Genomic DNA, 142,712 nt, shown 5'->3' with positions numbered 1-142,712 from the left:
ATTTAATATCTTAAAAATATACTTTTTTTTTGTATAAGTGAAAAGGTAAATAAAAGTTTAAGAAATGTGAAGGGCTCTATTAGTTATTTATACTGACTGGGAGACACATCCACTCTCCTTCATCATATCATCCAACTAAGAACAGGATTATTTATACTTTTATCATCCAAAGTACAGCTGATATATCAGTATTGGAATAGTTTATTTCTTAATACCAGCATCGCCCCCAAATTTCGAGTATCGGTCTGACTTGGATTTTCTCCAGGAATGCTCATTTTTGTATTGCTTTTTTATCTCCCAAGGTCACTCTCTGACTTGATTTAAAATCCAAAGCCAAAATACTCATAAACAAAATCATATCTATCACTTAGTCTTAATTAGTCTTTTAGTGTTTACTGTGCATCCTCAATCAAAAAATCAGCATGAAATGTTCGCCTGAGAGGTTTAACAGACCAAATGATTAAAAAAAAATATGACCAAATCATTACTTTGAAACCTAGAGTCTGCCTCTTGATATGAATTGCCTGACCAAGATATTTCACCAAGAGAAAAGGCCTCATTAGAGACTAATGATGGAACATTTCACCTTTGGGGTTTGACAGACAGGCCGCATTTTTCAATTGTACAAGGAATATAAGGAAATGCAGAATAGTTTGCGATATAATTTACTGAGAAAATTCCAGCCTACGAGAATCTAAACCAATTAGGGAACTTTGATCTATGGATTTTATGAGCTTTTATCTTGCACAACTCTAAAACCAAAATAGCTTCACATCCAAGACATTTCATGATCTTATAATCAGATTTCCATGAAAATGGAAAACTCTAAGTCTATAAACCTAATGAAAACAAAAACAATGGTGCTCTTGGAGGTTTTAGGTCTAACGACCACCCTCAATTATGTCATAACATGAGATAAGGTTAAAAAAAATTTTAGTAGTACACGGCTTACTATTACTCATTATTCTTCCATTGTGTTCTCCAGGTGATCTCCTCATCAGAACAGGAGCAGGACCATGGGAGATATGAAGACGCCAGACTTTGATGACCTGCTGGCGGCCTTTGACATTCCTGACATGGTGGATCCTAAAGCTGCTATTGAATCTGGCCACCATGATGACCACGAAGGACAGCTCAAGCATTCCAGCAGCTCAGGGACTACCAATGAAGACGAAGCCCACCACCCCTCAACAGGACACGATGTTGGCGTCAGTGTCATTGTTAAGAACATCCGAAATACAGACACTACTGAGCATGGTGGAACCATAACAGAAAAGGATGGGCATTTCCAAGGCCATCCACAACCCCATTCAGTTGGCAATGGACTTCATAATGGCCCTGTGCCCACAATACCACCAGGTACTCATTACACCAAGAATGGATGGAAAGCTCCAAGAGAGGAAGGACAACCACTTAACAACCAATCATCTACCTTCAATCAGTTCAGCCCCATCTCTAGTGCAGAGGAGTTTGACGATGATGATAAAATTGAGGTAGATGACCCCGTGGACATGCAGGGAAGTCGTTCATTCTTTAGGGCCACTGCTAAGAGAGAGGACCAGAAGCCCAAATCTCCTGTATCAGCAGACAATGTTTCCAAGCCTAAAACAAACATAAACCAAAAACCTGATCAAAAACATAACAATGGCACTCTGGGTGGTTCCAAGTGTAATGAGCCCCCTCAATCAAGTTTACCTGAGGAGGAACACAAGGAAGCTGCCCTCAAGTCTCATGGTCAGGGGTGCAAGGAGGCTGGAGAGTCATTAGGGCTTGTTAATGTGTCCAATATGTCTCAAGTCAAAGCCAAGTCCTCTGCAAAGCTTTCATCTTGTATAGCAGCCATAGCAGCCCTCAGTGCCAAAAAGGCTAGTTCTACAGACCTGGGTGTTTTTGATTCTCCCACAAAACAGAAAGAATGTATTCAGGCCAATGAAAATCCAAGAGATCCGCAGAAGCCACACGAGCAGGAGTCTGCCCTAGAGTTTGCAAAGAGGCTGCTAACAAAAACACCAGACAGCCCATCCAGTGTCACCAGTGAGGGTAGCAGCAAAGGTTCACCTGCCTCAAGCACAGACACTGCACCGGTCATCCCAAAAGTCAGGATCAAAACAATCAAGACCTCATCCGGCCAAATCAAGCGTACTGTCACCAGAGTTCTGCCAGAGTTTGATCCAGAGGGTCTGAGAAAAGGAGAGACTAGCCCATCTATCATGGCAACCACCAGTGCAATTTTCTCATCTCCCACAAGGCACTCTCTGCCAACCACAGTAGTAGCCACCACTGGAGGCCCTTCAATTGAAATAACCAAGCAAATGACGATTAAACCTGTGGCAACGGCTTTCCTGCCTGTCTCAGCAGTCAAGACAGCTGGTTCCCAAGTCATCAACCTAAAGCTCGCTAACAACACTACAGTCAAAGCAACAGTCATCCCTGCTTCATCAGTGCAAAGTGCCAGCAGTGCCATCTTAAAAGCTGCTAATGCCATCCAGCAGCAGACTGTCATGGTACCTGCCTCCAGTTTGGCTAATGCCAAACTTGTGCCAAAGACAGTCCATCTTAGTAACCTCAATCTTCTGCCTCAGACTGTATCCTCTGCTGTCTGTGATCTTCATAAGGCCTTGTCCTCCTCCAAACAACCACGACATCAACAATCACAAGTTAAACAGAAGACAATTCTCCCTGGCCGAGCCTCGAAGAAAGTCTCTAGGGTTCAAGTGTTCGCCAGCTCTCAAAGCTCTGTAGTGGATGCCTTCAATAAAGTCTTGAGTAGCATAAACCCTGTCCCTGTGTATGTCCCAAACCTCTCTCCGCCAACCTCAGCTTGTATCTCTCTACCCTCACGTGGCTACAAGTGTCTGGAGTGTGGAGATTCATTTGCTCTTGAGAAGAGCCTGACACAGCACTACGAACGTCGCAGTGTGCGGATTGAGGTCACCTGCAACCACTGTGCCAAAAGTCTAGTGTTCTACAACAAATGCAGCCTCTTGTCTCATGCCAGGGGCCATAAGGACAAAGGGGTCGTCATGCAGTGCTCACATCTAATCCTAAAACCAATACCTGCAGATCAGATGATAACAACATCGCCCCCATCAGATCCACCCACTGGCACCACCTCCACCTCCAAAGCACTAGCACCTACAAGTCAAGGGAGAGTCACTGGTGGTGGGTCCCAAAGTGCAGTGATTTCAGCTCCATGCAGTGCTCCTCTTGTGGCAGCAATGCCATTGGAGGACGATGCATCAAAGCTCTGCAGGCACAACCTAAAGTGCTTGGAGTGTAATGAAATGTTCCAGGATGACAGCTCATTAGCTATGCACTATCAACAGGCATCGGAGTCCAGTGAGCAGGTGTGTAACTGCTACATAATATGATTCAATGAATTTTAAATGTATGAATGTGAAATAATTATGACTTCTGATAAGTTTATTAACACAAGTTGAAAAGGTACAAAAAGTTGAAGGTAAAGTTTGTGTACACAAAAACGTTCAGGTTGATTTTCACCTCAACTCCCAAGGTGCATTTCAGTGAGAAACATAATTATCAAACATAAAATCCTGTTACATACTCCACTAACAGTGAGTGCAGGCCTTAAAGTTGCAAAACTGATTTTACCATCTGTAAAATCAATTCATTTTTAAACTTGGGATACATTTTGGGCAAATTCAGGGGCAGATTTCCCAGAAACAATGTTGATGTAATTATAACTGCTGGTCAAAACACAGACCTACATAACCATTACATTACTTGGGAGAGTGTTGTGTTTCAGAAACATTAAGGACATTATTTAAAGGAATTTGGGAAATTGGAGTTCAGAGTGGCAAAATTACTGGCACAGTGGCACCCAACTTCGCTTGTCTGTGAAATGCTGTAGATCATTAGATCTAGATTATTCAGTGTAACAAGGTCTCAAATCACATTTTATAATGGTCTATTATTACAGATTTTACATGCCAAAATGTTGAGATATCCCCAGTTACAACCAATGTCAATGGGACTATTTATTCAGTACAAAGTAGTTCCAAAGAAAACTTTTCAGAAGACCTGAAGATTATCCGAAATAACCCGGACTTTCTTTCTGATTTTAGGAAGTAGAAGTTTTCAATTCTTTGGCTCAAATATCCAAAATTAACCAAATGAGTAGAAACCACTAGATTTAAGTGTGGAAAATCAGTTTTTTTGTGAACATAATTTGGGGGGTGGATAAAAGTTACCTGTGACGAAATGCAATTGATGACTTTCTTTATCTCCTTTTTTCTGGGCCCATAGAAAACATGCACCATCTGCCAAATGCTTCTCCCAAATCAGTGCAGCTTTCTGTCACACCAGCGAATCCACCAGCACAAGTCTCCATACATCTGCCCAGAGTGTGGCGCCAGCTGCCGTTCTGTCCACTTCCAGTCACATGTCACCAAGAACTGCCTACATTACACCCGCAGAGTCGGCTACCGGTCAGTCTACCTTGACTAAAATCATGACAATATTAATCTTCATTTTATTTTTCTCTTGTGTTGTGATATGGTTCCCAAAGTTTGAGTGAGAGCAAGTTAATTCAACAACTTTAATTTCCAAACTTTTCCTTCTGTTACTACCTGATTTTTTTTTTTTTTTTTTTTTTTGGACAGTAAAATCTGATAGATAACAAATTCATGGATTTGAGTGTTCTTTTTTGTAAGTGGCTATACTCATATTTAAATGTCTTCTGTTCTTTCTTTTCTTTCAAGATGCCACTGTCATTTCTAATTACAGTTATTAGTTCGCCAATTTGCTCAAGATTGACAATCTCATATCAGTGAAAGCCATCATGAAATTTAAGGGGACAAAATTGGACAGTCAAAATGTTTTTGTGGACTCATCCAAGGTACAAGCCATTAAAACTGAACACTCATTTGTAACTATTTGACCAATTATGGTTCAGTTATGAGTCTGCTCAATCGAAATGTTATGCAAATAAACTTTTTTCACAAAGTTAAAACCTGCAGTGCTAGAATACAATGCTTTTCCTCCCCGAAACAAGAGACAAAATCAAAAAAGCAACTCAGTGAATGAAAACCTAAAAGGTGCTTTTTATTTTGGGAAATCTGGTTATTTGTTTTTTTGCAAAAGAGTTAGATAAGAAGAGTGATGAATGAAGAGTGAAGCTAACAATCTCCAATCTTCTAATCTACCTCTCAAAAAGAAAGTTAAAATGCATATTTCTCCAAGAAAAGTCTCATATTTATATCTCTTATTTAAAATTGTATTTAAATCTGACTTTTGCAAACTCCTATTCCCTCTACCTCCAGCTGTGTCCACTGTAGTGTGATCTTCGCTGATGTCACAACTGTAAAATCCCACATCCAGAACACTCACTGCGAGGTCTTCTATAAATGTCCCCTCTGCCCCATGGCCTTCAAGTCTGCACCTGGAACGCACTCTCATGCGAACACGCAGCATCCCGGAATGAAAGTTGGGGAACCCAAGTAGGTCTCATACATGCTGCATCTACCATCCAACACATTGTGGACGCTTAATGATAATCTAAAACAAATATGTTGTAGTTGTGTATTCCTTTTAAGACAGAAGTCAGCAAAAGTGTATGCAGTTCTGTTGTATGTGCACATTTTTAAAATTCAATGCAAAATACAATTTAATATATAATTAACATGAGAAATAGTATGCACGACACATATAATACACAAGCTTTTTCCTCAAATAATTGTCGACTGCACTCAGACACTATCAACACGCTCTTCCTTTCACACTGGCCAATATAACCTAATACCCATGTCCAATTCATTTTTCTGAGGAAAATCACCCTTGCTGCGTCATCACTAGCAGGATTTGTGGGTTTTAGACATGGAGCTTATCTTTGTTTTTTTCCACATGGCAACCTTTCACAGACTTTCAGTGTCCATCATCAGCACTATGAATAATGCTGGTGCTCAGCCGCAGGTGCTTTTCTATCAACTGGGTGGGTTAGGCCCTGGTTGTACCCTATGCTTAAAGGAACTATTTGTAAGAACAGTTGATTTTTGAGTCTCATTCCCAACTCATCAAATAATGATGCTCTGGGTTTCCCAATTCGTGAAAAACTGACGCTTTGGGATGGCGTCTTGTGATCACTTAGGCATTGACATTTCTTCTCTTTAAGTCTTTTATATTTCACAGTGAAATCCTTGTTTTTCTAAGGTTTTTTTTCTCTGTCTTTCAGGATGATCTACAAGTGTTCCATGTGTGATACCGTGTTCACATTGCAGTCCCTGCTCTACACGCACTTTGACCAGCATGTCGTCAATCAGAAAGTTTCAGTGTTCAAATGCCCTGACTGCTCCATGCACTACGCACAGAAACAGCTCATGTTGGATCATATTAAGGTGGGCATTAAAGTGTAACTCTCGCCAAAATGCAACCTAGGCTTTTTTCGTGAATGTACCCGAGTCAAACCTTCGTGTAAAAGCATAGTTACGATCAATCATAATATAATAATAAATCATTTTCAATTGCGTGCTAGGGGCAGCTGTATGGTAGCATCAAAATCGCTATTTTTAAAACACTAAGAAGACTCGACACAACATGAAACTTTGCTTGTAGTATCACCAGGGTCTCTACATGAACACGAGCATTGAGAACACTGTTTGCACAGTTTACTAAAAAGAAGGTTTTTGAACAACTCACGTTAGCAGCCGCTTGCTCCGCTCGCCACCGTCCTGCCAGTCGAGATGCGTCGATCCCCGAGTGCGGCGTAACATGGAGGAGAAAGCTCCATGTTACGCCGGGGATACTCTGTGTACACAAACAATGTTCTCAATGCTCGTGTTCATGTGTAGAGACCTTGGTGATACTACGAGCAAAGTTTCATGTTGTGTCGAGTCACAAACAAAACTATGGTAAATCTTAAAAGTGGCTTTTTCATCGTAATTATGCTTTTACATGAAGGTTTGACTCACGAAAAAAGCCTAGGTTGCATTTTGGCGAGAGTTACACTTTAAGAGCACTTATTTTAGGCATGCTTGATAATAATAATAATCACTTCTAATGTATCCTGACTGTGTTTTAAAACTTCAAGCTGTGAGTTAATGAACAAGTATGTGTGACTCAGTAATGCGGTCTTTATTCAAGTATTCAAGGCAATTATATGAGAAATACTTAATTGTTTCACATACAAGGGTTTAATAACTTCTAGGCTACAATTTAATTGGCATGATATTTTTTTAGACCATCCATGGAACCCTGAAGACCATCGAGGGTCCACCAAACCTGGGGATCAACCTCCCTCTCAGCACAAAGCCCACTAACAGCAACAGCACCAGTAATAACAACAGCAAAGATGGGGGAAATGTCAATGGTCAAGACAAGGGGGAAAAGAAGCCTTCAACTTCACCGCTAAAGAAAACAAACAGTAACTGCTCAGCGGACCTCAAGAACCCTCCTGGCACGGGATACACATGTGGAGACTGCAACAACCTCTTCAGTTCCAGGGAGGTCTTTGTGGCTCACATGAGGCGTGAACATGGCAAAGTGAGCGTTTGAAACCATTCTCATAAGGACGTTTCGAATTTGTGAATTTATTGATTTGCAATCTTCCACAAGTTAAAGAGGAGAAACATGATCTATGCCTGCATTTTAAGGTCTAATGCATTCTCTTTTTATTGCAGATACTGAAGAAACACCCATGTCGACAATGTGACAAGTCCTTCAGCTCCTCCCACAGTCTTTGTCGACACAACCGTCTGAAACACAAGGGGCTACGGAAGGTCTACACCTGCCCGTCAGTACATACAACCAGTGTTTTTGACAAGTCTTGTCATTGTTCATTCATACCCTCCAGAACGGCACACAATAAAAAATGAACAATTTTCTGATCACACTATTAAGACACTATCACATTACAACACTATAAACAGGATGTCATCATGACAACATCTGCATTAAAACGTCTAAGAACAAACTAAAAAGACCTTTGTTGTATATTTTGTTGAGTTGTGCACTTGTATTAGTACTTCAATTGTTTCCAACAACCCAGAAGTATTACTCAAGGTAATAGCGCATTTCATTCGAGCGCCTGTTGCTATAACTTGCAGAAGAGAATCAGAGAGTGAGGATGGAAGTCAGCTAACGTGACTTCACATAATGTGAATAAAAATTATATACATTACCTCGTCAGTTAATATTTCTGGCTTAGTCACGCCGGATAGATTTTCATTAGCAATGTTGGTTGTTTAACAATGAAGACAACAACTCCCTTAATCGCACGCTAGGTCTTTTGTTTAGTTTTGAGTGAGAGACCCCTAGTGGCAGAAATGACATACTGTGGAATTAATAATACATTTGCAAGTGAATTGTATGTATGCAAGTAACAGAGGAATAATTCAGCTTGTTTTTTTTAATTGTACATTAACAGACAATGCCCAGCTCTCAGTCAGCCGTTCACTAAAAGAGTGCTGCTGGACCAGCACATTCAGCTGATGCATGGAGCCAAAGACCAAGAGGGGAAGAATGTCAACTCTGATAATATGGAGGCTTTACCTGACAAGAAAACGGTACTGTGGAAGACATTTTCATGCATACATTTATCAGAACGAAGCACTCCTTGCGAAGTGACTTTCATGGTTCTCCTATGATTCCTAACCAATCAATTTAATCCCCACCACAGACCCTCAGCCCAAAAAGGAAGCCAGAAGAGGATGAGGGGGCTCCAGGCTTGAACTCGAGGGGCTCTGACTCACAGCCACTGAAGAGGCTCAAGGTGAACATCCTTAAAGTCCACAAGTGTGCAGTCTGCAGCTTCACCACTGAGGACATCGCAGCTTTCCACAAGCACATTCCTCAGCACAAGTCTGACGGCTCGTCCTATCAGTGTCAGGAGTGTGGCCTGTGCTACACTTCGCACCGCTCACTGGCCCGACACCTCTTTATCGTGCATCGGCTGAAGGAGCCGCAGGGTCTCGCCAGATACCACGGACGGGGCAAGGAAGATGACGAGAGTCAGAGAGAGAACCAGCTGGATGTTACAGACGAGAACAATGACGGGACGCCAAATACCAAATGCAAAGTGTGTGGGAAGACATTTGAAACGGAGGGAAACCTGAACACGCACATGAGGACACATGGGATGGCGTTCATAAAGTCAAAGAGACTGAGCGCAGCTGAGAAGTGAGAGGGAAATACTTTAAAATCATTCCATTTAAAACAAACACTGTACAGTTTGTTAAATTTCTGCAGACAACCAAGAGTATCTCAACAGGCTGTGGTTCTGCTTTATATACATAATGTACATGACGGGTTCTACAATATGTATACAGTATACACACAAAAATATGTAATATATGTCAAGTTCACTCTATGTGTCTTGAAGTAAATGGAACAAGATAGTTTTTTGTACACATACATGTTTCTATAGGCCTTGAATAGATCTTTTTATAGAAGAGCTTTTTTATTTTAAAGTTTCCATTGTTGTCTTATCACTAGGACTAGATAATGTATGAATATATGGTCGTAATGGGATTAATCCTCATACAGTCAGCAGTGTTCTGAATTTTTTATGCTGCTAGTGTCCAACGAATGTCTAAAAGACAAAATATACATATATAAAACTTCAGGTTTCCCCACAGTACTGTAAGTTATCCCTACCTGAGGTCTTCAGTTTCAACTTAATAGTTGAGTGACAGATTTGCATCCAACATTCTTTGTGTTTCAGCTTTATTTTTTTATTTCACAGATAACAAATATTATTTTAAGGTCATATTGCCCTGCACTACCGGACATAGATTAGAAAAATAAAATGTTTTTAATGGAAATCGTCATTAAATTTTTCTAGGCTTAATCCTTATCTGGAAAGATGAGCCATTATGTTATATCTTAATTTGGCAAAATATTCTAAAGCTATAAAATAGCTCAATATGTAATGCTGCAGATCCTTGTACTCTTCGGTTTGATGCGAGGATCAAACTCCAGTTGAGATTTTGTATGAAACATAATTTTTACATTTAAAAATACTATTGGGCAGACATTTTAAGATCTTTTAACGCACATGCTTGAAACTTCTGAGAAAAAGTGTTCTTAATGGAACCCTTAAAGAACCCTTTTGAAATCCTAATTTCTAAGAGTGTATAATAAACCCTGGCTCTGGTCTCTTGTTTTAATGCATCAACAAAATCTCTGCATTAATCTTGAGCTGAAATTACATGAAAAAAATCAGAGGATTTCAGACAATCAGACAAAAATAAAGCGTATTTTTAGCTGCATCTCCATACCACCTTGTCCAGTTATTATCATTTACATATCAAATACATTCCCAACAAAAATGTGGTTAATAGATGCATTTAAAATCAGTTTAAGCACTCCCAGTTTTGTGGATGATTACGTTAACGTTTAACACCAGAAAGAGTTTTTTAAAGACAAACATCTTGGCCAAAATTGAATTTTTTTTGAGAATATATTTTTAAAAAGATTGTCAAACTTTTCATTCCTGTCTTAATACAAATGGCAGCTCTTTGTGATTACAACTCACTTAAAAAAAACTGTTTATTTACCTGAATATGTAAATTATAAGATATAAAGCACTTGCCTTTTATTTAACAGTATCAGTTCTTACAGCACAGCATAAATAAAGCTGCAATGACTCTGTATTTCCTGCCTTCAGTTTGTAGTTTAATGTGAAATCATAATGAATGTTCATTTACAGGAATAACACCGGGGAAAACATCTAAACCGAAGATAAACTTCAACGAATGTAAACTTGGCTGTGAAACTGAATTATATACAGTAAGACATACAAGACAACCAGTTCAATTACATCAACAATTACTCTCAATCACTTTTGGACAGTGGTTTTTCTACTCTGACAATAAGACTTTAACTGTCTTGCGCTGTAAAACTGCATGTGAGAAGGAGTCTGTGAATTGTTTGTTGATTAGAATGTGTCTTGCTGATGCTGCTGCTGCTGTTTTTAGACATTTCTGATGCTTGTATACAAAGCTGTTCTTTATGTCAATAAATGATGAAACCTGCCAGGAGCGAGATCTGATGTCGGCTGCACATGAGACATCAGCTCCTCTCAATGGAAATATATCAGACATCCTCTCGGGATCATTTATACTCATGCTAGTATGGTTCTGTTTCGCATGGATCATTGTAGCATGAAGGTTGAAAAATCAAAATTTGGGATTTTGATAACAGATGTTTCAGGTCTAAATGTCCTGCAATCAAGTGAACATTTTCATGTAATTGGCAGTGGCACATAGGAGTGATATTTAACAATAAATACTATGAAATTATACTTAATTATACCCAAATCATGCTAACCCTGTCTCCTAAAAATGTTGTTTCCATACAACTAATCTAAAACAGAAAATATGATTTGAAAGAAACTTAATGTTGGATTAAACTTCTTATCAATTAAGATGCTTTAAATGATAGTAGATCTATTGTGACTGAAACAGGAGGTCTGAGTATCTAAATTATTGTCTCCTCTCTCTAGCAAGAGCTCAAAAACTAATTGATCATAACGTAGCTGCATCATACTGAACGTGTATACATTGTTTCTCTCACTGTTGCCAGGTAAATTTATGGCACTTTTATGTAGGTTTTTAGGACAAGCTCACCCTCTAGTGGCCATTGTTGATTTATTTCAATTACTAGACTGTCTATGATGTTACTTCTCCCATATTTTAGCTTGAGACAAATGGCTCCAATATAAACAAACTCAGTAGAAAAAGATATAATCAATTTATTCTTATCCAGAAAAAAATACCAACAATTCCTGAAGCAATCAGACAAGACCAGAAAAAACAGCTGAGTATTTTAAAATCAGACTGATTGTATTGTAACATATCTTTTGTTCCAGCAATAATGATGGGGCTATACAACTCTGACACTGACTTGTAGCCATCATTATTAGACCTGCACTCTAATTTCCTCATCCTGTGCGGTCACATACTCACAGCCTGGCTCTTCTCTGTAAGCCTCGCATCGTCGTGAAACCAAATCCTGTTCACACCTGACACAGAAAACCAGGTGGGGACGACCTAGGGTCACCAAAGCAGCTTTTCAATCCATCCCATACAAGATGAATTTCATGCTACCTTCTTCATGATGACATGCCCCATCCTTTGTTATTTAAACACATCTGCTAAAAAGATTCTGTCAGTCTTAAAATGACCCCGTTTTGGGTGGTGTTCCTTCTGTTTGCAGGGCGTAGTGTAGCGCTGGAAAGTATGCAGGCGTCAACGGTGAGTCAAAGATGTATGGATGATACCAACAATTTCCTCTGGGAAATTAAACAGGACAGGCCAAAGGAATATGCTGTTCTCAGTAAGTGTTGCTGACTTTTAAATGGCTTTTTCTCACTGTATGTTGTAGAGTCGCTTGTGCATTTCCCGTCTGGGGCGTCGAGGCTCAAGCCCATAAAAAACTAAAAAAGCCTGACTGAGGAAAGCCATTTTTATAGAGGAGCTCTGCAATGACAATTAAACCATTATTTTTGTATTATTTAATTTATTCATGTAACTTGGTATTTACTTTATCTGTACTTTTAACCATTTATGTAGCCTACTCTGCTTTTCCGTCAACCACGGATCATGTCATTGGTTAAAGCAGTTTTGTTTTGTTTTTCTAATGCGAAAGTGTCCAACATATTATTTCTTATATTATTAATGATTAACCGACAATTGATTGTGAAGGCAGCTGACTATCAATTAAATCAGAAGAGAATGATCTTCATTGACTGAGATTTTTATGCCTAAACAAACTCTGTTTGTTTTCATGACCGAATAAATTGAATACACAAACTGACCTTAAAGGACAACACATTATATTTGGCGGACCCTGCCACCTTTCTGGCTTCAAACGGTGTTCTGGGGACCTTAATTTCCAAATTCAGTAAAGGAAAACTACAGGAAAAACAAACCAGATAGTACGCCTTCAAGTATCAAAAGTAAAAGTAGAGGTATATTATACATACATTTAGGCCTATGTGTTTATATATAATGTAGGTGGACTGATTATCAGCCTGGCTGACTATCAGATACGATATTCTGCATTTCTGTCTGATTATTAGATTCATTTTTTTAAATCTGACTGCTGATTGCTGCAAAGTAACTAGTTAGGCCTAATTAAAGTTATCAAATATTGTAGTGGAGTAAAAAATACAATAATTGCCACCAAAATGTAGTGGACTGGAAGTATTAAAAAGCTGAAAATGGAAATAATCAAGTAAAGCATAAGTACCTCAAAATTGTACTTAAGTAAAGTACTTGAGTAAATGTACTTAGTTACAGTACAGCCATTACTGACGACCAACAACCTGTAAATGTAAAATTTCAGAAACCACCAATTATTTACATCCCTTGATGCTTTAACCATGTCTATGTAAACAACACATTCATACAACAGCTTCATTGTACAACTAAACAGGGTAATGTAACGTTAAATTACTACATCACCTGATGTATTTGTATACACAGATAACGAGATACACTTAAAAATTAGACAGATAAATACAGAAATAGACAGAGGGTGTATCTGACTCACTTTGTTTATGATGAAGATGAAGTAATCCACATCCTCGTCGTCTCATCTCCTTAAACTAGTTTTTCCGTTACTTGAACTCTCTCTCGCTAACGTTAGCTAGCTGCTAGCCAACTAGTCTCAACACCACGGCAGCTAGCGACACTGAAAAACAAGCTAACTTATGTTATATTAAAATACTAACACACTGCTGTTTACTGTTAGGCCATAATATGATGGCTTCAACTTTTAATTTTGACTTTCTTTTACCCGAGACTTGTTCATTTACAGCTTTAAAGTCGCATTATTAGTGACTGCGTCTGATTGTTTGACACTTGACGCCAGTAATCAAAGTACGCCACCCTCACCTGCCTGTCATTCTGTAAGGGTGCAATACCGTTTTTGACCACACAGGCTTACTGTCATTGACCAGCAGTTACAATGGAGGGGGGCGCTGTTTCACCCAGTTTGAGGCAAGTGAATGGAAGATGGGGTAGTTCATGGACGCGGATGATGATGATGGACTAAACTAGCGGTGCTGAGGGGGATGCACCCCCTAAAACGAGGCTATAACATATGCCGAATTTACAAGAAGGCCCAAGTTATTGAGAATTTGTCAGAAACAGCGCTTAACAAAGTTTGAAAAGTTTCTCCTAACTCAACAACTCATTAAATTGAGCTATTTTATAAGGGAGTCTTGTGGACTTTCTCTCCCTTCCTCATCTCCTTGCTGTTGTTGACTGTAGTTGATGTGGCTGCTTTGATCTGTAAAATGTTGTGTGTTCAGGTTTGGTTTTTGTTCTCTGCACTAAGTTGCGTATGTGTGTTGTCTGGTGGTGTATTGTGTGTCAGTGTATGATGCTTTTGGAAAGATGGGAAGCAATGTTGAAGGAGGTAATGCCAACCAGCCTGGCTTGCTGAAGGAGTGCCGCTCTGCCCACGGTCCAACCTTCTCTGGACAGTACTGCCAGGTGTTCCTTAGGCAGGTAACCACAACAACAAAAATAATCATAGGAGATAAAACGTCATCCTGACAGGCAATAATCTGATTTTGAACAAAGTTTTTTTTTTACTACCGTATAGGGAACAGTCCAGTACTTTGTGGGTATTTGTGTTCCTGACTCCTGTGGGGAAGCAGATGTAGAAATGCTGGTGCTGTACGGTCAGTGATCAAAATTCGTATTTTATTTTCTGTACTTGCTTCAATATAATTCAATCAGTGCAACACTTGTTTTTTTTTTACTTGTAACTTAACAGGGAACCTTCACACTGATCAGATGTCCCTCATTCCTCCTTTACCTCCCATCCTGATCAATCAGTCCTCTCAGGAAATGATCATGACCCACTGTTTGTCCAACACCAGTGCACCTGATGCATCAGATGTCACCTGCCTGTCAGTATATAATTAGACATCTTTTTTTTTACCCTCTGTACTGTCTTATCTGCATGTAAACTTGTAATATTACTTACTCTGCGTGCTTGATCTTCACCTAAAACAGATACCTTTTGTCCTGCAGGTTTGTGTGCTGTGTGATGGTTGCAATTCCTCTTGCGGCTACCATGTTTACAGCTATAATAAGGTGGCAACGGAGCAGAGAAGTGAGTCCAACGGCAGAGTCTTCCTGTTTAAACACCGGCCTCAACCTTTATGGGACCCTGAAGACCAACGGCTCCTCCAATAGTGAAATAAATAGTAACGCTTTTGAAGAAAATGGTAATGGTAAGTACAATGGTTGTCAACACAAACACTGCTCGAGATGTCCTGACACAGATTGCGTTAACATTCAGACATTGCTTTATTGAATATTGTCTTTTGTAGACAGCACCAGTCACACTCCACTGTGTCTCCCTCGAAGCTGTGTGTACCGCTGCCTTCAGGTGTTCTCTCTTCAAACGACTAGCCAGGGTGTCTTCAGCACCTCCTCAACCATCCCAGGAGGAGGCTACTCCTCCCTGAATGGAATCCGTGTTCTCAGCCTGTTATGGATCATGTGTGGACACTCGGCACAGTTCTCCGTCATAAACAACCTGGGTATATGACAAGACTCTCAATGATTTGCTCATTCAGTTTGTGTGTCTTTCAGTTCTTACACTGCATCGTCTCCATTGCAGACAACTACAAAAACTGGAAGAAAACGGTTGAGAGAAACCCTTTGTATGTGCTCACCATGAGCGGACCGGTTTTCCTGGCTGTGGACACCTTTTTGCTTCTAGGGTGAGCCCGAAGCAACATGAAGAATATAAAAAGATTTTTATTGTGAGTGTTAAGTTTTTCTACAGCAGCTTTTGTGTTGCAGGGGTCTGCTCAGTGCAAGGTCTCTGCTGGGCTCAATCGACAGGGCTGAAGACAAACTGAGCCCCAGTTTGGTGGCTGACTACCTCTTCAAAAGGATTAAAAGGTGCTGTGTGCTGCAGTAAATTAAGTTATGATGATCTGTCTGCGTTACTGTGTCTTTTTTTGGCAGTAAAAATGGATTTAGAAGCTCATAATGTACAGTATGATCGAAAACCAGTGATGTAAATGTGTGTTCTCTTTGTCTTTCTACAGGATTCAACCCCTGCATATGTTTATTATGTGTCTAACCATTGGCCTCATCTCTCTGGTCCAGTGGGGACCCTACTGGTTCCCATTTATAGATACAATGATGGACTGTAAGACTTACTGGTGGGCCAACTTACTGCTGATAAGCAATCTCCTCCCAGTCCATGAGATAGTAAGTTTAGGCAGTGATTTAGATGTGCTGAATATAAGCTCAAAATCTATTTGACAATTTATCTCCCAATCTCCACAGTGTATACCTTGGACATGGTACCTGTCTCTGGACTTCCAGTGTTATGCCACCACTCCTCTGTTGGTCTACTTTTACAGACTGTACGTCCTTTCACATGATTCTATTCAGATAAAGATCCAGTGTGTAGGATTGAAGGGAATCTCAACCCAGTTGCCAGAATAAATGTTGGCCGAAATGTTAAACTTGACATGTCTTTATGACGTAACTTTACGTTTCCTTAGGGTGAGGAAAAAAAATCATGCTTTGGCTGTTTTGGTTGCCACAAACACAGCTGGAGATGTACTGACTTCTCGGCAAAAACACTCAGTTTTGTCCCCACAAACAAGGCTGGATGTTGTCCCGACGTCTCCTTAAAATTATCCAGTGGTGTCACGCTTACAAATGTTGGAACACAGCCGTGAACCGCAGTCACTTGCTTGGCCTCTTGCCTGTTACTCCACCGAATACTGGCTCTGAAGAGGGCCTTTAAGGATGTATTTTTAGCTGCCATTGTAGGGGAGGGAAAGTCAGGGGGTAATCAACTGTCTCTAAATCCTACTCACTGGACCTTTCAATCAGATTTCTACCTTGGAAAAAATGCTGTACATGTTTGAATCATGGCCACCGCTGGGGCTATTTCACACCACAACAACTCTAGTACTGTGATCTTTTGTTTATCAGAAACAGAAGTGTGTTTACAGTCGTCGCTGGAGGCCTCCTGTTGATGACCACCGTGAGCAGTGTTGTCATAACTGCACTCCTGCAGCTGCCAGTCTTTCAGCCGTCTACACTGTAAGACCTAGTGATGGTGGTCTAGCATCAATGCAAACAGCTTAGGAACCAAATGCATGAAACTGAACGTAATATAATCAAAAATATAAAAGAGATGAAGGGCAAACTAGTCATTGCAATTGTGTCTTAAAATGTACTTTATGCATTTACTTTGCAGGACATCTGAGAATTATGTCTTGTATTACTATGTGAAACCCTACACAAGATATGGGCCGTTTTTAATAGGGATCTTAACCGGAATATACCTGACAACAAAGAAAGATCAGCTGTTAAAGAAAAAGGTGAGGACATCTGATTACCTGCCACAATCACTACACACAACTTATATAAATGATATTTTCTCATATAATCAAGCCAGACAAGCACACACACGAGTCTAAGCAGCTATCACACTGATTTGCTTATCGTGTCTCCAGTGGCAGGCAGCACTCGGTTGGTTCTGCTGCCTTTCAGTCATGGCTGTGTTGGTTGGATTGGCCTACATCCTCAGGGAGACTCCAGCCTATACATCCGTGCCGCACGCCCTCTACCAGGGACTGCACAGACCGCTCTGGGCTCTGGCTGTGACCTGGATCATACTGGCCTGTGAGGAGGGTTACGGAGGTATAAAAAAAAAAAAAAAGGTAGACTTTTATACATAAAGGCAGAAATATATATTTTCTATGCTACATCTTCTGTATTTCTCACTGTTTCTCCAGGTTTTATAAAGAGCCTCTTGTCACTGGGTTTCTGGGTTCCTCTCTCCAACATTAGCTTCGCCTGCTATCTGACTCATCCTGTCTTCATCCTCCTCTACATCGGCTTGCAAGAGACCCCGATCCACTACTCAGACATCAACTTTGTAAGTATCTCAGAGCGCACATTTCATCCAGGTTCATCGAGCCTTACATTGAGGTTTTTCTGATTGTATTATGTCTCCTCTATTCTTTAGATGTACCTGTTCCTTGGTCACGTGGTGCTCACACTGACGGTGAGCTACGTGCTAACTTTGCTGGTGGAGAAACCCTACCTCCTCCTCAAATGGAGCAGTGCATAGCAGACAAAAGACTGCTCCAGTTAACATCCTTCATTTTATTTTCTGTTTGTTCGTGTCTCCTCAGCTATCACTGTTGTTCAATTCTACTTTTGTAGAAAATAAACCTGTTTGTTTCTTTAAATAAAAGAAGTAACGGGAAGTTTTCTCGCAACACTCGTGTGACTGGCTTCCTTGTGACCCAGGGTGTTCCCCTGCCATCCATATCCATCCTATTAACGGTTCAGGTGTAAGACAACACAACACTTTCCATGGCAGCGAATCAGAATTTACAAGTGACCCTGTCTCAGCTGATGAGATCATAACAAAGGTTTTCAGTTTCTCGTGACGCAAAAACACCCAGCTACGTTTCCATCCGAGCACTCGAGTTATGCAGGCCCACTTAATGCTTGTGAACAGCCTGAAAGAAATAACTTGATCCCTCTGACACCGTTCATCACAGAGAAACTTACTTATTATGTGTTTTTTTTACTAGAAAGATGGTGTAAAATCACAGTTACTATAAACTGCTATCAGGGGTTTTAAAGCTTTTGTCTAAATTGCTCAAATTTCCTCCTTGTATCATGTTTGACCCAAGGATGGAGGTAAAAAAACAAAAAACAAAACAAAAACAATAATCCCAATTTCTCCACAAATCTATGCCATAATTTCCAGTCATGTCTTATTTCATACCACTATGTGTTCAGTGGTCTGAGAGTAAAAGCCAAATATGGTTTGCTATTTCTTTCATTGCACTTTGGCTTAGTCAAGATGTGCATGTCCGCTATGGCATTCCTGCCTTAATTGGTTCTGGAAAAAGCATCCCTCAACTGACTCCCTCACTCAGACACACGCACACAAACAAAACGTGGTTGTGACGCACACTTCTTACATGTGCTGCACCGTTTTTCCACCTGGTGCTGTATGACGGGGGTCTAGGGAAGGAGGCCAGACGCCAGGCTGAGGCAGACTGTGCAACAACATGGTGTAAAAATATATCTTGCTTTGGTAAGATGACACCTCTCTCACTCTGACTACAAGAGTCCATGGGGCCACGTCCAATCCCAAACCCCACAACAACATGCTCAAGATGGTTTTAACGTGTCAGAGACTGTTCGAGCATTTACAAATGTTAAACAACGAATTAAAATATAAAATTAGCACTATTTTGGATCAAGAAAGACCAAACTCCAGAGCTTTGTTTGTTATGAGTGTTGCTGCCAGATAACTTTTATATTGCATGATTCCATATTTATGCTCGCATTTAAAAGACATTATACTAACACCCCACTGTACTTAATTAAAAGAAACAATACCACACTGAAAATACAAGTTGTAGTCCTTCATTAAAACCCTACTTAAGTATTATTAGCAAAATGTGTCACATTTAAATGCTTTGGATGTTTAAGGTTGAGCTAATTTTAATTACTGTATCTTTATAGCGACGCTGTAAAAACCACATATCTCTTAAAAGTTTACATGAGAAAAACAGCCTGTTTTCATCTTTGCGACGTTGCATTTTGCAGCTAATCCAAAAGGTTTTTAAATAGTTTATTAAAGTATGAAGTTGCAGAGTTACATCATAACAAGTCCTCCTATATTAAAGTCGAATCCAAGTGCTGCTCGGTGATGTAATTAAAGTTATGTGTATGTATGTCTCCTTTATTTAATAAATAATAATTTGAAAGTAATTGCATTAAAAAAAAACCTGTTTTGAAGTAATATTACAATAAAGATACCACAGTTCAAATGAAAATAAATACACAACAACCCCCACACACAAGCACATGCGTCAACAGTCCAATAATATTCCTCCTGTTGCTTAGAAGATTTACAAGGCAGCACAAGAACAGGACAGGTGTGGACCTACAACTGTTACATAACAGGGCTGAAAGAGCAAAAGGACATGACACCATTTTACTGGTTTGTATCGTCATCCTCTTCTGTTTATTGTTCTTGTAACTATAAACCCTTTGTAGTGTTTGTGTGCGTGTGTGTGTGTGTGTGTGGGTTTCATTCATAAAACTCGTCACTGATTTCTCACGCACACACTCACTATAGTGACTTCACACAGTGCTTTGCCAGCATAGAGGGGGTCAGTGCTCTGTTTAGTAGAAGATAAATATAGTCTAAAAAAGTCTATTTTATTTATTTACTTTGTTTAAAATCTGACCTGAGACATTGCTGTTTTTAATGGCAGGCCTCTGATGTTTAACCACTATTTACAATGTGGTGATTTTAAAGCAGGAACAGTATCCGCTCCCCTCACCTGTCACAGGAGCAATTATGTAAGAGCCATAAATTATTTTTGGTTACCAAACTGTCCTTCAGTGGCATTTTGAAATAACATTTAGTAAGCAGTTTTCTGAAAGATATACAAGTAAACAACTCACAAAAAAGAGACAATCTCAAGTTTTCTTAAGGCGGTTTAATATGACTAGAGGTTGTCGGGGAGAATAAACACCATCTATTCACTAGCAAACTATTCTAAATTAAGCTTTCCAACTTGCTGTTTCCCAGAATCATTATCACTTTCAACTGAATTATCGAACCGTTCAAGTTATTGGAGAGTGACCTGCCATTAATATCATTAGGGCTTGTGTTCACTGCTCATTAGATGAGTGATTTGGCTAAATGAGAGGCAAAGTCACATTGAATCACTGTCACGCTAGCGTGAGATAATTGACTACTAATAAGTTTCCATAAAAAGCCAAGAAAGAGCTGGCCTCATTAGGTTGTTCTGGTCACAACACTGCATTGTTGCGAGAGTAGAGTGTAAATGTTTGCCAGAAGGTGCCTATAAAGGCATGTTTCTTTCACAGGAATTTACTTTTAAATAATGTTTTTTTTGTGGAAAACAAGTAATTACATATTTTGTTGTAGGCTATTTGTTTTTCCCAGGCTCAACTCCTCAGCAAGTGGATGTTTATTTTTGCATTTATTCACTTCTCTCCACCTATATGGATCATGTTCAGGAAGGGAAGCTAAAATGTACTGCTGTGTTCCAGCTTAAGTTAACTGACAACATTATGGATAGTGAAAATCCAGACAGACATGAGGCCATATTTCAAAGTACAGCAACATATTTGATAACCCATGAGCTAACGTTAGCATCCTAGCTGACATTACCATGTGATATAAATGATAGGAAAGGCATCAAAAAAACGCACATTCTCACCACATTTATTTCAGGCTGGAAGCGAAACGCACTGGATGTAATGAAACGGTAATGTTAGCTGAATGCTAACATTAGCTAATGTTTATCAAATATGTTGTTCGACCCCGATGTCACTCCAGATTTTCACTATGGATCATCTTTTCAGTTGCTGATCACTCAGGAAGCAGTGTAATGATAACAACTGTCAGATTCCCTAATGTTTATATATATTATACATTTGAGGATACGTGGATTTATAAGAGTCCCCTAAATACTTTTACACAAAATATAATTTACAAGCTTACTTTCTACAAGCCTATGATAACCTTGAGAAAATGTATATTATTTGGGTTATTTCTTCCCTGCATAAAGGGTGTGTATTTGTGGCAAACTCATGTGCGTGCTTGCCAAGTTTCTCATAATTCCCCTTAATGACATCTACAACCATAACAACCACAAGTCAAGATCATATTTTTTTTAAGTTGGCCATCACTGAAACAGCCTGTAAATATAGAGACGGAGCGTTAAATGTTCAAGATCGGCACATGTCCACAATATCAGGTAACCGACTTTGTACTACTTGCGGGGGACAACAGTTAAATATAGACTCACACCCCAAGACCGTCGGCTCTGCCTGAGCTCATACTGAAGTCCAACATCATAGGTCTATGTCCTCAACCGCACAGCTATGAAAAGGGTAAGTACTACGTGAATGGGTGGAAATCCCCTTCGCAGGCTATGACAACTGTTTTAATAATACTTTTATCATGTGGGTGTCAGCTGTTAGGTAACTTGTTCGACATTTGTTTGTGGCTTTTATTGGGATTAGTAAATGTTTATGCTGCTTCATCTGTTACAACACCACTAATAGGCTGACACACACACTCTGCTATGCTGCACGATAGACATGATTGACACATGATGCACTTTTTAAAGCATCAAAATTTTCTCTTAAAGTACTTTAGAAGTAAAATGTATTTTGGTGAATATTAGTGTATTTTTAATCCTGCTCATTTGCAGCTGTCAGTGTTGACAAAGTCTTACATTTTGAAGCAGCTTGTGTTGTTATTTTCAAAACTGTGTTCACTTAGTACGTCTCTGAGCTCAAGTCTTTCAAGTTAGTCGTTCACCTACAGGAGCTTTAAACATACAGCAGGCTCTTGGGGGGGGTGTTGTGTGACCAAGGATGGATCTATTTTGGCACAGAACGTGAAGATGACATCGGATTACACTTTCTTGCTCTCAGTCACGCAGGTGCCGACAGCTTTATTGTTTTTTAATGTCAGTACAGATCAAGCCCTATCGAATGAGCTTATCAACCGTACCGACAAGTGTTTTCTGTTCAATTTAAAACTTCACAAGCCTCTAAAAATAGGTTACAACTCTGATACGAGACTATTAACCTGCATGTGACGATCAAGTCTAAATATAGAGTCAGGGTACTAAATGTGATCGTGGCACATTGGATTGGATTCATTATTATTGTTGACAGTGTTAAGATAACTTATTAAAGGTTGCTATTAACTGACTTTACAGCCTGAAAATTTGGTATTTTTTAATATTCAAGGTGTCAATAGACCTACTAAAGTTAGGATCTGTAATCCGTAGTAAACATTTGAGGCTTGAGGGCTCAGCTAGGTGTCCTTCACTGCAGCTGGAATCTGACAAATGCAGGTCATGGGTGAAGATGTGCTGGTATTTTTCCAGTGTCTGTGCCACCAGTTCCCCTCCTTCGATCTTGCATATTTCGAAGCCTACCCTCTCAACACTTCATGTCACGCCTTTGCACGAATGTCAGGTAGTGGGCAACGCGGGCAGTTGTGAAATAGGTGCTGTCAAGACACAGCTATGCGTTGTAATCTAAAAGAATTGGATTACTAACCGTGAAGTGTGTCATCGATGTAGTAAGTGTAGTTATTTTGGGGTATTTGCAGTTTGGAATAGCATGAATGTTGAGGGCATTAGCAACGATGCTATACGAAGCTCCACAGACTGTTTAATTATCAGGACTCAGGTTGGGGCTCAGATAGAGCTGCAGATTCTCACCTGAATGGTTTTCAACTGCCTGCAGCTTTAAAGTCTCGTGAACTCATGTAGCACCTTTCATCCATGTAGCCCAAAGAGCTTCCACCAACAAAAAAAGTAATAACATAAATAAAAAATTAAAAAATGAAACTTAAAAACTATAAGGCCACGAAATGACAAGACACGTTAAATAAAAGCCAAGCTAAAAAAGACATGTCTTGAGGTTGTTAATGAATCAAATACTTTGTCTAATGCTTACTTAACAACCCCTCAGTTGTGCAAGACAATAGAAATTGGAGATTGTAGTATGTAGCTGGTAACAACACCACCACCACACACCAGACATTTTAATCAGCTTTAAAGCAACAACAGCAGGAAGGTTTCCTGTCGATAAGGTATGTCAAGTGTCCTTTAAAAGCTTCTTAAATAGATGCAACGTGCCATTTACGGGGGGTCTCCTGCAACTAAGATAAGCAGCAAGAGGGAGATAGTGGGCCCCTACAGAGGAGATTAATACACACATGAGCATAAGATCAGAGATTATTCTACTGTGAGACTGTTTTGCAGATTCACTGTGAAATATTTCTATTCTCTTGTAATGGTTTGCTTCACTTTGCAGGTACTGAATCTAAAACCACCAGGAAACAGTTGGACCCAGGGGAGGAAATGACACCGCTGAAGCCAGGCACAGATCATGTTTGCACAGAACTTTCTCCCATTTGTCCCAAAACTTGGCCTAAAGTTGTTGCTTGACAGCGGGAGTCTCGCTGCTGACAACCTCCTCGAGAAGCACAACTAGAAGTCACGATCCAAGAGAATGGATCTGTCACTCCTTGACACGGATGACCAAACACGGTCACCAGCAGCAGGAGGGGATTCAGATTCTCCTTCTGCTCTGCACAGTCTCACAGATAACACGCCGTCTGCAGACGAGACAGGAGCAGAGACTGTGTCGGATCGCTTGGACCTCGCTGACGAATCAACCGAGACTTTGTCAAACGTTTCCAAATGCCTCCCTCGGGAGAAAAGCACTGACTCAGACTGTCTAAAGCCTTTCTCATCCAGCTATAATATGTCAGAGTGCTTGTCACTTAGGTCAGAGCCTGCGCCAAAGGATGACGAATGCAGGGTTTGTAGCTATTTTGGTTCATCAGAACCTGTATTACCTCTTTTACCTCACTTCTCTCATGATCTTATTACCCCAAGATCTAAATCGGAGTTTAACGTCAATGAACCAGCCCTCTCCTTTTCTCTCATACCTCAACCTTGCGGTGCAATGTCATCTGCTTCTGAGGGCTTGATGGAGCCATCTGTCACTGACCCTTTCTCTAGCCACAGCTTCAGCTCTGACCACAGCAAAGCCACTTCTCTATTGAGGTCGTTATCACATCAGTCAGATAGTTTAGAAAGTGACACGGCTATAGCGCCTATGCCAGACCTTTACATCTTTGAAAGTGAGACACAGGGCTTCATCCTGAGACCTAATGTTGATCCAGAGGAGATTAAATGTCATGAATACCAAACATTATCACAAACAGACCATGACTGCGTTACATTTGACTTGATGTGCGATTCAGAAAATGTTGGGACTCAATGTCAGCACGGCTCTAGCGAGGCACAAGCTATGCTGAACTATGAGTCAGACATGAGCCAGCATACAAGGCTAAAACCACCTGCTGCTGAAGCCTGTGAGGTAGCCTTGATGTCAGTAAATGATGCAAGACGAGAGACAGCAGAGGTCACCGATTTAACCCCCAAACCATGGCGCAGCCACAGCCCCATCGAACTGTGGCTGGACGCATGCCAGTATCTGGCAGGCGAGGATACAGAAGATGGGGTCGTCTTGGACAAGACAAGACATCCTGTGATGCAAGGAGGGCTCACGGCCACCGGTGGCCTGTCTTTTCCCACAAGAGGGACACAAGTGTCAAGTTACAACCCTGATAGTAGTGAAGGGATTGGCTGGTCCGATGATGACACCAGAGGTTGGGGGCCACCGGTTGAGAGGTGGTCGTCAGTGGACAGTTGGGCAAGCGCGCTCTCAGACTGGACTGGGATCATCGCGTCTCCCCCAGAGGACTTCACAGCTGCCTTCACAGAAATAGGCGCTGAGATAGATGCTTTGACACAGGCACTGGCAGAGGTAAACACTCATATAGATACAGAGACACCTACAGAAGGAGGGGATCAAGAGGCAGCAGCGCAGGCACAATCGCAGCCAACCATGGGTGTCCAGGATCAGCCTCTGAAGATGCAAAACATCCCAGAGAGCCCCGTCCTCGCTGGGCAGAGCTCTCTGTCTTTGTGCCTAGAAGATGCAGGACCTGAGCTCCCAGGCAGAGAGGGCTCCCAGAGCGCTCCTGGAGGATACGATGAAGTTGTGATCCCTGGATCTACTTCTTCTGCCGATCTGGACCTTTCGCACTTTGGTGAATATGTAGAGTCCTTTGAGACGGACAGCTTCATCGGTAGTGAAGAGGATCCAATTATACTAAATATAATAGAGGATACAGATTTCGAGAGAGAGAATCCACCAACAGAGCTCAACATTTACAAGGTAAGATGTATTATGATAAAGATCTATATTCATTTTTTGTCTATTTGATTGTAAATTTGAGACTTCTTATCAGGCACAATTTAAAAAAGTGTTTGACAGCTGGAAAGTTTATGCTTTGCTGTGTGTGAGAAGCATGAAATATGATTATAGGATTTTCCTGAGTTGTTACCCTGTGTGTTGGCCCCACACACTCCCAAAACACACAGTGGAAACAGTGGAAAGATTCACCCTTCATGATAGAAAGAATAACAGCGATCACCTTCAAATCGGACGTGCTGGCCAACAGATAAATCAGTCATGTGCTTTGGAAACACAGCCTGAACATTAAGAGACATTCCCACTGCTGCCCTTGTCGGTGTTGTCATACCTACAGCATTGATAGCCTGTCAGGAGGTGCTGTGCACAGAGTGGTCCTGAGAGTGAAATCCACATGTGTCACCACACGGCATACCCACGAGTATTGTCGCCTTGCTTTGGACAGGAGCCATTCATTTGTGCACCCAAGATATGTCACCTAGGCTTGATGCTGTATTATTGGATAAGTCCTTTGGCTCTCATCTCAAAGACCAACAGCTGCGTGAGCTGAAGGAAACAGGAGTGCCTGAGAGGAAAACTTCAGATGGACAGAAATGGCATCTAATAATAGCTGAGAGTTCAATGATAATAGCATGCATCCGTGGCGTGTCAGGGTGGAGGGGTGAGAGGAGAGCACAGCTGAGGACTGAAACACGACCCTCCCTTGCTCTCTCTCTCTTTTCGTACATACCCTTTAACACACAGATTCCCACCGCATCTCCTTTAAAAACCCAAGATCAGGACGCCAACGGGTCCGTGGGCCCAGGAGACTGCTTTTTGATTGGCTTAGGTACGCAGGGCATAGCTGGAGCTCCTGTTTTTAACAGCAACAATATAGGTTTCAGTTGCATGCAGGACATATGGATTGTTGGATTGGATATAGGAGCATGGTGTTTCATAAACTGCTGCGTTTTGGCTCTATAGAAAGGTATGTGTTGAAAAGAAATAGGAAAAAGACCTCACATGGCGTGATTTTGTAACCTGCTCTCCGCATAATATGCCTTTAACTGTTAGTTAAAGGTGGGTTGACCAATTTTGGAGGGTGATTGTGGCTTCTTGAGTCTGATGCCCAGTTCGTCAACTTGCGCTTTGGGTTAATGGCTTTGTCCGAGCAACTATTGTTTATTGCCGAGTCCCATTCCCAGGTCGTCAAATACCGATGTCTGGGAACGACACTCAACAATCAACAATCTTGCTTCAGAATCGTTAACCTCACTTTTAGGCGAGCTCTTCAACAGTTAATACCAGAGTCTCAGCGGAGTCTGACAGTCTTGTAGTCAAGCTAAAGATAATCAAAATTCCTATGAAGAAAGGACTGTCTCAGAAATAGCTTTATGTGTTAGTGAAAATAACCGCACACTTTTATTAATATGTGTCCATTTTCATTATCAGCCTTTTGCAGATGGACTGTGTGAAGTGACAGATGAGCACAGGATCTCCCAGCCGGGCTCGGTGGCAGAGCAGGAAGCTAAAAGCAGCTCTGGGCCAGTTGAGGTTGAAGGAGAAGTAACTGAATGTTCAAAAGATTTCCTGGCCACACACTCACATGTGCCAGGTGTGGACACACAACCTGGCCTCTATATAAATGTTCCTGAACACGTGTCATCTGATCCTTCGCCAGACTTTGATGGTGCATGTCAGTTGGAGCCACAGTGGGGAAGTCCCAAGTTTATTATGCCCTTAGCTCCTCTCGGTATCGGCTCCAACCTCTTCTGCCAGACGAGCAGCGGTTTGAAAGGAGATCAAACTTGTGTCAAAAGGTCTCTCAATGTCAACAGAGACCTCAGTTGTGATCAACCAAGCGTTCTCTGGCAAACCTCGGATGGGATTACTGGCAAACCTTCTTTGGAAAGCGATGAAGAGTTGATTCATAGAAAGGAAAATACAACAGACTCTTCTGAGGAATCTTCGTCAGAGGGACAACAGGACTTGGACCCTGCAGGGTGTTTCTTCACTCCAAGAAAAACACTAATAGAGGAGATTAATGATCTCAGTAGAGAACTGTCAAACTTGGCTGTTGTCCCCGCAGATAATTTCTTCATCTCAGAGGAGAACCGTATTGCAATCATCACTTTAGATCTGAATGATCCTTTTGCATCCAGGGCTGTAAAACCCGTCAGCGTACAATCTGCAAAGGCTCAGCTGAATCAGGAAAAGATGCCTCATAAAAGCCATAAATCCACCTCAGAGGGTAAAAAACACTCCAAAAAGGACAAGTCAGCGGGTCATCATCATGCTGCACCGGCTTCAAAGAAACAGGAGAATTTATCTCAACATGTTTCAGCCCAGCAGGTCTGCAAACATGAAGACACTCGTCCTCTCACAGGGGAGAATCATGCAAATGAGAACACTCCAGCTAGGCTTGAGGACAAGGAGATGAAATTGGTGATCGAGACCAGCGTGGCAACCGAAAAGGCTCCGACCAAGTCACATGGAAAAAAGAAAAAGAAACATGCTCAGAGCGCAACAGCCGTGAAAAATGCTGGGGAGCCGCTCGTTGAAGTGGAGAATGGAGCAAAACCAAAGACGGCAAGAGGAAGGATCGATATGTTTGAGGAGAAGCTGGGTGCTAAAGCTGGGAAAGCTCAAAAGGACAGTGATCAGTCACACGGTGCTGAGAAAAAGTCCCAGCAACCAGAGGCTAAAGCTCCCCAGGGAGAACAACCTCCGCATCATACGGATCATAAAGACCACCAGATAAAACACTTCCCCAGTCCTTTGAAGGATGATGTTAAAAGACCACGGCTGTCGGGGGATAAGTTCGGAAAGATTCTCAGCGCTATGGAGTCTAAACTACCGAAGCCAGATGTTTCTATCAAGGCGAAGGGAGAGGAGCGTAAGGTAGACGCCGGGGCGACTCCGAAGAAGGCGTACAGTGAAGTGGTCAAACAGAAAATCCCACCTAAGGAAGGTAAGGAATAAACAGTTAACCATTTTCTGCTCTTCTGTGACACATTATCAACAAACGACTCTATGCAAACTCACGTTCTTCAGCTCATAATAAAAAGATTATCATAACGTCTGCAGAACCCAAGGTGGTGAAGCCAATCCAGGCAGAGGCAGTGAGCGGAGACCCTCAGAGTCTGTGTCTCTGGTGTCAGTTTTCGGCCGTCTTCTCCCATCACACCGTCACCTGGAGCAGAGACGGCACTGTCCTGGCTGACATCAAGAGGAGGTACTGAGATTCATTTTACGTGATCTTTTCTCAAATTGAACAATCCACTGTGCAGGATATTTTCATGTAACTCAGCTTAACACCCCAAAGTGCCAGCCAGTCTCCTCTCAGTGACTTATCACATATCACAACACTCTATAACGAGATTATCTTGACAACTATATATGCACCGTTACTGTAAGTAATACTTTAGCAATGGTTCCTTATATTTTGTGTCTGATGGCCAATCTAACAGTATCTTAAAGATGAACTCAAATCTTTAACGCTCTTCATTAGCCTATGTAAAATATGTACCTTCAGTGGCAGTTAAACAATAATTCATTCACTACTTTAGGTGACTGTTTCAACTTTTTATCCTTAATTTTTAGCTGTTTTGGATGTTTATCGTACTTAATGGAAACCATTTCAAACATTTATCCATTACTTTTACCTAATTAGCCTATCTAAGGATCCTGCAATACCATAATGTATACGTCACAGTGAATCAAAATACCAGATTATATTCAGATCCAGTGCCAGACGGTTGTAGTATTGTGGCTTTGTGTGGTGCTTTTTGTGACTCTGTCCCTCTCTCTGAAGTGCAGGGGACGAGAGCAGAGTGTCGCTGAATATCTCCAACGCTTCTCACAAAGACTTGGGCAAGTACCAGTGTCGGCTCACCAGTTCACACGGATCGATCACCCTGGACTACCTGCTCACATATGAAGGTAAAAACACGAGTTAGTTATACCAGCTATTTTCAACGTGAACAAGAAAATGTACAGTTAAAATTGTGTATCTTAATGACTCTGACTATTTTGCAGTGCTCAGCGAGATCGTCATCCCTCCAACTCCAACAAAGACCATCACAGGTAAGTTGTGATCTCAGAACAAGGTGTATTACGTTACGTTCCAGTTTACTGTTTTGTTTCGGTTCTTGACAAAGATCTGTGTTTCCTCTAGCTGCCCCAGTAGAGGTGGGGACAGAAGAAGAGGATGTGCAGTGTTCCAGGCTGCTGTTCAAAGAGGATTTCCTGTCTGACCAATACTTTGGAGAGAACCAACCTGCCAGCATCATCACTGAGAAGGTCCACTTCGGGGAGGGGATGCATCGGCGGGCTTTCCGGACCAAGCTGCACGCGGGTCAGATACCCCTGTTAGTACCTGGACACTCCTGTGTGCTCAAAGTGCACAATTCTATCAGCTACGGGACCAAGAACAACGACGAGCTCATTCAGAAGAACTTCACCTTGGCTGTAGAGGTATGAACGTCACACGGCCCGTCCGCCCTTCATAGCTAAAAGTATAATTGCATTATGTGCAGAAATGTTCTTGTTGGGTACCACGTTAGATGTCATTCAGTTCAACCTACGGGGAAAAGAGGCAGCAATTACACGAGAAGACTGATACCACTCTCATGTCTGTACAGTCAATATGTGCCCGGAGGCAGCACCTGGTTAGCATAGCTTAGCATAAAGACTAGAAACAGGGGGACCCAGCTGGCTTGGCTCGGTCTGAAAGTAACAAAGTCTGCCTACTAGCATAACCGAAGATCATTGATTGAAATGAACAAGGGCTTTTAAATTTAACGTTAAAATCTAAGGATTTTACTGTTGCTTGTTTGTTTGTTTTTTGCATTTATGACCTAAAAATGCAATTTCTTGGGAAAATGTCCACTAAAAGGAACAGAAACAGAGCAAACACAATCTATTTATCCAAGCTTTTACAATGTTTTTTAGCTGACAAAATCATTGCTGGCTCCATATAGATTAATTATTTTGTGTTTTAAATACAGAGAGTAGTTGTTTTATAATGGACTTTTTTTTGGCTCTGTAGGAGTGCCAGGTCCAGAACACAGCGAGAGAGTACATCAAGTCCTACACCACTGAAGCCCAGTCTGTTGAAGCCTTCGGAGCGATCCCAGAGTGAGTGACGCATAAAATTAATGCTCAACAAAACTCTCTGCAGCCTTCATATTATTAAAGAGCAATGTGGAGCTCAAGCTCTTTCGTTTCATGCTTCCACCAGGATCATTCCCATCTATCTGGTTCACCGCCCATCCAATGACATCCCGTATGCAACGCTGGAGGAAGAGCTGATTGGGGACTTTGTCAAGTATTCAGTCAAGGATGGCAAAGAGATCAACCTGATGAGGCGCGACTCGGAGGCAGGACAGAAATGTTGTGCTTTCCAGCACTGGGTCTACCACAAGACCGAGGGCAACCTGCTGGTCACTGACATGCAAGGTTAGGAAAACAACCCTGTGGACTGAATAAATGTTGGCAAATATTGTCGCAAGGATGAAATTGTTCAGAGGTCTCCTTAATGATATCCAGTGGTCTCACACCTACACTAGCCCACCATCCCCTCCTGATATGAACAATACAAATGTGAACGTATCAGTAGTTTGCAGAAATGTTAACTGCCAACATTTTATTCTTGGGGTGATGAAAACATGGAAAATCTGCACTCAGAATGACCATTTCAGAGCACTAAATGCAGTCTGAATATTCTGGTTTTGCAGGAGTGGGAATGAGGCTTACTGATGTGGGAATAGCCACCTCTAAGAAAGGGTGAGTATTTTTATAAAACCGCTAACAGATGTAAATTGCTAACATGCTAATTGATGTATTGATAATATATTTCTTTTTAGATACAAAGGCTTCAAAGGAAACTGTGCCACCTCCTTCATTGACCAGTTCAAAGCCTTGCACCTGTGCAACAAGTACTGTGAGATCCTGGGCCTCAAATCCCTGCAGCCAAAACCGAAAAAGCCCGCGTCTGCTCCGAAACCCAAACCCCAGCCGTCTGCTGCACCCAAGAAGAAAACATTCGGGCCAACAGTGAAGGGCAAGTCATAATAGGAGGAGAGTCTTGGACTTTGGGATTCATTGTTATTGAATTTGGTGAGGTTTTTGGTGATTTGCGTCACTCACGTTGGATCTCGTCATGCAGAGTTTGGAAAGTTGTCCAAAGTTTTGGACGAGGACATATTTGACTCTGGCGGGAGCGATCGTTGCGCAGCCAGCCGTTTCATCAGAGATTTAGCTTCATCTCGCGTCGGACATTTTAGAGATATATTTTATTTTATTGAAGATTTCTATATGAGAGAGTATGTATAACCTAAGAGAGGAGACGATAGTTTTGAGAAAACTGTGACAACTTTAACAAACACTTGAAAATGATGATGAGAATGACGAGTTTGTCTGCAGTGTTGAACTATGATGTCTTAGAGATTTGCTTTATTGATGAAGTGCAATGACTTTTCTTGACAGATCAATGCAGAGTTTTTCTTGTTTTTTTGTTTTTTTTACTTCTGTGATGTTTTCAAACTATTAGTTCATTAAATTAATGAACTTGTTAATTAATTGATTTGAGGAAACAGTAGCGGTAGAGGATGTATATTGTTTTGCGAGGCGACAAAGGTGTTTTAATGAACGTATATTCACTTTACTGTTTTTAAAACGTTTGTTCGTGTAGTAAAGCTTCTGGTTCAGACACACAGAGACATTTTGTACACATAAAGCTCACTTTAAGTCTGCCTTTGAATGTATTCACTGAAAAATGTGAAGGTTTATTGATCTTTTCTTTTTAAAATCTGAGGCGATTCTGCTTGTCAGATTGATTTCGAATGTCTGGCCTCATTTCAAAGATCTATACCCAGCAATCCAATACTCCACGAGCAAAATCTACTCACGTTCAGAGTCCATATGATCTCAATAGCATGGGAGATATTCAATTGCAGGCTCAAATGGTCTCTATATATCACTGTCGCCTTTTAAATCTCTGACCCAAATTGCTGAGATGGCTCTCAGGGTGCGGCTGTGGCCAGTGTGTAGATCTTTCTTATTAAAGAGACATTGCTGGTTGAAGATACGTTCTGATTTCTCTTTGATCAAGTTAAATCAACTCGGACCTAAAGGTTTGACAGAGGAGGAGGGTGTTGCGTCATGATTTTGACACTGTGGCAATGTAAATATGCAAATATCTGTATGTCTTTGTACAAAAACAAAACAAAAATGAACATTTTGCCTTTTTTTAATTTTAATTCTTAGGAATGTGTACAAGTTCACTCTGTAGAAACAGACACAAAACAAACACTTTTTATTTACATTATCTACATGCACAGAGACAAATACAGCATAACAAGCGCCTGTATCAGACGACCATGTTGAAACACTTGGCAGCGGCATGAAAACAGACGGGTCGTCTATACGGCGAATTAGCGCCTCAAATGCAAAAGAAAAGTGGGTCACACTCAGAGGCTCAAGATCACGAACGATGCATCAACACTCTGCAGGTCTATTTTCATCCCTGCCACTCCTGCATGGTCGAATGTGTCCCGGGCTACAGGCACACCGACAGATGGGGACACACTTTACTTTTTTACAGTGTAAGATAATCAAGATGGCACAAAAACAGGAAACTGAGGAATCTATTGAGGTCCTTTTCACACTGTAGCTATTTAGTGTGATAATGGCGTTTGATACAGAGGACACAAACACCATTGTCACACTCCACAGCTCTGGAGGACAGAGTTTACTGGAGAGGTTGTTAATACAAACCGCTGGATGGGAAACCTGGTGAAATAAGAGGGAGGGGGGAGTAGTTTGGTGAGATGTGGAATAAATAGAAAGAGGAGAAACCAGATATAATGTCAACATACACGTGGTGTTGGTGTGCGTGTGGTGCTCTGACAGGGCTTTGAAACTCAGTAAACTGTGCTTTGTGATTTATGATCATCCATGTGGCCCTTGTGCCCGTCAATATGCTGAAATAAAACATGATTTTAAAATATAGAAAACTATTAAAAATAAGGAAAATAGTGCTGAGTATATATACAAGGCCTATCCGAAGTGTCTAACGTCCAGTCATGTCTTCTTCCACTGGTTGTGGGGATGACTGCAGCTGTGTGCATGTGTGTCAATAAGAGAGTTTTTTTTTCTATACGACAAAAAATGGCATGAAGTTTTCTCAGATGTAGCTGAAAAAAGGTTGTTTCAGATTGTATGTCACAGTAGATTCAAATTTATTTTATTTTTTAAAATTTTTTTTAACATTTATGGGTTCAAAATAGCAAAGAGGTTTTCTTTTCTAATCGTTATCATCAACTTTACTCATAAAACTTCGAGATAAAACATTTCTGAGACTTCTGTTCTCACCTCAAGTGGATCCTCTTCTCTGACTGATTCATTTGTACCCTTGAATCATCCTCCTGCTCCTGATTCTCCCAGCGTTCTGTGCTCCTTCTCTCTCGCACCAGAGGTCTTTGTCTCCAAACAGCTAAAAGTCCAGTAGTGCGTCCGTACCCGCGTGTTCATGAGGTGATATGTGGTGCAATTGGGTTTGATGCCGTCCCCTGTCCAAGTCTTTATGTAGACGGAGCAGGGTTTGGACAAACAGCCAGTTCCACATTAGTGATAAGCTACAGGGGAAGTATTGATCGACCCTGACCAGAGGTAGAGGGTGAGGGGTGGAGGAGGGGGAGACCAAAAAAACTGCCCCTAGTGAGGCAAAAGGGCCTTAATAACCAGAGTTTCTTCACTATAAGTACTGGCCCCCCAGTTTCATTATAAACCCTGTCACCTGGCAAACTACAGGGGACGCATTGCTTAGCTTATGCATAATTCTTCCATTCTCCCCCTGGTAGTCTAACTGAAGGAGTACACCTGCACATCACGTCACAAACCGCAGACACTCAGAAAGCTGCTACTTCTAACATTAAGCTGCTGAAGGTGACCATGTTTACTTTCCTACACCAGAGATGATTTCCTGGGACAAGCTGATGTTACTTATTTGCATTGTGTGTGTGTTTGTGTGTCCGCATTTTCAGTCCCCTGAAGACCGCACACATAGGTTTTAAAACAGCTAAAGGTTATTCAGTAAGTAGTAACAGTTACAAAACAGTAACAGTTGAAATAATTAGATCAACTTAATGGATAAACAGTTGAAACAATTAAGAAAAAGTAATGGATAACCTTAAACTGTTGAAATACTTGGTACAAGGATAAACTATTTAAATAAATAGCTAAAAATAATGGATAACCAGCTGAGTAAAGTAATGAAAAAACATGGTTAAAATAGTTGGCTCAAAGTATTGGATTAACAGCTGACGTAGCTCAAAGTAATAGATAAAAAGTTGAAGTTATTAAAAGAAGGCTAATAGATACATGGTTAATTATAATTTGTCAAAGCCAAAGCTATTTTTTTTATTTTATTTAATGTATTAAATAACCTTTAAAATAAAAAAGTACATCTGCCCACTTGAGGCTTAGCTGAGAAGAAACATTAATTATTAGAATATTTTTTAACTTCTTTTTTATCCACGTTTTTCCAGGTTGTTGCTTAAACTTCCCCGTCAGGGTTTCATTAAGGTCAGTGCTGTGATGTAACGTAGAGACGGACGCCTGTGAGAGGACGACAGACTCTGAAACTCTCTTTATCTTTTACAGAAAACCTAATGGAAGGTTTGTGCTTTTTCATGATTCATTTTTTTAGGAGTTTTTATTCTAATTTGCACTTTGTGACATTGTTTCCCGCAGGTGGAATGTTTTACCAGGTGGATCTAAAGAGGAGTTGGCTCTTGGTTTGTTTGTGACCAGATCGAGGGTAGCGGGGCTTGATAAAATGTCCCCGGGCTGGCAGGGTGGCTTTTATTTGCTTGTCCTTGGAGCTGATAACTCCTAGATTGTGATTGTGTGAATGAACTGAGGTCCCTTCACCACACCACGTGTGCACACACGCAGGAAAAAAAGAGAGCGATGGGGACAGTTGTAAGTCTCAAGACAGGTGCTCTGAAACGTGATTTAACAAACAAAAATTTGGGTATCAGAAAACTGAACCGAGGTTAGCTCGATATCAAGAAGTCATTTTATAATGTGGATGAATTAAAACAATCTTCCCTCAGCAGCAGCAGCACCTGTCCTGTAAAGTAAGATAGTAAAGTGTCATGCAGGACTTGTTGAAGCAGCATTTTAATGATGTAGCTGCTCAGTTTGAAGCTAATTATAAAGGTTTTATTTGATATACTGTTGGACCCTAATTTACAAGACGATCATGTGTTAGATAAAACATTTTTAGCATGCAAGCGCTCAAATAAATGTTTAAACAAGACCAGTTACCATCGTACTTACACATTTGTATCATGTTTGTGTGGACCTTTTATGTGATGAACTCAAACAACACACTCTGAGAAGTTTCATTTTTATTTGACTGAAGTTAAATGAACCACAAAGAGTTGCAGAGAGTGGAGTCTTTTAACAAAAGTGATATTTTCCGTCATTCATTAAAAAAAGAAACCCCTCTAAAAAGAGGACTAATCTTTACTGAGTCAGTTTGAGAGGTGGGATCACAGGAGGGAGGAAACACAAGGGAGGAAAACGTCGAGAAAAAGAGGAGAGAAAATCGAGAATACTAAAGGATGTGAAGCTTCTGCTTCACCTCTGTCAACTTTTTCTACCTTAGCAGCAGCCCAGATTTACAGACTATTTATATTGCACCAGGTAAGTGCTCCGAATGGAAAAAAAACAAAAAGACAAAAGAAAAATAAAAAGAATCACATTCAAGTTAATAATGACAAAAGACATACAATAGGTGACATGACCTCAGAGTGATCTATAAAGTGCCCTTTAGGTTCAATGGTGTTAGAAAAAGGAGAGAGAGAGAAGAACAAAAACATAAAAAAGAAAACACATTTTTTTCTTTGTAAGAAACGTGCTGCTTTATATTCAGTGGCAATCACAGCTTTACTCTCAAACACCCGCGCGCACGCACACAGCTTCATTTTTAGTGTTGTTGATCAGTAATACTTCTGTTAAATGTAGTTCATACATATATTTATATATCATGAAAGAACTTAAAACGTGTTTTTTTTTTCCAAGAACAATTTACAGCATTATGAACAGCAACAGGCATGAGAATATTAATATAATCATGACGCAAACATCTCAGGGAAACTATCCGCCGGGTTTTAGTTTTCCCTTGTCGACCTCGAGACCGATTACACGTCCAAATTACTACCATGTAGTCGAAGCAAACACAGGATACATTTTCATGCTGCTTTCATAGCACTACGATAAAAACCATTTTATTCAACACATTTGCTATCACCATAACAAATGATATGGATTAATTATTTCCCAGACTAGCCAGATTTACACGTCACACACCATGTCATATAGAATTGTCAAAATAGTAAACAACATTGTTCATCAGTACAAATACGTTGAGAGTATTTTCCTGCGAGAATTTTACCAACGATTTAAAAAAAAAAAAAAAAAATCTGTTCCATAAGGAGAAAAACTATTTAAAAAAAAATCATCTTTGGGGATTTTTTTAATCCCCCGTTCTTGAATCCTCACCAGTGGCTAAAAAAAACCCGAACGAAAACAAGAGAAACATTATTCTACAAAAGGCTGCAGTGGCGATTTCTGATCACACAACAGATAGTGAAGGCTCTACGGAGGGGTGTGGCCGATTTCCTGAAATGTGATTGGCTAGCATTCCTAAGGTAATCTGGTGTTGGTCTAAGGATTTGAGAGAGTTGTGATCATAGTGCCATTGCAGGTTCTTAGAGAAATAGTGCATGTAAGAGCCAGATTAAGGCCATGCTAAGACCCTTCCACTGAAAGGTGCTCGAATACTGTGCTATAGTGTACATAAAGGAGCTATTGAAATGCATTAGTGTTTTCCAGCACTGTAGATTTTCACAGGACGAGGGTAGAGGGGAAAGAGACGGCGGATCAGGGGGGCCAGCTCATGCCTGTGGATAATAGATTTCAGCATTCGACGTTGCGACTCTCCCGTTCTTTCCCCAGCACCTTTGAGGAGGGACCTACCGCACTGAAAAGATACAAAGACGTAGGCATATTGGCTCGACAAATCGCTGTACAGTCTCAAACCACCGTGCTGTGGAGGTGGCTCACAGGCAGGCTTTACAGTACAACATGCTCGCACAGAACTGCTACAGCAGCTGGTTTGACATCCCTGTGGCTTTTTTCTTTTGTGTATTTTTTTTATTGTCGGTTGGTTGGATGCAGTCGCAGGCTGCTGTTTTTAGTCGACCCCCTCGAAGCCCTGCGCGTTCTCCACAGCCATGAGGAGTTTCTCTCTCAGGTCCTCGAATGAGTCGTAAGTGGGCAGGTCCAAGCGGTTGAAACTGGGGGAGAAAAATTTAAAATTTAAAAACCTTAACATGGTGTTTTGTTTGGTTGGTTGTAAACAACAATCAATATCCGCTACACGTCCCTCCGTAGCTACCTGTCTTTACAGGAAACACGTAAGAAAGATGAAGCAAATAGCAGCCCACTAGCCGTTACATGCAAACTTAACAGTAACTCGTCCAATACTTTGACCCAACACCTGCAAATGAATGGCTAACAAATATTAGCATGCTAACTTGCTAAAATAAGATAATGATCATGCTAAACATTACCCCTGCTTAGCATCAGCATGTTAGCCTTTAGCCCAAAGTACTGCTGTGTCCAAAGCTGCTAGCATGGCAGTAGCCTCTTGGTTATTGTGTGTGTGTGTGTGTGTGTGTGTGTGTGTGTGTGTGTGTGTGTGTGTGTGTGTGTGTGTGTGTGTGTGTGTGTGGTAGTGACATACCATGTGTGAGCTCTTGGCAACTTATCTGGTGTTCCCCACTGCTCGATTGTGAACAGCTGAGGTCCATTAGAACCTGGCACAAAAATAAACAATAATTATAATGATGACACACAGTTATGATGTAGAAATACTTTTATTAGACCACAAAAAATGTAACTCTTAGTAGATTTAATCGATCCAATCTTAGCTAGAGAAAGAGAAGGAAGGAGTTTGCCATTTTATGCAAGTTATTTTAAAAGGTATTTGTAATTTTTAGTGATTCAATCATTTGAAACCTTATGCATAATTCTACAGTATGTATATAAAAATGTTCATTTTCTTAAATACGGGATAAAAAAAAATTAATAACATAGTATTTGTCTATATGGATGTGACATTTCAGTAGTCATAGAACCTGACATTTTTGGTCATTTCTCATCTGTTGTTTATCTGTATGTGTACAGCGTTAGTAATTCTTGGAACTGTGACTGACTTATCTTTTCTTAGAAAACTATTTTTGTGTCAGTGTTACACAAAGCTCAGGACCTGCAGCTTCAGCAGGTAATATATAGATTTTGAAAGGACTGGTGCCGTTATAAAAACAGGAAATACAGGAAACTATGTGGTGAAGTAACGTACCATAAAGCTCGGCAAAGCCGTTCATGGGCACTCTTGACGTTCCTGTAACAAACTGGAGGAGTCGGATCCTCTTTTCAGCATCCATCAACAGGACGACCTGAAAGAACACAATCAATTAGTTCACAGAATTCATTTATCAAATATCAATGTTCCTAAAACATGAGGGGAAAAAAGGTTCAAACAGAAGCTGTTTGAGCCAGTTCATTTAATCAGATGACATGACACCGCACACCGCACACACAAATTATGGCTCGTGTGTTTTGTTTGCTGTCTGATTGTATTTGCGTGTGCGACTGTGTGTGTGTGTTGAAGTTCGAGTCAAGACAGATGATAACCAGGGCAGGTACTACTTTGGGCTCTTTCATCAGAGCAAACAAGCCTGTTCTTCCAAACAGACTTTGATCTTCAAAAGCGAGGCCAGCACACCCGTGGCAGGCTGGACGGACCGAGGGGAAGGCGACTGGAACCAACATTTATTACCAAAGTTATCGCCACAAAGATGTTGCAACATGTGGCGATGATCCACACAACACACACACAGACATACCTTCCAGAACCACTGTATAACAGGATGGTTGGGGCAGTAGCCGTTCTTGTAAACAGTGTGTTGTCTCCAGTCGTTGACATCGACGTCACCCAGACCACACATGAGCAGCTACACAGGGACAAGAGAAAGAAATTATTAAAACAACTGCCACATCGCATTTTGACAAAGAACTCTGTTAAGTTGAGGGTACAATATGTTAGAATGTGAAGTAACATACATGTGTTAATCACTTTGCATTGCCAACGTGCGAAAGGATTGTAATGTAACTTAAAAATTAACACCTACCAAAATTTCTCATTCACCAATAACAGGCTGTAGAATGATTTGTATGAAAAGGGACAATTGTTCCAGGAAAATCAAAAAAATGTCATGTTTATGTGTGCTCCCCTACAGCGCTGTCGTCCGCCTCATGAAGCTTTAGGTGCCTGATGATGTCATTACATTACATGTGGTAAAAAATATTGTGACAACACGCGGTGGTAAAAGTGAGAGAAATAATAGTTTTAAGCACTGTTTATTTTGTAGTTTTGATTAAAGTGTAGTTTGTAGTTTTGCGCATACTGAGCATTTGAAAAACTGGAAAAATACCAGTTACCAAAGGCACTGGAATATATTTCTTTTTCAGATGAAACTATCAAGCTGAAACTGTTTGCTCGTAAAAATTAGCATATCTCAAAAGCTAAGATGTGTACGTAGTGTTTAGAAATATTTTCTTCATAGTTCGCATTTAGAAATCTTTTGGATCAATATTTTTTTTGTTTTATTTTGTAATATTTGATGGAAAAATAACGCAATTTAAATTTATCTTTAAATTTATGATAATATTTCATCACTTTTATAAATTATTGACGTTCATAACCTTTTAGCTTTGTTCAAAAGGTGATTAAGATAAAGAATCCATACCTCCAGTTCGTTTTCATCAAAGATCTTGATCAGATCGATGAGAATGAGCTCAGTGAAGCCCTGAAAATTAAACAGAAAAGGAATCAAAACATAATTATGTTGAAGGTTCAAGCGAAGCAACATAACGACAGTTAAATAAATAAGTGAGGTGTCAGTTTTAAAAGCAACAAATATCCAAAAGGTTTATAAACAGAGGCTGAATTTAAAACTGTGGGCCTCAAACATGCTGACACAAAGTCTGAGGTCACGCTACCCCCTAGTGGTGACAGCTGTATTGCACATAAATACCTCTAAGAAGGCGTTCATCTGCTTCTGGACCCGATTGACAAACCTCCACTGGATGACCAGGCTGTCATAGAGAAGATTATTGAAACATGAATACAAGAACAACTTTAAGGACAGTTTTAGATTCATGTTTGATATGTAGTTTTACGACAAGCATAAAAAATAAATTAAGAATGAAGTCGGGAGGTGAAATACTGTTTGTGTACTTACTCTATGTATTCCTTTTTGTTCTCATTAGTGACCACCATGTCTGAGCCGCTGGGCTTCAGGTCCACCTGGTACGTCTGAGAAAGGAAACAACAAAGAAAATAAGGGCCAGGAAACTACCTTCACCCTTCAAGAATGGGGATCTTAACAGATTCAAAGTGACTGATTGAATCAAGCGCACCTGTCCAAAGTTGTCCTCATCGATACAAAACCTTAGGTCCAGCTCAGTGGGATCATTCTCTAGGATCCACTTCAGAGAGTTGTAGTATTCACTGTCCTGCAGGGAGGCAACACAGGGCAGATGAACATGAGACACAAAGAAAATCAAGTCATTTACTGGCCTTTACTTGTGAGATTTCAGGGTTTCTTTCTCGTATGTGGAACGATTCTATTCAAACAATCAACCCTGGGGTCAGTGCTGATTGATCAGTAGTTAATAAAAGATTGCGGATTGTTAAAATAATTAGCTGAATTAAAGGAATTAAATACATATTTCAATCTTATTTATGATGCCAAATTTAGTGGTCCAAAATAAGATTTTAAATAATTAGTAGCAATGAGATCTTACCACAGACTCCATGTCTTTAAGAGAGATCTGTTTTCCCAACATCATCTTGTAGAAGGGTCTGATGAAAAAACCTAAAAAGCAGAAAACAACAGTGTGCTGTAAGAGTATGTGTGCAGAAAAAAAGACTAAAAACATCAGTGATAAATGCACGACAAACCCGAATAAATATAACACCAACAAAGCAACATCAAGCAGCTTACCATCCAGCAGTTTTCCATGAAACACAGCCATTCCTGCCACACGTCCGATGAACTTGAAATAGGAGAGGTGATCCTCATTGCACAGGCCGGAGTTGGGGTTGATTTGGAGAGTGTAGTTGTCGCTGCAGAGACGAGAGCACAGAAGAAGAAGAAGAAAGTCATTTGTTTTCACTAAAAATGTTATGTGGCTTTAAAAGCCCAGTTAAAAGGTAATAGATTTTTGTGAGTGTTTTTATGCACCCAGGTGGTTGCTAAGCATCAGTTTCTCATTTATCTGCCGCTGCATGACGATGTTAAAACTAAATGATAAACTGTGATTAATATTCACAATGGGGTTTAATTTCAAAGGTTTAAATTTTTAATCATATTTATTAAATTAAAGCTCAGTGTAATTAAAGTCAGGGCACATTTTTTAATTTCCTGGCCTTTTCAGAAGCTCCTATTGTTTTATTGATTATCTGTTACCTCTGCCCTACACTGCAAAAAAGTCGTCATCTCTTGATGATAGTGCCGTGAAAAGGAAGAAAACATACAACACTGTAATTATCTCAACAAGTACTGTGCGTGGGAAACACTGTTGCAGGATGGCTTTATGAATGAGAGGAAAAGTTAATCAAAGTAAAAGGAAACTTTAACAAGCCTCAAAGGGAAACAATACATCAGCTCTGCCCCTCGCTCCGCTTTGTTTAAAAAGACAATCACAAATATGAGCGAAGAAAGATTTTTCCATGGCTGCGAACATGCAACATGGTTCCTTTACTACAGCTCATCAGCTTTGTTTAACTCTTCAGGGTGTCCTGTGTCATATCCTGCTAAATGCCTCAGTGGATTCAACCTCTCACTTCAGTTAGAGGCAGCTCTGTTTATCTAAAGCAAGCACGCAGCAAGGCAGACAAGCAGAGACTTACGTGGCAGAGTATTCAAACAGGCCGTAGTAAGGGTTGAACATCTCCTTAGATAAGAGGAAGAACCACTCTCTGGCCACACCACCGTAGTCCAGTCCTTTCTCTGACTCGAACTCGATCCACAGCCGCGCCTTCAGGACGTCAGGCCTCTTTAGGGACATGATTCGACGGTACGACTCTTCAAAGATGTTGTTCCTGTGTAACTTCATCTCAAATCGGTTGGGGATATCAGCCTGGAATAAATATATAACAATACTGTGTTACATGCAGGCAAAATTTTCATTTTACTTGAATTCATTCAGGTAAGGTGGAAGCATGTGACCTAAACAGAAAGGCAAATGATTGATTTGACTCATCAAACAGGGATAGGAAGTGTAGCTGCGCTTTAAGGTCCAGTGTTTAGGATTTAGTGGAATCTAGCAGTGTAGCTGCAGATTGTAATTAACTGAAAGCCCCTAATGTCATGCTCCCCTATGGTCACCAGGGGGGCAAAAGAAGAAAAATTGAATGATGATTGTTGTAAAATGGAGACTGTAGAACTCATTTTGTAAGTGCAAAGCCTGTTGAAGCACTGATTACACCTGAAAATAATATATATAATATACCCATGTTTCCTCTGTCAAAACAATTCAGTGCAGTTATAAACTTCAGTGTGTTAATCATGCCTGCTGACCTTAAACATGCTCTAGCATAAGACCGAACGCTGTGTCAAAGCTGAAGTTAGTTCACAACAGATTAAATTCCAGCATAAGAAAACAGGCATTCTGCACTCCACCTACCAGGTGTTAATTACAAAGAAATGTGAAATGATTGCAATGAATATTTAACATGCAAATGCAATAAAATGTATCAAACTCAGTCATGCAGTGTCAAGACTGTGTGAAGAAAGTTGAATAACTATGCAATCAAGCACAATCAACATAGAAGCAAATTAGACCTCCCTCTAGTTTTGACCAAATTTAGCTTTGTTTTCACAGCAAGAGCCCAGAAATTAAAGACAGGTCATTATTTTAAAAATCACTTCTTACCGGTTTCTTTAATTTCTTCCTGAAGTAGTCGTATTTCTGCTTGAACTCTCTGGAGTAGGGAACAGCCTGCACAGATGACAAACAATGGAAACCAGAGTCAAGAAATCATGAAAAACTCAATATCCTTTAAGATATTTAACTTGTGATGTTAATATTTTAACAGGAAAAGTAAATATGCTTCCATTTCTTGTTTAAGCCCCCCAAAATACATAGAGTGTAACTTGGGTAGTGTAGTTGGCAGTGAGGGAGAACAGTATCTAAAGTGGTACACAGAATAACATGAAGGTGTTGGCATGTTAAGTGACAAATGCAGTGACAAAGTGATTTATCTTTGTTGTACAAAGTCACTGAGGCTGATGAGAGCGTGTTACACAATGTTAAAGAAGAACTTGTTGTCTGTGTGTCGCAACACTGCAGCTGCAGAGGAAACTACTCACAGGTCCTGTGATAGCCGGACTCTGCAGACGAGGGTCCTCCCACTGTGTGTTCTTTGTATCTGGATTAAACACACAACACAAACACTTGAGGCAAGAAGAGGAATCAGTAAGACTTCTGAAACACTTTCTGGTTTAAGCTTTTTAAAATGAAAAAAGCCTTGTTATAGACTAAATAATAACTCAATTAATCCAAGAAATAATCATCAGATTAATTAATAATGAAAATAATTCAGCTTCAACCCTTCTGACGACACATGTTTCAGTTTAAGGTCTCATAGTGTAGACAGTAAGACTTCCTTTTTTCTGATTACAAAGCAGTTCTTGGTGCTGTAAATACCATAAATGTTTGAAATATCTCATTACGGAGAAATTCACACAACCCGTATTAAAAAAAAAAAAAAGCTTTAAACGAGCCATCAGGACTTCTGTTAGGTTGTGATGTCACAACTATACAGTCACCACCCTCAGCCATGTCGCCAGCACAGCCGTGGTTGCAAACACATAGGCAGAGCTGATGTAGAAACACAGTGGGCAGTGCTCAGGCATGTGAGAGCTGACCAATCAAAGCAGACTGGGATTTCCAAGAGTGGAGCCCTAAGAGAGAGTCACTAAAGTAAGGAGCTGAATAGAGGTGCCTCAGCAATGGACAGTAGGAGAAAAATTACGTGTTTTTTTGAACATTAAAGCATGTGAACATCATCTAGTCATCACCCAAAATAGAAGTATGAACCTGGAGATGAGCCTAATATGGGACCTTTAACCTGGGCATGATACAATAACTTTTAAACTGAATGACCAGTCGACTTGTCAAAAGGCAGATAAAGTAAGACGAACGTGACCAAATGCAAGCGTGGAAGAGAAAGAGAGTGGTAAAATGGCGTCGTCTTACTGTGGTCAATGTAGAATGTGCGTCCGTCTGAATGAATTCTTTCTTCCCATCCAGGCTAAAAAAGGAGCAAAGAAAGAGAGGGAGAGTGAGACAAAAGCAAAATGTCACCATTAGACAGCACTATTAAACAGGCCATGCTCAAATAGTCATTTAAATCCGTCCACTTTCTTTTCCTTTTTTTAAATTTATGTTTGATTGACCTTGACTGACCGTCAAATCGGTCCGAAACACTGACAGCCCAGCGGTGTAGGCGAGGCAAGCTCAATCAAACACGCAAAAAGGAACAGAAAGGATTTTCTCTCCTATTTGAGTCATGTCTGAGACGTCAGCAAGGCAGGGACACAACCACAACATTAAAAGGTTAAATCACCACCACTAGTTCAAACCAGTACACCACCACTGACACGGTGACCACTCAGTACGGTGTCACAGGCCACACATACACACACACTCGTACAGCACCTGCGGTCAGGCAATTAAAAAAATTACAGTAGATTGAGAGTAAAGGGGTGGGGAAGAGAACTGAGACTGATAATCTGTCGAACGGGGTGTACTTACAGTGTGTGTGTGTGTTTCTAACAGTGTGTGTGTGTTCTCTATGCTGCCACTGCTTGAATGGAGAGACCAGATTGAAAAGCTGATAACACATGCAGCATACAGCCAGTTCCTTCCTCCACATACACATATAGCTCTCTTTGTTTCTCATGAAGCTGCTGTCCCTCCCTCTGTCCCTTAGTAGGGATGCACAATATGAATTTTCTTCAGACGATACTTCTAGTCACTGGTATCGATAAGATAACTGATCATTTCACATATCGTATTTTAAAAAGAAGTTCACAACCTGTACATTATACACACCTGAGAAAGACTGACGAAAAGATGGATGATTTCATATTCAACAGCCCTTATAAGAGTCATTTTGTTAAAACGCGTATCTTGCAATTGTTGTCTTCCTCTGTAACTGTAAAAAATGTGGCTACGTGTTGGGCTCTCAAGTCTACACTGCATGGCTCTACCCAGGTGCAGCAGTTTGAAGTCATGAGCAAGACAATAGCGTGCTGGGCTTGTTCTTCTTTTCCTTCAACAAAAGACATTTGCCGTCCAGCTCTGAAGGAGAGCAGAGCCAGACCTTCTAGAGGAATGAAGGGAGGAGAGCTCAAAGATTACCCTTTAACTTTTGGGAGTTAAAAGCTCTTATCTATCTCTAGTATCTTCACTCCCGTTTATCAACCTGACTACGGAAATGATATGCACCGTTACCTTGAGTAAACCTGTGGATATCTTTGGATTTGAACATGTTGGAAACATTTGGAATAATGTTGGAACTCAACAAAATATAATATGTAAGAACTGCATTAAAACATCTAAAACAACTACAGCTTTGTTTTATATCTTTAAAAAGTGCGTCCCATCACCTACTGTATCAGAATGTGTAGTTGTTGAGCTTGTTAAGTCAATGAAAGGCATTTGGCTTTGTATTATCGGATCTATTTAAAGGCACCAATTTAATTATCGGCCAATAGCTGAATATATAAATTTCCCATGATACATATTGTGCATCCCTACACCTTATTCCACCCTGTTTCTCCTCTTTCAGTCCTTATTCATTCTCCTTCTCTCTCGGTGCATCTCGCCTTGTTCCACTTTCCCAACTCGTCTATCTGTGCCTCAGACGCTGATACAGGTGAACAGACATGGAGCAGTCTGAGGAATCCTTGGAGAATCGCAGGGAGCTCTCCAAAATGTCAAATCGCTCACAAAGAGGGGTAGTGGTGGTGGTGGTGGTGCAGGGAGAGAGAGGAAGTGGGGTAAAAATATCGATGAAAAGGGAGGGGAAGGTACAATCCATCCATGCCGGTCATGAGAAAGAGAAAAGATAGAGAGAAAAAGAGGAGAAAAAAAAAAAAAGAAAGCGCAAGGCTGTCTGCAGGCATTTGACCAGACCGGACCAGACAGGTAGGTAGGCAGGCAGAGGGAGGGAGGCACCAACCAACCTCCTCTGGTAGGTGCTGCCAAACAGACATGGCCAGGTGTAGAAGAAGTAGCATACATTAGATCCACCAGAACGGAGAGAAAAAAAGAGAATGAGGGAGAAAGAAAGAAAGAAAGAGAGAGAGAGAAAACACACACACATGCACACACCACACAAGCCTGTGAGATGTACAACCCCATGAAAGCTCTGATTATTCATCAGCTACCTACAGTAACCATTTGTTGGGTGTTTGTCTATGTCAAACTGATAATAGAGCAGGTGACAGACAGCCTCCACCTCCTAGTTATCACAGCCCCCAGGACTCTTGCCAGTTACATTCTCCCTCTGTTCTAACAGGACTAAAAAGGAAATGTCTCTTCACATGATCATATCTCATCTTCTAGTGAGAAAGCGACTTCATCCACATAGTTCAAATTTAAACATGGACCAATGACTTAGGCTGTTTAAGCTGACCAGCAGACAAAACCCACAATAAAAACATGAAAAGTCACTGATGGTGCAACAAGCTGAATAAATACCATTTCTAATTAGCTTAGGAACAGTTATGGTGATATATATATAGACTCATTTAGAGCACACAATGAAGTGCATCTTGGACATGGCACTTGTGAATGAGTGAACAAAGTTAAGCAATTATTATTAGGTTCTTATGAATGTGCTTTGTGGGCCAAAGGTTTAATAGGTTTAATAGTGAGTGTACTTACAGGAAGAGGACCAAGGTCACCAGGCTCCATTGAGTTCTTATTCCTCATATGGACTGGATATTTCAACCTGGGATCCTCCTGGTTGTCAAAAGAGAGAGACGAAGAACGATGAGACACAGAGATGCATGTGAATGAAAACAGAGGAAAGATTTTATTAAATGGTTAAAACCAACATTTTACTTTCGCTCTGGTTAGCGGCTCAAAAGCAGCTCTTTGACATGACACAACTCCCCAAAGTTCACTTGAAGAGCTGAATCCTAATAAGGACTGAAGTAAATGTGAAATTAACTAACCACCAGATGTCACTAAAAGATCCTGAAATTTCATCACTTACCACTGCCCTACATTTTTACTGTCTTCGAGTGAAACATAAGATATTAACCATTTCATTTGCTCTGGAATATCTGTGTCCATTCATATCAAATTCATTGTTAAAAACACAAACAGTATGTTCTTTGTTCTTTTCTCTGTTTTTTTAAGGATCCCCGGATGGATGTGCGTCTAGTCTCCTGAAGCATACAGAAAAACAAACATTTGCACTTTATTTTAAGGTCCTAACAAGAAAAACTACGTAAATTGGTACCAATTATTTTAAAAAAAGTAGAGATAAAGATGTGAGAGTTATTTGTTAGCATCGAGTCTTGAGCTGCTGTAACAAGGGAATTTCCAGATTAAAAATACTTTGTCACAACAACACAACTGACTGTTGTCATGAGTGAGGAAAGGATATAAAAAGAGCAATATTAAAATAAAAAGATATAAATGTGAGATAGTTATTTAAGAGTAAGGGAGGGATCCATAAAGTCTTATCTTATCTTTCTACACAGCTGTTGGTGTTGGGAGACTTTTCCTTGAAATATGACACGAGTAAATTCTCATTCATTATTCATTTATTATCGGAAACTTTATATATTTTAATATATGCTGCATTGTATGTAGTGCTGACCTGCCACGCACTAAGGTTATGTAAGTAATACATTGGAATTCTTATTTCCCCTATAATTATGAACAAATAACATAGTTCCTTCTTTCCTGGAAGCTTACTAGGAAACTTGCAGACCTGTAAAATGAAGCCTTCATTCATATTTCAAATAATCCTCTGGCTAAAAGTACAATCCAGCCTGGTACAACAGTGTGTTAGCTCACCCAGGTGGTGGCTCTGCTGTTGTGGTCGATGAAGAAAGGCCGTCCATTGGGGGCTATCCTCATCTCCCAGCCCGGGGGCAGGAAGCTCTGCTGTGTCTTGTGTTGCGACTTGGGGGAGCTGTAGGGCGACGGCTGGGGAGACTGTGGGTTGGAGAACGTGTCCTTTACCGCCCTTCGCACCTGGATGTTGTTGGCTCCCTGGAAAAAACGATGCAGTGAAATATTATCGCTCCCATTAGACTAAAAGGAGATGTAACCGAATACTGGTAACTGACAGCGGGAAACAAATCAACACTGATCCTTTGAAACACAATGGTTGGACAATAACATGGATGGAAACCAGTCCTCCCAAGAGATGCCTGAATAACATTAGAAAAGACCTAGGAAAAACCATCAACATCAGCACCACAATATGTCTGGGAAAGTCAGAGTCAGTCCTCGTTTGATCCCAATGAAAATAACAAGCGAGCTAATCAATACCCATGCGGCATACTCTGTCATCCTGTCAAGTTGTCAGTCAAAATGTCAACAGAAAAGAGCAGCGAGGCTTGATCGGTTCTACAGTTTCAGCTATTACTGATTCCCTGGATATAGCTTCTGTGGCTTAATAACAACAGTATTGTAGATATTTACTGGATAATGTTAAGTCCAAGAAAAACTCCAATATTTTCCTGTACTTCTACCATTAAAAAAATCTATTTCGGTTTAATAGATGGAGACCTTGGTCAAGGCTAAAACACATAATACCACTATTCACGAAACCATGTACCTACAGGCCAGACCATTTGTGGCACCTTGATGTTGCTTTACAAACTTTTAAACAGACTAAAGTTGCTCAGGTTAATGAAGGCACCTACATCACACTGTTCTTTTTGCAACAATTATCACTGTCTGATCTGATTTTCAACAAGAGAAAAGCCTGCGTTATTTAATCCACAGACCTCCCACCTCCTCTGGAAGTTGTAATTACAACATTCAGCAGCGAGTGTTTCACTTCCTTTACTTCTATAATGTCTTGTTAACACAGACACACACACAAACACACACACCTTAATTAAACCTCCTTCAGGTCTGTTCCCTTGGTATAGCACAGGAACATCACCACAGAGTAAAGCCATTAAATGCAGGAGGAGGTCAAAGAGAGACTGTTCTTTTTAAGATACACTGTGCTGATCTTAATTAGCCAAGTTTTATTTATAACTACACTGCATAATTTAAAGTTTAAGTTCAAATGTATTTTGCATAGCCTGGATGATAAATGTGCTCAGATAAAACATGAATTCAAAAATGGTTCACAAGTTTTCTAAAATGTCAGACTAAGATCATTTTCACACACGTAGCAACAACATAATGATGAGTACATAAAATCTGAGAGATGCAACAGAATCAGACACAAAAACATTCAAGATTTGCATGATGTTACACAATAAAATACAAAAAGTTCAGTGATTACTGAGGGCAATAAAATAATGTTCCTCTCTTTTTTTAACAATGCAAATATTCAAGAGCCGAGTCGAATACTTCAAATGCACAGCAGCTGCCTCGCAGTAAAAACCCTCCACTGATGCCAGCTTGCTCCGTGGCTTACTTTCATTAAAATCTCTGATGGGTAGAAAGATTTTACAGCAGAAGAACTGCGGGTACAGGATTTAGAGTAGATCAGGTGTCTGAGTTAGCTCTGAATGTGAACAAAAAAGTCTGAAAATACTTCTGTTTTGCATTTGTTTTGAATGAGATGCTATGTTTTTTTTTATTAGAAATGATATATTAGCTCAAGAGTTTGAGTGAAAAGTCGAATCTTTAAAAAAATCCAATCAATAAATTTCAGAATATCTTAATAAATTTTACGTCCAGCATGCACTCAAGCTGGCATGGACTCCACAAGTTTGTGCAAAACCTGATGAAAAAAAAGTTTTTTTTTCTAATATCAGCTCAACAGATCAAGTGAAAAAATTCCATATCCAAATTATAGAATATTTTACTATTCGCTGTGTCCCCTTTTTGCTTTAATGAAACATGCACTTGAGCTGGCACAGACTCCACAAGTTTGCGCAAAATCTGATGACTCATGTTATCCCAGCAGGATTTGACAGTCTTTTGACAGTTTCTTGTGATGCCACAGAATGCTTGGGCATCTCAGTCATCAATTGCTCCCATAAATGTTCACCAGGGTTGAGGTCAGGTGACTGTGGAGGAAAGTCCATGACAGTCAGGTCATCTTTGGCCTTCAAGTAGTTCTTAAAAACACACCTCAAAGCTTTGCAAGAACTTCGTGAAGACCAAAGAACACATATTCACATGGATAACATGAGTTTCAAAGATCCAACTACATAGTATTTCCTTCGAAACAAATGCTAAATAGAAGTATTTTGACCAACCCTACTTTATATATTATTTTTTTTAATTTTTTTGTTAAAGAATCAGACACTGCATCAACAAAACAGCAGCTAATGTCTACTGTCTGATATCCGAGTCTCTGCAAGTGTTGACTGTGGAGTTTATATCTCTTGTCACTATAAAGACAGGAATGGATGACTTCAAAAATTCAATCTTCCTCTTCTTGTGAGTATCAAAGGAGTTTATAGAGATGGGTAATAAAGATTTTCTAAATGTTCTTTTCAAGATATTCACAAAGGAAGCCATGCTGCACAAATTAATCTTCAGATTGCTTTTATGGCTGCCTTTGTGTTACTAAAATGACCTCTGGATTTAATGATTTTTAATTTACAAGATCCATATCATTGATTTGGACATCCCCGGGTTCGCTTTAGCAAATTACAACAATCATTTGGGATGTGTGATCAATTTAAATAATGGATCCACCCAGCAGTAACTGGATCTGCCATCTTGAATTCACCACGCAAGCTTCATTCTGTTAGCGTCTTTGCTTTAAAACACACTGTGCAGCAGAACGAGATGCTGACTGTGCCAAGAGTGCATACTGTTCACAACAAACTCATCATCATGAATAACAAAGCCGGAGTAAAGCTTGGACCATTTCATGCAACCAATCATCGTTAAATGGAGAGCTGTTTTGGCGCTCAGCAATCAGCTCAGTCGCCATTGAAAATGGAAAAAAAGAGCAGTGTGAAGAAGGAAAATCCTCCATGGTGGGATGAAAAGAAGAGATGAAATGAGAAGAGAAGAGAAGAGCGGTTAAATGATGAGATTAACATTTCCATAGGGTTGGCAAGGATGAAAAGAAAGAGAAGAAGCATCAAGACAGAGTTCACCTGAAAGAAGGAGAGATAAGATTAAAGGAAACTAAGGACTGGCTGATGTAGATGGGTGTAGATCATGATTTGGTCGTGTTTTAAGGGATAGAAATGGTGATACAGTGAAGAATGACAAGAAAATGTGGAAGGGCAAGGACTGGACAAAGAGGAAAGGAAATGGAGATGGTGGCTAATTCTCACCTCCAAGGGGGTGGAAAGGGTGACAGTAGGGGAGCTGAGGCTACGAGGTCGTCGGACTTGGGGCTCATGGAGGTGGTTGTTGGAGGCAGTGGAAGAGGAGGAGGGGGTGGGTGGTGGTGCCAGGGCCGAGGCTCCTCCTGATGCTGCTGCTGCTGCTGCTGCTGAGGTGCTGGCTCCATCTTCAGTCAGCTGTCAGTGAGAATAGCACTTTTGAGGTTAAATGGGGTGAAAACAAAACTTGTTCTCATCAAAAGCCATGCTGTCAGAGATGCTTGTCTGGCACCGGAAAGGTGTGGATGCAAGCTTTTCTCTCAGGGAAAAAAGAGTTTGTAAAACGTCAGAAGTTCATGTAGGCCCAAAGAAGGCCACCATTTTATCGCTTAAAAAATAAGTATTAAAGGGGAATTCAGGTATTTTTAAACCTTAGCCATATATTTACATGTTTTGTTGTGTAAATGCGTCACACTAAGCATAGTTTTTGAAGTTGGCCCAGTAGATCACCTCAGCTGGTAGCCGCAACATGGCTGTAATGGCTGCAACTGTCAAAGTTGCATCCACTAAAAGTGATGAATGTTGCCACTGTCAGGCTGAGGTTGTTATTCTAGGTGTCTGACAACATTATCAAAACGATTCCTACGGAGATAGTCTCGTCTCGCTCAAGTCTTGCCCAAGAAGAAGCCTCGCTCTGAAACCTCAAGAGGTGAGTTGTTACAGTTGTTGATTCACCTAGATTGTCAATATCAGTTAAATATTTAGCCATGAATTTCTTTGCGAGAATTCAGAGACTTCTCCTTGAGAGTGACTTGTGTCTCTGGTTACATAAATGATCTTATCATTTAACAAAGGTCTATCTCCACAGGAATAATCTCTCTAAAGTTGTCTTAGAATAACAACCTTAGCCTGTCGGTGGCAAAAACAAGCACTTTTAGGCAGACAGGAGCTTCTAAATTTTAACTGATTGTAAAATCGGGTTGCATCATGCACATAATTTAACAGATGTTCTTCTCTCCAATCTCATACCTGCACATGCCAAAAGATCTGAAAGTAATGGCGCATCACACACTGAAAGGATATTATCAAGATTATCGTGCCAGAGGGAGCAATGAGCCATCTCATGAGATGTCTCACAGATCTCATGAGGAGGCAAATATAAAGAAAGGGAGACTGGCACAAGAAACTACTGTAGTACCGTTAACACTTACTACAGGCAGAAACAACAAAAGCAGGAGAAATGAGTCTGGATGAGAAAATATTTGGGGACACGTGGTCAACATGGGTTGTCTATTCTTCAATGAGAACTAGAGGTGCGATTTCAACTGCCAGTTTTAATATCTGTTATCAATAATATGTAATCTAACATAACATAAGCCTGAAGGGCTAGAATGTTTATCGCTGCTTGACAACACTATCCACTCTTCAGGGACATCGCCGTCATCGGCGGTTGTCAAATTACTGACGTAATGACAGTTGTTGATTCGGCAGATTTTAAATCCTAGATATGAGACATGTTATTTATCTGGGCAGCCCTGATGACTCTGTGAGCAGTTCGGGAGGTTTAAGACTGGTCTGTACAGCCAACACATTACCAGATAATCTGGGCTGAACTTCAGGATCGGCAAAGCTCCTGGACCAGATTGTCGGGAGAGGTAAATTAAGTATTACGTTGTGGCTGCCAGCTGAGGCGATCGACTGGACAGATTCCAAAACTTTTAGAAAGTATGAATCAATTACACACCAAAACATGTAAATATAGGGCCTAGGTTTAAAAATACCAGAATTCCCCTTTCATGATGGAGCACAGGCTTGGGATCCATAGGATAAGGTACTGAGAAAAATGACAGTTAGTCTTTCTTACATTCTCACCCAATCCACTGACACAATGGGTTAACCCACATTTACAATGGGCCACAACTATGTACCAAAGACAATGCTATGAAATTGTTATGCAAACATCTGGCAGTGTCCTCTTCTTCTGAGCAATAACAAAAAACAGATGAGAATCAGAGAAAGAGAAGTCTGTGCGATGAGAAACAACAGACAAACACGTATAATATAACCGGCGATGTGCTGATAAAAGCAGAAATGAAAGGGTGGATTTCAAGGAGGAGAGACATGAGCATCAAACATACACCCAGTCCCAAGTAGCAGTCTGTCCCTGAGCTCAGACTATGTGGAGTTGCCTCATTTGCAGACAGAAAGACAAGTGGAAAAACAGGGCAGAAATGGGAGAAAAAGGGAAGGGAAAAGTGGTGGTTGCAGTTCCATGCCAGGGTTTAGAAAGGCGAGACCAATAAAGAGTCGCACTTCATCCAGAGTATCAAACAAAGCGCTAGACACGGGGAGAAGGAAGACATACAAGAAAGTTGGAAAGAAACCGGACAGAGAGAAAGAAAGAGTTGAGAGAGACTGATTATCTGTCCGTCATTCTTTATGGCTACACAGAGGAGAAACACAGGGGGGGAATAGAGGAAGAGGTCCGACACACGAGGTGACCGAGGTGAGGTCCAGTCCCATGCATAGAGTCCAGCCCGCCTGCAGACCTGCTGTACCTGCACGATCGGCCTAGTCCAGGTAGTGGTGCGGCTGTTATGGTTGACGTAATAAGTTCTTCCCTTGCCGTCCTTCCTCTCTTCCCATCCAGGGGGCAGGCCAGGGGTGGTCAAGGCGTAAGCAGTCGACGTGGGAGACTGGCCGAGTGTAGAGAGAGAGCAAAGACAACTAATCAGTACAGGCTGACATGTGGAGAGACATGAGGAGGGAATCTTTAATTACTTTTAAATGATTCTGCATGGAAAGAGAGCTTGGGCACAAATGTGTGTCTGTGAAAGTGGATAGAAACTGATGTTTTCAATCAAGTTTAGAATTATTCCAACATACCACATGTTTTTTCTCAACATCTATCAAGAACAACACAAGAGCTTTGAGATATTTTCCCATTTCAGCTGCACAGCACAGTAACAGAAACAGTTTAAGAGCAACATATGTTAGAAGATTTCTAACTCTAATGGAAAAGTAGGTGGCTGCGTATGATGTGAACTTTCACACACAAAACACAATAACACAGAGCAGTACTAAAATAAACAGCACATGGGGAACGTGGTGGATCATTATTACGTTGCTGAGTGAACTATTAACCACTTGTAGAGTAAAGATTACTGAACTAGTAAACCCAACAATCACAACTTTAAATGTGGGGACATTTTAGATATGGCTGTACAAAGATAGCACTCTTCAACGTTGGACACCAGAGATGTTAAAAGATTTGCTTTTACACAAACTTCTTCAGTCTATGTTGAAGAGAATGTTTGCTGTATTTTTTTAATGTATTTTGTGTCATGGAAATGTGTCATACTGAAGGAAAATGTTGTTATGCTGCCTTCTTGGATAACAAAGCTATACAAAAGATAGCTTCTGAAAAAAATGTAATTAAATTAAATGAACAATAATGTTGTTGTGTGGCTTTCTACCCAGGTGTAGGATCTAATTAAAATTTGTCAGGGGAAACATGTGGCCCATCGTACATGTCAGGGAATTAAGAGGTGTGTGACTGATAGGGTTTAAACTGCATATAAACTGTGATATTACCATAGACTCCTCACCACCTGAGACTGTTTGAGCTCTTGTTCTTCTTCTCTGAGAGCTCTGCTGGTGGTAGACAACAGGGGAAGATGGTCTTTAGTTCACAATGGTCATGTTTTCATTGATAGAGTGGAAGTCAGGGGCAAGGGAGAGTGATTGGGCAGCAGTGCAGGTTGAGTGAGGAAATACTGAATGCACAAAAGGGGGGAATTAATTCTCAAAGGGAGTGAGGAGTGACGGAAAGGGAGGAGATTCTTGTGATTATGGGCCTTGGTGGGAAAGTGTGGTAACTGTGAAAATAGAAAAAAGACAGGGGACACCCACTGAAGCTGTGAGGTTGATTGGTAGCAGGAAGGAGCACACTTAATTTGGAAAGTAACTGCAGTTGTGATTGGTTTACGTGACTTCACACAAAGTGTGGGTCAACGCTGTCAGTGAATTTTGGGTAAGTAAGTAAATCAACTGTAATATTAAGACAGACAAAGAATAAAAAAATCAAGACAGTCTGAGTCGCAGAAGTTTCAAGCTCGCATTTCCCTGTTGGAGGGAAGACACAGATTTTTTTCCCCTGGACTGTAAATTTAATCCCCAACCAGTGCAGCGTCTTAAATCTCAACCCATGACGTGAAAGCTACAGTAATACCAGACAGAGAAAACAGTTCTGCATCCTGAAAATGTGAGAGCAGCGAATGTGAATTACTGTGCTGAAGTTCAGAGAAAGTTCATAAAAAGGAGTTTGAATCTCAGACGAGAAGAAAATGATCAAGTGAGGAGAAAACCAAAAATAGAAATTGTACCCAAGCAATTCAAAAGATGTGCCACAAGCAAGATGACAATAGCAGTTCAGCTGACAATGTTTTATAGAGACACGTACTGGATATTGTTCTACTTCTTCTAAACTACATAATCTGGAGGACAGTTAGTTAGTTAGTTGATTTGCACTGCCAACCCTAAAACAACAATCAGCCTTTTAACTACAGTGAAGAATAAACTGAATTGGAATTTCTGATGTCACAACCATAAAATAAATAAAGAAATATACAACCCCAATTCCAAAAAGAGCTGGGACGCTGTGTGAAATGTACATAAAAACAGAATGCAAACAAACTTTGTTTACCGACGATGAATTTATAACGATGCCCCTTTCACAACCAACCATGACACTATCACCTGTTACCAGTGAGCCTGTTTACCTGTGAAATGTTCCAAACAGGTGTTTTTTGGAGCATTTCACAACTTTCCCAGTCTTTTGGTGACCCTGTCCTAACGTGTTTGAAACTTGTTGCTGGCATCATATTCAGAATGAGCTTATATTTACAAAAATGAATGAAAAAGTATTAGCAAGTAATCTGTTTTATCTGTTGTAAACAGCATCCCAACTTTTTTGTAATCAGGGTTGCACATGGACACAGACGCTCAGATCTGTTTAGCTATTTTTACCAACTTCCTATTAAAGGATACTTGTAAAAGATACTACTTTTGTTATTGTCAATAAATCCCAAGACAAAAACCAATAAATCAAAATATAACCGAAAACAATATAAAGTATTATCTGAGTAGCAAAAGCCTGATAGACAGAAGCGTATTTCTCAGTGATGTGGGCCTCCATTGTTGTACAAAAACAGTTTTATTTCATATATTTAATATATTATAAATGAAATAAATATTAAACAGAATAACATAATATTTATAAATTCTAAATACCTTAAGGAGTCATAACTGTTGCACTAGCTGACATGTTCCTTTATTACCTTTCGCCAATTCCATTCTGGTTTGAGTAACATTTACTAAAAACTACAATATCCAGATGTATTAGGAAATTGATGAGTTTTTTTATGAGTCTTTTTATTTCATTCTCAGTAGCAACACATGAGCTTTAGTACAGCTTTCCACAGAAAGGAAAGGGAAGTCATAAAGTACCGAGTGGCGGAGTAACACATTGTTGGTTTTGGACTTTGTATGGGATTTGATGACTATAAGAGAAATACTGAACAATGCCAGCCTTATCCTTTCGTCTCATCAGAAGTGAAGGCTACCTTTTTTCCGAGAAGCAATCTCATTTGCAGTGATTGATACAAACAGCACACATCCACCTACGATCACATTTAATTTCATTAGGAATGAATTAACCTTCACTGTGACGGGAAACTGCTCAAACATACGGTTTCCCTCTGATGGCTTCTTAATGAGCCTACTGTTGTCCGGTCCTTAGAGACTTGGCATTAAAGAGAAAGGCTGACATCAGCACCTGTACTTTTCCTTGGCTGGACACAGTCTCTGCTGTGACTCAGCTTTGTGACAAACATTTGACTCAGATCTTGTGACAGTCTGTTGAGCTGAATCTCCACTGATGCTATGACTCAGGACTCTCTGGGGAACGTTTGCTCTGACGCTGTGTGCTGTCCTACATCTTACTAGCCAATGCTTTCTACTGGAATGGTCATTCTGCTGGGACACGGCTGTACAGCCAACATTTCTACAATACATCAAACTCCTCACTGCTGCGAGTGAATCACAAAGAGCAGAGAGAAGTAGTGAGGAGGGTGAGGAAGAGGTATGGCAACCCTACAGAGGCGAGAAGAAAAGGAATAAACGGTAAATCAAAGAGAGCAGGAAGGAAAGGTGAGGAGAAAGCAACACCTGCCTAGTATGAACAAGTGGAAATTTTAAATGCAAGGAGGAGCAAAGACGTGATGTGTGCTACACCCACAGCACTGAGGCATGCCAACAGAGAGTAGGTAATTAGGACAACAATGCCTGCTTGCTTGACAAACAAAGGGCTGTTCCCTACGCTAGAAGCAATTTAACAAGGAAAGGAAGGAAGTCAAAGAAGAAAGAGAACAAGATGGAGGGGAATGTCGGGGTTCACATGTATGTACCATTAGAGGAGGAGCCTGGGCCTGATCACTGACACCATCCGTCATACTTGAGGATCGGAGTCTGTTTGACAGCTGGCCCTGTTAAAAAAAAGCAAGTAGGGAAAGAAGAAACAACTTTACTGCGAGCACTCTGTCAAAAAGACCCACCTGGAAATCAGTTAGTCTGGCTTTATTTACACCATTGAGTCTTTTGAATGTGGAGGGATTCAGGTTTTGACTGCTGCTTTAAAACTGCACTCTCACCAGAGCAGAGCTAGGCCCTGGCACTTCGCCGTTGGTATCAGGAGTGAGTGACAGCCTCAGATTTAAGTCTTCAGAAAACTCCTGGGTGACGGGTGTTGGTGGCGGCGGGTGTTGTGGTGTCAAGACGGAGGAGGGGCCAGGCAGAGACTGACTGTCAATAGGATCCTCTTCTGTGATTAGCTCCCAGGACTACGGGAGCAACAAGGAGACACAGCCATGAAACAATAGTAACATTTTATCTCTAGAGACAGATGTGGCTCGGTATGTGTATGTATTTGTATTTGTATATGTATATTCTTCTCTCTCACATTGTCCAGGTCTCTGGGCTCCAGGTGCTCATTCTCTAGGTCTTCACTGATGTGACGTCTCGAACGGAAAACACGATGTGCTTCCTGATGGATCTGCCGCTGTTGATTGTCACTCTCAGTCTCTGAAATAACATCCCTGAAGGAGAGGAAGGGATTTCAGACAAAACACGTGTGATTATTTCAGAAAAAGACTTGGATTCTTGTCACCACTGAGGTTTTATAGGCAACCAGCAGAGCTACAATAGTCCCACATATGACCTGATTTTCTAATTTTTTTTTAATGGAAAAATATATTTAAAAACTAAAAACACAAGGAGAGAGATCAGACATACATGTTGGAGGGCCTTTTCCACTGTGTAGAGCGGTTGTTGTGGTTGACATAGTAGGTACGTCCCAGGTTGTCCACCTTCTCTTCCCAGCCTGGGGGCAGTGGGGGCAGCAGCTGCTGGGGTCGCTGGGAGCCCGAGTCCGCAGACTCATCCCATCCCTGAAAAAGAAAGTTTTTGTCATCAGGTTTTATGAGTAACTCCAAGATCCCGTGGTCACAGATATCCCAGTGAGCTGACAGCTCGTCAGACACGCATGCACATTGGCAAATCGTTCCGATTTAGGATGGGATTCAAGCTTGGAAATGCATCAAAGATGATTCGCTTGTGGCTGGTGAAAACCTTTTGAGGACTGTGTCGTGGTTTAAAATGTTTTTGTCTGACAAGTTGCTCACTGGGCCTCTGACCACAGAATATAAGACCGAGCTAATGGGCATTAATATCACTGCCATCATTAACAAATTTGAACTCTCTCTTTTAGGATAAGTTGGCAGAGAAGAAACCATGAAGAACAACAGTAAAGCTGATGTAATACATTTCATTTCAAATCCAGAAAGTGAAAATGAGAGAATTTTCACTTTGAGGGAGGTTCGCAGTGTGGCATTGAAATTTTAATACGTTGGCTGTGAAATGTCACTTCATCTGTGAAGACTTTCACTTTTTCTTTTTTATTGCACCTCTCTTGCACTTGACAAGAAATCCACAATTGAACACACACACACACACACATGCAAGAACACACATAAAGTAAAAGGGGAAGAAGCTCCGATTTCTCCAAATAACAGGCAGCATTGTAAATGGTTTTTCCATACGCTGACCTGGAAAAGACTTTCACCAGATTCTGGCAGAGATGCTGCCTGAATTCTTAGAGAAAAGAATACAAAGAAGAGCCATCCGTTCTCCTCTTACTCTCAAAAACCACTCACATTTTCTATTGGTACAAATTGTGAAACTCGCTTTCATCTTCATGCTTAGAATCGTGTTTTCTTTACGTGGAAGGAAGGAATAAGACTAGGATCTACCTCGGCTTCCTCCCTCATCTCTCCAGCCTCCTCCTCTGGTCCTCCTTGTTTGGGCAGATAGGCCATCTTCAGGCGCAGGTAACCCTTCACCCTGGACTTGTGACTACAAGGATAACATCAGCAAAAATGGACCCACATGAAAACAGCACATCATAACCAGGTGGCCCCTGCACCCTCAGGGCCTCTTGTAGGCTAATGCTGAGAAATGCAGGGGAGTTTCCAAAGTGCCTATTAGCACCAGATGGTCTTTCACCTTCAGTGTTCAACTGACCGTCACATTAACTTATTGCTCACCAGGGGTGATATGACACCAGTCAACATAGCATTGCAAACCACAATTAAATTCACAGAGAGTTTAGTAATCTGTCAATGTCCAACTACTTGCTAATTGAGGAAAACCAGACACAATTTAACCTATGAAGTTAAATTACTGGTATCACATTTCACTGTTTACTTGTCACACCTGGTAGAAACTGACCTTCTGGGCCGCAGGAGGAAGTCTTTAAATGTGTAGGGCCGCTCCATAGCCGGGTCCTCTGTCTGCAAATTAAAAGGGAAGTATTGTTGACAGTAATCAATTGCACAGACAGGCAAATACACATGTTGCAGGGTATGAGTTTACAACACGTCTGGAACCCACTGCACAGCCATCCCAGGATATTATGCAACAGTGAGCGTCTCCTGTTACATATTGAACAGCAAAATTGTCTTTTGTAATTCACAGCAATCTCCCACTACTGTCTGACTAGGCCAAACCAGTCCAGACTGGCTGCTCACCACATACTGCTCCGTAATGTACTACTAAATCAGACTGTCAGTTTCCATATCAGGGTACAAGCTTGACTGCAAGTTTTGTATAAATGATAATGATAATAATAATAATAACTTGAGATGAAGCTTCGGGGACCAAACTCATTGAAAATTCAGTCTTAATCTACTCAGCCTCATGCAGATGAAAAGACAGGGGGAGTTTCAAAGTCCACAAAAGATTTCTGGAGCTTCACAGCAAAGTGTTGTGGCCTTCTCCTAAACAACTAAAGTAAATGGGGACAATTTAAACGTAAAATGGCTTCCTAAAGCTCATCCGCCCATTATGAAACGACGTAATTTACACTCACAACATGGCCGAGCTTGTGCACCCAATTCAGATCGGCTTAGCAGCTACAGTGAAGATATTGGCTTAAATTGGCTTAAATCAGTTTGGGACCTCAGGGCTTCTGTAACCATGTTGTGGTTCCAACAACAAGTCCCAATCTAGTTCAGCTGTTTAGGAGAATGCTGCAACTCTAGTTTTGCTGTGAAGCTCCAGAAATGTTTTGTGGAATAAAAACTTCAGCATGACGGTGAGTAGACAATGGCTGAATTTTCATTTTTGGCTGAACTTAACCTTCAACATGAGCTGGCACAAGACCTTTTGCACTTTGCAGTGAATGAAAACTGTGTTTGGAGAAAGTTTCAAGCTTCCACAAGGCAAATGTGGCTGCCAGGTTAATTCAGATGAGTCAGAAACTTATGAGGGGAGGTCTAGAGGAAGCTAGTATAAAGAGAAAGGTGATGACTAAAGTAATGTCCAGTAACTATGAATGACGATCACATCATCTATACAATAAGGCTGCAACTATTTTCATTACAGATAAATCGTTTTCAAATTGCTGCTTTTGTCTAACCAACAGTCCAAAAAAACCACATACTTTTCATTTACCGTCATAAATAACATGAAAAGCAGCAAATCCTCAAATTTAGGAAGCTGAAATCAATGTTTGATCTTATTGAAAATGGCGAACGACAGCCAATCGACTGATTGATTAATTAACTAATCACTGCTGCTCAGCTACACAAGCATTGCAGTAGCTTATTCATGCTCAGCTCAATCTTTTTCAGCCTTAGCTGCATCAGAACCAAATATTCTCTATCTTGTCCCCCCTGGCTTCACCTCTCAACATGACTCAGCTTTTATCTGCTGCCAATTTCCTGGACCTATGGGAGCCAAATAAGACATTAATAATTAACCCCAACACCTTTTACTGATGTGCTTTAAAAGGTTTACAACTTGAAGAGAACTTCAGAGAGACACAACCAGTCTGACAGCACAGCTCTGTACCAAGTCGACGAGGTGCTTGATCAGAATGATCTCAAAGTCTATTTGTTTGAGTTTCAGGTCCTGTTTGCCTACGTCAAACCATAACTGTAAAAACTGCCAAGCAGCACACACTGGTTCTACATGTTATTGTTTGAAAAAGCTTTTATCTCCCTGCAGTCCACAGTTTCCAAGCGAGTGCATGTGAATGTGTGAATTTGACAAGTGTAGCTTTTTCCATTGATTCAGGGGACAGCCCCGCCCTCAGGACGCTCTGTTTACATTCTAGACAGCCCGCTTTCCACGTCTAACAAGGAGTGTGCTGTTTGATCACAACAACACGCTACTTGTGTGGCTAGCACTTTCTCACACTCAAGACAGACGCCCACAAAGGCACTCTTTGCCCGACCTTCACAGAGGTTGATCAGGCAGAGCAAAAACCGAAGATAAGAAACAGCTGAGTATTCAAAACAGTCAGTCTAGCCACAAACACACACACACACACACAAATAACTCACCGGCAAATGGCTGAGAGGAACATCAACTTGTCCCAGGAAATCATCTCTGGTCTAGGAGAGAAAACAATAAGGTCACCTTCAGCAGCTTAATTTTAGAAGTAGCAGCTTTCTGTGTGTCTGGGGAATACCCAAATATCCAGCGGGGGAAGAGAGGGGGCAAAACCACAATGTTGTAATGAATTACCTAAGGCCCAGCAGCATTTTGTGTTTATTGTCACAGACAGAGTGAAAGAGACAAAAGATTTTCATTTCATTGACGGCTGCATCCAGAAATATCCTCTAGACTATTTTTATGGACACCTGTGACCTGAAAATCTCAGATGGTTGCAAAACTGTGAAGTGCAATTATGTTTGAGCAATTTCTTCCACGTTCATTGTGGCTCATCTTTTCTGCCAATCAGCAAAGATTTCCACAAGTGTCCCTGCAGAGAGGCTCAGTCTAGGGTTTTATTTCTGGACAGGCCTTTGGTGTCATTTAATAGGAGAAGAACCCGTGAACCCAGCAAGGAAAAATAACATCCACTGCCACCAGATTTGAAGCCAAGTCAGCCAAACAGAGGGAGAGAAGGATAGATGTGATGACAGGGGAGAACCAGGGAAGGTTTGCGTTTCAGATTTAAGAGGCCCGTAGATTTATCCGTCCTTTTGTCGTAATTAATGCAGACTGGGAGGAAAAGAGGGAGTGGACGGATGACTGGGCCGCACAGCAGCAGCCCCCATTAGTGATTACCTGTGTGAGATGGAAAAGGCCATTCTTGGAAGAAGCCTGTGTGTGGGACACAACTGATTTAGACAACAGGCATTATCTGACAATGTTCGTTTCTAAACACTGTTGGTTTCTCAGTTTGAGTATTGATCCACCTGTATGTTGTGGGAGACTTCATGGGTTGTCAGGAAGTGTACAATACAAAAAATACTAACCCACTGTTGTTAATAAAAGAGCAACCTGGCAGTCTCAATGTTTCTTTTGAAGACTGCTCATGTATTCCTCCAGCCTTTATGTACAAAAGAAGGTATTTTCAATGTCATCTGTAAAAGTTGCTTCAGCACTGCACACGAGTAGTGCAGTCATAAAAATTCAATATGGAGTTATGAAAACAATTTTCAACTGAACTGAAAATGTGGCGAACTCTTTATATCAACTTGATCTGACAATGAAACTTAATAATATTTGTGGTGCCTTGTTTAATTTGAGTCAGCAAAAATGAACTGCACATGAAAGAAAATTCAAAACCACTTCTTTCATCCTTAGAGCTTCCTTAAATATGTTCAAGTCTAGTTTTGCAAAGTCAATATTTAAGTAATGTAGTAAAAACAATAAAAAAAACCTGCACTGTTGGTACTTTCTTACAATTATGCTGGCTAAGTCCCACGTTTTCATACAAGTTTAAGGTATACGGCAGACACGCTGGTTTATTCTGATCATCAAAAGGAAAAAATAAAAGCAAAAGTGTTGGAAAGTGAGTGCACTCGGCTCCCACCACAGTTAACAGACCTGGAATTCAATGGTGATAGGTTACAAATGAGTCACATAAAAAGTAGAGTTATTAATGTACAGGCACGTAAACAAGCACTTGTCAATCCATGTGTACTCTCTCTCACACACACACCTACACACACTTTATTTTAAACAATTTCTTCCTGGAAAAAGTCAGAACCACTACTGTGTAAATTACAGCAGTATCTGCTTGCACTTCCCAGAACAGCTCAACGATTCATTTACTGCTTTGCATAACTCCTGAGTAACTCAAAACAGTGAATCACGAGCTTTATCTGAACTGGACGAGAGCAACAAAAGCAACCTGGACCACATCATGAGTGTGACAGTATCATATTACACTCTTTGATATGTGTTGATCTGCTAGCAACAATGTGAATTTGTGAAACACTTATTTCTGTGTAAATAAAGTTTAGAATTACAATCAATGTTGCAACTAGCACTTGCTTCACCTTTGCGACCATTCTAAATGAACCTATAATGAATAGTGGCTCTGTAGCCTATGAAATAGTCTGTGGTGATGGCAGTGTGTATCATGGGACAAACGGCTGTTTTTTCTGTCCTTAACAATAACAAGCATTTTAAGCTGTGGGTATGAGTATGCAGAGGGATATAATTGCAGAGTCATCAAAGGGTCACAGTTGAGCCTGCAGCTGCCTCCCAGGGCCAGGTTACACTCAGAGTGGGAGGGAGGGTGCCATCGATGACCCAGAGGAGGAGGAGGGACGATGAGTTAAAGAGGCATGAGGCAGATGAAGGCCTGTTATCTAGCAGCTAGCTTCAAAAAAAGTTAGTAGCTCTTCTTACACAACAACTTCATATTGTGGGGTCATATTGTGAAATGTATTACTGTATTATCTGTTTGACCGATGTCATATGTTTAACTATGTTTAACATGTGTATACATGTCTATAAGGGTACTGCCTAAGATTGCAAAATTAGATTAAAATGATATTGTAATGTATCAGAATATACTTGCTTTCTCATAGTAGGCAGTGCTGCTACACCTTAAGCACTGGTTGCCACCGCCGTAATATGAAACAGAATAAGAATGGGCTGTAACTAGCTAACTACTACCATAATTTGTGGTTGCTACTGCCACACAAAATCATGTTGCAGGAGATGGTGGACAAGAGAGAGACACTTTACCCGTATTGCAGGTAGATATTGCGATAACAATTATTATGATTGTTTCTGGCCACAATAATCATGGAGTACAGATCTGATATCGTAACAGCTCTTTGTTGTTTCATATCCAGTAAAAGAAAAAACACAAATGGGCCACTTCAACCAAATCACAAAACGCTTACACATACATCTCTCTGTATGCTGAGAGTTTTGGATTTTACATATTTGTTTCTCTGATTTCTGCCACTACTCAAACAATGGAGGGGAATGCAATTCCATTTGTGGTGCTCACACCAAAGATTCACACCTGCTGATTTTTTAAAATGGTGTTCTTCAAAGATGTAAGCACCACCAATGAAATTCCATTCATGCATAATGTACCTGAACAAATAAAACCAAATCTATCAACATGTCTTGATGCCACAAGAGGGAATAATAACAATGGGCATTGCTAATGGTGGCTGCACTTATCTGCTATGCATGAAGAGGTGGTAGCAGACTGAGAGTTTATGATATAGAGCAGCTTGGAACAGGTCCAGACTGGCAGTGAAGTGTGAAAAGGTTGTCTCACCTACTCAACAGTCTTTGTGCTGACACAACTGAATTACAATGCCGTGCACCTCTGAGAGATCAGAGCTGACAGAGAAAAGCCCTTTACAACAATAGCAATATCAATTCCTCTCACATGCTACTGGACCAAAATAAACATCCATCCACAATCCCGTCTCAGGTAAATATAGCAAACCCAGTGGCCTGAAAGAACTCTTTGTGAATGGCAACTGGGGGTGAGCGTCCAGGCAGGGCTGTAACAAGGCCATGGCACGGTGGCATAGCTGTCTACAGATAGTCTAGCTGGCACACACACACTTGTAGTATCCCATCATGCAGGGCTTTAAAAAGGGGCACTCCAACTCCAGGCGAGCAGTTGGGGAAGACCTGTCATTATGGTCTAAATGAGGATTTCCTTGTTGCATGAGAAACAGGAAGCCCTTGGGTAACACAACACCATGTGTCTTTAGAAAAGGAAAGGAGAAGGTGTGAAAAATGCATTCAAGTGTGGCCTAAGTGCTGTCAAAACTCTGACTAAAAATATGTTGAGATTGTAGATCCAAAACCAGAAATAGTTTTCCAAATCATACACCATAACATTTGGGTTCAAGGTTAAGCAATTTTTAGCATAATGCAGATATCCTTGTGGGCACATTGCAGAGTTGTTTTTGTAAACAAAAGTTATGTTAACATTCAGCGTTACTGACTTTGGCATTGTGTGAATCCTTGTGGTCCAACAAACTGCTGAATGCACTTCCTTCCGCATGAGACACTTGCACAACGTTTTTTGAATATTTTAAAACCTGCATTATTAAACATAAGAGCATGGATCCCTGTCCCAGGGGGCTGGGTTAAGACAAAAACTTAGAAATGACGCCTGAATTCACCAATTCATTGGTCATGTCAATGACATCTGAAATATGCATACCTTTTTCATTTTATGTGGATGTGATGTGCCTAGAACATTGCCTTTTCACAGTCATCTACACTGTAAATGTCTTTAATCAAGGTTAACAGGCAAGTTGTAACCATAGTAACAACTGCAAGACAGGGTTACACAAACTCACAGACTCACTTACATTGACAATGCCGGGCTCAAGTGGGGTTTGAACCTAAAAAGAACGGCTGTCGAATTTGATAGGACTCAGTTTCACCTTTGTCTAACTCACTCTGGTTTGGACAAAAAAATGCAGGCTGAGCCACACCATACTTTACATCCATATTAATTTGCTAGCAGTTAACATGCCTTCACCGGTGCAATGTTGTGTATCTTGGCACCTCACTATCACCTAAAGATCAGTGGAATAATGTGGAATAATTGTCAGGACTGTGTACGTGCTTACATGTGCATCCTCATGCACGAGGCAACCAATTCGAGGAACGACTCATAAAAAGCTGCTTCATAGCAGTACTAGAAAGTCAAGTACACCACAGAGTACAATTTGAGCCATTATCATTCATCAGTATAGTACAGTGGCCATGACTCATGAAATAATTAAACAGATGGGGAAAGCAGAAAGTAGTGGTAGTGTAGCTGTAGCCTTCAAAAATCAATCTGAAAAGTAACAATTACTTGTAAAGCCTGGTATACTTACAACGTGTGACAAGACATCATAACAGTGCTTCATTTTCAGGTGTAAATATCCAGGTTGTATACATTGTAAAAGTAGCAGGCGAGCACAATATTTAAGCATCTGTTTTAGGCAATCCCTGATGACCGCTGGCAGCAGACCCTTCATAGGAAACTACTGGGAGTAATCCTTATATAGTCAATGACAGACCCATAATTTAAATATCTACAATAAGGTTTAATGCTGTAATTTGAAGCTGCATCTTGAAGTTTCTGTTTATTGTCCACATTTTTTAAAAGCGAGGTACAGAACATACTGCTGCTAAAAAGTCTGATATCTAAAGTGATTTAAGAGGAGGCTTGTGAATGGTGAATGGATTATAAAAGTCAAACTCTCAAGATTTGTTTTGCTTCCAAAGCTTGAGCTATACATTCATGGAGTTCAGACAGCAACATCAAAAGACTCAAGGCTTCAGGACACTGATAGCTTGTCAAACTTCCTGATCATCGTTTGGGCCATAACGATGTCTTAGGTCTTAATCACTCATGCAGCAGCTGCAGGGATACGGATCCATACCAGCCTCGAGCCAAAGAAGACACGCCGCCTGCCCGCTCTCAAAATCAACAACCGTGCTCGAAACAGACTAAAGATAGAAACAGCCAACTCTCAAAGAGCACTGGCTGCAGTTAAGGGTATTACCAAACTTAAGTGTCACATTTCTGTGAAGCAGAAGGCGACAAGTGCATTGGGAAAGAAGGGATCCATCCCTGTTCCTGTTTTCCTTTCATGACTGGCCGATGTGCGTAAAAAATTCAAATTCCTGTGGTCGTGAAGTGAAAGAGAGCCAGTGTGTGTGATTTAGTTCAGCAACGATGTCTGTGCTTTTCACTTCCCAGAATGTCACCACCCTCTTCCTGCACCATACGGATTTCTGCTCGTCTGGGGTGGATTCAGCAACTGAAATAAGTAAAATACGAGGAACTATGCAAATTTGATGTGAAATACTTAAAAAATTCACAAAGTCTGTATAATTTAGACAGGCAGGCTCGACTTTTTACCCTGATTCTCATTTGTTATGTCCATGTTCCTCCTAGATGCCCCCCTTCTTCTGGCTTCACTACATGCTATCATGTGTTCAACTAAATGTCATATGAGCGAGATGATCCATCCACTATTTGTTGTGGCCATTTACTATTCATTCTCAAATTAATTTATCTATCATGAAAACAAAAACAACGCTAATCTCATTGTTATAACAACATTTGCAAAATCTTTTTCACCAATCCACCCAACAATCCTGCTAAAGTTTTTCCAATTATTTACCTTGGGATTATTCCTTGTCGAATCATTGCCAAGACTCACATCCTGATCTCCACCTCCGCCTGGGGTGAAATATATCTTGAAATGAGGCTGCCTTCTTGAAGTCTCCCCACTGATTTTGAAAGTACAGCCATTAGATCTGTTTCTTGTTTCCATATCTGTTTGGTTCTCCTCTATAGCTTGGCTATCAGTACCAGTTTTCTGGTGTTGATTCTCCAGCAGCAGCCTCTGATGAGACGAGCTTCTCTCCAATCGAATTCTTGGGTAACGCACCATTCTGGCAAATCCAACATCTGTGCATTCTTCTGGGGATGCAGCAGCTTGTTGCCTGCCCTGGCTCTGATCCTGGTTCTGATTTTGCTGGAGCTGAAACACAAGTCTCTGTGTTCCACCATTAACAACAGCGGACTGGTCCAAGCTCGGCTGCTGGACAGACCAGCCAGTACCACCATACGGGAGGATTCTGAAATGCTGGATGTCAGAACCATCAGGAGAGTTTCTCTGGATACAAATACCACCAACAGTGATACCAGGTTGGCCTCTGCTATAAACAGTATGGCCATTGGAACCAATGCTAAAGACCCTGCGTTTGGGCAGGTCCGGCTCTGTCAGAAAAGTTTGTGAATTTAAAGACTCTGGGCTGTCGTACGGAGGAGGCGGATGTCTCGGAACATCTTCTCCGATCTGTTCGGTATATGCAGGTGCAGGTCCTGGAGGAGTATAACAGGGCGGTGGGACATCATCGGCATGACCACGGGCATCTCCATTACTTGATCCATTGGAGCGCTGGAGGGAGATGTGCATGGAGGAGCTTTTCGTGGGCCGTGGCTCAGTGTAGGCGGCGAGCTGAGGTATGAACATGGAGGAGCTGCGTTTAAGCGAAGGCTCCGACCGCGAACCAAAAGCTCTCGGTGGGACTGGCTCCTGAGAAGGCCTCGATACCGGAGGAGGCTGCATGCGGAGCGGTGTGACCACATCCATGTCTCCCTGCTGCTCCTCGGAGTCTCCTTCCAGGATCTCCGGGGCTGTGTTACTGCGGCCTGAGCCAAAGTACAAACGCAGACGTTGTGCCATTTTCACCTCTCGTCCCACAGCTTCTGTTCCCCCTCACTTTTGCTCTGACTGGCTGTTTGGTTCTCTCCTCTGGCTCCAGTCTCGGTCTCTAAGTGTCGCCCACTTCTCTCCTTTGGCTGGCTAGATGACTGATCCCCTCTTTTTTTTTTCTTCCACTCCCTCCCTCTCACCCCCCCACCCTCCCTCCCACCAACTCCTAGTCTCTTCCACAACTTTCCTTCCCACAGTAAACTGAGGAAAGAAATTACACCAACAAAACTAGACTGCCACTGCGAAAGAGCTGACAACTTTACACTACGCACTCACAGGAATGACAGAGTGGAGGCTAAAGAGAGGAAGGGTGAGGGGGAAAGAAAAGAAGAAAAAAAAGAAGGATCCCTGTATGCCAGACTCTTAGCACAACCAAGCACTAGCGACAGACAGCAGAAATAGCCCCTGAGCCGAGTGACGGCCAGCATTCCTGACATGATTGGATAAGAGTGGCCGGCGCTCCTGGTTTCCGAGGTGACAGTGGGTTGCCTGTCAGTCATGTGACCACCAATGGCCCTAACACCTCCTGTTACAACCCCATGCTGCCCTCAAGTGCCAACCTTCCTCCCCAAACACATCCAACTTATCACCATCCATCCCTTTCCCTCCATTCACATGATCTCTCTCAAACCCCCGCCCATTTCCCTATCTCTACACCTCTCATCAATGTGCTCACTCCTATGTACACCCAGTTTAGTATTTTTTAACCACAACAAGTTACTTCTTCGTTTACACATAATCTACTGCTTCATTCCTTTATCTTAAACTGCTATTTCGGTATCTAAGCATAGCTCAGTTTCTTGTAGGAGTACTTAATATCTTCCTCAAAACACCATCATCTCTTATCTTAAAACATCACTGTTAAATGTGACCTCTACACTCTCGCTTCCTTAACAGTCATGACTAATGCACATAATATCACCCTTTCTGTAGTTACTGATTATCCTGGAGAAGAAAGGTAGGGAGCAAGAGAAGAGCAAGAAGAAATGATTTGAGAAACTGATCCATAAATCTCTTGTATACAAACACTCAATACGACATCCATATCCTTTTTCAACAGGTAAACTGGTCACAGAGTACAAATGTAGACTAACAATCTGGAGGACAAATAAAGCTGTTACTTCTTGTAGCTTGGAAACATTAAGAAAAAAAACATAAGGAAGTTGTTGCTAAAAATGGACCAGAAAAAAAGGCAGCAGTCAGAGTGAAGACAGGATATCTGACAGATTGCAGCTTTGATACGGCAAAGCACAATCCTCTCTGGAGAGAGATATCCAAGTATTCTCCAAACGGAATAGGCTACGCTCTCTCCATACACAGCCAAACACTTGTCTGTCTGGTGGTTTTATAGGCCCACTCTGTTTGCATCCAAAAGCCGCCCAAGATACAACTCAGCTGTGATCCTCGCCTGCAATGCTGAAATTAGGCACACAAATTATGATGGTTGTAATATACTACTTGGCTACAGTACAGGGAAAAGAGACAGTTTCACAACATACTGTACATTCATGAGAGCGTTCTTTATGCTGCTAGGCAGCAATGATTCACCAGTGGATCAGCATGAGAAAATGGAGGTTTCAGGCTACTTTGCCCTGAGGCCAGAGTTAGCAGGGGAGCTGCCTGCCCCCATGCACAGAACTGACAAAGTCCAATGCTAATCTGGCCTTTCAGAAGTGTATCATCCAAAAATCTGCTCCAACTTCTGACTGGTTCGACCCATGGTTTAGCCCTCAGTGCGTCACCTTATCTGCTTTAAAAAGGCAAGCTGTAAACAAGTTGACGGCCAAACCACTGGTGGTGCACCACAGTGGGAATGGGAAAAACAAAAAAGAAGAGAATTCTCCATTGTGGACAAGAGGGGATCAAGGAGACAGGCGATATTGACTGGAGGCAGACAAACAGACAAAAGGAAAAGACTGTAGAGCAAAGACAATTCGTGGCTTGGCAGCCGGTTACACTTGGTGCTGACACACTGCCTACAGTGTTAGGCACAGTCAATAAATGTGTGTGTGAAATGTTATGGAGAGTGTTCTGTATAAAAGAAACAAAATGCCAATGTGTGGTCCAATGGCAGCTAGCCCAGCTTGCCAAATGACATAACATGCCTGCTTCAAACAAAGCACAGTACACTGTACTGTAGGCCTATTCTTTATTTATGTTCCATGTTAACTGTAAGTCTCATATGTAGTTCTTCTTTATTTTGTAGGCACCGATATTAGTCAACATTTAGTACACAGAAGTGAACCACAATCTCTCATGTGTGCTACAGCACTGAGTTTAGTCTAACTTTTCATCTCTTCTGACAAATAAACCATAAAATTAATGGATGCAAGAGCACAAGCAGCCTCTTCAAAGAAATGCTGGCCAGTGGTGGAGGAGCTGGCTTGGCATGCACCTAGAGATAGACAGAAAAGCACCTCTTCAGACATATAAGGAGATGACCAGGCTTGAGGCTGCCTCTGCCGTGCTTTCTTGTGTTATCCTCTTCTATACGGCAACAGAGAGCTCCCACTGTACTGGAGTAAAAATTAGAGCTGCCCTTTTGTTTGTAGGCTGAGTGCCAGTGAATCCCCTCTGCACGGCCGTGTAGGAAACACACAACACATACCAACATTGTGTTGGGTTTAACAATACATGAAACATACAGCTTTAACTGACTGCATGAGTGACTTTCTGCACAGATTAAGTTATCAGGAAGACAAGAAAACGTGGCGTTATTAAAAAAAAACACTCCACAAGCTAAAATCTTCCAGCCTCCCACGTCAGTCCTCAATGTACAAAAGCAGTAGCCCTGAATCTGTTAGACTCAGACAGAATGTGCCTTATCAGGCCAAGAACATCAATACTATGATGGGCTGCATCCTCCGTTTGTTTTGTTATAAATCAAACTCATAGATACAGATCCAAGAGTTACTGAGAAGTCAATAGGAACAAACATCATTGCATTCCTAAACTCTTTTCAAGGAAGGCTCGCACTTCTTCCACAGAACATTGTCTTCATTACGTCAATAACCACTTCACTCGCCTCTGTCTCCTCCGAAGGTAGTTCGCCAAGGTTATACACAACTGTGAATTAGTGAATTGATCATTAAGGCTATTAAGACCCGCTGTTTTTAATTGCTGCAACTCTTGACATTGTGCAGGCATTTAATCTAGTTGTCATGGCAACTGAGGGCCTACAACAGGCTTAACTTCACAAGTCGAGGGAGCTAGCGTGCTCGTCTGCGGGAGAAATCTGAGAAACTTGACATAAGAGGAATGTAGTAGTTGTTAATGGAGTACAGCCTCAAAGCAGAGCAATGAAACTAGCAGATAAACAAGATGTACACTGCAGCTTCTGCTCACGTCTCTTCCACGTGTACCGCAATACATTTCTTTTGACTGAGCCCACAGTGTGAAACACTGCAATATCAAATCTAACAATATGTACAAGAGTTCACAGGAAGAAGATTGTGAAGACATGAGGGTTCAGATAAAGTCAACACAATACATTCCAGGTTGTTAATGGGGTGAAACGAAAGCAGTGCTATTTTGGGAAAATGTCTTGGAAAAGTATGCAGCAATAACCGTTTTATTATCATCACATTGATTTCATGAGATAATTGAGACTTAAACTTAAAAGACAGTGCAACTGGAAAGCCTACTATCAATTTGCACCAAGTACAAAAAAATTGCATTCAAACTAAAAGAGGCATGACAATCTCGGTGGGTGGAAATAAATAAATCAGCTGCTGACAGACATGACAAACTAAAAATAATGTGTGATACAAGCAACAGAGCGAGGGAAAGGTAAGAGGTTACAAAATGTGAATCTTACCAATCTGTTTTCATCAAACACCTCAAAGAGTAGCCTGTGATTCTGTGGACACACCTGCGTTGGCAACAAAATAACAGGGGAGATAAATACAGCAGTCATCCAATGGTTACGTGGCATGCAAAACCAGTGCAGATGTACATGCAAACAAACACTTTACAGACTGCCTGCTTGTTTTTGTATCCAAACAATACACAAATACTGCAGCTACAAGATAGTAAATCTTCTAAATGTTATAACACAGGACTGAACTTTCATTCTTTTATAAGTCATCAGCGGGGAATAATTGTACACATGTGGCTAAGCTTCCAAAGTCTAATATGGTCTGCTTGATTACAGTGGCAGCAGAGGTGGGGCTCAGCTCTCAGTTAAACAGCAACCAAAGATTAACAACTCTAACACTACTACTCGAGAGTAAACAAAGGCAATAACAGACCAATGTAGTGGAGGATACTAAGAAGAAAGGGGCACATAATCAACTCACTCTGAAGTAGAATTCCTCGTTCCATTTGGGATTGAGGGTCTGAAACACAAAGCACAGACGTGGTTAGACTATCAGTTAATCAAGGAAGCAAAATGTTACTTCCTGGAGAAAGACTGTCTATTGTTGAGTCTCATCCCCAGGTCCTCAAATAGAGTGCTGCAGGAATGAGTCCTAAAACCCAGAAATAAGTTAGCATTTTTGCAATTCCAGTTCCCTCGTCTCAAAGTCAACGGGCTTTGAGTTAAATGTCTGAAATAAGGCCCGTGGCTAACACATGCTTAAGATATTTTCACATTTTGTTCTATGACATAAAATATGTCAGTTGGGTTGACGTCTGACCCAAACGTCAGTGTTTGACGATCAGGGGATTAGACTCAACAATCGAGCATCTTTCTCCAGGAAGTTAGATTTGTTGCTTTAACCATGTATTAAAGCACACTGAACAACATCATCTGTTTGCACAGAAAACAGAACAGATGTATGAAACCCATCCAACTGGTAGTGAGAGAACAGAGCCCAAGTGAGAAATTAGGCTCCGACTTGTGCGTCAATGATCCTCTTACACCGTTAGAGCAAGTTTGTAGCTCTAACATGTCCCGGTGATTGGCGTTAGTCCCTAAGATTAACAGCCATGAGGATTTTCACCCACTTTCTGGATGGGTCAGCTCAGCGTGTGGATGCACAGGCTCTCTCCTTCTGTCTCACACATTTGATGCTTTATTGGACTGAGAACTATGTGACACATCTCATTAAAATTCCTTTGGTGATTGAAATGACTTAAACACTAGATTGTCAATGAAGCCTTAATTTCACAGGTCGCTCTGATTAATAAACACTTTGCAACATTTTACGGCAGCGATAAAATAGCACGTCAGTTAAAACATCTGCTGACGAAGCAGAATAACAAATGAACCCACTGCCCTTTGACAAAAGGCCAATTTAACTAACATCTGACAAATTCTTCTTGATCAAATCATGAAAATTTACTGAATAGTATGCCAAATATCTTTGTTTAAGCTCAGTGCAGCTTCTTTTACTGATGTTAGTCGCAGAGTGGTTCTTCATTTTCTTGTCATATTAGACATCACTTTTTATTCCATCTTGCCACAAGCCAAACTCTTAGCTCCAACAACAAAGATGCCATCAAAGGTGTCCCACTTAAAGACACATACAGCCCACAGAGAAGCCGAGCAGCGATGCTTCCTTTTCTGCTCCACATAGCAGTGCATTGTCAGCTATTTATATCCAATAAGGCAACCATGGCCACTGGCAGCATATGTCTGCCTGCGTGGAGGCCTGAGCTGCAGCCTGACTCCAGCAGAGGGTTGGCCAGCAGCTACATGATGCTAACCTGAACTAACCTGAAAAGGTGAATTTAAAAACAAATGAGAAGCTGCTTGCAGAGTCAGGCTTATATTATTATCCATTTTAATAAATCATAGCCAGTTAATAACATGCATTATATGTTCTGCATGTGTATTATGACTTTATTTTAAACCATATAGCCCAGAGAAACCCACAATGTGAGCAATGAATATATGGACATTTGGTTCAATGTCACAGCCTACTTTGACATTAAAATATCCTCTGAATGGAGTTTACATTTATAGCAAGTAATAGCTCCCCCTGCTGAGAACAGATTTCCTCCCCAAAATAGGCCACTGGGGGAAAAGAGCTTGTCTCCATCTACACTCCACTGAGAAGGAAAGGAAGCACCGCCTTCTGGTGTTTTCCTGTGGCTCTCAACATGAGATGATTGCCATGATTCAAAAGAAAAATGGTGCAAAGGTGGGGGTGGCATGAGAAGGTGATCTAAAATCGGTGACTTAAAAGGAGAGTGAACAGAGCCACATTTAAGAGGGTGTACAGTAAATGCAGGTGCAGGTGTGGGAGGAGAATACTGTGTCAGGAGAGGCCATGAGAGTTCACCAAGTCTGAAACTATGAGCCAAAGGTCTGTGCAGGACAAGGGAGGGAGCAACAGCACACCACAGATATAAGCATTAAAGTCCGTTCTTACCTTCTTACCTACCTTTTTAATGGTTTTTGTTTGGACTAAGGCAAGCTCTCTGTTTTCATCCGCAACATAGAGAGAAAGTTTGACGTAAGGATCGCTGCAACAAGCAAAACAGGAATGAAGAAAAATTAGAGACAATTAAGAGATCTTGTGCCTTTCACAGTTCTCACTTTGTAACAGCTCAGGCAGATTCACAGGTACAAATCTGTTCCCTACAATCTTATGAGTACGTACCCGCTAATATTTCAAATATAATGGGATTGCTGAAGGATTGCTGAAGGATTGCATTCATTTCAGTACTGACACCAAAACAGTATTTTTTCATTTGGGAAGATAAGTTGCATTCTTCTTTTTCCATTTAAGATAAGTCAAAACAGTATAAACAAAACAAACACAATTATGTCTTAAATAAGGTATTATCTGACTAAAAAGTATAAATCTAGCCAAGCATTGAGTGGCAACTTTAAGTACTTTACAGATTTTGATACTCAGAATTGGCAGTGTGTGTACTCAAACAAGGAATTTGATTCAATGTTTTCATTGCTCTCAGTTCACTGATAGACACGCAGGACTGCAACTGTAAGAGATTCTCATGGTAAGACAACCGTCTCTGATAATATCATGATTTCACAATATCATGGTTAACTGTATTACACGATTTTTCATCATCATTATCATAAGCTACCATGGCCCTTAACAGAATGAAAACAGAAGAGTTTTGTTGGTCTTGAAAGGAATTAGGGATCCATATAATGTTTTTTTTTTTTTTTTAAAAACATACCGTAGGACAGCACAGTATGCCAAACCTCATATTACCTGACCGCAGGTGCCAGAGCCCATACTGCTAAACTACACTCTAACACATTGCTTGTTTCCAGACCTGAAACCTGAGTCTGCCACAAACAGCAAAGCAGAAAAAAACTGCTTGCATTTGGTTATTGTAAGATAAGGCTATAATGTCTTACTGACAAAGCAGATGGCTAAAAATAGAAACTGCATTTTGAGGTGTGTGGTGCAAATAGTAAGCAGAGTGTATGTGCCTGCTATTTAAAAACAGCCAATTGGTTTATTTGAAGGTGCTGACAGCGTAGAAATCTCCAGTGAGTTCTGGACAGTGGGGCAGAGCCACGCTATTCACCAGGTAGACCAATTACTCTACTGATCTCAGTCCCAGTGGGCAACACAAGGTACAGTGTCAGGTTATAACCTTTCCAAAACCTCTCTTTGAAGAAAACTTCTCACAAGTCTCTGTGCGTTGACGGCGGAGATTCCGACATGAAACATGTAACGTTAAAATAAAATCTGGATAACAAAATGCTTTTACAAACGTGATTTGCGACTTGTTCCTATTATATTTACATATATATATATATATATATATATATATATGTATTCCTGTATCACATGAAGCAGGAAGTATGTTAAGAGGTGGCACTGTCGACATAAACAAACATGGAGGCTGAGGGGTTCTTACACATATTCTGTATTGTACTTGCCTTTAACCCTTTCATATCAGGAATCAGAAATGACAACCATCACTAGAGAGACCGCTCTCGATGGATACGTGAAATGAGACAGACTGTGCTCAAGTGCACCAAGGTAAGTCATGCTGTTTAACCTGGCTCACTCCTGCTGAGATCTAAACACAGCGGGAGAAGTCTGATCCCAACAAAGCATATCATGTATGCTATTCACAGAGCATTTAAGTATTTTCATATCCAATGAAGATATCCAAATTCAGACTGCAATACAATGTTGAACTTGTGTACAATGTTGAACTGTTTTCATTTTTAAATTTGTCTTTATTGATTTGTATATTAATTGTTTGCTCCTGTTAGAAAACATTTTAAAAATAAAGCCCAAAATAACGTCATCAAATGTCTTGTTTTGTCTGACCAACAGTCCAAAACCGCTCATTTCACAGCCATGTAAGAACAGTCAAACAGCAAATTCTCACATTTGAGCTGGAAAATGTTTGAAAAACTCCTTAAATGTTTGTTGTCCTTGTTTTCAGTTTTCCGTTTCTATCTTCCAGTAAATTGTTCTTGGAACTGTGAGCAGTATACTTTGAGAACATCTTAAAACAAGTCGAATTCCTTGTATGTGTACACAAACTTGGCCATTGACGCTGATTCTGATTGTTAAATGATACATCTATCCAATCTGATGGACTAATTCAGACATGTCAAAGATAACCATGAAGTAGTTGTAGTTGTCAGCTATTAAATTAATCACCAACAGTTTTGATAATTAATTAATCACTTTGAGTAAGTTTTTAAGAAAAAAACTCACAATTCTCTGATTCCAGCTTCTTTAAAGTACATATTTTCTGGCTTCTTTTTTCCACCATGATATTCAACTGAATATCTTTGGGTTTGGAAGAAAACGTTTTCGCGGGGGAACACTGTTCCAACATTTTTCATATTACATGTTTATATATTTTATTGGCCAAACAACTTCTCAATTAATCAAAAAAATAGTCGACAATGACATTAAGCAACAATGAAAAAAAAAATCGTTAGCTGTAGTCCTACTATGAAGTAGTAAAATTTTGCTGCTGGTGATGTGAGTGACATGCAGGCTCTGCATTCACAGCGAACCACCAATAACAATCCTTCTTGATCAATTTATCAAATAAAACAGAGCCTACTTTGGTTGTTTGACAAAATGGACCCCCCTACAAAATCACCCCAATTATTCTTGAATGATTAATTATTTTTAAATAGAGCTATTCGTGTTATCTGGTGATAATTCCTATATTTTTTCATATATAGCAGAAAACCAAAACATCACAATGTTGTTTTTTTCCCCAATATCGTGCAGCCCTACCATAAAGTTTAACTTCTCTGTCCTCTTCTGCTCGTCTACTGCGTGTCCTGAGCTAACTTCTGTCAATGTGTACACATAATATAACAGATGCCTGTTTGTACAAAACCAAGCTGCAGGCTACATGAGGAAGAGAGGCATCGTCTAATTCTTCACAATGACACAATATCTAGCTGCATTAGAGCTTTCAATCTTTCCAGATGACACTAAAGAAGTTAATCGTTCTTTCTCCCCATTCTCTGGGTGAGACATGTAGCATTTCCTGTGTAGCAAATTACATTTTGATTGCAGTGGCAAGACTTAACACACAAGGTTTGAAATTTGATTTGACTTGCATTTCAAAACATCTACGAATGTGTTTTAAATCTGATTTGCCATAATCAGTTTCCATGGGATTTTTTTTGGCCATCCAGGATTGATACAAGCACCCCTCTAATTCCAGTATGGATGTACCCAAAATTAGATTTGGCCTGCCAGTTGGAGCTCAGCCTTACATTGATTTTACCAGAGCAGCTGAGAGGGAACCGAGGAAAAAGGCAGAAGGAAGGGGAAATATTAAAAAATGAGCTGCAAAATACCCCAAGCAAAACTGCTTTTGCTTGATTGCTAATTAATGTCTCCCAGAACCCCACAGCCTCTAATTGTGTGTTTGTGCAGTTCTGTGACTAAACAGAAACAATGGGCCTTCTGTATCTTGATTGCACTGAGACTCCTTCTTGTCTCCTTCCCTCTATCAACAAAATCCTGCTGAGGGAGCCAGGCTACTTCAGGTCAACACCAGGAAGATGAAAGCTAGCATGGGCTGCTTGATTTAACAGTAGCCTGGTCCACTTTTTGTTTGACTGGATGTGAATTCCTCGAGTTTCTATCAACACCTCACAAGAGCAACAAAAACAAAGCCTAGGTGTGTTTCGTTTAGTCCGGAGAGCAGAACACAATAGAACAAACCCGCTGTATTAAAGAATACAGCGGGAACAGGAACAGGTTTGGAGCAAAAAGAAGAAAAGAACAAGCCAGCACTGTTTGAGCAACTTATGAAGTGACAGTCTGCCAAGTCAGCACTGTCTCCTGTGGTAGCTATCCACACATCGAGACCTCATTCAGTGTTTCTTCATTACAGTTCAGATTTCTCCTGAGCCAGGCTGAACTGTCCTGCCAGCAGGGCATCAGGATGCGAACACATGCACTCTGGCATGTGAGTAGCATTCACACAGTGCTAAACATGCCAGGCTCTGTCTCCGACAATGTCGGCTTTCTCATAGCTCATGTACAAAAGCGTTACTATTTACAACAGTAGGAGCAGTGTTTAAATTTAAATGAGGCTTAAACCCGTCATATTTCAGCCGGATGCCAAGTGCACTCAAAAAATAAGAATTTCAGTTGTTGTTTTTTTCATAACTGTAGGTGGAACAAAATCATCCATTCCTGATTGTATGAGTAAAGCTTTGCTCGAAGTGGGTGTCGTCTCATCTAGACTATTCTTGGACCTTCTCGTGCTTGTTGTTTACCTGCAGAAGTTACTGATGAGCATGCTGTTAAAGAATGATAAATTACAATCTTCAATGAGGCGTCCTGTTCCTAGGGCGACAGTAGTGCATTTCTCATGCATATGCATTACATGTGGATTTTCATGTATAAATCCCAAGACATAATGTGAAGTAGGGGTGTCACAATTCTCTAAATTCCTGATTTAAATGGATTCCACTCTCTTTTTTTCAGTACTCACGGCTAGGACATTTTTAGACTATTGCTGGATTTGAAAAGAACAACAGATCATTGATTGTATGCTCCTTCAGCTGTTTTTTAGATTTTCAAAAATTCTTCTTCTTCAAAACTTTTTTAATAACAAGCTGCTTTTTACAACACAGCTCTACAAAAAATACCACCCTTTAGGGATACAAGAATAAAATACAAAAGATAATATTCAGTTTGTTACAAAGATCGGTTTCTCAAATCTGTCCGAGTAAATCTTCTTCCCAAACGAACCAATAAAGGATATCTGAAAATGAAAATACACCCAAAATCTCCTACGCAGACACTGTCAGAGTTAGTTTTGGTACCAGTCAGTTGTTCTGGAAGTCACTTATTATGTCTGGCTGCCATTAAACAAAAAAAAAAAGATTTCAATCAATCAATCAATCTATCCCTAATCTGATGAAGCAAGAACATACATGGGTTCACTCATTTTATCTAGCCCATTCAAAATAAACAGGTAGTACCTTCTAGTTCTGCCCTAGCCTGACACAATGATGCATTTAGTCTAAACAAGGAAGGAGCAAGTTCATTAGAGTGCCTGTTTAGCGCATAAACAAAATGATAACGAGTAGGCAGTGATTGATGGCCATTCTGTGTACTATTAATTGATCACATCGTTCCAGCACTGCAGGTACACAGACGTAGGTAATTAAAATTCAGAGGGTAGAAGTCACAGCGCTCAGCCATGCAAAAAAACTTCAAATACATCTCCAGAGAGGTATTACACAACGTCACATAAAAGTTGTGATAACAGTTGAGTTAAACTTCATCACAGAATCACACATGGGGAAAGGAGGTCTGACGACACAAGACAAAAGAGGCTCCTTGATGAAACTGACGCTTTGAAAGACCCTCAAAGGTTTAAGTTTAACGTCTGAGTATTCCTACATGTGAGAAAGTTTGTGCCATGTATAATTATTAGTCAAATGCTTTTATCTGGAAAAACTGTTATAGAGGTGGGTTATGAGGAGGACAGGAGAGGCACGTAGGTAATCATTAATTAACACTTGGAGTTCAAGGTGTTTCTAAGTAGAAGGAATGTAGTGAAAGCATGAAACTCTGCTGTACAAGGTCAAAAGGACAGACTGAAGGAGGCGTTCTAAATCAAAGAGCCGGATGCTAAGTGCAGTGATAAATAAAGGTCCTGTATGTTTGGCCTTTCCTGTATAAAAAATCCCTGACAAATCATTAGCGTTGATGAAAGTGCTTTGCTTAAATGTTTTGTGTTGCAAAATAGTCATAAAACTAACAGAACATGTGATATGAGAGGGGCAGGTCACAGCAAGTGCAATGATGAGGCTGTGTGGGCCTCATCATTGCACTTGCTGTGACCTGCTGTAATCAACCTCACAACGATGAAATGACATAACAGTGTAACTGCTAAGAACCCCTGATGATAACATCATCTCCTAGTGTGTCCTAAAAAAAAAAACCCAGTGATGCTCACCTGGCTCCGATGATGTCTTTCTTCGCCAGATCAATTCCTGCAATGACCTTAACCCGCAGCACTCTCGTTTCATGCTGCAGAAGACAGAGATGATGGATCAAAACATTTAATCAAGTCATGGAAAAAAAATGATCACATAACCTCATGACCATGCCACTTCAAACATTAAAAGCTGCTGGCTGCATTAATCTGCCTTCTTTTATGTCAATAACCCTGACCTAGAAAAGAAGTGAGTTGTATCTGCAAAGCTTTGACTCGTGAGCCATAGCAACATTTAGAAGTTGGCAGATGACATAAGCTACACTGAAATGTTGCAGACAAATCATATAGAAAGCATTACAACGATCCAAAATGTGTAGACTGGCAAGCTTCCTCATCAATCTTACTTTAACCATACCTGTATTTTTTCTTTAAAGCACAATAAAAGCTTTTAAATAATTTAAAAAACGGGGGACTTTAACTGTGAAGAATTTGTAGGACATGAAACATGAATTAGCAGAGCTTTGTTAGCAGCTATTCTTCGATAGCACTGCAGGGAGAAAGAGCATTTTCAACCTCTCTGTTACCACTATTTAAAACATGCATGTCATCAATTAAAGATACATCTTCGAGCAGGTAGCCCTGTTGTAGTGAAAATGCAAATCCCTGCCACGCTGGGCTGATGTGCCGAGTGGAACCGACTCAAGCTGAGCCAGCACATGTGTATGGAAAAGCCCCAGAGCTGTTATCTTAGGCCACGGCCTTGTTCAGAGGGTGTAGCATTACTGAGCGTTTAGCTCATTATCACAGTGTTTCATGTTTTATAGACCCACAATTGTCTTAAAACCTTGATTTGCGGAGATGACATAATGTGATTTTAAGTTTGTCATATGGTGAACATTAACCAATAGCTGGCAAAGCGTTTGCGTGTGGAATTTTGTTACAAGCATACCTCCCCTCCCATAATGACTGACAGACAGAGCAAAGCTCCACTAAGCTATGAAAGTGAAATCGTTTACCTCCTCAAGAAAGAAAAACAAACAGAAACAGTTAGACTGCTCACAGCCCGTGAAATAAAGTTTATCATTACATGTGCTGATCTTAATAAGAAATGTTAAACATCAGAAATGTGAATTTAGTGTGTTTTGCAATATCTATCCATTATCCTAGAGATCCATGATATGGATATTTCTAACAATACAGATAAAATAAACCGATAATTTCACATTTTGGCATTTAAAAAATAAGTTCCTAACCTGCAGTTATGCACATCTGAGGGTGAGAGAGGCTCATATTCAGAGAGAAAAGATGTGAAGGTGGATGATAAAATATTCTATAGCTCTACTAAGATTTGTTGTGCTAAAACTTGACTTTTTGCTTGCCTTCGAATCATTTAACATGTTGCAAATTGAAATTGTGTTTTCTTCCTCTGAAACTGTAAAAGATCGTATCTCGTTCCATCGTTTCTCGGTGGATCACACCTGCAACTTTCAAGGTGCATACAGCCATCGGACAGTATCCGAGTTTGTAAATGCCGCACTTGTTGAGTAAAAAAGCAATTTTGGCTTCATATCATCGGCTCCATTTATCAGCCAGAATTTCACTGATATTGATAATTATCCTATAATATGAATTTCCCAATATCGGGCCAATAATTTATTAGTTTGATATATATATGATGCATCCCTACTTCAAAGCCATACACCACTCAAAATGTGTTAGGGATATTTGGATATGGGTGCTTATATGCATGTGCATTTATATGTAATAAAAGTCAAATGGAATGTGTCACATTATTGTCAAAAATATTCACAAAACACAAAATAAAAATGAAGATATAACATATACTAAATATCCCAATATCCCTAACTAATTCTGAGTAGTGTATGTGTTCTTGGCATAAAAACACCACATGCAAATCTCTCCTGCATGCTGGTGAAAGACTCAGAGCCTCCTGATGAAAGCTGAGGACAACCTCGACATTCAACAGTCAGGCACCAGAACCTTGAATGAACATATGAAAGCAGTATTTTTAGTCATCGCTCCGGAACATCCCTCAGAAAAATCCCACCGTTACTATTTATGACTGTGTTAGTAATGCCTGATTGGTAGTTGGGCTGATATGACAGCTGCTCGGTTGGCAAATTATTTTGTTTGTCACTCACTCTGTGGTGACTCGTGACAGTCGTGCTGCCATGCAAAACAACGGGTGAAATATAACATGACTTTATGGAGGTTGAATGTGAGTTCAGCGCAAGACTGAATATCGACGTTCATTCCGCAGCTTCGGTCCTCAAACTCGTTCAGTGGTCGGCTCACCATCAACCCGCTTTGATCACAGGCAAGAGGCAGTGACTGTGTGTGTGTGTGTGTGTTTAAGTCTGACAGTGGTATGCTAGTAATGCCACCCAGCCCTCCATACATTAATAACATCTCTCCTCTGAATATCTGGGTTTCAAAATAGCACTTTGGGGTACGAGTCGAGCTACAAGTCGTCCATACATTCATTTAAGGGAGAGGATGTAACGTGGCGAGGCGATTAAGCTTCGGTCCAACATGACGGCTGATATCAAGTGTTGCCATTGTTGGTGAAATTAAGGAGAGTGAACTAATTGACACGCAGGCAGGGCGCAGTAAAATTGACAGCTACCTGAACATTACTACGGAATGTTGCCGTCGGAGAGGGCTGATTAGCTTCTCGGCTAACGTCGCTGCCTCAAGCTGAACCCCTCTGTGAGAGACACCCATTTTGGACTGCAGTCTATGAAACAAAGCTCTGTTGAGATTAAAGCTTACCTCATCTTCTGAAAGTCCATATATTGGCTCGTAAGTCGCAGCCATATAGCCTGCGGTCCACGCTATACACACAAAAACAAGCCGCTTGGCAAAGCTAGCTAGCTAGCCTTGAACAATAAAGTCCCACTTTCCTCTCTCTGCCGTGCGGTGGTGGTCAAGTCCGCGGAGAGACCAAGTCCTTCGCTGGGCACGGGGGTTCGGTTCGCCGCCGAATAACTTAATCCTCGCCAGCGTGGTCCGTCCAGGACACGACTTGGCAATTTTAGAAAACTGTGTCAAAAATGTTTCAACTGAGACGGATCGCTTTTGTCAACTCCGAGCTTATCCCCCGAAACGTTTTGACACTTGACTTCCTCCTAACAGCTAAACCAATCAAGCGCCGATTGGACGTGATTGCTGTCGACGTCAACCAATCAACGGTGTCGTGAATTCCCCAAAGCTCCCCAACAACCAATAAAATATGCAGTAGGCGTGGAGATGGGGTGTGTCGTCTCTGTGTGTTTTTTTCTCCTTTTTTCGGGGTGTGTGAGGCTGTATCTCGCAAAGCAACACAGATTAACACTCTCGGGATTTTTCTAGATATATGTATAATATTTAACGTCACCATTTCCAGCTAACTAGTCTCATGAAGGTGGGTTACTCGCGCTGGTCATTACCATTCAGCCCTGAGCGCGTTCATGTCAGGGGCGGGGCTTGCAACACACAGCCAATCACAGGCTACATGCACAGAAAGAGCCAGATTGGATCAAACTACTGATCCGCATCACGAATTTAGGTCGATGCGGTGGCAGAAGTTAGAGTAGTCACCGTGGGAAATTGAATTGACTCTCGCTTTCTGTGGCCCATCATTCTTTATTTTATGTAAAACAATTGACCAGTGACAAATTACAATAATTATAGACCAATGAACAAGACTAAATGCACTAAAGTGGGTTTGTATTGTGAGGTTAAAACCACTGAATGTGAAAATACAAGATTAATGGCTTAGAGACATTGCTTACTGGAAATAAATTAAACCTTAAAGGTGCAGTATGTAGTTTTAGGGAAAACATTTTAATCTCAAGAGAAAATACTTACAATTTATTGATTTTCATAATGAGTCCAACAGTGTTATAGGAGAGCAATGCTAGACCAGAGGACTGCTTTTCAAAACCTGGTGCCATTTAGCCACAGAGTGAAATCACTGTCACAACCATCACCGGTCCTTTACTGCCACCTATGTAGACTATTAGACTAAAATCCACCAGCCTACATAAAGACACTGAGAAAACATATGCAAAGATGTAAAACATCAGATTCCATCATTTCTTTCTTTCTTTTTATTTTAATTCCAATCATTCATCAGCCATCTATCTATCTATCTATCTATCTATCTATCTATCTATCTATCTATCTATCTATCTATCTATCTATCTATCTATCTATCTATCTATCTAATGCAGTGGAGTAAAAAATACAATATTTGCCTCCAAAATGTGGTGGAGTGGAAGTATAAAGCTGCAGAAAATGGCAATACACAGGTAAAGTACAAGTACCTCAAAACTGTGCTTCATTGCAGTACTTGAGTAAATGTACTTAGTTACATTCCATCCAAACCAGTTCCTGAAAGCGCCGCTAGATGTCACTACATACCAATGATTGCTTCATGGTGTGTCCCTGTTTGTCCCTGCAGCCTGCTGATTCCAGATGTGCAGTGACAGAGAGAACAAACGCCACATGGACACACGCTGAAGTCACACGCTGTAAACTGTTGCACTGAGGAAGAGGCGGACCTCCTCCACCTCTGACTGCTGGTTGTGCCTCAGTACCAGCATGCAGCAAGCACAGACATGCAAGCTGTCACACCAGAACCACACAGCACATCCACTGCTGCGCACACGCACACCCCACCAACATGAAAACGTGTATCATGACTGACAGAGAAAATGATACAAAGGGAGATAAATCTGCACTCCTGAACTCATCTATGAGAGGGCATCCATCAAATGTGTGCCTGCTCAAATGTTCACTGGCAGTCAGCGTGGTTAGTGGCATAATGGGACTTTTAAATCAATGTGAAGAGCAGATGGCCATATTATGTAACATTATTGCTTCTAAAGCAGAGCTGACAAGAGGGGTGGAGGTGGGGGTGGAGGGCAGAGATTCCCAAGCCACTCTTGACACAAGGCCATCATTCACTCTGTACGAATGAACGTTCAACTCAGACTCTTTCTATGCTTACAGATAACTATTTATAACAGACATTAATTAGAATATTTATCAATAAGCCAGCCTGAAAAATCAAGATATGTTGTCTTTTTTTCTCCTCAAATATACCAGAGAGGGTCACCCATCATAGACTTTATATACACATAAAAAGTGCATGAGCCTCTCCTTTGAAAAAGATAAACTCACTGAATAATCACTGAAATTGAGGTTGAGGTACTTTCTCACTACCCTACCACAGTGTGCTTTTGACTTTTTGCACTACATTTATCTGACAGCTATAGTTTTTAATTTCTTTTCATATTAAGTTTTTTACACACAAAAAAACACATAATGATCTTATAAAATATAATACTTTGTTAGAGATGATTATAACAATATGTACAATTGTTAAAATGAACTCTGGCGTAATTCAAGTCTCTGGAAGCCCCAAGATTCCAAATTGATTTTAAACATTAACACCGCTAACACTTTTAGCAGTACGGATTTTAGCTTTACAAAGGGTGTAGATAAAGCCTTTAAAACCAATTTGGGATCTCGGGGCAGTAAAGAGTTATTTTATGCCTTTTATCCTTTGTTTGTCCCCATTTGCTTCAGTTGTTTAGGAGAATGCTGCAACTCGTATTTGCTGTGAAGCTCTACAAACGTTTTGTGGACTACGAAACTCAACCTGGCTTTCCATTTGGATGGGGTTGAGTAGATAATGACTGAATTTTCTTTTTTGGGTGAACTTATCCTTTAATGCATCAATCATATAATAATTGTATGACAACTGATACAATTTCCTCTATTTGAGTACTTTTACTTTTGATGATTTCAGTATGTTTTGTTATATTTTACCACTTTAAATGTAGCAAACCCTGTCCTGTCTGCACGCTGGTGCCCTTTTTTTAAATTTTTTTCACACCTGCCCCTGAAACATCCTGAGTCCACCACTGCTGTCCATACAATTACCACTTTCCAGGAATTTTCAGTCTCTCAGGGCCACATCTTTGAATGCATATGTGTGTTTGCGTCTGTGTCTGCAATATCTCTATAGGTGTGGCTTCCCAATAAAGTGAACACAATGAGAGAAAAGGAAGTTCAGTTCTGGACACAATGATCGGATACAGAAACAGATCCCTAAAGATCCCAGAAGGAATCTAAAATTCATTCAGCTTTATGACTTTCCATAGTTTAAAGCTTAACCTTTGTGTTTCTGTGGAGAGGGTTTATTCAAGGCCAAACGTGCACTACCTTCTAGCTTTGGAAACACACACTTAAGTACATGCTGCCTTCTCGGTGGGAACATCAGGGTTACAACCTGCTGTAAATCAAATACGGCTCTGCGTTCTTTCTAGAGGATTTGTCTTACTCTCTATAATATGATTTTATTTCTCCTTTTAGAGAATTAAAGCCTGCATAAAAGTGTGTATTAATCCTTTATGTATCAAACAGTTTAAGTAGAGATGAACTCACTCGCATATGTTAATGCATAAATAAGAGAGAGTGAGTCAGGGACACATTATGGAGGGCAGGGGAGGGAGAGAGGGATGTCAAATACTGGGAGACCTCACTATGTTTACAGCTCCCAGTACGAGGAACCAGTGAGAGGAACCAGTGAACAGTTAAACACCGCGTTAGGAGGTCAGGGCGTTCTGATCATCACATCGTGTTTTACAATATTTGTTCATATGCAGAGCGAGTAAAAGTCACTAAGGTAGCAGCACAGGAATGACCATGTGTTGTCCTTTAGAGAGGAGAATTTCATTGTTCGGGGAAAAGTGTATTAGTGCGCCACAGGGAAACATCTTAAAGTCTTTTGTTTTGGGCAACATTCCCGATCATATAACATTTAAGCTACTAATTTACAGTTTTAAAATATGTTTTTTTAATCTGTAATGTTACTAAGTAATTACATCAGCAATCACTGAGCATCAGAATAAGTGTAAATATAATTGATTACTTTTAAAAGGTGCTTTTTGGGCTCTGATGCAGCATGTAGTCAGCAAAGTAACTAGTTACTAAAGGTATCAATTGAATGTAGTGAGTAAATATTAGCCTAAAAAATGGAAATACTTTAGTAAATGTACTTACTCTAGTTACATTCCATCACTTATACATACTTATTCTTTACTGTGTCATTTTTCTGTCGTGAGTACTTTAACTAGTGCATTTTTCTGATAATACTCACATACTCTTACTTGTAAGGGAGTATTTTTACAGTGTGGTATTAGTACTTTTACTGAAGTGACGGATAATAACACTCCCTCCACCACTGCACACTTGCTTTAGGAGGAAATTGCATTGACTGTCATTCATTTCCTGGAGAGTTTCTAACCCCAACCACTGGATGTGTCACCCAATCCCCCAGTGAAACACACACACACACACACACACACACGGAGATATTGAAATGTAAAATTAAGTTATATAAAGCTAATTGAACCAAAGCTACCAGGCCTCTTTCCTTGTTTTTCTCTTTACTTTGAGGAACCTCTGCTGGAGCTGGAGGTCAAACTCATCCAGCGTGACTGCCCAGGGTGTGGGCGGGGTTTTGACAGGAGGTGGGAGGAGTCTGTGCTCCTCCGCCCCGCCCTCCTCCGGATGATACAGAGGTAGACAGAGAGGCGGTGGATGTTCCGACTTCTCCTGGCAGCCGGTGATGAGTGTACCCTCGTCCCTTCACCCCGGTAAACCGGTTACACAAGTCGGCAAGTTCAGTCCGCTCTTCTGGGAGCCGCCAGTGGACTCAGCACGACCAGGACACGGAGGGAGAGACTGAAAGCTCCTGTCAGCTGAAGGTAAGACGCACTTGTACTTGCAGACTGTATCATCAGGACCGGGGTGAATGAAGCCAGAGGCAGGGAGCAACTGTCCAGTCCAGTTACGCACCTTTCATGTCATGTTTGTACTTCAAACATAGCAGATTACCTTATAAAGTCCAAACTGACTGGTGAAGGAGCATGCCTTCATATTATTGAAATCAACCTTGTTATTGATGCTTATTTTCACAGTTAAAGGTCTAATCAGTAAAATGCTAAATAATTTCACAGTTTGAGATAGATGGTTAATTAATAAATGAACATCTTTGAGAGTTTTCCAGATCATAGGTAACACTATAAAAACTTTCAAAAATAAATGCTAAATTTATATTTAATTAAACCTTAGCTAATAGTTAATTCACTGTTAACAAACAATGAAATGCTTTAAAAATCATAGATAGCAACTTCCCAAGTTCCCAACTTCCCAAAATTCCCATGCAAATAATGTTTATAGATGAACAACACAGTATTATTTAAAAAAATTACAAAGTATTATAAACATCAGTTGCAACTTAACAATTAAAAAAATGTTTAGTAAAGTTTGAAAGTTTAGTTTATAAAGTATTACATTGTTTGTTACAACCCAATCGCTAAAATAAATGTCGGCAAAGTAGCTACATTTCTGCAAAACCACAGATAAGTTTAAGCATCCCTGAGTGTCTAGAAAAGAGCTATCTATTAATGTTATAATTTGAACTTTGCCTTTCTTTATGTTGCAACTTTATGTTTCTTTAGGTTTGATTTTAGGCAAAAAAAGCCACTCGGTTAGGGTTAGGAAAAGATCATGTTTGGGCTGAAAATACCTGTTATGGTCGCCACAAACACTGCTTCACACTGCACTACTTCATATATTTAAATTAGAGGAGAAACAGCAGTAATATCAGCTGTGAAGAATTTACTACAACAACTTCACTCTGAATCATTCACACATTATGTAACATCCTCCATGACAAATTACAGGGAAGTGGAGTTGTTAAATGACTCCCACAACCTGAAATAAGAACAAGTGAGAGTGATAACTCTAGATGAAGATGTAAGCCCAGCTTGACAGCTGACAGATCGGCAGGTTATTTCCTCATACGTGGGCAACTGCTGATGCCGGGGTGTCACCGGTGCATAACGGGATTGCCATGGTCATGATCTGCTCCTCAGCCGCAGGCCAGGTAGCCAGGTCAGGGGAAGGGGAAGAGAGGCTATGTGCCTTTATAGCCAACCAAGCTGATCAACTCAATACTGGATTACAATCGTGGGTGCCTGCAGCTTACTGACTCTTTCCACTGTCAGTCCTGCAGCGAGGCTTTATATAGTAAGTGTTGTGCGCTGCATGCGGAGTAGGTGTAATTATTGAGTCACACAAACTCATTGAAGCATGAAATTTATCCAGTTTTTTTTAAAGGAGCACATTGCATGTGCCTGTGTTTTTTGAATTTTTTGTTTATCATTAATAATGAATTGGTCACCTTTTAAGGGCCCAGTTGTGAGTAGTGCATTTCATTTCGATCAGATCAGAGAGGTAGCGCTGGCCTTGGGCTTTTGTTGCTCCTGCTGAAAACATAACAAAGGCTCATTTGATATAACAGGAAGTTCACTATGATATGAGCATTCTCTGTACCAATCTACATGTACAGAGATTACTCATATCATATGACAAATAGAGTCTGTGTGACCGATTTATCTGCAGAGATTGGCCTTTCACAGATACAGCAGCATTGGTGTATATTTTAAAAAGCGTCTAAAAAGCACTGATATGAAAACTTATTATGATTATTAAATGTGCAGTGAAGTTAACGGTTTTAGTGCACTGATGTTGTTCTAGACAACTGTAAAATATGCCTCCATAATGCACAACTGTTTGATAACCACATTTGAGTTATGTGCAAAAAATGTGTGTCTATTGGCTGATATATCTCGACCTAACATCTGTATCACCCAAAAATCGGGGTCTAATGACATATATGATATGATTCTGGGTTAGAATTGGCTTGAATAGAACCCGCACGCTTTATTGACATTATATTAACCAATTATTTGGTTAAAAACGGCTATTTGGCTTTGATGCATTATCCTCGTCACAAGTAATAGCCTATAAACACTGAAGAATCAAAAGCTGTAAAGAAACTAGTAGCTAAATGTATCAGATAGATGTAGTGGAGAGAAAGTATGAAGTACTCAAGTACCTGAAAATTGTACTTAAGAACAGTACTTGAGTAAACTGTACTCAGGTTCATTCCATCACTGGTTGTTCGAAATTTTCGTCACAAAGAATGAAATTATTACTGCAAATGAATATCGGGACAAATATCATTTTTCAGTCTCCTCGATATCTAATATTCTGTATCAGTATCGGCCTTAAAAAAGCCATATCGGTCGACCCCTAATATTAACTCATGATAATAAATTAATAATAAATTCTAGTAATTTAATTTCACACATACCTTCACCCAGCTAGTTCACTCTATCTTTCCATTTGACACCACATGGAGGTGAGCTGGGATGTCATCATGCCTGCTGCTGCAATCATATCCGGGCAGAGCCACCTTTGTCAAGAGATTAGCCAAGTCAAAAGAGGAAGTACAATTTCAAAAGCAAATCATTTTACAGTAAATTGTGTTGCATTTAGCTGGAACAATCCAGAAATAGGCGACACAGGATTTTTATTACTGAGGTATTTTTGGCTTGTTGTAGTTGAGAGTGAGAACTGTCTCGTTAAAGGAGTCGTGGCAAATTTATTCTCGTAATAAACGTACCCCGATGACGTTATTGGCTTATTATGCATTTGTTATCTAACAGAATTTTTGTTGTATGCACATGACCTTGATCCTGTTTGCTGCTCTTGATTTTGCCCGTTGCGTATACATACATGTTTGCTTACATAAAAATGACGCCAACATGATGCCAAAACAATTTCCCCTTCCATTATAAGCCTTGGGTACAGCACCTGTTTCTTCACATTTATTGTATTTGGTTGTGTGGTTTCATTCATTCAGGATTTAATTGTTCTTATCACATGCCACTTCCAATGAGTGAATATTAAGAAAGATTCAAGAAAGTTTCATCGCTCTTTGAAAGGTCAATGGAGCAAAAGTTGGAGATATAAATATGTTGAAAAGCTTAATAATTGGTATCAAACCAGGAACTTATATTGTTGTATTGCTTGTGTCCATCGGCTCCATCCATTTTAATTAAAGTGTACAAATATAAGCTCTACCGATGCTTTATGTTACTGGATGGATGGATTTACTAAAAGTCTAAATCCCTACCTGCAGTCCCGAGAATCTGCATTATCATTACACTGACATTTATTACAGTTACAGTATATCCTCCCCGTGAGTATGACAAAAAATTTGCCCTGAGGGTCTTCACAAAGCAAGTGTTCATCTCCATGGGAGCAGTTTTAATTGACTTTACTTAGAGATCTTGTTTCTCCAGTTGTTCTCTGTCCTCCTTTACCCCCATAAGAAAGAAAATGCTCCTCGAGAGATGTTTGTGTTAAAAATGAAACTGGTTGTGACAGTACGGGGAAATGTTTAGTCTGTTCTGAGCATGAGTACAGGTCAAGGGTTTGATATGAAAACAGTGAGAGTGATTCCAGGAATCTGTTTTTACACGTTGCTGAACCACAACTCATGGCCACACTGACAAACTGTGATGTACACTATCTATATTTTCTGATAAGAGGACAGATTACTGATTATTTGATATATATATACGCTTTGGCTCCTTATGTTTCCTTGAAGCTTCCTGAGCCCTGAGGTAAGGGAGTCATTATAGCTTATAGCTCCTTCCTGTTGTAACTGTCACCGTGTTAAGGCAGTGAAATAAAAATAAAATGTCTTGTCAGCCCGCTGAGCAAAGGTTGATTATGATCGTACCAAATGTAAGTCGAGTGATTTAAAGGATATTTTTCTTATTGATTACAAATCACATGTTAAGACCAAAACCAACTGATCCTCAAAACAAGTTTGTTCATATAGTGTTCAGGCACAAGGCAATTGTGATTTACAGGGGCATAGAAATACGTTAAAGGGGCACTATGTAGTTTTTGTAGAAGAAATTCAAACTCAGAATTGTAATATTTACAATATAAATGTGGTAATAATACAATTATTTTCCATTACTGAATAAACAAGCTGTTCTCAGAGGAAAATAAGGTCCATAGAACATTGTTTGAAGCTAGAAAGGTGGCAGGGTCCGCCACATATAGACAAAATAAAGCAGTATGAAATTGTGTTGTCCTTTAAGGTCAGTTTGTTTATTTTGTTTGTTTAAGCATAAAAACATCAGCCAATGAAAATCTTTCTCTTCTGATTATAATGTCTTCCCCAAAACTACGTAGTGCACCTTTAAATAAAGTATAATTTGGCATAGTAGTATTGCATTTTTGCCTGTAAAACGTAAGTTAATATAAAACAGAAATAGTGACTGAACATCACATTATTGAGGACATATTGTACTCTGCAGACTTCCAGAAAACAGGACTGCTGTAGCCGTGCTCTCGAGAGCGTGGTGACCCTGCATGAGAGAAAAACATGAGTTATTCATCACCTCTGGAGAGGCGGCCTGTTGTACAGCCATTCCCGCAGGGATCGTCTTGCTTCACTGCTCGCATTTTTACCTCGATAAGTCACTCAACACATCCTCTCCTCACCTTTTTGATGTTGAGAGGCTACTTATGGACGCACATCGTGAATGATTCATATTCCCGAGTGTGTTAGCCGCACGATGACCTGACTGACTCATTTAAACCTACATGTATATGTACAACTGATGCAGCTGTGGGTCAGCAAGCAACAGGGTAAACACTTGAAGTAACACATTGGACAAGGGGCGTAGTGTTCCTAAGGTAAGATTTAAAGAAGAGTGTATTAAAATAGAAAATCTGTTTAGAATCTATATAATATGCTTTAAATGTAACATTCAGACTAGTGTTATCGGTGAGGGAAGAGCTCAGCTCTGTTTGCCTGCACTTTCCCAGCTTAGCAGCTTATTCAGTTTGGGCTACCGGTTATGTAAGACGGCTATATGCAGGAGCAGGAGGCTAATCCAGTGCCTTGACCTTAATGCCAATTATCAGATCATGGTGACGTTATTGAAATTAAGGCACCATAAAGAGGAGTTGATAACAGCCACCAGCCGAAAAGTCTTTGTGATGCTAAGGTGGTGTAACTGCCTCGAAGAAAAAGCAGAAAAGCTCTAGTTTTAAATCATTATGTGGCATAAAATGAATATTACATAAGTTAGATTTAAGTTAGCATATGATATGAAGGCAGACACACAGCTGAGCAGTCTGGCAAGAAGTCATAATGTAGAATGTAGAATTTACCTCCTAAAACACCTCGTCAGTAGTCCCACCTTTAATTCCGTGACTTCGTGACATCACACTACGTCACCGTGTCACACATTTGCATGATTTATGCCAAGCAGCTAGTTTGGCATGTAAGAATTGATTAAAGCATGTAAAGCAATTCTAGTAGTAACCCTGAAAATGAGCATAGTCTCCATTAAAATACCCGTTTTGATTGCTACAAACCCAGATGTCCTGACTTCCAGTCAAAAATATCTGGTTTTGTTGCCACAGACACGGCTGGAGATTGTCTTGAGGTCTCCTTAAAAACATCCAGTTTTTTAATGCTTAGAAAAGTTGAAACGCCATGGTCCCCCCTTCAGAAATTTGCAGTGGTTTCACACAAACGTCAATAACTCCGCCACCATCACATCCACCCTTGATATGAAAGTCAGGTCATAAATATGTAATGTGACATGTTTTTTTAGAAATGTCAATATGGTACCTAGCGAATGACATGTATAAATAAGAACCTATTAATGGTTTGCAGAAACATTAACTGCCAACATTTCATCATGGTGACTGGGCGTTTTTTTAATGCTTTTGGGGTGTTGCATAGAGAAGTAATTTGCATGTAATAGACTAAACTCGGAGCTGTCCATACGCCATGTCAAATCCTCAGCTGACAGCAACAATTCGTCATCAGTAATCAGAAGAAAGGGAGACAGCATGTGAGAGCGCATGTGAGGGGATTGACTCTCTGCCAGCTGTTAGCTTTCTCTGATGCAGCATCATCTATATCATCTTCCTCCATCTCCTTCTATTCTCTCTCCGTTGCTCCCTAACCCTCCCCAAGGGTTCAGAGATGAAGGGTCATGCCCACTAATAACTCAAACATCTGCGCATGGCTGTGGAAATGCAGATTTTCAAAGCCTGGATGCAAGCAGCAGAGAGGCAAACCAGCCTCCCCCGCTGTGTGCGTCTGTGTTGTAGAGGCAAAAGCCTGGACCCAGATTACGCAATCAGTTATGTGCCAGCTGGTAGAGGTAGACAGACACAGAGATGATGTTTTTTTAATCCTTTGTGAGACAGCATACATTTTCCTTCCAGTTCATCACATTTACTGTTCTGTTGTCGGATTCAGTGTCATTTTAATACTTATCACGTCCGTTTAGGAAACAAATTTATTTGGAATTTTGTTCTGTAGCACTGCTGAATTGTTTTCTAAGCTTAAATGACTCTTTATCTCACTGGTAATGTAGGAAGGAAATTTTTAAATGTATTGCCCAAAAACAAAACCAGTGCACCAAAACAATAAACATCAATGGGATTTTAATTTGACCTTTTCTGCATTATAATCTAATAAAAGGAGTTTTCATGTCAGCCCACAGATTTATCTTTGATAGGTCAATATCAGCTGATAATATACTGTAAAAAGAAAAAAAAATGTAATTTTAGGGAATATTTCCTGTTTATTTTACAGATTATTTCTGTATTTTTGTTACTCTGAAAATAAGAAATGATCTCAGCTGCTGAGGCCAGGTTCCCTTTGTCGTGTGGGACTGTTGTGACAATACAAATCTTTTGGCAGTCGGCAGCGGGTCATGTGATTTGTCAACTCACCTTTGTTTATTTCTTTTCCATCCAACAGTCGAGGCTTTGTGGTGCCATGATGAAGAAAGTCCTTGAAGTCATCCTGCTGTTGTTGCTGCTGGTCTTCACGCCACATGCAAAGGGAACACGTAAGTGTTTGGATGCAGCCTTGAACCATAGCTTCACTATCTCCTTAATTTTCTGGCAATGAGTTCAGTCATCTGAGAGGTATTTTTATGGCTGGTATTCTGTAAAAGTATAGTTTTTGTGGTATATTGTCATTTTTTCACACAGTTAACACTGTTTAGTTTGTAATGCATTTGCTTATATCTCTTCTCTTCCTGTCTGTCTTTAGGCTACAGCCCCCCAGGGAAGCCTGCACTGACCAGATGTCGTTCTCCTGAAAAAGAGACCTTTACCTGCTGGTGGGAGCCGGGATCTGACGGGGGACTTCCCACCACATACGCCCTGTACTATCGCAAAGAAAGGTGAGTGGAGGAACTCGTCACTTCACTTTGTTTAGTCTGGTTTCAGTCTGAATGCAGCTCACACTGAGAAACAGAAATGTGAAAAGGACGAATGGTCAGTAAGATGCTTTAGCGCATTCCATTTTGTTAAAAATGTAACCAATGATGAGGATGTCACATCAACAAACGTGGTAGGAAAACAGAGCTGACATAAGATGTCTTCACATTCCCAAGGTCGGCACAGTCGTCGGTGAGCAGCCTACCTGGTGGTTTGGCAGCATTGAGGGCAGCAGACGTGTAAGAGGATAAAGATTGCAGAGACTCAAGTGGCTCTGGTTGTGCCCGTGCTTGTGGGTTTAAAAATTTTGTAAGGTTGATGAGGAACAGATGCAGATGCAGAAGAAGAGTTCGGACTGGAACGTGTCTTTTCCCCCCCAAGAATTGTAGTCAATACCTTTGAAATGTGTGCCACTTAACAGCCGCCAGCAAAATCACTTTAGTCAAAAAGTCCTGTTCAACATGATACTTTGCACAGCTCAGTACAGCGGTATATTTTGGAGCTGTCTTTTCGCCTTCTTTCTGAAATGAAGCCAACTTTATTTGTCATACTCCTGCCGTTGTCCTGGGGTGGTTGTAGACGCACCATCCTCTGTGTAGCTGGCAGTTGCTTCCTTTCACTTCACAGCAAAATCTTCACTGCTGCGACTTAGGCGGACTGATGCGTCATGTCTCCTTTATCTCGCCCGAAAAACTGCACTTGAACACACTGCAGAGAGCAGAGCTGGCGACCAACAAGCTTCTACGTCCTGCGCTCTGTAAAAGTAAATACCCCTCTGCTGATATACAAACCCTTCTTATGAGTATGCAGCAATTGCTTGTCACCACTCTCACTAATATAGCCCCTCCTAATGGAGAATGTGTCTGATAAAAAGTTGGAGTCACTGCACTAAATGGGTGAAATCATGGATACTACAGCGACAGACTCAAGGGGCTTTCCCTTCCATTTTCTGTTGCTCTTTTCTGCACTGATCTGCTCACCTGAAAAGCCAATCACAGTGATTTCTCTCACCAACGAGCTGCTGCTGATTATACGTGCTGAATCGGCCAAAAAGCCTCCGACAAGGAGCTGTCCTGTGCCATGTAGTAAGGCCTGGTGTGTAGGGGCCTTAATAAAGGCTGAAGCTCACTATGTTTCCAAGATCTACCTGGTCCTCTGACCAATCAGAACCAGTCACTGCCGCAGCAACAACAGCATGTTCTCCTGCTTCCAGTCGTGTTCATGGAAGCACCCAGATTTACTTTTTTGGTGAGATGTCAATGGAGTTATTTTTTGGTGATGAGTCAAACCCGCAGTAGGAAATAGCCTACAGTTATGCAGGAGCTTCTGACAGTGCCAAGAAAAATAAAACACATGAGGGGCAGGCAGATAGGACAGCATCAAAGAAGGAAGGACAGCTTATTCATTCTCATTTCCTAGTTTCAATTGTTTGTGGAGGCTATATTACCGTATCTTTTGTGTTCGTGCTGATATGATGTGAAAACTTGAGTGAGAAAGAAAAGAGAGTGTAGGAAATAGGAAAAGAAAACACAGTACTTATCCCTTAAGCACAGTAGTTGTCCATGAACTCATCTCTTTTGTTCTAGTAAATGCTTCAGAGTTCTTTCTTCCATTTCTCTCTTCATTTCAGAAACACATGATGCTGATTTGTCCTTCAGTTTCATAAAATATACAAAGAATGCATGCTGTTCTTTAGAAAAGTACCAGTGCAGACAGAGTGATAACATGCTGTTCTCCTGCATCTCTTGCAGCTCTGATACGGTGTACGAATGTCCCGACTACCACACAGCTGGAGAGAACTCCTGCTTCTTTAACAAGAACGACACGTCCATCTGGGTCAACTACAACATCACCGTGGTGGCCACCAACGCGCTGGGAAGCACCTTCTCCGACCCGGTGGATATAGATGTGGTATACATCGGTGAGGGACTATGTGCTATTTTTCTATTTTTGGTTCTTGTTGTTAGCCTCATGTTCAAGGAACAATTTCCCCCATGAGGATTATAAAAGGGTATTTTAATGCACACTCACACAGCTGCTCATGGCGCACTGTGTTACAGTCGGGCTAATGCTCTCGGAGTGTACTAACCCTCCTTCCTGCTGTAACTGTCACCATGTTAAGGCAGTGAAATAAAAATAAAATGTCTTGTCAGCCTGCTGAGCAAAGGTTGATTATGATCGTACCAAATGTAAGAGAGTCGAGTGATTTAAAGGATCTTTTTCGTATTGATTTTCGTTTCACAGTTTGTTTTGTTAAGACCAAAACCAACAATAAACTGTTTAGCATTCAGGCTAAAGTCAATAGTGATTTACAGGGGCATAGTAATACGTTGAAGGGGCACTATGTAGTTTTGGAGAATAAATTAAAACTCAGAACTGAATAAACAGGCTGTTCTCAGAGGAAAATAAGGTCCCCTGAACACTGTTTGAAGCTAGAAAGGTGGCAGGGTCCGCCGCATAAAAACAAAGTAAAACCGAATGAAATTGTGTTCCTTTAAAGTCAGTTTGTTTATTCAGTGTATTTAGTCATGAAAACAAAGAGTTTGTTTATTTAGTTTGTTCAGACATAAACAACAACAATCAATCAATTCTTCCCAAAAACTAAATAGTGCACCTTTAAAACTGCATTTAAAACCAAAAGCAAGCAAACAAATAGTTAAAGATGAAAAAGAAGTAGAATCAGATTGCCTAAAGCCTGATACAGCTTACCCTTCTGTGCCCTTTTCCTCAATTGGTGTCCAAAAAATGACTAAAAACACATCAAAGTGCCACACTGTTCCACTGGCTGAACGGACACTGTAGTTTATTTTGAGTCAATCCCACATGCACCTTCCTGCTGACGGAAATACTCACTAGGGCACCAGCTACGTATTAATCCATGACTGAAAATAGTCCCCAACGACTGCAATATTCTCTGTTCTTCTCGTGAATTTTTCTAAAATCTACAGTGACCTGCTGCTTTAGAAAATCACTTTATCTAAAAAAAACAAAAAAACATACCCCTGTTATAAAAGTAGGGACAAATTAAGTTTGGGAATGACAGACAGGGGAGGGAAGTGTTCCCGAGAGACGTTTTCATGGGATTTATTGACAACGAGTAAATTGTAGAGCTTTTCCTTTCTTATGTCATCTGATTAAATATAAATACTGGTCAGATCTACTTTATATTATATAACAATATATAAATATTATATGAGACATGGAATAAGTTCGACTCTAACATGTGGCTAAACACAAAAGCATGTTGTTTTGCTCATGAAATATCTAAAAGGGGAAGTGTAAACCAATAGAATTAAAAGACTTAAAGTACCCACGTTGCCCTTGAGGCTGCTTATCTGAAAGTACTCCTCTTCCTCTTGACTCTCATAGTTGCATTGACCTCATTTGTTTATCAATCCTGAGCAGTATCTTTGTTTTACCTTCACAATTGTCAACAACGTGTCTCCAAGAAGATAACTTAAAGCCTAAACATTAATAATCATCTCAACCACTCCTGCAGTGACAGTGTTCATCTGCTAGAGGTGTGCTCTGGTTTACTATTACTCACTCACATTTTCTCTCTACCTCCTCAGTCAAGCCCAATCCTCCAGAGAAGGTAACAGTGACTGTGATGGAGGACAAGGGCTGGCCCTTCATCCGGGTGTCATGGGAACCGCCGCATAAGGCCGACACCCGCTCTGGTTGGATCACGCTCATCTACGAGATCCGCGTCAAGTTGGAGGAGGAAAATGAATGGGAGGTACGTTGACATGACATGCTGATCTGAAGTTAGTCGTAGCAGAAACTAACTATTATTAATTCTTATTTTGCATGTCATGCTATAAAATATTGACTGACTGGGTTGTGCATAACTGCTCACGTTGTGTTAATTGTGTTGTCTTTCCAGATGCACCTCGCCGGCCAGCAGAAGATGTTTAACATTTTCAGCCTGCGGTCAGGTGGTACATACCTCGTTCAGGTGCGCTGTAAGCCCGATCATGGCTTCTGGAGTGAATGGAGTTCCTCTTCCTACGTCAAAGTCCCCGACTGTAAGACACCTACTAACAACACGGCACAGTCCACTACACAGTACACACACATACCTTTTTTTCATACACATCATCATCGTCACACGTCGTCACGTTGTGTCTTACAGATTTCCATCGGGAGAAGTCCGTGTGGATCCTCATCACAGTCTTCTGTGCCTTCATCTTCCTCATCCTCACCTGGTTGCTACACATGAACAGCCACAGGTAAAACAATGATCATGAATTCCTCACGCAGTCTGTTTTATTTTTGCTTGTTCTATGTATACATGTTAAATGTGCTGCTACAGAGCAGCTGCAGTTTTCATGTGCATAGATAATAGGAATATGATAATTAGATATTCAAGTTTTGTCGTCAGAGAAACGTGCTGCTGTTTCAAGACACTTATTTCTTATGAATGGAAACTAAATTATGATTTTGTTGTTCTAAGATAATGAAAAACTGAAATATGAGACAATGGAATCGGTTAAGTAGTGATCATAAAATTAAAGGGCTCGTGTAACTGTGCCCACCCTGAGCTTTTTTTTAGCATACAATAAGAGCAGGACTGATTTGTATTATCATCTCAGATTTATTGATTTTCATCAGCTGCTCACAATCCCTGACATGCTTTTCTTGTTTTCTTTCATGTGTGAAGTCTGAAGCATTATATCCTGCCACCAGTTCCTGGTCCTAAAATCAAAGGATTTGATAAGCAGCTGCTCAAGGTAAAGCAACAACATGTGGAGCAATGTTTTGATTCATTCAGAAACTCTCCAGATCATTTGAAAAAGAAAAATGTCTCGATGTTTCACCATTAGACTCCAAAAAAAAAGCTAAATTACAGGAAATTAACACTGAAGTTGAGGAGAAAATATCATACTTACTACATTATCTGTCCATGCAGCAAGACAATCTTTTTCAACAAGAAATCTTAAAATAAGTAGGCTCTGATGAGTGTTCAAGGTAAAAAATTTTTTTTTTTTGCATTTTTAGTTTTGAAAACTGAAAAAAGGGCAAAGAATGAGAAAAAACACACATTTAAGTGGAATGTGACTTAATACAACTGGAGTGTGATTGTCCTGTTTTTTGAAACAAGTTTCTTTTAGTGGAAGAAAAAATTAAAAGTGCATTTGTTTTGCATTTTGAATTGGCTATGCGAAAACTAACAATAAGAAAATCACAAATTTGAGTGGATACTAGTGGATCGTGATTTTTGCTGTTACTTTAATGGAGTTTTTTTTAATACTGCAAGAGAAATCAAAAAATGCAGTTTTCTCGGGGGCATTTTCAATCTTTAAAACAGTAAAATAAAAACCAAAGAATGAGAAACAAATCACTAATATTAGTGGAAGATGACATAATACTAGTGGAGTGTGTTAATGCTGTTACTTGAAAGTTTCTTTTAGTGCAAGAGAAATTAAAAAAGCATTGTTTGTGTATTTTCAGTAAAAAAAAAATTGTAAATCATGCATTTCCTGACTGATTGTGCCATAAAAGACAAATCCATGGTCAATTTAAGAATATACCCTGGGTACAAAGATAGAAACCAGCATTTAGCAAGATTTGTTTTTGCAGTCTACAACTGAATTTTCCTCTTTTTGTGCAGAACGGCAAGTCTGAGGAGGTCTTCAGTGCACTGGTGGTGTCTGATTTCCCCCCGACATCATCTAACTACGAGGATTTGCTGGTGGAGTACTTAGAGGTGTATATCCCCGAGGAGCAGGAGCTGATGCTGGAGAAAAGCATGGATCTAGACGTCAGCTGCCTGAAATCTGAGGGCTCCACGTCCGACAGTGACTCCGGCCGGGGCAGCTGCGACAGCCACACTCTGCTGATGCATAAGTGTGGGGTGGCAAAAGAAGAAGAGAGGCAAGCAGAGGAGGCACGGAGGCATCAGAAGGACTGGAAGGAGGAAGCCTCGACCTACGCTCATGCAGACATGGTCAGCCCTGACATGTCCAGTGGGAGGGTGAAGACCTGGCCGTCTGTGTTTTCACCGCTGCCCCGGTACAGCTCTAACCAACAGGGCTCACTTGAGATGGCCAAACAGCACTACCTCTCCGACAGCCTTTTCCCCCCAAGCTCCAAATCCTCCTACCACACCCAGCCTGGCCATGGCACCACAGAGGCTCTCGGACCGAGCTACTGGGAGTGTGGCTTGAGCAACAAGCAGCCTCACCTGCTCCATCCCGAGGCGCAAGCTCAGCGACAACTCCAGGCCCACAGCCACGACAACATCTCCAGCATCGGCCGCAAACAGACACCTGATGGGCTGCACTCGCCCGCTCTCCGGTCCACTGAGTACGTGGAGGTCCAGAGGGTCAACGAGGAGGATATGGTGCTTCTGCAGCCTGTGTCAGGCCGTGGCGATATGGAAGGCTACCCCCAGATGCCCCACGGAGAGGACTACAGCAAGGTGAAGGGGGTGGACAGGGACAACATGCTGCTGCTCCAGAGAGAGGTGAGAGAGGAGACAGAGAACTGTGACACATTGTCCACAGTTACCACAACACAGAAGCCTACAGCCTGCATTCACTCTGCTATGCCGGTACAGGAAGAAACAGTCCTGGGAGTGAATGGTTATATTGACACTGCCACCATTTGCACACTGCCTACTTGCTAGGTGCCCTGTAAACCCAACCGGCAGGTCTGGGACATTGCAAGACCTGTTAGAGGACGGGAACGAGACGAAAAACACTAATGCTGGATGTGAAAAGTGGTTGCAAAGACAATATATTGCTGTCACAGAATTACTGTTATTTATCTTGCATCTTCTTCTCATGTTAGAGGGATCCTTTCACCGACTGCAAAGCGGTGATGCTCTGACTTTGAGAATCCAAAAGCATTTTAATGATCTGAAAAACAATCTTTACACAGTGTGTGATTGATTGTATAAATTATTTGGTATTTTATGATTATTTACAGGTCGGTTATAAATCCCTTTCTCCGTCGCAGGCACACGTTTCATGTGATGAACTTTTATATTGAAATATATTTATCTATACTGGTGAAAAATGATTTATGTAAAAAATCTTAATCGCTGAAAGCTCAAACATCAAATGTTTGTATTTTGTGTCAATTTTTGTATCTGTGTGTTTTATCTGCTCCCTGTAACACTTAAAGCCAATAGTGCAGGAAGGAAGTTGTTGAGGAGGCTGCAGCACCCCCTGCTGGCCAGGGTGAAGTAAAGCATTAATATTACCTTTTCAAATAATAATAATAATAATAATAATAATAATAATAAATGAATGAATAAATAAATATTATTGTAACAGTTTCCGTTCAAGTGCTTGTGGATGCACAGTTTTGCTGTTGTAGCAGTAAGAAAAATATGGTTATTAGCTGCCGAAACATACCTGGCTCAGAAAATAACCTGAAATCAGAGATATGAGAAGACAGTTAGGGGTGCTAAGTGGTCAGTCTGACGTCACCGTAAATGGTGTGTGACATGGTTTTTGTATTCATTTGGATAGCCGGGATGAATTATATCTAATAATTACTAACAATGATTGACAACAATTTGAGAACATTTTGCACGAGAGCAGACGGAGAGAAAATTTCCACCACTCGTTCCTGCGTCCATGTCTGAAAAAGGACATTTCTTTACTTTAAATTGTCCAAAACCAACTACAAAAAGGCTCTATGGAAAAAAAGGGACACCGCGGCCAGAAGTGGGAGTGAGGCTGCCTATTATTAGTACATACGGTACAAGTTGTTGCCGAGAAAGTAATAATAGGTGCTCATTTTGAAGAAAAGATAAGATACATTTATATTTATATATATATGTGTATATACATGTAGTATATGTGATATTTTCTGTCATAAAGATTCAGACTGTATATACATCTATTGGTGTATACATTTATTGCTGCTTTGATTGATTAAGTGGTCAAATAAGAATGTAACATTTCATTTTGTGGATGGGAAAATCGTGTCATGATATGTGCTTATGGCCATGTGCAACAACACTACTGTTCATGTGACTGTCGCTCAAGAGTGATTTTCTTTTGCTCTTCTGCATGTAATGTACAAGTGTCCATGTATGGCTTTGTAAACAGCAGCCAACCATATACAAACTGCAATTTTTTAACAGAAATCAAATCTAAAAAATCCTTATTATAATACATTTTATATGAAAGTAATGGGATGTTGATGTTTATTTTGTGTCTACTAGTATCTTGATGATTACCTGCTATTATTACATGTGCAGTCATCAATAATGAGGCAAAATAAAAAACATTCTGAGCTGTGATTGATCAGTAAACCTCCTGTTCTACTGACAGCCACAGTGTATCTACTGTTATTGACAGATAATGTGAAAACAAAGGGCAAAGTACGTGTGAAAATAAGTGAATAAAAATATATTACCGGTTAAAGTCAATAAAATTGGGTGTTAATAATGCCTTATGAAGTGAATCTCAGGCTACTGTTGTTTCTTTTTTTAGAATTGGTAGAAATTATCTTTGATTAATTGTGTTTGCCAATTAAAAGTTGCTCTTTTTTTTCATATTATTAAACACAGATTCTAATAATCAGAAAAATACTATATAGGATCTGATAATGGGCCAGACTGATAATCGTTCAACTCATAGTGTACAATGATTACCTCGAGATAGAATGTTACTAAGTACATTTACTCAAGTACTATATTTATGTACAATTATGAAGTAAATTAAATTTACTTGAGCATATCCCTCTTCTGTTACTTTATACTTCCACTTCACTACATTGTGGATGCACAAATTGTACTTTTTACTCCACTACATTTATTAAATAACTTTAGTTACTTGTTACTTTGCAGATTGCATTCTGCTTCAGAGCAAAAGTTACTTTCAAATTAAGTTTAATTTATTAACAGCAATAAACAATGATTCTGATAATCAGAAAAATGCTAAATATCACATCTAATACTCGTTCACTATTTAGTATACAGTATATATAGGCTGCATAAGTTTGAATATCTGTATAATTAACTTTTACTTTCATTCTTAAGTGTATTTGTTGCCAGAAAATTGATAATCAAGTACATTTAATATCAGATTATTATTTATTCAAGTATTATTTGTATATAAACTATATCTTTACATTACTCAAGTATAATTTGGGGGTATTTTATACTACACTGATAATCATACATATAAATATTTTTAATCTACTTTTACGAATTCTTCTGATACATTTATTGGCAGAAAATGTGATTCAAGTTTGATATCAGATACTTTGAGACTATCACTTTCATCACAGTGTTATTTTTTGTCTTCACTTTTACACATTTATGAGTTTTATGTTCTTTTTTAACAACACTGATGCCACGTGACATGTTGTAATGTTTACAAGTCTTTGAACGTGCGCGTGCACGCATCCCGTGACGTAGCAGGGGTGCATTCGGGGTCAATGACCGCGCGCTGACCGAACACACGAAGTTTGTGTAGAAAGACAGAAAATCGTGAAGTGGGTTGCTGAGTGGAGGCAGGAGGAGAGCTGAGTGTCCTGTGTGTGTCTGCTCAACATGTTTAAAGTTGTATCCCGTCTCAGTGGCCGCTGGGCAGCTGTAACAGGACAGTTCTGCTGTCGGCCCGGTTCGTCCCAACTCCACTTGGCAAGTGGTGAGTTAACATGGAGACGAAGACAGAGCAGAAGTAGCTGGTCTGTTACTGCTGCGACCTGAACATGATGTGATCCAGTTAGTCTGTGTGTGTGTGCGTGCCTGTGTGTCGGTTTTAGCTAATTCTGAAACACTGCTAACGTAAACACACGCAGTGTTGGACAAAGTACCAACAAGTGAGTAAAAGTAACGATATCGTGTATATTTTAACACGCACTTTGGTAAAAGTGAAAGTCACCCAAACGAATAGGACTTGAGTAAAAGTCTTCAAGTATTTGATATTAAATGTACTTACATCAATTTTCTGGCAATAAATGTAGTGGAGAAGTATCAAAAGTACAAGTAAAGTAAATTGTACATATATCTATATGTATCTATAGGCTAGCTAGCTACTTATATACTGAAGTTCATATACTTAAGTATCAAAAGTTAATTTTCTGGCAATAAAGTAAAATAAATTCTTAATCTGTAAAGTAACTAGTAACTCCAGTTGTCAGGTCAATGTAATGGAGTAAGTAAATGACTTGAGTATAAGTCTTAAAGTATCTAATATTAAATATACCTAAGTATCAAAAGTTATTTTTCTGGCAATAAATGTATCAAAAGTACAAATAAAGTAAATTATACATATATTTATATGTATCAATAGACTATAGCTGCTTTCAAAGCGATAGCCCTGAAACCAATAGGTGACGTCATGGTATCCGCAAACATTTATATCTAATATGTTTGTCTTTGTGTTGATATGTGGGACGTAGAATGGAAGATGAGAGTCGTCAGACCTCGAGGTAAACTCTTACTGACAGGTTGTTTCACAGCTGACTCACGGAAACGTCACAGCAAAGCTTTGATCAGCCTCAGCCAAGTAACGCCGTCAGCTCACGAAGCTCCTCAAAGACTAGCTGTCTTTTTAAACTTGCCGTCTGAACTTCAATCACGTTTATTTCACAGGTGCATCATGTCAGAATTCAGCCTTAAACTACAGCTCCACAGACATCCCCGAGATGCCCTCGTGCAATTTCAAACCAGAGGAATACCAGGTAAAAGAAATATCCTCATACATCCTCTCTTTATTGCACCGCTGTGTTCTGCAGTCCCTTCAGTAATAAATAAAATGTTAATATGTCAGACTAAGTAGATATTTCATTCAGAGTGACATTTTCACAGGTACACACACAGACTCCAGTTGCACTAATACATGCACACAACCCAGCTTAAAAAGCACCGCACATTCTTAAGAGTTGACACTGGGATAACTGGGCCTCTTTTCACACACACACATCGTTAAGCCAGGGTTCACACTGTGTTTCTACTAGCCCTGGGTTAAACATTTGTTGAAACACATACCTAACCTCCGAGAATGGTGCATGTCTGCATGTTTACTTTTCTTTAGCTTTACTCAAGTTTCACCCTGGCAACTTTTAGCGATAAGCCCACAAACTCAGGGGTAACCAGGGCTACCTCTGGAGCACCGCCAGCAAGCCTGGGGCTACAGTCGGGTAGAGGCCACTCTGGAATGCATCATGATTGTGCCATTGTGAAAGCTTGAATAGCCTGAAGGGATAAGAAGGTCTTTAAGGCCCAAATGCACTGAAAGCACTAAATTTATCCCTTTTAGCTCTCTGTAAATGGGTAGGGCAGCTGCAGAAAAAGCAGCTGTGGTCACAGGTTACTCAATTGACTCTCCAAAATCAACAATAGGTGTGCATCTTTTGGGCATTTAACCCTGGGTAAACCTCTTAAGTGCAGTGTGAAAAGCCCTTAAGATGATCCTTTATTGTAACTCCTGTACTGTATATTTGTCTCTGTCCAGGGTATGTCCAAAGAGCGGATGATGGAGATCCGCAGACAGTATTGCAACCCCATGACCATGAAGGTCACCTACTATAAGAAACCAGTGTTCATCCACCAGGGATACATGCAGTGGCTGTGGGATGTGGACGGGAGGCGATATCTGGATCTGTTTGCTGGTGTGGCTACTGTCAGTGTGGGCCACTGCCACCCGTAAGGTCCTTTTTTCTTCACTGAATACAGTTCGTAATAAAGTTAATGTATTTTTACCATTTGCTGTTCTTATATTTGATTCCTGATATCTGTGTGTATAGGAAAGTAACAGCAGCCGCAGAGCATCAGTTGAAAAGACTGTGGCATACCACAAACATCTACGTCTATCCTCCTCTCCATGAGTATTGTGAGAAACTAGCTTCCTACTTCCCAGATCCTCTGAAGGTATCCTGGTGCCTTTTTTTTATTTGGATTGGCTGAAGACAGTGAGCCTTGATAGATATGGAGGCTGTTATTAAAATGTCTGCTGGTCTGTGTTTCCCTGTCCAGGTGATATATCTGACCAACAGCGGCTCAGAAGCCAATGACCTGGCAATGTTGATGGCTCGACTTCACACAGGCAACTTTGACATCATCACTTTCAGGTACAAGTCTTTTTATTCTTACAAATTTAAAATCTAAAATTCACAGCCAGTGTTTTCCTTTTTTTCCCCAGCCCGGTAATGGATTTTAAAAAGCTTTTTTATTGGGATGATTTGTTTTGATTCGTTTGTCCTCCATTAATCCAAGATGCTATTAGGACATAAATAGAAGCTTGAATGGCAAGGACAGGAAATGAAAAAGTACTCTTTGTTAAAGTATGTGTGTATTATATTCTTATATTCAGTCAGCAAACACATGGTCTAGCGTAATTGTGAATAAAAGTTTCTAATTACCATCAGTCTAAAATGTTCCTGAATTGATTTTTGCCTTCCAGAGGATCATACCATGGTGGCAGTCCACAGACCATGGGTCTTACGTCCAACGCAGCATACAAATACCCCATTGCCAATGGTTTAGGCTGCACAAATGTATGTATGCATCAATGTATTAGAATGTCATAAAACTGACAACGCACATAATGATTTTTATTTCAATGAAGGCAAGTATAGTATGGTGATAGAAATGGGCAGATGCATGTGTGATACAGCTCACAGAAAACAGAGGAGAAGCTGTTTTGTACATCAATACTTATGAGTGACTGTTGCTGTCAGGTTGATCCAGCTGACTAGGTTTCTGCCCAATACACAGACCATGTGTCCTGATGTGTTCAGAGGCCCGTGGGGAGGAAGCCACTGCAGGGACTCTCCTGTGCAGACCATCAGAGAATGTAGCTGTGCCCAAGGTACACAAACACATGCACCCATGGCTCAACACACTCGCGCCGCTCTCATAAACCGGAAAAAACAAGACTGTTATCAGTGAGATTAAGCATTACGATCCCTTTTGCAATATTCCTACAAAACATTAACCTTACTTTCATTTACTGTGTTCTGTTAATGCACATTGATAAATTGGCTCATGGGGGAGGTTTTCATTTTGTTCCTTTTTAACACGACATCCAAGGCTGCATGTTTCGCTCAAGTATTTGAGCATTTCAATGAGCATTTGAAAGTGTTTGTCCATTTTTGTATTCCTGAACAGACCTCTCAGACAGCTTAAAGCTATGTCTGTATTTATACATGGAGCTGCAATTCGCAGATTGTATTGATTTCTTTAAAATCTTCCTAAAAGGCCTGAGGGTAAAACAGGTCACTTGTAACCCTGAAAAAGAGACAAAAGAAATACTACATAAAGTCCAAAGTCTCCTACTGTTGATCATTTACCCCTTCAACTTCTTTTGACCTTTTACCATTTTCAGGAATTTTTAACTAATGTTAGCATTTCTACATGACTGTTTACACAAAACAAACAGCTTCTATACAGCAATATAACATCATATCAATCAATAACAACCCTGCAGCTGAGTGCAACATATGGTTGTTAGTTGTTATAGTGGTGCAAAATTTGCAAAAAAAAAATAGTATCTTGATAATATGCAATTACAAAAATACTCAAAATCTCAGGGAAAGTGTAACATTTCTCAAAATAAAAAAAAATGTATAGTATCTGTGACTGCTCTGGTAAACTTTAACTCATTGTTCATTAACTGTGAACCAACCATGCAACTCCCCTTCATACTAAGAGACTCTTTCACTTTTTCCAACTCTTCATTCACCTTCAGCTACTTCAGCAACAAACCAGTTAAGCATCAGCTTTTCAACGTCCACCATTCATCAAGCATTTCTCCAGAAATCGCTGCTCTAGTTTGTACACTAATGTCTGTATTTGAGGGACTTCTCTTTGCTTAATCCCACAGGTCATTGCATGGCAAACGAGCAATACATCGGACAGCTCAAAGAGACATTTGCTACGAGTGTTCCGAGTCGAATTGCTGCTTTCTTTGGAGAACCGATTCAGGTACTATATTCTTCGCTGCAGTATTACAAGAAATGTGATCCTGGAGTTAACATGTTATAAATGCTTTTGTGTGTCTGATCTGTTGATTTGCCAACAGAATATTAACACATTAACAACATGGACTGTATACTATGAAAGTACAGTAGTGTTGGCATGTGCTTGGGTTAATTATGAAGGAACTTTGACATGAAATTGTGTTTGTTTTGTACAGGGAGTCGGAGGAGCTGTCCAGTACCCTAAAAACTACCTCAAGGAGGCGTACAAACTTGTAAGAGAGAGAGGAGGGGTCTGCATTGCTGATGAGGTTAGATTCACTTTTCATATATTTTCAATATTTATGTGGACTATAAATGGAAACCAAAATGTTTCCAGTACAAAAGTCTTGTCCATTGCTACAGATTCTGTGTTCATATGCAGATTTCTGTTTAAGTAGATGTTTCCATCTCTCTGACTTCAAACTGCATAAACTTGATCTATTTTGCACCTGTCAGGTCCAGACTGGATTTGGGCGAACAGGAACCCACTTCTGGGGTTACCAAGGTCATGATGTCATTCCTGATATGGTCACAATGGCAAAGGGCATTGGCAATGGATTCCCAATGGGAGCTGTTGTCACAACACCAGGTGAGATAAGATAAGATCTTCGTTAATGTTTATAAAAAATTAAATTGTGTAAAAAGTGTTGTTTTTTTTTCATTATTTCAACCATTAATTTGGCAAAATGCTTGAGAAGACAGAGTTTGGACTTCCTTCCTCTAAACAGGCTCAAAACAACAACAGATGGTTATTAGAAAGTCTTTAAGTACCACAGTATGATACTATAGCAATACATTTCTGAAAAAATGACAGAGCTCTCACCTCTATTTCTTGTCGCTTCGGCTCTCTGTACCTTCTTTTCTATGTGCCAGAGCTGACGTGTTTATTACCTTCGTGTCCACGTGTGATTATATGTTGCTCCTTGTGTTATTTGTTAAGCTAGTTGCCAGAGCTCTCTCTTAGTGATCGACCTTTAGTACATCAAAGACCCAACTGTTTTCTGTTTTGATGTCTTACTTGGTAGCATTTCAGTGAAGGCACAGAGACTAACATGACACACTCTTTGTGAATCATTTGCAGCACGTTGTTGTCTGACAGAATCTCTTTTTGGCCGAGGTTTTTGTTTTGGAGCAGTGGTGGGTGGAGATTTGATCTTTTTTATTCTTGTTTATTTTCTTGTGTTTTCCAGAAATCGCAGCCTCATTTGCCAAGGGGGTTCACTTCAACACCTTCGGAGGAAATCCTGTGGCTTGTGCAATTGCTTCATCAGTGCTTGATGTAAGAATACATAATTTCCTAATAATGTCCTGTTCCTCAGAAGAGGTACATCTACACATTCTTGTTGTAGCTGCACCTGAAAACTAAAATGCATGACAACAAAAGCACACTGATTCATAATTTACTTAACAGACAATCAAAGAGGACGGCGCACAGCAGATCAGTCTCAATGTGGGCACCTATCTGATGACAGAGCTGGCAAAATTCAGAGACAAGTATGAGATTATCGGTGATGTCCGTGGAAAAGGCCTGCAGCTCGGTGTGGAAATGGTCAAAGACAAGGTATTGAGTTTTGAAAAGAAGTGACACTCGCCTCTCCTCACATGCCCGGACAACGTGTGTGGCTGTGCTGTGCCCCCCGGGGGCAGGGTTCAGCAGTGCCCCAGTTAACCATTAGCCTGAGCAGCATTGACCATCTGTAACTGTGGAGAGAAAAACCTCAGCTGCAGTAAATGTACTACTGACCGAAGTTCAGACATTTCCTTTTTCATTCTGTTGACACCATTGTATTTAAAAACAGCCAGAAAAGGGGAAGCACCAGTACAGGAACACAATAGAACAATTGCTGAGGAGTTAATACAAATTTAGTGAAATGTGTAGTATTCAGTTTTGTTGACTTGGTAAATATCCTGCTCTATCAGTGTTGTTAAGGGTCTATTGTTGACCAATCTTCCGCACAAAATGTTTTCCTTTGTTTGCATATGTCATTATAAGAGACTTACAGCATCTGTTTGCAGTAAACAAAACTAAATTATGGAAAGTAGCAATGAGAATGATTGCAAAATGTATGAAAACCTACGGGACCCCCTTTAAACTTGGTATTACACCCGGGGGTGGCCCCTTACGTCCTGTGTGTTTTCGTCAGCCGGCATTGCCTGTTTCATCACTAGTAACCTCAGAGATGATTTTATGATTTTAAATCCAAACCATGATCTTTTCCGAAACCTAATCAGGGAATTTTGATGCCTAAACCTAACCAAGAAGTGTTATTGCCCAACCTTAACCAACCTGCAGCTGAAAACTAAAAATATTCCTTTAAATACCTGAAAACAATAAATTCACTGAGTTTAAAAGTAAAAATCAAAAACCTCTAGCCACTCTTTTGACACAAATTCCCATTGCCTGCATCGAAGAATGTGCAAAATCCATTCAACCAACATGACTTGCTGAGAAAATAGTCTTTTAGCATCTTTGCACCAAAAGCCAAATTGACTGCTGCGTCCTGAAGAACCACGCCCCTCGAGGCTTAATACCAAGGATTTAGTGAGACCAGATAATGGGTGGAAAGAATCACAGTCAAAAGACAGACATGGACCAAGATTGACTTAAAGGAAGCCAGTCTAAAACTACAACCTGCAGCCTCAAAAGTGAGCAACAAAATGATGAAACAACCTGACAGTCACATTAACAACAAAAATTAATTGTGTACTTAATGACATCTTTTAGGTGTCCATCACAAAGAAATGTGAAGTTATCTTGCATATCTTGGATTTTATTGAATGAGAACTGTTGCATCTCACCACTCCTATTTCCTATGTGAAAAATATAATTCATTTTACAGTCCAGATTGGTAACTGATTGACCATGAGCATAACTTCTTATCGCTTGAGGACACTGTATCTTTAACAGCTATTATTAACCTGGAAATTGTAAATGTCGTTACTGTAAATGTAGTAGGTTAATAGTGGAAATGGTGTGGCCTGTGGTTCAGGATATTAGTTTGTTAAATCACTTAGTTACTCTTACAGTAACATAGCCTCACCTCTCCTCTACCGTTCACAGGTCAGCAGGGACCCGCTGCCTGCTGAGGCAATGAATGAGATCTTTGAGGATGTCAAGGACATGGGAGTCCTGATAGGCAAAGGAGGAGTCTACGGACAGGTAACAGCACTCAGCTTCTGTCCCTCTGTCATTTTTGCTGAGTCAGCATGTGGTATAAACATGGCACCTACAGTGCAAAATGTGTATTTTTGTTGAAAACAACAAATGAAACATGTTAAATAAGCTGAACAAACATGTGCATGTAGCATTTTAAGTAAGTCTACAAACAAAAGACAAAGAACAATGCTGCTTTTGTTAGTTGCTTTACAAATAGTGCCACTCTGATAATACATGTAAAAATGGGCAATTTTCTCACTATTTTTTGATTCTTTGGTTTGGCTGTTTTAGCCTTTCAGCAAGTCCATCTTGGGTAATTTTGCCTCCAGCTCTGCTCTTGCTTTTCACTTAAACCAGACAATTTGGGTGTGAAGCAGTCAGACAATGATTACATAGTAGGTTGCTTTAAATGACTGAAGCAAATGATTATCATATTAAAATTAAAAATTGAATATGGAGCAAAGGTTTTTGATAGTCCAACCACTACAGAGTCAAAACGCACTGCCGCAATGATTCACTCCTCATGTTGCTCTTTGAAATAAACAAACCGTTCCTCTGGGTTGCCTTTTTTGAATTTAGAAACCGTGTATCTTTATTGTCATTGCACAGGTCAGACAGGTTTAAGTTTGCAGCTTCCGTATTCAATGCAATAAAAACCAATAAATAAAGTAACGATGAAACAATAAATGAGATAAAATAGCAATAGAGTAGCAATAAAATACAGGACAGTTACAGTGTAAACGGTGTCCAGCAGTAGTAAATAGTGCTGCAGCTCAGATGTACAAAGTAGCAACAAAACCAGGACAGAACATGAATGTAGAAAAAACTTCAATCAAAGTCAGAACCAGGAACTAATTTCTACACATTTTCCTGGTAATCTCCCCCCCCCCCCCCCCCCTTTTGTCTTCTGTTTTCTCACCACTTCAGACCTTCCGCATCAAACCCCCCATGTGCATCACGATGGAAGATGCAGATTTCTTCCTGGCAGTTTTTAACAAGGCCATAAAAAACTACATGGACAGACAATGAAGGAGTCAAAGGAGTGACTCAATGCTAAGGACCAGAACCTGGCAACCCAATCAGCAGTGGACTGCATTTTTGGAAAATCTTTTAAAATGTTGTTGATCATTTTGCTGAATGTGCTATTTACTTTGTAACTTTAACAGTTAATTATCTACATGCTGTAATAATGAAGACGCCCATGTTGCTGCTTTAGAACATTTTTTTTCCTTTTCCAGTTAAGACTCACTTATTAAATACACTGAGGATCACTATCCTCAGGAATAAAAAAAAAGTCCATCCAAAACTACATGGAAAGAAGATGAAAGTCAGATAAAGGTCAGCTGGATTGCTCAATGCCAAGGACCAAACCTGGGAGCCCGCTCAGCACTGGAGTGCATTTTTTGAAATGTTTAAAATGTCAGTATTCGTCACTGTGACCTTTTGAGCCTTGCATTGAAAATTGTAAGGGGTGACTGTTAAACTATGTTTAAATGTTTTAATTAGAAGACCTAACATACCTCACAAAGAAAAGATATTGTACAGTGCCTTTGTAACAAATGACGTTCATTTGGCTCTTTTTGATCTTCTGAATCGAGCTTGGATGTAACGTTTTATGATTGTTTTACAATTTGTAATTTCTGAAGACGTTTTATGTTACAGATTATAGATGTGTATGTAATAATAATGAATCTGTGAGCTTAAGGAACAAGTATTTGTACTTATAAGTGCTGTATCGTAGACAACTGGACTTTCGTCGTTTCAGTTTCTCGAAGCATTTTCACCTCTCATCTGAGAGGCTTCTTCAGTTCTAACTAACTGGAGGGGAGTTGCAACATTTGTACTATTACACATTGGTCACACTTCCCCCTGCAGGTACATATACTGTAGGTTCTTCCTATTTTATCCTTTAATCTTCCAACAAGAGGCTGTTCAGGTTCAGTGTTACCATCCGTGCAAGAATTTGTTGAAGGAAGCATTTCACAAAGCTATCAAGTTTCTCGTAACACAGCAAGTCTCAAAACTGAGTGTTTCCACATATTTTCATGGTCAGAAATAAAATAAAAAATTTCCATGACTTTTTTAATGATTTCATGATCATTCACAACCTATAAGTACATGAACAGAACTGTATTGCACATAGCCTATTGTATACTTTGCTCCAAATGTCAGTTATTGTATGAAAATTAAACAGCAGCATTTTTCAATCTCTAATAGTTGGAACATTTTCACATTCGCATGTCTGGAGGCAAGTCTGAAGATCAGTGTGTTGCTACATAAGCATGTAGGCATAAGCTCAGACTGTTTATTTAATGTCCGTCATGCATCATAAAAATGTCCTTGATTTGATAGAAGGGAGCTGCTATGTGTGAGAATTTAGCAATAGATCTGTAGTAAGAGACACTTGCAGCAGAAACCACACTACATTTGATCTATGCGTCCTTGCTTTTGAAAGACTAACTTGAGAGCTTTACATTTAGCCTCTTCTTATTCAGCTAAGAGAGCACTTCCTAACTGCTTAAAGTCCCATGTCCAAATACAAGAGTAGTGACTGATGCCAACTGTCCCAAAACTAACGTGAGACACTGACATGTGAGGGGGGCAATGCAGAACCCATTCTGGGAAATCAAGGCCCCGAACCCAGTGCACCCCTTGCCCCCAACACTAAGGCCTGTGTTTTGGGTATTCACACCCAGGGGTAGGATGTCCTGATTCTTGTTGGGGTAGAGGGGTAGGGTGAGGTGTTAGGCCAACATGGCCCTCCAAACTGAGGTTTTTCAGAGGAACACTTCAAACCGAGGGTTCATTGAATTATGGTCCTTTTCTTTATAACAAGCATAAAACATAAAAACAACACCTAGTATGCTGAGGTCTTGGTCGGTATCTAGCGAGCTGGTTAATATTACATTGTTATTGCTGATTTGAGCATGACAGTCCCACATTTTGACATAGTTCAATGTTTTATTCCGCCCTTTGAACACATATGGAGCCCAAAGTCCAGCAGCGAAGTTGCTGCTCCTCTAATAGCAGTGCTGAATGGTAGGCTAGCAGCACAGATTGTTAATATGAGCCTATTTAGGAGGTAATGAAGCAGTGTTCTTTTCTGTTTGACGACTTGATTGATCTCGTAAAGCAAACTGCAAGCGTCCATGCTTTTCTATCTCTATCAGATAAATGCCATTTTGATAATACCGCGATTGCAACAGTAGGGCAGGAGAAAACACCAGACAGCACGTTGGAAATGTCCAGTCATGTCTGTTTACAGACAAATAATGTATCCAAGTCTTGAAGGGTTGTCCCATTTCATTGGGGGCGATTTCAACCACTACCCCTTGTAACTCTGTTGTGAAGGGCAAGAGGGCACTCAAAAATGAGGGGTAAGGGTAAAAATTATAAATGGGATTAAGCCCAAATATACCGGCCAAGTCCTTGGTTGAAAACCACTGATCTCCAACTAGGGCATCGAAGGACATGGACATGTCTCACAACACCAGCCTAATTCTTGTGAAACATTTACTATCTGCTCTCTGCCTTTTGCTGCACATTAACTCCTCCATCATTTCAGATCCTTCCAATTCCCTCCTGCCCTGCAGTTACACCTGCGTTCCTGCCAATCACATCACCTGTCCTTCCCTCGCCCACGTACACACCTTTTCCCACTTCCTCATTTGTCCCGTTGCAGACCTGCCCATTCCCATTCACTCTTCATCAGATTGTTGATGTGCTACTGCGCGATCCAGCCTTTTAGACTTCTGCCCCTTTTCCTGATCGTAGCTGGAATTCACCTTCTCTTCCAAAACTACCTGGTGTTGATCTTTGCCGGTTGTCTGAGTTCACGTAAAGCTGAACATTCTACTTTACCTGCCTTGAGTCTGAGTTGTGCTTTTGGGTCAAGGTGTGGTTTACCCATTTGGTGTGCTTGCACATTTATAGGTGTCCGTACCTTTTTTTAAACCAAAACTATTGAAGACAAATGACACCTTTTACTTCCCCAGTCTAATTGTGGTTCACTGGATGTAGCAGATTGAAATGTGACCATATCATGATCAGAATGAGGTTTTTCAAACAACCATCAGTTTCTCCCATATTTGTAACAGGAACAAGAGTTCCTAAGTCCTCATACGCAACCGCATTGCAACCGCATTGCAACTGCATTGCATTGCGCAATCCTGCATTGTATCATGACAAATAAACAACTTGAACCGGTCATCTTGAACCTTGAATCTTGAACCTTTGAATCACACTCCAGCTCACCTTAAAATGAGGTTAAGGCATTCTCCGGAAAGACGAGGAGTGAACCGGTACCACAACAACTCCCAACAAGTGAGCGTGTAGTGTAAATAGTGATCAAGTGCAACTGGTTATTTATTTACCTCCACCAAGGAGGTTATGTTCTCAACGGTGAGCCTTTGTTTGTTTGTTGGTTGCTTGGCAGGATTACATAAAAACGACTGAACAGATACAAACTTGGTGGATGGCGGATGGGTCTCAACCCCAGAATTGACAAGGGAACTGTTGGGCCTTGGCGCAGGCGGAGTTATGTGCTACCAAGTGCTATTCTAATTATCTGTGTGATGTTGCACAAAAATCTTTGTAGTTTGGTGGGACCATACAATATAAGATGGACAATGCATCTTCACTTCCAGCCTTTGTACAAACATGATGCCAAAATAATAGTGCAAGTCTGCACAGCACTGATCAAGTATCAAAGCCCTGCCCAACTCAGTTCAGAGCAGTGCTCAGCTGTCAATAATAAACCCCTGGTTTTTGGACATTAAACAACAAATTAAAACCAAACTTGTCAGAAAAATGAACCCTTGAACTAACAGAGGGAGGCAAGTCTTATGACCTATACGTCAGCCAGCCACCAGAGGGCGATTGGGATGTTCTTGCTTCACTTTTTTTAGTAGAGGTCATGTCCATCTTTGCATACAGTCTGGGCTGAACCAGGGTACCATTGGCTGGGCACTGTCCACCCATCCTTGGGACTTAGTAGAAAAAGAAAAGCCTGAAGTCAAGAGAGAAGGATAACTGAGTGCCCTCTGTACTATACCTGCTCAACATGCATAAAGTTGGTTCCTGTGTAAGTGGCCGGTATGCAGGTCTCATGAGACAGTCCTGCTGCTCACTTGGTTTGGCCAGATTTCACCTGGGAATTGGTGAGTGAGCCTATACCTAGATCACGGTCTGCTGCTGATGCTTAAACAGCCTGTATGGGTTTATTATGTGTAGGGATTCAGGTGAACAACAAAATTTCTGATAAATTTAATCAGCTTGATGGCTCATGACTTATGACTAATAAGCACAAGATAATCTGTGTCACATTATTTATGTGTTACTATAGGCTACAGTAGAATTATTTTTTAAGTTAATTTTATCCTATTTCTTTTTGTTTTTATTTTGTTTTTGTGTAATGATTTTGTGGCATCAGTGATGACATTTAATTAAGTAAAATTTATCTGACAATTACTGTAGGCTACTTAAGTAGAGGTTTTAGCAAGGAGTGTTGACTATTTCCATTGTTTGCTATTTTTCTGCTTTGTTTTACTTTTAACTCCACTACATTTATTTAATAACTCTGGTTACTAGTTACATAGCAGGTTAAGATTATTAACGTGAAAATAAAAATCAACTAATAAATTATGATGTATTATTATGGTTATTATTATTAAGTTTTATGGACCAAAACTATATAAATAAATGCTGAAATAGTTGTAGAATTGAATGCCTAAATAAATTAAGTTAAACATTTTGCAATTTAATACTTATCTGTCACCATAAATATATATAAATAAATCACAAAATAATCAAGACATTAATATATAAATATATGTGTATGTATACCTTTGTTAATTTGTGTGTGTGTGTGTGTGGATGGGTGTGTGTGTGTGTGTGTGTACTGTTTCTCCAAGGTGTAATTTCTACATGATCATAAAAAAAAAAATCTGTGCCAGTCAGACCAGTTCTAACTGACATTATCCAGCCATCAGTGGACCTGGAAAAACAGGAAGTATTGTATTCCTGTGTTGCACAATGTAGAGTTAATGCTGTAAACCATCAACTGGGTTACAGTCTGATTAAATACTGACCGTCTGATTCAGGATGTCGTAGCATCAACAGAAGGTACAACCATGATGAAAGTTTTACATCCAGTGTATACTTTTCTGCAGATAATAAATAGACTGGACATCAATTCAGTGGCTATTCACTGGTAATTTGATCTGATTATCAGGCTATAGGGTCTAGAGTTGGAAGAAGGATAAAAGTTTCAAGACCTCTCAGGGAAATGTCACAAAAAAAGCTTAAAATGTCACAGAAATGTCATAGTAAGAGTCGGGAAGTTCTTCAAAAATAAAAAATAATAAAAAATAACGAACTGCTTTAACTCTCCTCAATTTCAAAGGTGCAGTATGTCAGAAACCAGCCTTCAAACACCCTCCTGCAGACCTCCCACAGATGCCCCCATGCGATTTCAAAGGAGAGAAATACAAGGTAAGACTAACGTGGCATCCAGAACATGTCTTTTCAAGGAATAAAGGATGCAAAATAAAGTGTAAGCTGGGAGCTAAACTGCATTGCTCGGCTTTAAAGATTGATTAAAACCAATAACAAATAGTTTGTTTGTTTAAAAACTGACACTAAACTACATAGTTTCCTCCTTTCCTTTGTATTTATGTGAATTTAGGGTTTGTCCAAAGAAGGGATGATGAAGATCCGAAAGGAGCATTGCAACCCTGTGACCATGAGTATTACCTACTATGAGAGACCAATTTACATCTACCAGGGATACAAGCAATGGCTGTGGGATGTGGACGGGAAGAGATATCTGGATCTATTTGCTGGTGTGGCAACTGTCAGTGTCGGCCACTGCAACCCGTAAGGTCCCTTTTCCTTTGCTGTACTGCACAGTGATAGCATGTTTTATTCTGCTCTGACGCCCTGTGCTCTGTGATACAGGAAGGTGACAGCAGCTGCAGAGAAGCAGCTGAAGACACTGTGGCACACTACGAACATCTACGTCCACCCTACTCTCCATGAGTATTGTGAGAAACTAGCCTCAAACTTACCAGATCCTCTTAAGGTACCGTGATGGAATTTGATCAAGCAAGGACGGGAACATTGGATAAATATGTGGGTTAAGTTAAAATGCCTGCTGGTCTGTGTTTCCTTCTCCAGGTGATATATCTGACCAACAGTGGCACAGAAGCCAACGACCTGGCGATGCTGATGGCTCGACTTTACACGGGCAACTATGAAATCATCACTTTCAGGTACAGGTCTTATCCTCATGTGCTTCATAATTACATGAAAACTAAGAAATGTCAAAAGCAATTCTTTCTTTAAATGTTCAAATGTTTGTTTTATTTTTATCTTCCAGAGGGTCATATCATGGTGGCAGCCAACAAACCATGGGTCTTACCTCCAACTCATCATATAAATACCCCATCGCCACTAGCTCGGGCTGCACACATGTAAGTTAAAAAAACAAAAACAAATTATAATGTATATTTTAATGAGGCTGAACATATTGATGCACTAACAGGATGCAATGTGATGTGGTCCTCTTTTGAGGCTACCATTAAGAGCTTATCAGACAATTATTACGACCGCGTTATCAGATTACGATTGTCAATGGCTTGCAAAGAAGTTACCGTCCATTACCGCTTGTACCAGTGAGAGGATCTGCTAATTGCTTGTTCAGTGACAACGGCGATTCAGTACAGTCAGTCAGTTCATTTTAAAGATTTGTTGTCACAGACTGTTTTTTGTAAAACACAGTGGATAGCAAAGTTCACGAGACGAGCATCTTTCAAAGTCCCAAAGAGCTGTTGTAAATTAACCATGTGCTCCACCCATGCTGCCAGACAGATGATAAATAAACATTTTACAGAAGACAGATTTCTTTGCGCTGCATTACTCATGAGTTTTGATCCAGCTGACTAGGTTTCTGCCCAACCAAACAGGTCATGTGTCCTGATGTGTTCAGAGGTCTGTGGGGAGGACTCCACTGCAGGGACTCTCCTGTGCAGACCATCAGAGATTGTAACTGTGCCCCAGGTACACAAACACATGCAGTCGTGCCTCAACACACTCTGGCTGCTCTCATACATGTACAGCCTGGGGTGAAAGTAAATTTATAGTGTATTATTAATTCATATTTCTGTGTAGACCTTGGCAACTGATCTTAAAGGGCCACACATCAGTTAAACAGCAGTTAATTTGCCATATGTATGTGCATTTGCCTGAAAGTGATGAGAGTGAGAGAGGTAAGTTTTAATCCCAAAAGTCAGACAGCCTCCTTCTTTTGACTCTTTGTTGCAGTTTGTATCAATTAACTTGTATTGATCACATTTTTGTTAGCCATATGAGGGCCGATTGTAATGTGACGTGAAAATTTAGACCTTTCTTTGATCCCACAGGTCATTGCATGGCAAATGATCAGTACATTGGACAGCTCAATGAGGCATTTGCTACTAGTCTCCCAAGTCGAATTGCTGCTTTCTTTGCGGAGCCTATTCAGGTACTATATTCTGTTGTTGAGTATCACTGATTGTGAGATTTTCAGATAAAACTGACATTTATTAAGCAATTTGAATCTAAATCAAAAAGCAAGAACTCTGCTGAGTCCTTTGTTCCCACATGTCAATTGTTTTCTCATGTTCAGTGTGAGTGCTTGATGGGTCTCTGAGATATGAATGTATTCTATCTGCACAGGGCATGGGAGGAGCCACGCAGTACCCTAAAAACTACTTAAAGGAGGCCTACAAACTTGTGAGAGAGCGCGGAGGGATCTGCATTGCTGATGAGGTTAGACTGTTGGCCTTAATTATTCTCTTATAATGCTCTAAAGGTAAAAGTCAGAGCGAGGACATGATGGAAATTCGTGATAGCGTGTTCCTTGGCAGAGCCTGTTTGGTTTTAGTAGAAGCTGTATTTTCTAAGTAGGTTCAAGGTTCAAGGTTTTATTGTCATTATACAAGACAGGATTGCACAAGGAAATGCAAAGGTAGCCCCTTTCATGCTATGTACTTATACAATATATAAACAGATATTCAAATGTTTTAATTGTTATCAATCTGATGCACCCATCCATTTTTCTACACTAATATTTTTGCATCATATATCATGAAATTAGAAAGAAATGGTTCTGTTTTGTGCCGGGCAGGTCCAGACTGGATTTGGACGAACAGGAACCCACTTCTGGGGTTTCCAAGGTCATGAAGTCATGCCTGATATGGTCACAATGGCAAAGGGCATCGGTAATGGATTCCCAATGGGAGCTGTTGTCACAACACCGGGTGAGATAATATTATGAGACGTACAATTCCTGTTTGAAGAACATCAATACAATTTGAAAAAAACAAAGGCTGAATGGTGCATTTTTCACATTATTTCTACTTTAAACAGTCAGATAACATAAGGAGGGATGAGAAAGATGAAATAAAATGTTTTCTACATGTATTGGAAAAACATTTTCTGACAGACATTGACTCATATGCTCAGCCAGCTATACATAGCTAGTTGCCATAGCTCTCAGCAGTGTTAATTAACCTTGAGATGTACTGACAACGGCTTCATTCAGAGACCCCACTGTTCTCTTTATCATGTCCCTGTGAAATCCTACTGGGTAGCATGATTTTAAAAGTTCAGAAACCAACATGAAAACAAGTAGACATTTCCATAAATCATTTGTGAGCAGTCTGAGTTTTAATGTGAGGCAGCAGTGAGTGGAGGCATGAACTTGTTTAATTATTTCTTTTCCAGAAATTGCGGCAGCTTTCGGAAAGGCCTTCCACTTCAACACCTTTGGAGGAAGTCCTATAGCTTGCGCGGTTGCCTCATCTGTAATTGATGTAAGGATTAATACACTTTTTCCACATCAGTCCTTTTCATTAGCACAGGAGAGTTTATTTTGATCCCGTCTTGTATTGTTGTCCATAGCAAGCAAGTGAATTGCATGTTTTCTGAGACCGTACATATCTGCTCTGTAAATCACATCCTGCATACAGAAAAACCAAAAGGGAGAAATGTATATTTTATATGTTATTTTACATGACTTTTACATTATTTATACTATTTTAGATTCAATATTTAACCATATTTGCATACAGAAAAGATAGTACTGTTACATCATCAGGCAGACAGTGACACACTGACAACAGCCTGCTACACAACACAAGAGCCACAGACCAAAAAACAAACCACAAACTTTCCAGCTAATGTCTCCTTCGCAACTCAAAAACATGGGCACCATATCTTGTTGAATGAGTGAAGAAATATTCACTGGGCCGAAGAAAGAACATCAACTTTCAGGCTAGTTCGCTAATTAGCTGGTCATCACATAGCACATTAAACAGCATATAAATATTTACCTGCAAATATCACTTTTGGCCGTTTAGATGTAGCTATTGTCCTTATACTTTCAAAATCTCTGCTAACAAAAGAGTGTCTTGGCAATAACTTGTAAGCCACAGCTCAAGTTTGTTTGCTTTGTGCTCTTGTTCCCCTGCTGGTGCTTAGCCTGCCAGCTAGACTTATTTATGTGCACATTTTTCGCATCGTTTGATGTACTTTGACTCAAGAACTGCGACACTGACCAACTGCAACTTGACACTAGTGCTGACAATGGTTTAAAAAGACAAGAGTCGATGTTGCAAACACTTCTTTTGAATAAATTGTGTGAACATATTGTCCTGCCATGCTAACTTGCTAGCTTAATGTTAACCTTGGAGAGCTTTTTGCACTCCTTTTATAAATTAATACATGAAATGCAATGGTAGTGAAAAGTGTCAGAAGTAAGCAAGAACAGTGGAGCAAAAATAGAGAGAAGCTCATTGTGACTGCTAGCCCTGCCTCAAGCGAGGTTGCCATCAGCTACATCCCCTCACCAACTGGCTCAAGTATAGTCACTACGCCCCCATTTTCTGTTAGCCTTTAATAATATAAACCGTTGGGGAAATTATGATAACCGCTGATTAACATTGTTTTTGGTCAATTTAATGGGGATGATTGTTATTTACGTCAGACTTTAAACATTAACCGATGGATTCTTATTCAACAGACTATCAAAGAAGAAGGCTTACAGCAGAACAGCCACGATGTGGGCACCTATATGATGACAGAGCTGGCAAAACTCAGAGACAAGTACGAGATTATTGGTGATGTCCGTGGAAAGGGCCTGCAGATCGGTGTGGAAATGGTCAAAGACAAGGTACTGAGTTTGTAGAAACACTCCGCTATCCTCACATATGTGTCCACATGCTAATGTGAATCCAATCCATCATACGCAATATTCAGGACTCAGGACACATCCATCTGTTTAACCTCTTCTCTATCATCCACAGGCCAGCAGAGCCCCGCTGTCTCCTGCGGCAGCGAGTGAGATCTTTGAGGATATCAAGGACATGGGGGTCCTGATAGGGAAAGGAGGAGTCTACAAACAGGTAAGAGCACTCACCTTGAAGTCACTTTATTTTGCAGGATCACCAGCATTAGTGGTATACCCCCCTACAAGGTCTGAGGTAAAATCTGTGCGAAGATTGTGTTCGAAGATGTGCTTTTTCCCAAACATTTGCATAGGCTCCTCAGTTGAACCAAAAAGTAAAATACAACAGACATTTTTTTGTCTGTTGCACAGTGAATATTTCAGTAGAAGAACAGAAGGACGTGGGCCATCTGTGTTAGAAAACCACTTACTGAAGAGTCAAAACAGCTCTGCCACAACTACACATCATCATGTAATGCCAAGGATAGAAATAACATAATAATCATTCATTATAAAACCCATTGTATTTCTAGTCCCCAGAACACTAACATGTGCTTTTACACTAATAGATCTACTTATCCATTTATCCGCCTATAAATATTCCCATCTCTACCTCTGCCCTCAGCATGTGACTCACAATGAAGCATTTAGCCTTGTTACGAATGTTTTCCCGGAAATCCCCTGACGCTCCATAATCTTCCCTTTTCTGTTCTGTTTTCTCGCCACTTCAGGTGTTCCGCGTCCAACCGCCCATGTGCATCACAAAGAAGGATGCAGATTTCTTCCTCGCAGTTTTTGACAAGGCCATAAAAAACTACATGGACAGACAATGAAGGAGTCAAAGGAGTGACTCAATGCTAAGGACCAAACCTGGCAACCCAATCAGCAGTGGACTGCATTTTTTGGAAATCTTTTAAAATGTTGTTGATCATTTTGCTGAATGTGCGATTTCCTTTGTAACTTTAACAGTTAACTATCTACATGCTGTAATAATGAAAACGCCCATGTTGCTGCTTTTTGTTCCTTTTCCAAGACTCAGTTATTAAATACACTGAAAAAACATCACTATTCTAAGGAATATACACACTGTACATATTTATATATAGTCACTGTACAATATAATCACAGACAATTCATCTGAATTTAATCATTATCTCAGGTTTGATGAAACGATTGTGTTGTTTGCTTGAATATTCCATCCAGATTTTTTTTATATCTTACCAATAAAACTGCATTTAAAAAGGTACAGCTATGTTTTGTACAGATGTATCCAACATAAAGTGTTTAATTGTAGAACCTGACTAACACTAACTTTTCAGCATTATAATGTCTGAGTATAATTTAAACTCAGTTTACTTTCATTTACTTGTTATTACCTCCATCGGGGAGGTTATGTTTTCACCTGCGTCCATTTGTTTGTTGGTTGGTTGGTTTGTGGGCAGCACTACAAAATATCTACTGAACAGATTTCCACAAAACTTAAATGGAGGATGGGTCTTGGCCCAAAATAGACCCCATTAACTTTTGGTGCAGATCCAGCAAATGTTTCTCACTTATTTTAACATTGCATGATAGGCCGCTTTTCATCATTTTCCTTACATTTTTTCACTGAATAATGCATGGAACTTACTGAAACCCCCCACCCCCCCACCCCCCCAAAAAAACAGGTGTATTTTGGTGGCTGGTATCTATAGGTGAGTACAATTTGATACCACTTCTGAGCTCTTCATGACAAACCAAGAGAGATAAATCCAAAAACGGGTCATTCTGATACTGATAGCAGCATCAACATGCCTCTGATACTGCCCAAAATGCTGAAATTAGTATTGGCGAGTACACCAGTCTACGCACCGATCCAATAGCACATCATTTATTCACTAGAAATAGAAATGGGATCTTACTACCTCCCAACAGTGTCCCGTGTATATCTTAACGGACTTTTTACTGCACAAGCTGCTAAGCTCCATAAACGGAACATCCATAGCATAACATCCATACAAGGGTAGAATACAGCTGTTAAACAAATAATCATGCACATAATTTTTTACTTTAACACACTGGTATTGGATCTGTAATTAGTATCAGCAAATGCACAAAGGAAGGGAAAATGGTAACGGTACATCTTTGATAACAGAGGTAAAGTTATATCCTATGCGCATCTTGCTTGTCCACTGGTTTATCAGTACAGTGAAAAGTTACTGAAAAAGGTATAGAAAAGGTTTCAGTCAGTAAAAGCAGCCTCTCATACATACACAGCTGTCTCACTCAACGTGATTGTGTAATTTAAAAAAGAAAACGAAAAACTATCCACTCTCCGTCAGCCAATCCAGTCCATTAAAGTCTATTTTCAGAAAGGCTTCTTCTAGTTTTTATTCCTCCCGAGAGACCTCTCAGAGTGTTGTTTCTCGTGTCCTGCTGAGTCCAACTCTTTCAGGTTCTTCAGCCAAGATGAGAGATGTGTCATCTGTTTTTCTTCTTGTCTTTTTTTGCTTTTGCTCATAGAGCCATGAGCAGCGCTTGAGGGGAGAGCTGAGGCACGGCCAGTGGGTTTTAGATGGTCAAACAACATGTTTCTTGTGGGGAACTCGCTGTTATAGGTCAGGCAGCGGGGGATTAGTTCCCTCTGGAAGTGGAAATGGGGAAAAAATGGAAATGTCAAAACTGATGCTGTTTAACTGTAAACTCTGTAAACTTGACGTTCTTCGGCTTGTTTTTTCCTCCTCCCTTCTTTCCCTCATGCTTCCCAGGGCTGCTGGGGCAACATATAAATCAATTTGGGACTTCCAGAAAATTGGATTACACCGGACGAGCTGCATGGAGCCATTTCATGTTTTTGGTTTTGTTTTGTTTTTTTTTACGTTTCAAAACAAGTCCCCATCTACTTCAGTTGTTTAGGAGAACAACACTGTTTTGCTGTGAAGCTCCAGAAATGTAACCTGACTTTTCTGAGTTTTGAGTGAACTGTTCCTTTAACAGGGGACTTTTTTTTTGGGGGGGGGGGGGGGGGGCGGGGCGGGGGTTACAGTTTTTCTGACTTTCCCAGAATCAGAAACTAATAAATGCCTTCGGACTACATGTTGTCAGTCAAACAGGCATATTAGGCTAACTTGGGAGCAAATGACATAATCATAATCCCATCCAGGAATTTTTTTCAGAGGGAAGGCCCACAATCTCAGACTTTAAAAAGTCCTTATCTTCTCTGTTCACATGACATCTTTCTCCTGTTCGTGGGATCCCCCCTCTTTTGCTCTTCCTCAGATTTCTTTGTGACATTGATTTGTGACACTGGGCTATAGACATTTGCTATGTATCGTAACTCTTGTTTTATGACTGCACCAGGGGCTGTAATGGGGTTGTAGAAAAGCCTGATTTGTGATCTGGAAATCCACATTACAGGTTAGATAAACAATGGCAGGGACAGTGTGTCCTCATGTAATGAGGCACAAGTTCTATCTGCTGTGGACTGGACACTGGTCATGTTTTCAAAGAGCCAAAAAATTCAAAAAAACATTTTATCATCATTGAAAAAATCTAGAGTGAGCAGCCGAAAGAGCTCCAGTCCGGTCGTCTTGTTGTCCGCTCGAGCTGCAGTGTGTTTCTAGCTGCTGACACATTATGTTTAAGGGTCAGTTGCAACATAAAGAAAAGTTTGAACATATCTGAAAGAATGCAGGTTTAAGGCTTCACTTTTCAGACCACGAAGCTCCGTCCATACTTTGTACAGCCAGTGGTCTAAATAGTATCACAACCCAGCGTTCCTGTTTTCTTCTGCAGCCTGAACGCATCACTGCCATCCACATTATCACATCTTCTCTGCGATGAATGGCGGTGTGTCCCCCCTCTGCTTTTGCTTGACAGCATTTCTCCATCAGCAGCAGCAGGATGACCTTCACACCAGAAGTCACTCTGTAATCCTGCAGCAGAGCAGCTCAGTACTGCCCCCGAGTGGCCGACTCTTAACAAAGCCAAGTGTACAGCACCGTTCAGAAACAAGGAAAAATGGATTTAAGAGGATCTTATTATTTACCACAAAGGGGCAGAAACAAGCACTTTCACAGGATGTAACTTTGTCAGAGTTGTCCCAAAAGATTACGTTGCAGCCGTGTTACTGCTGCCAACTGAGATGATCTACAGAATTGATTGTAAAACCTTTGGCAAGTTTGAATCGTTTACACAAGAGGTCGACCGATGTGGCTTTTTCAGGGCATACCGATACAGATTAAAAATCAAGGAGACCGATGACGATATTTGGAACCGATAATCATGTCTGACAGAAAAATCAGATACCGATAATCAGAAAAATTATGAAAATCAGGCCCAGATAATCAGCCAGGCTGATAGTCTGTCTATCCGTAGTTTACACATTGAAATATTTAACATAGGACCAAGTGTTGAGAAGACAGGAGTTCTCCTTTAATACTGCAGGGACATAAAATATAAGACAGCAGAAACTGAACCCTTTATTTCCCATAATGCAGCTCAATCACACCTGGCAAATTCACACTGCAGGTGAAGATCATGTGATATGATAAAAATAACAGCTACTGAATGGACCATGCAGTGAGACTGCTTCCGACGTGGAAAATGAGCTTGTAAAATCATAGATGCATTTAACAGGTTATTGTATCCAGGTGGTTTATTTTACTGAAGTTTTATTTGCTGAAATTACCAGTCGTTTCTTTTGTTTATGAAATACACAAGTTAGATTCGATTGTTTTGTTTAAATGTCTAAAACACTGAATCCAGAATCGTAAGTATCGTTCCAGCACCAGAATAAAGTCAGACTGTAAATATACAGAGGCAACACTTTATTAAAAGGATCTTTATCAGATATACACAAAGAGAAGCAGAATGTGTCTGAAGAAACGCTTCACTGCATGTGAGCAGCAATTAGTCTGTTTGTTAGAGTCCAGAGGGTGAATCAGATCTGAAATCTGTAGATGAAGCTCCTGAACAGAGTCAGCGTGAAATGATGAATCAGCAGGACCCTCAGCGAATCAGAACTTCACCACTTTAGTCTGTTTGGGTTTGGCTTTCTTCACTGGAACGTGAACGTCCTCGTAGTCTGCGCTCATATTGTTGGACAACCAGGCGACTGTCACCGAGTTAGCTGGAAGGAGAGAAATGAAAGATAAGAGATGAGGAGGTGAGGAAGAAGTAAACACCACACAGAAGATTACTCTATTACAAGTGCTGCAGGCAGAGCCGCAAAGAGGATGACATTGTTTTTAGGGGAGTGTGGGTCGGGGCTGGGGGTCACAATAATAATGAATGATGAAAATAATGATTAGTTGCAGAATTTCTACAGTGTTGAAGATGTAGCAGTGAGACTCACTTGCAGCCTGGTGCTCTGGACAGTCCTTCTGAAAATGTTCCACTGAGCCACAAACACGACAGCAACCTCCTACAAACACAGAAATGATCAGTTAAACGAGTGTAAAATTAATCACTTTACAGTGTGGTGAATATCTGTTTGTACCTTGTGCATAAAGTCCTTTAGGATTATCTGAGCAGGATCGTGACAAGTGTCCAGTCTGACCACAGATGAAGCACTTAGCGTACGGGTATTCACCTGAGAAAATCAACAGTTTAATGTTATTGAAGCAGAATTAAATATTAATCATAAACAGCTGTGAGCCTCCATGTTGTCCTCACCCAGAGCGGGGTCCACTTTAGCTCTGCACTTCTGGATTTCATGTTCGGTGGAGCCGCAGCGGTAGCAGATGCCTCGGCCCATCTCCTCGTCCCGGTCGGCCTCCGGACAGTCGGCCAGACCGTGACCAGGCTTCCTGCAGTTAAAGCACAGCTGGAGGAGAGAAGGAGACAAGGAGATGAGTCAGAGCAAGGAAACAAGGACAGAGATGATAGAAGGAAAAAGGGAGTGGGTGAGAGGAGAAGACAAGGAGAGCGATAAGAGCAAGGACAAAAAAAGAAGTAGGAGAGGATGAGAGGAAGGAAACAAAGAAAATGAGAGGAAGGGAACAAGGAGGTTATGAGAGGATGAGAGGAAGGAATCAAGAAGAGAATGAGAGGAAGGAATCAAGGAGAGAATGAGAGGTACGAGAGGATGGGAGCAAGGAGAGAATGAGAGGTACGAGAGGATGGGAGCAAGGAGAGAATGAGAGGTACGAGAGGATGGGAGGAAGGAAACAAGGAGAGGATGAGAGGAAGGAATCAAGGAGAGGATGAGAGGAAGGAAACAAGGAAAGAATGAGAGGAAGGAAAAAAGAAAAGGGGTAATAGAAGGAAACGAGGAGAGGAAAAGACAGGAACGTCTGTGTTCTTATCCAAAATCAGGGATACATGGTAATGAATTCACTCACCATGTTGCTCTTCTTGTCATTCTGTCTCTTAACCCGTCTGTCCTCTCTTCTTCTGTCTTTCTTCAGGGCGGTCTCCACCTCCTCCCTGAGCCCCTGTACATCCTCCCTCCCTCCTCTATCTCCTTTGGGCAGCCGCTGGCCGGACTGCTGGAGATACTCCATGAAGCCGTTCACGTCCTCATCCATGTATTCCTTCTTCTTACGGTTGGGTTTTTTAATATCTGATCCACCAGGCTGAGTCCCTCTCAGATAATCCCTCTGACCTCCTTGTTTAAATGGGCCTCCGGAGCTTCCTGGGTGACCTCCTTGTTTAAATGGGCCACCAGAGCTTCCTGGGTGACCTCCTCCTCGTCCACCTCCTCGTCCTCCTCCTCGTCCACCTCCTCCTGCTCTCATTTGGCTCCATGGAGTGGCCTCTGCTGGCTTGTTTTTGTGGACGTTATTGGCTCTCGCCCACCTCGTCATGACTGCTCACTGAAGCTAAAGAAAGAACATTATTATAGTATTTAAGGGTGAACGGTTAACAACATTTCTGCAAAGCTAAAAACGTACAAGAACAACATCTTAGACTGTTAGCTTACAGTGAGGGAAGAGTGATGTTACAGCTGTCACATTGGGCTACCTTTTACAGTGACTGAGTTGGTTGTTTTTCTAACTGTTGCATTTTATCTTTTCCTTGTTTTCCTCTATATTTCTAGTTGTATTTTTTTTATTATGAATACTATTTTTTATGACCTTTCATATCTATGTATCCCTTGTTAGCCTGTACAGTTGATTTCTGTTATTTCCTTTGATTGTACTTTGATACTTGTTTGTTTCTCTTTTGCAAAAGACGAAATAAAGATATATATGCGGTATTATTGTTATTAGTAGTAGTAATAATAAAGAATATTACTATTATCTTGCTTCTGCTGTCAAACAAATATGTCGTACAGTTGTTGACAAGTTTCAAACATCTTTTGAAGGACAGTTTGAAGCACAACACGATAAAAAAAAGACAATTGTTAACGCCGAATTTGCCGAAAATTGAAACGATACGGAAATTAACTGGATTGGTTCAATGCAATCGCCATTAAACATCGTTAGCTGACATTTTAACTTAAAAAACGTCACTTTTCTAAGGTCATTCCCTGTGAAACGGCTGTTAGCGTGTAAGCTAGCAGCTAGCTAAAACACAGTACGTTACCTTAGTTTTTAATGATAATTGACATTTTCCTAACCAAAAAGGTAGCCGAACACAACAAGATAGTTGGCGCTTAGAGATCAGCTTTTCCTACAGAACATGTCGTTTAAAAGAATATAAATAAAAGCTCAAATATCATTACCGTGAGATAGTTTCAGCCCATGTGTTTGTATTTTTTCCGGAAGTCACTCTTCTTCTACGGTCCCTCCGCGCAGCTATCGGAAAAGCTGCATACCGCCCCCTGCTGTACGGCGGAGTGCAGAATAATGACCAGACTTCTTCTTTGGCTGAATTTATAACATTAACTAATTATTTCTGCATAAAAAGTGGGGGAATCGTCTGTCAGTCTATTGTTTATATTAACTTATTAATTAATTCATTTTAACACAAACACCAGTATGCTCATTATCAGGATTCTTCTTTAGTATTAGTGTATAATGTCAAACAAAAAATAAAACTCATTTCTAAATTTACAAAACTTGAAATTTTGGCAATTGGAAAGAAATTACGGAAGCCCTAAAGGGCCATGCATTCATACATTTTATTACCTCCGTTTTCCCGTGATAAAGGGTTAATTTCATTTGTTTTCTCGATATCTCAAGTTATTATCTCGAAATAACAACTGCCGTTTTCCGGAGATAATTTTCTCGAGATCACCGCGTCACATATCTTTTCAATCAAGGCCTGACACAGGCTGAAATAGCATTATGCCTTGCTATTACAGATAATATACACATTAGTGTGCATAATCTAAAAAGACAGTTAGCAAGGCCTCAGCTATGTCGGCGGCGCAATCTAAGTGAGCCTGATGTCGTCATTAACTACATAGCTGACCCGCTATGTAGTTAATGAGGAGATCTTGAATTAATTATATGGTTATCTCGGGAAAACAAAGTTTCGTTATCTCGAGATCTCGAGAAAATTATCCCGTTATCTCGGGAAAACGGCAGTTGTTATTTCGAGATAATAACTTGAGATCTCGAGAAAACAAATGAAATTAACTCATTATCACGGGAAAACAGAGGAAATAAAATGTATGAGTGCATGGCCCTTTAGGGCTTCCGTAAGAAATGACTTTTAACCACATTAAATCATATTTCAACCCTATGAATTAAGTGGTATTCTAATTTTACCTAGATTTAATTGATTGATTGATTCAATCTTTATTTAAATATCAGGGTGAGGGTTAGAAACATTCACATGTAAGCAGCATCTTAGTGATGTAGCTGGTCGAGGATCTCTTTTATGTTCTTTGGAGTATTTTAATCTATAATAATGCACCGTATTTTAAAAATATGATGATGATAACGTGTTTTTTTCCCATAAGAAATCTTTACCTGCAAAATAACTGCATAACATTAACAAAAATAACAATTTCTCTCTGAAATGTGTTAAACGTGTCCTCCTCTGAGCCTCACAGGAATAAATGAGGCAGCAGCTCACAGGTGATTTTACTTAACGTCACTAACGAGCATCAGTCCGTCTGTCCTGACCTCTGAGATCATGCTGCATCTGCTGCTCGCTGCACTTCTGTTTGTCAATTCTCCTACAGATGGTAAGAAATCAGCACGTTTCACAGTTTGATTTTGCAAACTAGTGATTTTTCTTTCATCTGTTGTGTTTAGTCGAGTCTGGTCCGATACAGGAACACAAAAAAGGTAAAAGCCTGGTCTGATTTAAGCCTGGATCGATCAATATCTTGTCGTTGGTTAGATTTGTGTGTTTCTTTAATGTACAGATGTGTTTTTACAGCACATCCGGATAACTGGTTCACCAGGGCACTGAAGTATATGGAGTCTAACCCAGAGACTATAGAAGGTGAAAACACACTGTTTTAACCTGCCAACATGTATTTAATTCAATTTAACTCGCAGTTGTGAATAAAAAGCTTGACCCAAAAAGAAAAATGCTATCAATATTATTTTTCTTTTGCTCTTTATGACAGAGCTGACGACCAAGCAATACGCAGTGGTGGAGGGAGACATGGTTCTGTCAGTGAGTGAAACGAGTGAAACGTTTTAAATGCTGTGTGTAAGTTATAATGTATAATTGCACAAAGTTGGGAGACTTGAGAGAAACAAATTAACTGAGAAGTAAAGGTCAAACTAGAAGCATCAGTGGACGAGATCCTGACTTGGTGGATCCTACTTTTCCCATCATGCCTCCATACCATCTGTTGTTACACTCTCATTGTTGGGTCAAGTTTGAAAAATCAGAATTACCGTCCAAAACCAACAGAACATATGCAATAACTGCACCATCAGATGGCAAACGGCAGCTTGAAAGCAGCAATAATCAATATTTTTATGGATCAAATGACGTCACAGGGTGACAGAATGAATGTTTGAGTTGCATATTTCGGCAAAACAGGTTTATATTTTTTCTTTTGGTTAAATTTTCAATTTTATGTTATGTATACTGTGTTCATGCTCTGGTTCAGTTTAGGAACAAAATCCACTTGGTTAGGGTTAGGAAAACATGTTTTTCTTTTAAAATACCTAGTTTGGTCGCCACAAACACAGCTGGAAATTGTCCCAAGGTGTCCTTCATCTGTCTTCTCTATCCAGATGTGTCACGTTTAAAAGTGTTGAAACTTATGCTGCATCCACGTGCTCGTCGCACGGTCCCATTTTACATTTTGGGAAGTCTTTCTTCTGACTTCTTACATGATGTTTTCTTTGTTCTTCCCTCCCGTCAAATACAGGAAACACCAGTCGGAAAAACATTTTTCCGTTAATTCCGACAGCACATGAACGCCCAGTAAAACCCCAGATATTTCAAAGTTAGGCAAATCAAAATAACTGTTATTTTCTGCAGCTGTTTTCAGAGAAAAGCTGAGAAAACAAACTGTACACTACCTGCTTCATACTTGAAGTTGATTGTTTGTCCTTACAGGCTGACAGGAATGCAGTGGAGAGCACGTGGCCAACGCTGGAGATACCGTATGAGATCAGCTCAGAGTTGGGTAAGTCTGACATAAGCTCACTGCATCATGTCCCTGACTCTGTGTTTCACTGTTTCTGTGTATTTCCCAGCGAGTCAGAAAAACGACATCCTCTCTGCGATGGCGATGGTGTCTGGACACACCTGTGTGTCCTTCCACAAGCGAAACGATGAGACAAACTACCTGCTCTTCAAATCCAGCAAAGGGTATGAAAACTTGAGTATTTTATAATGAATTCAGGACTGCAACTGATGATTAGTTTCTATAAATCCAATTATAGAAGAATAAAAATATGTTTTAGCTCTAAATGAATGTCTCAAGCATGTTTAAGTGACATGAAAATCATTCATTCTAGCTGTGCTTCATATGTGGGCTTCATCGGCGGAGAGCAACAGGTGTTTATTGGGCCGACGTGCATGCTGGGTAACATCGTTCATGAGATTCTTCACTCTCTGGGCTTCCACCATGAACACACCAGGACAGACCGCGGGCAGTACATCAAAGTTCTTTCCCATAACATAATGAAGGGTAATGTATTCGAATGAAGATCATCTCTAGGCATCAATAAGTCGACTGAGAAATCAAAGAGAAAAGAGCTTCAGTTATATGGAGGCTTGAAACTGCCAAAATAAAAATGACTCCAAAATGACTCCATGAATACATAAAGAAATGTATTTTAAAATAAATAAATAAAATGAACAGTTAAAAGGATGTAAATAAATGGGGGAATTAATACAAAAGCAGATTAAAACAGATGTTTTTTCCCTATTAAATGCCTGTTAGCATGTGAGCTAACAGCTAGCTGTGTGTAACCTTTAGTTTAAATGATGGTTGGCATTCCCAAACATGTATTTTTAATATTTGGTAAAATTAATGGTGCATCAATTCATGTAGAATCATTTATTTTTCTGATTTCGGCAATCTCTGTCCTCCATACAGAACTTGCCTTAGAATCATCATGTTTTTAAGTTTTCTTCAGTATCAAAGTATTCCAGTCGTAGATGTCTGCACATTAAATGGTACACCTCAAACAGGAATGGCTAATGGCTAATTCGGCATACTTTTAATGTCAAACAATTATAAGACGAGAGAATAGCATTATCTTTTTACCCTTGAGGTACAGGATAATCGATGTGTTTCAGGGATGGAGAAAAACTTCAATGAACTTCAAGGCCAAACCTTTGACCTCGATTATGACATCTCTTCTATCATGCACTACGGAGGGTAAAGTGTCCAAAATACTAAAGCATGTTAAAAGTTTCGTTATTGTTATTTTTGTTTTAAATGTTATTTTATTCCTGCTTCAGCAAGTTTTTTTCATCTAACGGTCTGCCCACCATCATTCCCCGCGGTGAAGTGAAGGAGATGGGACAGAGAGTTAAAATGACAAAGATGGACATAGAGAGAGTTCGCCGTCTCTACCACTGTGGTGTGTGCACTCTTTGTCCTGCCATGAAAATAGTCTTTAGTTTCAGTTCTACCAATTAAAACAGTAAAATCCTGCTTTTACATTAATGCATGAGTAGTAACAATTTAATGATGTCATATAAAACAGTCACAGGAGACATTTTACTGCATTTAGTACTGCAGGAATGTCTGACTCCTGCTTTCTTCTGCTCTTCACCAGACACCTTAAAAGCAGAGGTGGAGAAGAAGAACAGTGCTGCTGGGAAGGAGGAAGATGCAAGCGTTTATCATGGACTTTTCCATGATGTGGCATCCGCCCTCAAGACGAATAACAAAGGTCACACTTCTGCCAACAAACCAGAGGAAAGTCACACATCCACCATGGTCACTACACCTGCCTCCCTGCAGCACCTGAATGCTGCCACTAGAGGGCAGGAAAACACCAGCAGAGAGGTGAACTAGCCTGACCTGAGACTGAACTATTTATTAATAAAACCAACAAACATACCTGTATCTGAGATTTGTCTTCACTGGTATGTATATAATTATATAATTTGATCAAGAAAATTGCAGAATTTTATTTTTCTTTAAATTAATGTCACAATCTTTTATCTATCTCTTCCATAAGTGAATAAACAAGCTGTTCTCAGAGGAAAATAAGGTCAGAGAACACTGTTTGAAGCTAGAACGGTGGCAGGGTCCGCCACATATAAACAAAGTAAAACAATATGAAATTGTGTTGTCCTTTAACGTCGTCGTCAGAGTTCAGAAGTCATACAATTTTATACGAGTACAAAGTAGAGGTACTTCAACTTGCTACTTTCCACCTCTGACTGTGTTTAGCTGACGGCTTTCATTACTGGTTATTTTATGGATTTAAATGTTCATAAACACAATTATGTGAGTCATTCTATAGAAATTTTTCTTTTTCTTCCTTTACAGAAAAATGACACCTGGAGACTTCTTTTTTTTTTTTTTTTCATACGTATCATAAAACAACAGGTTATTTGGACAATGACTTCCTCTTTGACCATCAATTGTTGTTTTTAATCAGTTATTTAACATTCTGACTACTTGTCCCCACAGTCATGTATAGACGGAAAGTGACGTTTTATGAGCTCAAAACCAATAATGTATACATAGCTATCAAATATATGATGGAAATGACAAAAAATAAAATTCCAAATAAAATTATAAAATATATAACGAAAGTAATCATTCCCGGGAGTCGTGTCACTGGTGTTATCATGTGACAAAGTCTATTACTTTGAAATAAAAATCACGCTGATGACATCACCTGAAGATCTGTAAAGAAAGGACATGGTTCAGTCCACTGTCTCTTGTCTGTTCGGGGAAATATTCACTCCAGATATCACATGATTCAGTGAGTTTTACATTATTGACAGCATTTGATGCTCTGTATTGTCACTGCTGTTACCTTCCTTATGGGTAACACCAGTTTAAAAAAAAAAGATAGTCATTAAGATTTCATTAATGTGTATTCATAGAGTCAATGACTTCTGAAATATGTGGTTTAAGTTGTAAAAAGGAAGTCAATTTTCCACCAGTGGATGTTTCTATAGAATGACCCATGTATGGAAGCCCTGAGCGGTCATGGTTCAAACACATTTCCTCAGTTTCCCGTAATAAGGAGTTAAATTGTTTGTTGTCTTCAACGAGAAAACGATCTTTGTTATCCCGACATGACGAGATAAATTAACCCGTTATCATGAGAAAGCAAAGAGTTGTTCCTTTTATTTCTCATGGCTTAATGTTTATCAGATCAGCGGTGCCGTGAGAGCATGCATACGTGGCGTCTTGAAGAGTAGCGGCTGAAAATGTCACATTAAAAGAAAACCCATTATTGATCGACACCTCAGACGATGTCAATCTTACTCGCAGAGAGCTTGTAGTCTCCTGCACATCAACACACCTGGGTTTAGTTTATCACTGTTGTTTCATTCTGTCCCGTCTCTACACAGAACAAAGGACATTATTATTTAATTCATTGAATCATTGAGTAAAAATTATAAAGACAAAAAAATCTCTCTACTTTCTGCATAGTTTCAAGGCTTTGTCCTCATTCTGTCAGCTTGACTTCCCAGTAATGGACACTTGTGCTCTCTTAGCTCCACTGTTTGACTGTTGTTTGTTACTATATGTCAAGTGTAAATGTCAGAGCAATTTTCCGCCAGCCTACCTGCATGACAATAAACTGAGCTGGAGATAAATATTTGGCAGTTAGCTGAGATTCCAGGAACGAAACCCTTTCCTGCCAGTGAAGCTGTGTCGGGGTCGAGGAAGAACACAGTCACCGACTTTGGAGGAGAATTTAAAAACTGACATGATGCTGCTTCACTTTCTGCAGCCACCTGAGGAGGAAACAGAAGGTTTAACACCGACACCTCTGGAAATGAGTTTCTAGCTGGACCGAGGAGATAAGATGACTCTGCTGTTTGTGCTAAACAATGAAAACTGCAAACTTTGAGTATTTTATTCAAATTTACATTTCCCATCCACAACATCTGAGGTGAATACTGTACTTTTTTACACCTCTACACGTAAAGTGGTGCAGTTTGTATTCCTAAAACCCAGAAATCAGCATTTTTGCACATTTTGCACGTGAATGCTTTACACACCGATCAGCTAAAACATTAAAAAGGACTGACAGGCGAAGTGAATATCATTGATTTCCATTGATTGATCAGCAGGACCAAGGCCCTGACACTCCAGAAAAACTGCTCAGGAATGGCCGAGGAAAGCGACAAAGAGATCAAGGCATCTAGCTAAGTGGGCTAGCAACGACAGTAGTAGCATTTGGTCTACAAAATTGCTAGCCTAAATCTTCATGAATGATTGATACAGCGTGGCAATCGCTCTCAAAAAGAGGATTACCGTCTTGTTAACCTGTTCCGCTTAAATGACTGGACAACACTGCCCATAAATTGCACAAGGTATTGTGGAGACTAGGAGAAAGGAGGACAGAGTGCTGCAGGGATGATGTATTTTTGTAGTTTAACCCGGAAGTTAGCATCATCCTGGTCCCCTCAACAAAAAGCCTATATAATGATACTTACACTCTCTGTTCAGCAAGATAATCTTCACAAATAACCACCATTTTCACCATTTTTGAAGTGGAAATGAACCAAAGCAACCTACATCGCAGTTGCATTGCCTTGACGTTACCACTAGTAAGTGTTTTTCTACACTATACTCAACACAATTTACTATAAACTGATCAATCCATGAGGTGTTAACCCACCTGTGAAAATGGACTCGAGTCTCCGTGTTTGGTGTGATGACGTTTAATGTCCCTGACAACGTCTGTAGTCTCGTTTAGCCACTTGTTAGTGTCTGCCATTTTTAAGACATGTGAACGCTTTCAACATAATTCAAACATGGGGTATTTTTATGTTTTTTTATGTTGTAGAAGAAAATGTGAAAATCTCTTACAGTTGTGTTAACCACCAACGGCGTCAGAAAACCCACTGACTTTGAAACGAGGGAACAGGAAGTGCGTAAACTTCCTGTATTTCCTGGTTCGTGTGTTTGACGCGTTCAAGTACTTGCATGGAACATGTTCGTGTCCTCGGTCCATCACCAGGTCATATGAAGATATTTATACTTACACATTTAAACTCTGTGCGGAAGCAACAAGAAATGCACATAATGTGTTAAAAAGCAAGTTGTCGATCTGTGATTTTCATCCTGACTTTCATCTGACGACTGAACGGTTAAAAACTTCAGACACAAACGGAGAAAGTTCTGTTGAGTTTCGTCTTCCCCAAAATTCAGCTCCCGCAGACATTAATCTTCTGAGTCTCCTGCATGTTTCCGCCCACAGAGATGCTCCTGATATGCATACATTTCCATTACATTACATTAGATATTCAATACAATACTGCCGTTGTTTTGTTATTCAAATGGTAAAAAAACAAACAAATGCAGTGATTATAAGTTTTAATCAAAAGTAAAGTACCTGAATATTAAACAGGCTTTAATAGTCTTTTAATGACAGAGGCCATTGTATTTGTGTGGAGGGTAATTACAGGACATAATTTGGTCAAATGCACCGAAATCACAAATACAAGCAGATAAATGATGAATATGTCGGACACAGATGAGTTAATGTGATTGGGAGTTATTGGAGGATTTTTTTTTTTTGGTCTTTGATGGGAATGTTGGCCAGAGGGAAGAATTCATCCATTATATCGTTACATCTGAGTAATGTTTGGAGTGTCACAGCAGATAGATGATGTCAAACTGTTTTTTATTTCCTGTTTTTCTTCTTCAGGAGAAAAGTACAAACAAATCGACTAAATTAACATTTTGATACGAACATTAATCTTTCAGTTTTATTCATTTCAAGG

General features: G+C 40.3%; 8 protein-coding genes and 1 long non-coding RNA gene across 16 annotated transcripts in view; 6 read left to right on the top strand and 3 right to left on the bottom strand.

The window, feature by feature from the left end:
* Window positions 1-9,681, top strand: part of znf532 (zinc finger protein 532) — an 11,971-nt gene extending 2,290 nt beyond the window's left edge. The window contains exons 2-9 of the mRNA XM_073478080.1: window positions 986-3,347; window positions 4,267-4,448; window positions 5,283-5,459; window positions 6,191-6,353; window positions 7,195-7,497; window positions 7,635-7,747; window positions 8,381-8,524; window positions 8,641-9,681. Coding sequence (XP_073334181.1) covers window positions 1,017-3,347; window positions 4,267-4,448; window positions 5,283-5,459; window positions 6,191-6,353; window positions 7,195-7,497; window positions 7,635-7,747; window positions 8,381-8,524; window positions 8,641-9,136 — 3,909 coding nt within the window. The 5' untranslated portion in view covers window positions 986-1,016 and the 3' untranslated portion in view covers window positions 9,137-9,681. The remainder of the gene's footprint in view (window positions 1-985; window positions 3,348-4,266; window positions 4,449-5,282; window positions 5,460-6,190; window positions 6,354-7,194; window positions 7,498-7,634; window positions 7,748-8,380; window positions 8,525-8,640) is intronic.
* Window positions 9,682-12,134: 2,453 nt separating this feature from the next.
* On the top strand, window positions 12,135-18,084 carry oacyl (O-acyltransferase like). Its single transcript, XM_073477554.1, has 15 exons — window positions 12,135-12,291; window positions 14,338-14,471; window positions 14,569-14,647; window positions 14,743-14,878; window positions 15,003-15,211; window positions 15,332-15,517; window positions 15,598-15,700; window positions 15,783-15,884; window positions 16,034-16,199; window positions 16,278-16,357; window positions 16,938-17,048; window positions 17,206-17,329; window positions 17,465-17,651; window positions 17,747-17,889; window positions 17,980-18,084. Exons 1-15 carry the CDS (start codon window positions 12,135-12,137, stop codon window positions 18,082-18,084), a joined length of 2,022 nt encoding a protein of 673 aa, XP_073333655.1.
* Window positions 18,085-33,050: 14,966 nt separating this feature from the next.
* On the bottom strand, window positions 33,051-34,405 carry LOC141006354 (uncharacterized). Its single transcript, XR_012179913.1, has 2 exons — window positions 34,191-34,405; window positions 33,051-33,608 (listed from the first exon to the last, which is right to left on the bottom strand). It is a non-coding gene; the product is annotated as an uncharacterized lncRNA (long non-coding RNA).
* A 3,580-nt stretch (window positions 34,406-37,985) lies between these two features.
* Window positions 37,986-86,034, bottom strand: nedd4l (NEDD4 like E3 ubiquitin protein ligase). 4 transcript variants are annotated; one of them, XM_073477446.1, is made up of 32 exons: window positions 85,720-86,034; window positions 82,945-83,018; window positions 76,932-77,013; window positions 74,901-74,939; window positions 74,420-74,473; window positions 64,163-64,198; window positions 63,433-63,483; window positions 61,316-61,377; window positions 60,838-60,940; window positions 59,822-59,976; window positions 59,490-59,625; window positions 59,182-59,370; window positions 58,939-59,016; window positions 56,066-56,125; window positions 55,030-55,167; window positions 52,481-52,669; window positions 49,065-49,262; window positions 47,919-47,996; window positions 45,222-45,276; window positions 44,333-44,391; window positions 43,896-43,961; window positions 42,871-43,100; window positions 41,963-42,084; window positions 41,763-41,833; window positions 41,376-41,471; window positions 41,198-41,271; window positions 40,991-41,051; window positions 40,703-40,762; window positions 39,800-39,907; window positions 39,253-39,349; window positions 38,635-38,707; window positions 37,986-38,185 (listed from the first exon to the last, which is right to left on the bottom strand). In XM_073477446.1, the coding sequence occupies exons 1-32, from the start codon at window positions 85,762-85,764 to the stop codon at window positions 38,083-38,085; spliced, it is 3,042 nt and encodes a 1,013-aa protein (XP_073333547.1). In that variant the 5' UTR covers window positions 85,765-86,034; the 3' UTR covers window positions 37,986-38,082. The 4 variants fall into 4 exon arrangements, with proteins under 4 accessions (XP_073333547.1, XP_073333545.1, XP_073333546.1 ...); XM_073477444.1 differs by having other exon boundaries at window positions 76,920-77,013; window positions 85,720-85,851; XM_073477445.1 differs by having other exon boundaries at window positions 56,066-56,122; window positions 76,920-77,013; window positions 85,720-85,851.
* An 11,647-nt stretch (window positions 86,035-97,681) lies between these two features.
* prlra (prolactin receptor a) lies at window positions 97,682-104,761 on the top strand. The gene is made up of 8 exons (XM_073478429.1): window positions 97,682-97,754; window positions 97,961-98,093; window positions 99,882-100,051; window positions 101,703-101,869; window positions 102,017-102,158; window positions 102,266-102,362; window positions 102,794-102,863; window positions 103,745-104,761. Exons 1-8 carry the CDS (start codon window positions 97,682-97,684, stop codon window positions 104,759-104,761), a joined length of 1,869 nt encoding a protein of 622 aa, XP_073334530.1.
* Window positions 104,762-107,569: 2,808 nt separating this feature from the next.
* On the top strand, window positions 107,570-117,305 carry LOC141006355 (alanine--glyoxylate aminotransferase 2, mitochondrial-like). Its single transcript, XM_073478534.1, has 14 exons — window positions 107,570-107,744; window positions 108,695-108,783; window positions 109,557-109,747; window positions 109,849-109,972; window positions 110,078-110,172; window positions 110,505-110,598; window positions 110,819-110,912; window positions 111,927-112,027; window positions 112,239-112,331; window positions 112,519-112,651; window positions 113,253-113,341; window positions 113,474-113,623; window positions 115,124-115,222; window positions 116,147-117,305. Exons 1-14 carry the CDS (start codon window positions 107,648-107,650, stop codon window positions 116,246-116,248), a joined length of 1,551 nt encoding a protein of 516 aa, XP_073334635.1. The 5' UTR covers window positions 107,570-107,647; the 3' UTR covers window positions 116,249-117,305.
* A 3,631-nt stretch (window positions 117,306-120,936) lies between these two features.
* LOC141006356 (alanine--glyoxylate aminotransferase 2, mitochondrial-like) lies at window positions 120,937-127,731 on the top strand. Its single transcript, XM_073478535.1, has 13 exons — window positions 120,937-121,711; window positions 121,905-122,095; window positions 122,177-122,300; window positions 122,396-122,490; window positions 122,598-122,691; window positions 123,184-123,277; window positions 123,640-123,740; window positions 123,935-124,027; window positions 124,386-124,518; window positions 124,985-125,073; window positions 126,282-126,431; window positions 126,565-126,663; window positions 127,217-127,731. The coding sequence occupies exons 1-13, from the start codon at window positions 121,676-121,678 to the stop codon at window positions 127,316-127,318; spliced, it is 1,401 nt and encodes a 466-aa protein (XP_073334636.1). The 5' UTR covers window positions 120,937-121,675; the 3' UTR covers window positions 127,319-127,731.
* Window positions 127,732-131,278: 3,547 nt separating this feature from the next.
* zcchc9 (zinc finger, CCHC domain containing 9) lies at window positions 131,279-134,230 on the bottom strand. 2 transcript variants are annotated; one of them, XM_073477907.1, is made up of 6 exons: window positions 134,134-134,230; window positions 132,809-133,288; window positions 132,141-132,291; window positions 131,965-132,057; window positions 131,821-131,889; window positions 131,279-131,595 (listed from the first exon to the last, which is right to left on the bottom strand). In XM_073477907.1, exons 2-6 carry the CDS (start codon window positions 133,271-133,273, stop codon window positions 131,483-131,485), a joined length of 891 nt encoding a protein of 296 aa, XP_073334008.1. In that variant the 5' UTR covers window positions 133,274-133,288; window positions 134,134-134,230; the 3' UTR covers window positions 131,279-131,482. The 2 variants fall into 2 exon arrangements, with proteins under 2 accessions (XP_073334008.1, XP_073334009.1); XM_073477908.1 differs by lacking the exon at window positions 134,134-134,230 and adding an exon at window positions 133,995-134,082.
* Window positions 134,231-135,464: 1,234 nt separating this feature from the next.
* LOC141006316 (zinc metalloproteinase nas-4-like) lies at window positions 135,465-138,849 on the top strand. Of its 4 annotated transcripts, none has more exons than XM_073478479.1 (10): window positions 135,465-135,546; window positions 135,589-135,649; window positions 135,744-135,809; window positions 135,937-135,986; window positions 136,887-136,956; window positions 137,027-137,141; window positions 137,291-137,463; window positions 138,078-138,159; window positions 138,243-138,364; window positions 138,563-138,849. In XM_073478479.1, exons 3-10 carry the CDS (start codon window positions 135,782-135,784, stop codon window positions 138,802-138,804), a joined length of 882 nt encoding a protein of 293 aa, XP_073334580.1. In that variant the 5' UTR covers window positions 135,465-135,546; window positions 135,589-135,649; window positions 135,744-135,781; the 3' UTR covers window positions 138,805-138,849. The 4 variants fall into 4 exon arrangements, with proteins under 4 accessions (XP_073334580.1, XP_073334578.1, XP_073334579.1 ...); XM_073478477.1 differs by having other exon boundaries at window positions 135,467-135,546; window positions 135,617-135,649; XM_073478478.1 differs by lacking the exon at window positions 135,589-135,649 and having other exon boundaries at window positions 135,475-135,546.
* Window positions 138,850-142,712: the final 3,863 nt, after the last annotated feature.

The sequence above is a fragment of the Pagrus major genome, chromosome 12 (assembly GCF_040436345.1).
Source record: "Pagrus major chromosome 12, Pma_NU_1.0".
Classification (NCBI taxonomy): Eukaryota; Metazoa; Chordata; class Actinopteri; order Spariformes; family Sparidae; genus Pagrus; species Pagrus major.
This window is presented reverse-complemented; position numbering and strand designations above follow the sequence as displayed.

What these genes read in the sequence shown, in the direction of transcription:
- oacyl (XM_073477554.1), top strand. Translation starts at nt 12,135, where the DNA reads ATGACCCCGTTTTGGGTGGTGTTCCTTCTGTTTGCAGGGCGTAGTGTA. An exon ending in AGAAATGCTGGTGCTGTACG is followed by an intron (nt 14,648 to 14,742) that starts GTCAGTGATCAA and finishes GTAACTTAACAG; the next exon opens with GGAACCTTCACACTGATCAG. An exon ending in GACACCTTTTTGCTTCTAGG is followed by an intron (nt 15,701 to 15,782) that starts GTGAGCCCGAAG and finishes TTTGTGTTGCAG; the next exon opens with GGGTCTGCTCAGTGCAAGGT.
- nedd4l (XM_073477444.1), bottom strand. Translation starts at nt 85,764, where the DNA reads ATGGCTGCGACTTACGAGCCAATATATGGACTTTCAGAAGATGAG. An exon ending in AAAGACATCATCGGAGCCAG is followed by an intron (nt 77,014 to 82,944) that starts GTGAGCATCACT and finishes TGCTTGTTGCAG; the next exon opens with CGATCCTTACGTCAAACTTT. An exon ending in TTATACAGTGGTTCTGGAAG is followed by an intron (nt 39,350 to 39,799) that starts GTATGTCTGTGT and finishes GTGTTCTTTCAG; the next exon opens with GTCGTCCTGTTGATGGATGC.
- prlra (XM_073478429.1), top strand. Translation starts at nt 97,682, where the DNA reads ATGATGAAGAAAGTCCTTGAAGTCATCCTGCTGTTGTTGCTGCTGGTC. An exon ending in TATAGATGTGGTATACATCG is followed by an intron (nt 100,052 to 101,702) that starts GTGAGGGACTAT and finishes CTACCTCCTCAG; the next exon opens with TCAAGCCCAATCCTCCAGAG. An exon ending in AGGAGGAAAATGAATGGGAG is followed by an intron (nt 101,870 to 102,016) that starts GTACGTTGACAT and finishes TTGTCTTTCCAG; the next exon opens with ATGCACCTCGCCGGCCAGCA.
- LOC141006355 (XM_073478534.1), top strand. Translation starts at nt 107,648, where the DNA reads ATGTTTAAAGTTGTATCCCGTCTCAGTGGCCGCTGGGCAGCTGTAACA. An exon ending in TTTGACATCATCACTTTCAG is followed by an intron (nt 110,173 to 110,504) that starts GTACAAGTCTTT and finishes TTTGCCTTCCAG; the next exon opens with AGGATCATACCATGGTGGCA. An exon ending in ATGGTTTAGGCTGCACAAAT is followed by an intron (nt 110,599 to 110,818) that starts GTATGTATGCAT and finishes CCCAATACACAG; the next exon opens with ACCATGTGTCCTGATGTGTT.
- LOC141006356 (XM_073478535.1), top strand. Translation starts at nt 121,676, where the DNA reads ATGCCCCCATGCGATTTCAAAGGAGAGAAATACAAG. An exon ending in TCTTTGCGGAGCCTATTCAG is followed by an intron (nt 123,741 to 123,934) that starts GTACTATATTCT and finishes CTATCTGCACAG; the next exon opens with GGCATGGGAGGAGCCACGCA. An exon ending in AGCTGTTGTCACAACACCGG is followed by an intron (nt 124,519 to 124,984) that starts GTGAGATAATAT and finishes TTTCTTTTCCAG; the next exon opens with AAATTGCGGCAGCTTTCGGA.
- zcchc9 (XM_073477907.1), bottom strand. Translation starts at nt 133,273, where the DNA reads ATGACGAGGTGGGCGAGAGCCAATAACGTCCACAAAAACAAGCCAGCA. An exon ending in ATGACAAGAAGAGCAACATG is followed by an intron (nt 132,292 to 132,808) that starts GTGAGTGAATTC and finishes TCTCTCCTCCAG; the next exon opens with CTGTGCTTTAACTGCAGGAA. An exon ending in TAAAGGACTTTATGCACAAG is followed by an intron (nt 131,890 to 131,964) that starts GTACAAACAGAT and finishes CTGTGTTTGTAG; the next exon opens with GAGGTTGCTGTCGTGTTTGT.
- LOC141006316 (XM_073478477.1), top strand. Translation starts at nt 135,495, where the DNA reads ATGCTGCATCTGCTGCTCGCTGCACTTCTGTTTGTCAATTCTCCTACA. An exon ending in TGTCAATTCTCCTACAGATG is followed by an intron (nt 135,547 to 135,616) that starts GTAAGAAATCAG and finishes TGTTGTGTTTAG; the next exon opens with TCGAGTCTGGTCCGATACAG. An exon ending in GATACAGGAACACAAAAAAG is followed by an intron (nt 135,650 to 135,743) that starts GTAAAAGCCTGG and finishes GTGTTTTTACAG; the next exon opens with CACATCCGGATAACTGGTTC.